Below are 141,050 nucleotides of genomic sequence, written 5' to 3'. Positions count from 1 at the left end.
TGTTCCAAGAACTATGCCAAAAGCCAGAGGTACAGAGAATGATGTCACATGGTCTGTGCCCTCAGGTTACCTACAGTTGGTGGGGAGGTAGACAGGTACAGAAATAAGGTCACCTCAAGATATGATGGGAGGCTATGCAGGACAAGATATTCAGAGCAGGGAAAAGCCAGTCAGCTCTTCCTGGGGTCTCCTGGGTGCCACCCCCCATGGTGGCAGCCAGCACAGGGCATTGTAAGTTCTATTTACCACTCTGTGCCCCTTCCCCCAGTCTGTATGTCACAGGGGGGCAATGACCTGTGTCCATGTTGTCCGCTCCTCTGGCCCAGCACCTAGGACAGTGCCTGGAAGTAGTAAGCGTGCAATATTTGCTGAATGAATGGATGTGTAGTAGCAACTGCACAGCTACAGCTCTGGTGCTAGGATGGGGTGGCTGCTGAGACTGAGGACTGTTCACCCTGTTCCCCTTAACTGTTAAGGAAAGCGGGTTGATTGAGCCTGGAAATCAAGCCCCAGGCACCAGCAGCCTTCTGGTCCACTCTCTCTGCTTTCCTCCCCCCCAACCCCCGGTCTTCTCCTCACCCTGGCCTGCTGCTGACTCACAGCAGCCGCTAATCACACCCCAGTCAAGCATGCTTAATTAAGACCCAGTTACCCACAGCTTCCTAGCAAGAGAAAAGGATGGGACTCCAGTCGCGTGCCAGGCCAGAGGGGGCTGGGCTGTGTGTGGGATCTGGTGTGGAGACACATGCGGGTGATGGTCAGATATTCACTGGGATCCTGCAATAGAAATGGTAATGATAATAATACTAGTGCAGCTCTACAGACCGTCTGCTCTATACCAGACACGGCTCTGATACTTTCTATGTGTTAACTTAAGCCTCGTCATAGCAAACTTATGACATCAGTACTATTATTATCTCCATTTTACAGGTGAGGAGATTGAGGCCCCATGACTTGCCCAAAGTCATACAACTAGTAAGTAACAGAGCTGAAAAGACTCCCCTTTTCCTGATCTCCGTGGCCACAGGGGAGAGAGTGTTCAGGGAGAGGAAGGGCATCCATGTCCAGAGCTCTGACCCCGCTGCCCGGTGGCCTGGGCGCCTCCGGATAGTAAGGCCACCCTGACTCACACACAGGGATATAATTCCATTTTATTTTATTTTTAAAATAAATTTATTTATTTAATTTATTTATTTTTGACTGCATTGGGTCTTTGTTGCTGCGCGTGGGCTTTCTCTAGTTGCGGCGAGCGGGGGCTACTCTTCGTTGCGGTGCACGGGCCTCTCACTGCAGTGGCTTTTCTTGTTGCGGAGCAGGGGCTCTAGACACACAGGCTCAGTAGTTGTGGCCCACGGGCTCTAGAGCGCCGGCTCAGTAACTGTAGCGCATAGGCTTAGTTGCTCCGTGGCATGTGGGATCTTCCCGGACCAGGGCTCGAACCCGTGTCTCCTGCATTGGCAGGCGGATTCTTAACCACTGCGCCACCAGGGAAGTCCCTATAATTCCATTTTAAACTCAACCCACATTTATCATATACCTACTATGTGCCAGCCCCTGGAGACAGGAGCTGAAGAAAAAGAGAACCTCCTACAGAAAGTTCACAGACCTGCAGGGATAAATGTTCCCACTCTGGGAGCAGTGCTACACATACAGCAATAAATATACATCCTGGCATACGGGGCTAGGGCTGAGGTAGGAAAGTAGCATATACTGAATACTCCCTGGAATCAGGGATTATTCCAAGGATATCACACCCTTTACTTTTCCTTCATAAGCTATAATTATATATACATTGGTGTGATCGTTTATTATTACTGTTACTGGTGTGATGAATTATTCCACACGAGACTATGTACTCTGTGACACAAGCCAAGTACCCCAGCATCAGGCACAGTGCCTAGCATAAAGTTAGTACTCACTAAGCATTTTAAATAAATGAATGAAACACAGTTCCTGCCCTCAAGGAACTTGCAGTCTAGCAGGGGAAGTGGAGACGTGAACCAGTGGTTGCAGCGCAGTGTGATAGATTCGAGGCAGGAACGAGAAGACACAGGTGCATGGGAGCAGGGAGAAGGGACCCACCTGGAGACCAGGGGAGCCAGCAAGGTGTTCCCCAGAGGGAGATGCCAAAGCCCGGTCTTGAAGAAGGAGCCAGAGCTTCCCAGGGAGATGGGAGAGAGGGAGGAAAGGTGGGGAGGTCCTCATGGCTGAGAGCACAGCCTGGAAAAGGCACGGAGGTATGACCCAGCAGCTCTGTTAGAGAAACTCTAACAGAGGCTCCATGAGACTGAATTATGGGTGGGGTGTGAGTGGGGAGGGAGACAAGAGACACAGCTGGGGAGGGGGCTGGGACCAGATCTCAGTGGGCCTTGCTGCCGGGCCAAGGAGATTGGACCTTATTCCTTAAGCAGTAAGGATTCTGGCAGGGTTTAAGCAGCGGAATATGTGGTTCAACTTCTGTTTTAGAAAATGGCCCTGGCAGGGTGCAGAGGATGCTCTGGAAGGTGAGCCTGGGGGGCGGCAGCCCAGTTAGGAGACTGACGAAAGACTGTGAGTGTTTAAAGTGACAGGAACAGTGAGGGTGGGCAGGGAGGCGAAAAGGCACACACGTGAGACTGAATGGACAGACTGAGCGACCATTTGAGGAAAGAGGTCACTTACGCTCTTAGAGTCTCAGTCTCCTCCTCCATACAATGAGGAGAAGATGATCTACCCAGCAGGGCCATTATGAGCCTTCTGGGAGCAAAGACTAAAGGCCCACACGGGGTCTGGCGGGTGGTAGGCAGCTTTCTACTTTTTGCACCACTCTGTTCCTTTTTGCCACGTCTTATGCTTTTGCAGCAGAGTCAGAGGGAATGCACAATACTGGGATAGGAGGGAGGAGCCCCGGGGCTCCGGCAGCACAGGGGCACGTGCCTCAGCAGAGGGATGGGGTGTCTTGCCCAGAATAAGGCCGCCGTGTCTGTAGGACTCAAGGTCCCAGGCCAATCAAACCTGCTCAGACCTGCTGCTGGTACATAGGCTTCTCTCGGCAGGGAATACTCAGCACAGTCCCTCGTGCAACCTGCTGAGCTCACTGAGGAAATAGAAGCCACCCCAGGCCTTCCAATCAGAGGGATTTAAATCAGGGATCTGGTTGTAAAGTGGCAGAAGAGGTAGGACAACGCAGAGACTAGCAACAGCAAGAAGCCACCACATTCCTGGGGCTGGACAGAGCAGGCAGTGTTCCAGAAGCCCAGGAGCTGAGGTCCCCAGACAGAAGCTGGACTGGCTGTGGTCCTGCCAGACGGAGACGGGCCGTGCAGGAAGGGGCTCTTCTGAAGGAGCCAAAGAAGAGACACGGATGCTACAGAGACCTGGCTGGAAACAGAGCAAGGGAAGAAGTATCCTGGCTCTTCCCTTCCTCCTACACTCTACCTCTTCTAGTGCCTCCAATTGGCTGAACCCATCCCGAAGCCAGCAGGTAAGGGATCCTGGGAAATGTAGTTCCCTGTGCCACCAAACAGGGCAGAGAAAGACAGGAAATGGATCTTGGAGCAACAGGGAAATGACCAGCACACTCATTCATTCCTTCACTCACCCACACATTCAGTAAACATTTATTGAGCACGTAGGTGCCAGGGAGATAATGAGAAACAAGAACTCTGCATCCTGCAGCACCGGGACTACACCCCTTATAGCCCATGCCCAGACAGCCATGGGTACCTGCTCAACTAGCCTTCAAGATGGGAGTTGGTGCAGAGCTTCGGGACCCCTGGGCGCTTCCGGTGTGCAGCGAGGATGGAGCCAGGCTCTGCTTAGGCTATGGACCTGGAGGAGCAAGCACCTCAGCTGGCTCTGTCTCCTCCCCAGCTGAAAGCTCACAGCTCAGAATGAAATGTCACCAAAAAGGAAAGAAAACCCTTAAATCCCACTGTTTGTCTTTGGGGCCTGGGAAGCGAGGATCTAATGGACATGAAACGTGCGGGCCACTCAGAAGTTGCCTTTGAAACCTCCCCAGGCTGGCTTTGTCAAGGAGCAGCATTGCCTTTCAAAGCTGCCTGGTTCCAAACTCCCCTCTCCTCCTTCCTTGGTAGCAGGCAGCGGCTAATTAGCCAGAGATGTTAAACACTCCCTAACTCATTGGAGAAACCCCCAGGCTTCTGGGGAGCTGGTAGCAGGGCTGGCGAGCTAAGTTCTTCCACTCCTCCTACTCCCCCACCCGGGGCCACCCTGCCAGCCTGGGCCCTCCTGGGTCTCCTCCTCCATGGCCAGGTCTGCCCTCCTCACTCCCTCACCCTGGCCCGTGTCCAACAGAGTCTCTGTTTCCTGGAGTGTCGTCTTCTGGAATCTGCCTCGTCTGAGAAGACTCCATAGATGTACCGCACATGTGATGACCAGTCAAGCCCCGAGTCTTCGTCCACAGTGGGGCCTTATACACACCCCTCTTCATGTGCATGGGCCCGGGGGCTGCCCTCACTGCCCACCACTCAGTGCTGCCCCCCTGAAGGAAAGGGCTCCAATCCAGCCCGGGGGAAGGAGGGGCAAGAAGGCAAGAACATTCCAGGGTGTCACCACACAGACATCTACAGACGGGCCATGTGGCCTAGAGTCATAGCCTGACCACATAGCACTTTCTGAGACCTTGGGTAAGACACACCCCTCTCTGGGCCTCCATTCCTCATCTACAAACAAACGGTTGTACTAGCCCAGTGCTTCTCAAACTGCAGCTGCAACAGAGCCACCAGGAGGGCTTAAGTGTAGATCACTGGGCCCACCCCAGATTTCTGATTCAGCAGGACTGGGGTGGGGTCTCCTGAGAAGCTGCATTGCTAATAAGTCTTCAGGTGATGGCTGCTGCCTCTGGTCCAAGGCCCACACTGGAGAACCAATGGGCTAGATGGGTGGATTTTAAGCTGTATTTGTCAAAGCTCCAAGGGGTCGCAGGAAGCTCGCTCACTCAGGAGGCAGTAGGAGTGGTGACCAGGGGCAGGGGATGCTGAGTAGGCTGGCCCCTAGCCCCCATCCACCTAACCTCCAGTTTTGTTTTTTTCGACTTTAACCAGTTTTGTTTGTTTGCACGTCCAGGTGAGAGTTGGTCAGAACCAAGTTTCCGCACTTTAAGCGAAATGTTTGGAACCTGCCGACTAAACTAGTGGTCAAGGCGGCCCCTGCTAGCTCTGATGTTCCAGCCCCCGTGCTCATTCCACACCCCTCCTGGGCTTCTCCCACCTCCTTTTTCTTCTTTACAGTCAAGGGGGGCAGGGAGCACAGCAAGAACAATACTGTGGATTTGGGTCTTTACTCTTAAGGGAGCGGGTGTGGGAATGGGTGGAGAGGCTAGTGACTTCCCAGGTCATTGTCATGGGGGTACATTTCAACCCAGAGATGCACCTCAAAGTGGTGTATGTGTGTGCACGTGTGCGCATGCGTGGGCACGCATTTATATGCATGTGCACACGCACACACATATTTCTCTACTTGCAACCCCCATCCTGAAAAGGGGCCTGGGACCCAGCTGAGTTGAGGAAGTTCCTGGAAAAGAGCATAGCTGCTGCATTCGGATGGGGTAAGTGTGGTGCATGCATGTATCTGCATGTTTGCATGGATGATGCCTGTGCATACAAATGAGCTACAGAGAGACATCAGGAATTATCAGGGTGAAGACAGATTTTAAATAACGCAGAGGTCTAGAATCTCAACATTTCAGAACTGCACTGGAGATCATCAGTTCTGAACCCCTTATATATCTGATGAGGAAACCGAGGTTCTAGAGCTAGAAGCAGGGTTTCCTGACTCCAGGGTCGGTGCTCTGCACCCCTCCCCACCCCCACTTTCATGCTCTGTTTGGATGTCAAGCCTCTCCCAGGCACCAGAATGACATCAGCTGAAACCAATGAAACATCATGGCAAATGGACAAAAATGTTCACAGAAAAGAATCCAAGGCAAACAAATCCCTTCCCAGCCCTGCCTGCCCCCACCCACATAGCCGTTCCCCGGCTCCCAGGGATGCCACTTCCAGGAGGGGACCTGCCCAGCCCTGCAGCCAGGCTGGGTGAGCCTGTGAGAGAGCAGTGAGGAGGAAAACAAGAGAAGAAACTGCCTGGGCCCTTTCAAGGTTCCTGGGGCTCTCCAGGACCCGGAGTTGTACGTGGATTGGAGAGAAGGGAAGACCAGCAGACAAGCAGCTGAGTAGCAGCAGTTTAGAAGGAGAGGGGTGTGTGTGTGTGTGTGTGTGTGTGTGTGTGTGTGTGTGTGTGTGTGTGTAAAAGAAACCCACAACAGATTATCAGACTGTGCATATGTGTTTGTGCAAACCCAAGAGAAACCAACAGACAGCATAGCATTCTGCAGGCTGAGGAAGAAGGAAGACACACACACACACACACACACACACACACACACACATGCACCTGCAGACTGGATGTGGGTGGGGCTGGGAACAGGGGAGCCAAGGTGAGGCCAGGAGGTAAAGTGCTGTCGGAGTGAGCCAACGTGCAGGCTGTTTGTGTCTGCAACGGGGCGTGTGACACAAGATGTCAGAGCACGTCTGTGCATGTGTGTGGCGTGGGGCCTGCCCCAGGGACCCGGAGAGGGAGTGGAGATGGCAGGCAGCGCACAGCACCGGACGCCCTTCACAGATATGCTCTCACACTTCTGGGGGCCAGGCAGCCCCCAGTGTCCCCTTCCCTGGGACCCTGCCGACAGACCCCCTCAGCTGCTGCGAAGGTCCTCCCCTGCCTTCACCTGCCACGCTTGTCACCCTGCGCCGCCTTCCTCCTCAGGGCCTGATATCCCAGGAATACGATCATCTCCAGCCTGGGACAAGTCTCTGCTCTCGGTACAGCAACCACCAAATCTGTGCCCGCACCCAGCCCACACCCCACACTCACTTCTGTCTCCAAGCAGGGCACCAAGCACAGACCTTGAATCACACAACCTCAACTTCAGATTGTATCTCTGCCTCTCATACCGGGTGACCTTGAGCAATACTTGGGCCTTTCTAAGTCCTAGTTTCTTCTGTTTAGGGAAAAAAATAATAATAATAGCGCTCTTGTGAGGATTAAATGAGGTAATGTATGTGCAGCCCCTGGCATTGTGCTCACCACCAAGGAGGTCCTTCCCTTTCTAGCCTCTTAATTCATGCTCCCAGGGGGTAGCTTCTTATTCAAAGTCACAGGGACTTCCCAAGCAGCGCCAACTCCCTGAAACCCTAAAGCTGGAAGTAACCTTAGAAGTCATGTGGTCTAAGTGCCTCACCCCACATTGTAAGTAAAGACATGAGGCTTGAAGAGGCGTAACTTGTATTAATAATGGAGCCGAGACCAGAATACTGATCCTCTGCTTCGCAACCACCAGCTTTCAGCTTTCTCCCTTCAACCAGAGCCAGAGGATGTTCACAGCAATGTTCTTGGAAGGTTTATTCTCCATTGGTTTGGAGCGGAGCCTGAGCTCTGAGGTGTAGGCTGGAGCAGAGGCAGAGAAGGAGGACTCTGAAGGACAGAGCCATGTCCCCCTCCAGTCCTGAGCAATTCAGCTCTGGCCCTAAACTTGCATTCCCAAGTAGCAAAGCCAAAGCTCTGAGGAGAACTGGAGTTCCTCCCCCTAACCGCCCCCCCATCCCACTGACACTTAGAAGGCAGTTTCGTGGTCCATCTTAGGTGGTCCTTTGGGGAGTTAACCCCCCATCCGTTGTAAGTGATCGAAGGATTTCTTCTACCCACACCTCCCTGAAAGGAGAATCTCAAGTCATTGCAAGCTTCTCCACCTCTTAATTTTTCTGTAGCACAGACCAGTGCCAGGCAGCTGCCTGCCTCACCAGGCCCCACATCTGGCTCTTTATCTGGGCTCTGTTCCTTATCACATCTCAGTTGTGATAAAGACCAACAGTGCTGAGGACTACAGGACTGTGCTGAAACATGCCCCCTCCCTGAAGGATGGGAGTTCCCAGGGGAGGAGCTAAGGCTGGTTGCTGAGAGGACAGCAGAGGTCATGCTCCTTGTGTTTGCTCATCACACAGGATGGGAATGTTCCTGGGACAGACCAGTGCGTGGGCAAGAGGTGAGTGCAGCAGGGGGAAGTCTGCCGAAGAAAGAGCCGTCATGCCAGGAACCAAGCGGGGGAGGGGGTGGGGAGGAGAGAAATGCTGAAGGGGGTGCAGGGCTATCAGTCAGGAAGGGGGCACAGCTGGGGGACCGGTGTGGCAGGAACCAGGAACCAAAGAGTAAGAGCATCACTCACCTTCCTCACCCCCTCCTGCAGTGACAAAGCAGTCCCCCCACCCCCAGCCCATCAGCAGGTACTTCTAGGGACACAGGCGGCCTGGGAGGAGGCAGAGGCCAGGACAGGAAATTCAGGTTCCTGAGCCCATGCCTGTTCTTGCACTTCCTTAATCCTAGAGAGAAGGAGCCAGAAACCAGGGCGAGTTAGAGACCCCTGAGTGCACAGTCACCCCTACCCTTCAGCAGCTGAGTGGGGAGAGGCTGGGCAAATGGGAAGCAGACTTCCTCCAAAGGGTCCTTAAAGGCCGTTTGTGTTCTACTCCTCAGGACCACGCAGCCTCATCTGCAGGAGTCACACCATTCACTCCCTCCACCAAAATTCATTTATCCAAATGCAGTAAATGTTATAAATATCTAATGTGCTTCATTCATTCATTCCTTTAGAGAAGCAGCATAACACTGCTGCTGAAAGCATGGACTCTTGAGCCAAACTGCCTGGCTTGAATCCCGGCTTCACCAGTTGATGGCTGTGTAATCTTGGGCAAGTAACTCAACCCCTCTGTACCTTAGTTTCCTCATCTCTGAAATAGGGATAATATTAATAACTACCTCATAGGAGCACTGTGAGGTTTAAATGGGTCAATATATGTCAAGTGCCTAGGACAATGGCTGACACATAATAAAAGTTAAATAAGTACTAACTGTTATTATTATTTATTCAATCATCAAAAAGTTATTGAGCACTGACTGCGTGCTCCATGCTGGTCTAAAGCTTAGGGTCCCATGATGAGCCATCCAGACGTGGTCTCTACTCTCAGGAGCTTACATTTCAGTGGGGGAGACATTCAATAATCACCAAAAAATTTACATATTTACAAATTGTGATAAGAGCTGTTAAAGACAAAAATAGAGAGTTGGGGGGCTTCCCTGGTGGCACAGTGGTTAAGAATCCGCCTACCAATGCAGGGGACACGGGGCTAAGCCCTGGTCTGGGAAGATCCCACATGCCGCGGAGCAACTAAGCCCGTGCACCACAACTACTGAGCCTGAACTCTAGAGCCCGCGAGCCACAACTACTGAGCCCATGTTCCACAACTACTGAAGCTCACGTGCCTAGAGCCCATGCTCCTCAACAAGAGAAGCCACCGCGATGAGAAGCCCACACACCACAACGAAGAGTAGCCCCCTCTCGCCACAACTAGAGAAAGCCCATGAACGGCAACAAAGACCCAACACGGCCATAAATAAATTAAAAAATTTAAGAGAGAGCTGTGAGAGCGTATAACTAACAGATTTGCAGGCCAGGGAATGCTGTCTGGGGTGTGATGCTTCTCTCACTCTTCCCCACTGAGTCTGAGGGTGTGCCATCGCCGTCCACAGGCGCCCACTGAGGACAAAGCCCATCTGTGCCCTTCGTGGGTCTGGCCACGGCCGTGCATCCGTGCACTCTCCATGTGAGAAGCCCAGGCAGGGCCAAGTCCCCATCACCTCACCGGCTGCCACCACCACGCCATTTCTGGACCCGGCTCTGAACAGAACCAGAGTCCTGCTCCAGGTGTTCACAGGGTCCAATCAAGAGGAGCCACTTGGAAGGTCATGACCATTTGTCAGGAGTCCTACCTGCTCCTTAGAGACTGTCCTAAATCTAATATCCAGCCAGGAAGATGAAGCAGTGTATTGTGCTAGGTACGTTACAATTCACTTAGCAAATTTATTCAGTTGTCTCATTTAATCATCACAACAACTTTGTGAAGTTGATATTATTATTATTATTATTATTATTATTATTATTATTATTATTAGACCTATTTTACAGAAAAAGAAACTGAGGCTCTGATAGGTTATACAACTTTCCCAAGCTCACACAGCTTATTTGTGGAATAGCTAGGACCCCAACCTAAGTCTGCTTGACTCCAGACCCTAAAGTCTTAAAAAGCATAGTATGGTCTTTTTAATAACATGAGTAATAATATAATAGCTAATACTTGTATAACACTTTCTATGTGGGAGGTACCATTTTATACATTTTAAGTAATTCAATCACTTAATCCCTATAATAATCCTATGAGGAAGATACTATTGTTATTCCCATTTTACAGACAAGTAAATCGAGGCACAGAGAGGTTAAGCTGTGTGCCCAGGGCCAGTGAGATGAGTCAGGAGGTCAAGTTGACCATGCTTTGTCACAGAATTGTGGAGTTTAACAACCTTAGCAGTCTCAGCTGGAGGCTGAGAGAGGAAGAGATGGGCTTATGGCTGCGGTGGAGCTGCCGATACCCGGGCAGAGACTGTGCCTCTCCCCCACGTGGCCTCTCTCACCCACCTGTCTCCAAGTATCCAGGTCCAGGCTTCCCTATGACCCAGCCATCTCCTCCCGTCCCCCACGTTCACCTGTGCGCGCCAGGGCGTGGGCACCATCCCGTCCAGCATCCCGTCCAGCTCTGTCTCCTTTCTGTGCTAGACACACCACCTGGTCCTGGTGTCGCCATCACGAGGCTCCACCTGCAGCTGAGTCAGGTGAGGCTGGGAGTCCAGGGCCGCTGTGACGGAAGAAGCAAAGGTCAGCTGATGGCCGGCTCAGAGGCCTCAGGGCAGGGCGGCCCCTCCACCCCACTTGGGTCTCTTTCTCCAGAAGGTGATCTCAACCCAGCCCAGTGGGCCTGACCTAAAAAATCAGACCCCAGGGCAGAGTTGGGGCAAGGGGTGCCCCCTGCAGGGTCACAGGCTCCACCCAGAGGAGGGTTCAGACAACCAGCTTTCCTCTTCCCAGATACCCCTCCCCCCATTCCAGCTAAGTCTCTGCCCTTCTCAGGCCCCTTCGGCTCCAGCCCTCCCCATAGGGCACAGGCCCATCTCTGTCCTCATCACAGGAAGAGCATGGGGTGATGGACAAGGGCGAGGAGGGGGTAAGGATTAAAGGTGGCCAAGGACCTGGGAAGCTGGAGAATTCCTTTTACTCTTGTCCTTGCATCAATGGCACCATCCTGCCGACACCACCAGGGCCATGGGGCCCTCCTACTCCAGTCTGCACACCTTCTGAAGGTGGAAGGGTTTGATCGGGAGTCACCCCGGCAGGAAAGAGGAGCCCTTCCAGCAGGTGGGGCGGGTGATGTGAGAGCACCGAGGGAGAGGAGCAGGGGCAGGGCGGCGAGGTGCCCGCAGCCCGGCAAGGTGACTTGCCGTCATTTCTCCCTCCTGCGGCTCCCAGGCTCGAGCCTCCAGAGGTCTTGTGTGGAGGACGGAGCAGAGATGAAGAGACAGGGACCACTGTGTGAGGCTGAGAGGGCTCCTTGGACTAAGTGCTAACTTTAGTGGTCCCCGTAGACAGGAAAGCAGGGCCTGTGCAGGTTGCAGCAGGAGCTGTGGGCCCTGTTGAGGTGGGGCTCTCCCTCTAAGCGGCCCAGAAGCATCTAGATGAGGCCTTGTGCTGAGCTGGCTTGCTTCTACCTCCCAGCTGGACCACAAAACGGGAGGAAACATCCATAAAGTACCCAAGCCGGCTCTGTGGCCAGGAGTCCTGCCAAGGGGCTGCCGGTTCCCCCTCTAACTGGTCTTAATTTCCATGATTTGCAGGTCCCAGTCTCACTGAGGGCCCATTCCCCATCATGATGGATAGGTAGGAATAGTCTGGTGAGCTGTTCCCCAAGGGCTCTGGGCCGGTCCAGCAGGGACCTGTGGGTCACGTGGCAACCTAGTTCTCCACCTGAGCCCCAGGCACTGTGCCCACTAGAGCACAATCCTTTCTCCCAGCTAACCTCCCAGCTAGAGGGCCCCATCCCTTCATACAGCAACAGGATGTGGAAAGAGAATGAGCTTAGTACTGGGGCTTGGACTGGAGCTCCGTCAAACCCTCCCGAAACCCCTCCCAGGACCTGGCACTTAGTCGGTACTCAATAAACACTTATTGAACCGCTGCTCGGCGGATCTAGGGGGACCTTGCCTTTCACCACTTGAAACGTGGACGTCTTCTGCCTCCCACTCTCCGGTTCGGCTTTTGTCACAGTGACTAAGGTACAACTCTGGAGTCAGGCTGCCTTAATTTGAATCCCTAATATATTACCACTCACAAGGGAACCTCAGGCAAGTTACCTAGCTTCTCTGTGTCTCAGTTTCCTTATCTTTGAAATGGGGGCAGTAACACTACCTACATCATTGGTCCATCATATGAAAAAGTTCAAGTATATTGTGGGAGCAGAATAGTGGACCCCAAAGATGTCCATGGCTAATCCCTGGAACCTGTGAATATGTTTCCTTACATGGTAAAGGAACTTTGCAGATGTGTCTAAAGTACAGCTCTGGAGATCGATTAGTCTGGATTATCTAGGTGGGCCCAACCTAATCACATGAGAACTTAAAAGCAGAGAAGCTTTTTGGGGAGAGAGAGGTGATGACAGAAGAAGCATCAGAGAGATGCAACATTGCTGGCTTTGAAGACAGAGGAGGGGGCCACAAGCCAAGGGCTGCAGGCTCTGGAAGCTGTAAAAGGAAAGGAAATGGAGTCACCTCTAGAATCGGCAGGAAGGAATGCAGCCCTTCCAACACCTTGATTTTTAGCCCAGTGAGACCTGTGTCAGACTTCTAACCTGCAGAACTGTAAGATAATTTGGTTGCTTACATATTCGTGTGTAAGCGCTTAGAATGGGGTCCGGCACGTAGTAAGAGCTCAGTAAATGTCAGCTCTCGATTAGCTTCATCATTATCATCATTGTCACTGTTGCTGTTGTTGTAATACAGGGAAGAGGACTCACTGTTGCTCCCATCCCAGGGCAGCTGCCTCTCCAGCATGAGCTGCTCCGAGCCCACGTCCCACTTCACTGGGTATCACAGACTGCGTGCAAGTCAGCCAGGGGGCAGAGGACAGCCTGAAAACAAAATGGCACTTGGTACAGCCACCATGTGAGTGAGAGACACATGAGCAGCCTCCCTGCGGCCCCGTTCTTGTGCAGAACAGGAGTAGGGGCACCCGGGAGAGAGTAGCATGGGCCTGCCTGGTCAGGGCATAAGGCCCGCCTGTAGTGACCACTGCAGAGAAGACAGCTCCGGGGCCTAAATGCCCCCCATTCCACACCCACCCACCTGGGACTGCTGAAGAGACAGCCTTGGCGCCCAAAACTTGTAACTTCTGGGCTGTGTGAGAACGAGCCAGGACCTGCAGGATGAACGACTTCGAGTTAGACAGGAGGGGGTACTTTCCCTGGTGAAAGAGCATCGAATAGCACGTGATGCGGGATTTCAGATTTACTCAGGAAGGGGGGGGCGACAGGAAGTGGTCTCCAGAAGCCAGGCTGTGGTCAGCCACGGGTCACCTCTCAGAACAAGCCCCCCTCAGGGCCCACTCCCACGTCCCCGCCTTCTCAGTCAGCCCTCGCCAAGTGAAAGTGAGGCTTTGCTCCTCCGGCCTGCACACCTCCCCTCCTCCCTTCTGGAAGCCCTTCAGCTCCATCCCCATCTCCAAAGCGACCCCTACATTCCCCCCGGGTGCTGGGGGCCTCAGAAACCTGTCCCCACTTGATCTCCTACTTCTCAAGAGCCACTGAGGCCCAAATGAGTAGCCTCTCAGAGTCCCCAGATGTAGGGTAAGACCCTTTGCCTAAGACTGAACTGAGCCCAGGGTAGGGACCAGACTGTCCGACAATGTCCACGGACCTCGCCATCTCAGGGGACAAGGGTCATTTCCTTTTGGACCCGTGGAGAAAAGCACTGTTAGACTGTAAGTTCCCTGAGGGCAGTGTCCATGCCTGTCCATTCACCACAGGGTCTGGCCCAGAGAGGGCCTCCAAAGCCATTCGTTGGGTAAGGAACACCCTCTAAAAGTCAACAGCCCTCTCAGAGGGCCCTGGACAAAACCCAACCCCTTCCCATCTCCCTCTAAAGGGGAGCTCGGCCAAAAGAGCCACCCCAAAGGGACTGACTGCTTTGGGGTGACAGGAGACAGGAGAGACCTAGGTTGGGGGGAGGGACAGGGAGAACCACTGCTCCCAGGGATACCCTGACCTCAGCCCAAGGGCCCATCCCATGTGGGTCACCCACTGTCACCTCCCTTTCTATCCAAAGTTTAGCTCTGGGCTGGCGTTTCCCCACTGCTCCCTGCTCACCTAGCACTCCCTGGATGCTCACGGATCATGGAAACTCTCCTTGTTCTTTCCTCTATCCCCCAATCTACAATCTCACTTTCTGATTTAAAGAACTCCCCTTACCGTGCTTCCCTGGTGGCGCAGTGGTTGAGAATCCGCCTGCAGATGCAGGGGACAGAGGTTCGTGCCCCAGTCCGCAAAGATCCCACATGCCGCAGAGCGTCTGGGCCCATGAGTCATGGCCGCTGAGCCTGCGCGTCCGGAGCCTGTGCTCTGCAACGGGAGAGGCCACAACAGTGAGAGGCTCGTGTACCACACAAAAAAAAGAACTCCCCTTACCAACACCCCAACTCCGACTCGCACCACAATCTGCGTGGGGAGCTTGCAGGGTCACTGCTGATCCATGTGATTTCTCTACGCAAATTAGAAAAAGATGCCTTTTCCTCCAGATGAGTGCAGGCCCCATCACGGTGCATGGGCTGGTGAGCAGGGCATAGGCTGGATTTCAGCCCCTGTCCACCTCTTGCCTGAGTATCCTTGCACAGTGCACAACCTGCCCACCGGCACACAACTGTTACACTTCAGGGAGTACACCCACTGAAGGAGCCTATTAGACCAATAAGTCCTAACCTCTCATTTTAGAAGTGAGGAAATGGAAACCCAGGAAGGAACTGTAATTTATTGAAGGTCACACACCAAGCTGGAGGCAGATCCAAGGCCAAAGATCCAGGCATCCGAACTCCCAATCTAGCACTTTTCCCTCCTGCTGCTCTATCCAGTTCTCACTCTTGGGGACAGATGGCAAAGCCAAGACAGCAGGAGAGCTCCCAAAAGCAGCGCCTGGGGAAGCCTTCTTGCACTAATTAGAGGAGAAGTGATAACCTCATCGCAAACTACACATAAAATTGAACATAAAACTCTCTGAACCGTGTACCACATAACCCTTGGCTGACGTGGAACGTGAATATAGCTCTTCCCCAGTTATTCCCCATCTACAACCTCATCTATCCTAGGCTACTTCACTGTGAGGATGTCCCCAATGTCTGTCTAGGCCAGTACATTTGTCTTGGCCTGGAAACTCCCAGATGAATTTCTTTCTTCCGGAGAACCCCTGAACACGCACAAGTGCTCAGAAGATGACTTTTAATTTAGATGAAGGTGAGGGCAATGGTGATGAAGAAGGAGGAGAAGGGGGGAAGAAGGGGGTTGCGAGAAGGAGAGAAAGAGAAAGAAGAAGAAGGGCAATTCCTAATGTATTATATTAATTTCTTATCCTGGGATCCTAGTTGCCTATAACATCACTGAGCTGTGCTTCATGGAAATGGTGGTGAAGATACACACACGTGTATCTCTCTCTCTCTCTCTCTCACTCTCTCGGTGGTGCCTGCAATATAATGTGGTGATTAAGCTCAGGCAGAGCCAGACCTCCTGGTTTTGAATCCTGGCTTTGTCACTACTTGGCTGTGAAATTTCAGGCAAGGGCCTTGGCTTCTCTGTGCCGCAGTTTCCTCTTCAATAAAATGTGATAACAACAAACATGACCTCATAGAATTGTCTGAAGATTATGAGAGTGAATATATGGGCAGCACTTAATGCAGTGCCTGGCTGATAGCAGGTATACAGTAAACATTGTCTGTAACTATATTGGGGTGCTGTTTCTTGACACCTCGTCCTGGCCCTATTTTCCTATGGTGTTGGGTGAATTGTCCAGGCTGCCTGGAACAATTTCCAACTCAGTATTCCAATTGTTGGAGCAGAGAGGGACTGCCTTAAGAAGTAGTGAGCTTCCTGTCACCAGGAGCAATCAAGTGGAATCCAGATGAGAACTTGGCATGGATGTGACAGAAGCAGGGTGGGGGTGGGGGATCTCTCCCAAAGTCCCTTCCGAGCCCAATACACTATGAATATGTGAATAAACACACATCTCCTGGCACCCACATGGGCGCAACCTTGCCCACAAATGGGGACACACATACAAGGGTGCAGTCTCCACACTGGCTTTGGGGACCAGGGAGAAGTATTTTAAGCCAGGCAAGCCAACATCCCGAGCCAGCCCCTCCCCCAGCACCCAGCCTATTCCTGTGTACACACAGGTGACCAGGTGGCAAGCAGGAGCTTTCAGGGAGGCACTGAGTGGGATTTCAAGGAGCCTGTTTCCTACCACTCCCAGTTGTCTTTTTACAGGCACCAACTGCCAGCCTCCGCGCCCCCACTGCAGGCCAGCTCCAAGACAGCGTGGGGCAGGTGACCAGGAATGGGACAAGGTAATTGGGTGTTGGTTCTACCTCTGATGGAGGTAGATTGATAGTGCACCTGGGGTAGTCCTGGCAGCTCTGGCCTCTAAAGGGCCACAGTGCCCAGAATTCGGATGCTGTGAGAGGTAAGGACTTCCCCATTGCAAAAGGAATGAAGCAAGAATTTGTAGGAGGGTCAGAAGCAGCCCCCTCCAGCCAAACCTATTCCTACCCCTGCCTTGTCCTGACTGGCACCCCACCTCAAGCAGTCCCCCAACACTTGTCCTGGGTGCTGTGTGCCATCCATTAGCCATTCTTTGGAGAGGGCAAAGTGCTGATAAACCAGAGCAGCAGCACATTCAAACCTTCCTATCAGCCCGGGATGCATTACTGCATATTATTTGTCTGCAGCAGCTGTGACAGTGGTTCTCCCTTCCTAACAATATTAGCTTTGCCTGGTATTAAAAAGGGCCCCTAAGTGCCACGAACACCTTTGCTAGGAGAGGAGACCACACACTGGGGAGAATGGGGAGGTGGACCACGCTGGGATGAACATTTTGCTGCGGATTAGTCCAAATGCGGATGCAAAAATTAGGTAGGGGAAGGGGAGGAGGAGGAGGCAGACGGAACAGGAGGGGGACAAGGAGCCTGCCCAGAAGGCAGCTTTCCCAAGGACCAGTACACCCAGCCCCACTCTGCAGGAGGCAGGGCGTGTGTGTGTGTGTGTGTGTGTGTGTGTGTGTGTGTGTGTGTGTGTGTGTGTGTGTGTATCCGCCGCACGCCCCCTCCAGCTTCCCTGCCACAGCCCGGCTACTCTTCCCAATCAATGACCTCTTTGTGGCTGAGAAGGTACAGGAACCGCTACAAGAATTGGGGGTTGGGGGGAGGCCACCTCGTAAGCACCCAGGCGCGCACGATCCCAACTTATTGCCGTCGGGGCCAGGGCTCCCGAAAAGGGTCTCCACACCTCTGGTATCACGGGGCTGCCAGGGTCAGTGGCTGGAGCCTCTCCAACTCGGTGCGGCAGTCTCCCGTCCCCCAGTCCCCGGAAGAAGCGCTCTCCCCCGGCCCACGCCCGCTAGGTGGCGCTCGGCAGTCATGCTCCTCCCACCCCCGGCGTCCCAGCAGCCTCAGAGGCCCCTGGACGTCCGCTTGGAGGTGGGCGGGGGATGGCAGGTGCACCGAGGTGGGGGAGGGAGATAGGAGCAGCATTCCCTCCTTCATTTATTCATGTCCATGGAATTTCTAAGGCCTCAGCCCTCAGTTGCTTTAAAGGTGGCCAAGGACCAGGGAAGCTGGAGAATCCGTTTTACTTTTGTCCTTGCATCGATGGCACCATTCTCTCTCTTTCTATTGAAGTATAGTTGATTTACAATGCTGTTAGAAGTGTTAGCTTCAGGTGTACAACCAAGTGATTCAGTTATACATATATATATATTCTTTTTCAGATTCTTTTCCTTTATAGATTATTACAAGGTATTGAATATAGTTCCCTGTGCTATACAGTAGGCCCTTGTTGTTTATCTATTTTATACATAGCAGTGTGTATCTGTTAACCCCAAGCTCCTAATTTATCCCTCCCCCCCTTTCCCTTTTGGTAACCATAAGTTTGTTTTCTAGGTCTGTGAGTCTGTTTCTGTTTTGTAAATAAGTTCCTTTGTATCATTTTTTCAGATTTCACATATAAGTGATATCATGTGATATTTGTCTTTCTCTGTCTGACTTATGTCACTTAGTATGATCATCTCTAGGTCCATCCATGTTGCTGCAAATAGCATCATTTCATTATTTTTTTATGGCTGAATAATACTCCATTGTGTGTGTGAGACATAGATAGATAGATAGATAGATAGATAGATAGATAGATAGATAGATAGATATCTCCCACATCTTCTTTATCCATTCATCTATCGACGTTGCATGTCCTTCTCTTGAAGTTCTAAATACCCCAGTCCTCCAGAAGCCCACAACCTCTGAGAGACAAGAGATCCAGGAAAAGTTAATCCGAGGTAATCTATGCCAAAGGCCAAGTAGGAAGTACAGCCAGTGCTCTGAGTTCATAAACGGCCATGGGATAAGACACCACAGAGCTCTGATAGGGGTTATCTTGACCATTCTGCTCTAGACCAATCAGAGCAGAATGGGTGAGAGTCATCCATCCCTTCCGGTGCCAGGCATTGGACTAGGCCCTGAGCATTTGATTATGACCAGATAACACAGTCCCTGTCCTCAGAAAGAGTGTGGACGAGCGAGGGAGAAAAACACCAGGCAGATAACTACACAGATAATTAACTGACTGCTACTGTCATATGTGAACAGGTTAATATAAAGACTTACAGAGGAAGATTTCACACTCACCCTGGGTTGCCTGCTGCAGGCCCAACCAGGGTTGGAAGTGAGGAAGTTTGCATTATACAGAACGTGAGCCCACTTCCTTTTAGTAGACATAAGAAACGGTTGCCTAATCTCCAAAGCATAATCAAGACTAAGGCAACATTTTTCCTCTGGGTAAACTGGGGAAAGAACCAATGTTTACCGAGTGCTTAGTTCTATGCACCAGCATGGTTGATGTCTTCTCATTTAACCCTCACTTCACTCTGTGGAGTGGATGTTAAGCCCACCTTACAGAAGAGGAGACTGATGATCAGGGAGGTTGAGGAACTGGCCCTAGACCGGAACCCATAACTGCCTGCTAATCCCACCCCTCTTCTGCTGTAACACGCTGCCTCTGGGACCATCTCTGGATACACTGCCGGGGGCCAACACAGGGAGCGTAGGGGAGGGGATAGAGAGAAAGCAAAAGGAGCCTGGCAGGCTAGGAAGCCACCAGGTCAGGGCCCTTGTCACCACCTCCTGTTGGCATAGCCAGCCCTTTCTCAGCATCCTGACCAAACCACCACCCACTTAACATTCCGCTCAGTTTTCACTCCTTCCGACTCCAAATGTTTATCAACACATGCTGTAATGTAATCAGCTCCTGGGAAAATACACACTAGGTAACAGATGCTGACAAGAGTGTCAAACAGATGTCCCCTCCCTGTTCCTCCCTCCCTCCCCGCCAGAGCCGGCACACCCAGGATGCTGGGGAGCACCTCTTGCCACTCCACCCTTCCAGCCCCAGCAGGGGAGGCCCTTCTTCCTCAGTAGCCCAACAGTGTGCGGGGCACAGTGCTGGGGGCTCACTCATCTCACCTCATCCTCATGGCAGCACTGTAAGGCTATTCTTAGGATGCCCATTTTGCAGATGCAGGAACTGAGGCACACAGTGATGATGAAACCAAAGTGAAGCAACAGCACCATCAGAAGCAAAAGAAGGGTTGATCACTCTGCCTGTTCCTTCACTAGGAGGCCACCTCCCCTGTAGAGCACAGGCCTTTGTAGAAAGCTGTCTCATCACTTTTAAAGTTGTTGGATCTGAGGTCTCAGGACCTGGCTTCCATGGACTCGACAGGCCAGGTCAAGTCGTGCTGGCAGCCTGTTCCCCATTTCTACCCCAACCAGGTTGGGGACAGAATGGGTCCTGAAGGCTCAGGACCGAGCAAAATATGGAGGCTCCAGATGCAGTGCGAGAGGAGAGAAGGGTCTGGGGAAGGGGGAGGCTCCTTCTTTGTCCTTTTATCTCCCCTTCTTCTACTACCAGAGCTGAAGGACCCAGAGGCCAGCCCAGACAGAGGGAAGAAGAAGAGCACAGAGATGGAGAGAGCCCTGATGGGATGGGACCCCCCAACCCCCCCAACTCAGGACCTCTGGACCCTCTGGGGTCAGCTGTCTGAGGCCGGGCAATCCTAAAGGAAATCCGTATTTGTTTTTCCCTCCAACGCAGTCAATTGCTCCTTTCATCTGACAGGAGTTGTAAATGAGACTTTATGGGATTTCTAATGATGGCGGTTTCCCTTTATCAGCCTCCAATTCCCACTTCTCATCCCAGTTGACTCCGGGAAATGTTTTGACCAGGAATCCAGAATCTAGCACCAGGCCCCCACCCTGGTTGCTGCTTTCCATAGTGACAGCTAGCAGTTGTCAAACAGGCATCAGAGGCCAGGAGAAGCTCACGACGGAGAAGTCAGATCTGGGTTCCAGGCCGCCTCCCAGATGGTGTATTTAACCTCTCTGGCTTTTGCTTCTTCAACCGTAAACCTGGGTTAATAATGCCTGCTCCACCCACCTACCTCACCGGGCTGCTGTGAGGATCAAATGAGATTACAGGCCTCAAAAGCCTTTGAAAAATATAAAGCAATCACCCAGCCTGGTTTTGCTATTATTATTATTGCTGTTGTGATAGTGTGTAGGTGCAACTGGGAAAGCCGATTATGGCAATCTGTGTGTCTCTGAGAGTGAGTTTGTTTGTGAGCACGGGGGTCTATGTACCAGATTTGTGGAAGGACGGAGTTCTTGTGTCGGCACCTGCCTTTAAAGGTGCATACAGCCAATGTATGTGGTTATGAGCATATTGGTTCATGGGCATACATTCAAGTGCCTTAGTATAATATCATACTAAAATGTAGCAATATAATAATCCTATGTGCCGGGCATTTTGCTAAACCCTTGATATGGAGGTTGGGCCAGTGTAGGTATGCAGGCATCTATGGGAGGCTAGTTGTGGAGCATCTGTACCATCTGCCTGTCAGTGTTGGGCGAACGTAACGTGATGTATGCCTATTCATCTCATGCACATAGCAGGGAATCTCTCCATGTGCTCACCTGAGTTTCAGTGAATCTGAGTTTGTGCACACAAGCCTGTGTGTGCACGTACATGCATGTGGGCACACACCCGCCTCCCTGTACCTGGGTCGATGGTATAATTGTTCATTATTTATCAGCTGCCTGGGCTGTGGGAGCCCCTGGCACGCCCTGAGCTCATTGCCAAGCAGCCATCAGGCCCACACACCCATTGTGGTGACAGCAGCGTGCCTGGGAGGAGAGGTGCCACGCTACTCTCTGGAGCCCCAGTCTGTGCCAGGCAGCAGGGCCCCTGCCAGGGGAAGGTACAGATTGACTACTCCACCCTTGAAGCCGCAGGAGTGCTCAGCAGATGGGCCAGGCTCAGGGGCCTTGGGAGCAGAAAAGACAGCTGGCATCTTCAGGTCCAGAGGATGTGGCTGTAACAGGCCAAACCCAGTGCCTGGCCCAGGAACACCATCTTAGCCTAATAGGGGCTGGGGCTGCCCAGTGGCCAGGTGTGAAACATCATTGGTCTCTCTGCCACACCACCACGGCTCCTCAGTGCCCTCAGGATTAAGTCCAAACTCCAGTGTACAAGGCCCACACAACCTGGGCCTGCACCTCCCGGGCCCCCCGCTTCCCGCTCCTCTTGCACCGCACCCACCAGACTGAACTCTCAGTCCTTTGATGTACCAGCCCCCTGGGCCTGCCTTTCCTTCTGCCTGATTTCTCCATGCGACATCCCTGGCTAGCCAGTTCTCACCCCTCAGAGATCAGCTCACCTCTGCAAGAAAGCTTCCTCACCCTAGATTAGGGAGGGGTCCCCACTAAACCTGATACGCCCACAGGCCCCTAGATTTCCTTATCATCCCACTTCCTAGTAGAACCTTTCCTCCTCATTAGACTTTGGCCCCAGCCACAAAGGGAGCATGTCTCAGTAGTACATGGCTTTATTCCAATGCCTAGCATGGTACCAGGTCATAGGTGGTGCATAAATATTTGTTGAATGAATTATTTTTAAAAGCCTGTTGAGAGAGAGTGGCTGTCTCAAGCTCTCCATGTATCTACATCACAGTGTGCGTTTGAACAGGCTCTTGGGTTCTCAGATCTCAAGGCTGGGGAGAAACCACTCCTTTCCCCACTCCGTTCCTCCATCCCACCCCAGCAATCATCATCATCATCCGAACAGGGCTGAAGATGGTCGAGTTTACAAAGTGCTTTTACAAAAGGTCTTGGAAGTCATCAGCATCCCTTTACAAATGAGGAAACTGAGGCACAGAGAGGTTAAAGTGTCTCATTCATAGGGGGCCAGCTCACTGGTTTTCCCAGAACTTTCCTAGTTTTAGCACTGAAAGTTCCATGTCCCTGGAACCCCCTCAGCCCCAGGCAAAATGGAACAGTTGACCACCCTCCTTGTCCGGGATGCAAACCTAGGACTCCTGACTCCAAATCACGTGTCCACTCCCTGCCCAACTGCCTCCTGAGGGTCCTCAAAATTCAGTGGCCCACCCTTTGGATGGCCTCTCCAGACCACTTGGCACTGCCCTGGAGCAACTCTCTCCAGAAGCATGTGTCAAGGAGTACAGGGTATTAATATTAACCTCAATCAAATAGAATTCAGAGAGACGCTCACTTCTGGAGGGAAAGCACTTTACATAATATAGAAGAAAACTAAGTCTACTATTAAAATAACTTCATAATGATGTTAAATCAAATTTTTAAAATTAAAAAAAAAACTTCACTCACAAAACATTTCCATTTCTCCATGTTGCCTTTGCATTTTTCGCTTTCTAAGTGCGGAGTTTTTACAGAACCGCAATGAAGTGTAAGTATCATGCTTGTTCTCTTTTTCACTTCACATTACAGAACTCTCACTTAGATTTGCCTCATTCTGGATCCTCCATGTCACTAACACCCAGCAGCTTAAGTCACAGGGAGTTTGGGCTCAGGGCTGCCTCCTTCCTGAAAGACCCCTTTCTCGGCAGGGAATGCTAACTCAGGGCCCTGGCTGGGCTCCTGGGGGTTGCCATGTAAACACCGTCCTTGGGCATGTGTGCTGTTTGCAGGGCAGAGAGACGCAGCTTTCATCAGATCCTGAAAAGATCAGCGCCCTAGAGAAGGACACGCAGCCTCACGTCCACTCCCAGGGCGAGCGTCCGCCATGCACTTTCTCTGCAGGGCTGGGCTGACCCAGGAGCTCTGTTCCTCCCTTACAATAAATTCCATTTCTTGGCTTCCATATGGCTCTCAAAAACAAAATCTGTTTCCTCTCCATGATCCTGATAATTATCCTGACCACAACGCCCCCCTCCAGCCTGAATCTCGAGGCAACATGGAAGGGGAGAGAGTGTGGGTGAGAGGTTGAGTGTCTTCTTTCTTTCTCTAAGTCTTTTTCCCTTTCACCTCTTTCTGCATTGGGTATGCTCCAGGCTGGAATCTGCCCCATCCCCTTCCCATCTCTTGGTCTAAGCTCCCTGGTCCATGGGTATCCTCACTGAAACCCTCTTCTTAGCACCACTGTTGAATTTTAAGTATTCCCACCCCAAATGAAGAATGCTCCCCCCGTCACGTCCAGAATTCCCTAGGGTTTTGGATGTGGTGATTCACAGGAACGTGTTGAGGGTCTTCCAACCAGAGGCAGGGTGTAGACTGATTTAACTTCTGGAATCCCTTCTTTCTGGAGAATTGGGTGGTTCAAGAGGGAACTGGGGCCTTTCAATCATTGCTCAGAGCTCCGGCCCTCAGAGCCACAGAGATCCCTAGGAAACCATGGCCCACAAGGGAGAGGCTAGCTGCCTATTAGCCACTGAGGTACCACTTTGACATAGTAGATCACGGACCTGGGGGGCAGCTGCGTTCCACTGATCTGTCATCTTCAAGAGCAATGGCAGCCGTGGCAATAGGGAGGCTCTGCAGGGATCTCTGTAAGAATAACAATAATTAAACGTTTCTAAGCACTGTGGGATACGGGATACAGAGGCACCATCATAACCACCACAGCTACCAGGGTGATGATAACAGTAATTAGATGCTGTGGTTTCCCGACTACCCCCGGGGAGCACTGCCTGGAGTGAGACTGGCCTGTCAGGTTAATGAAGGGGGAACCAATGCCAGCCAGTCCTCTCTGGGGCTGGCTAGGGCTTTGGCCACACTTCCTCCATGAGATTCCTCCTCCTCCTCCTCTTCTCTCGCCTTGCCCTCAGTCTCCACTGACCCCAGATTGGGGACTGGGGACACAGGAGAGGGTGACTCCCATTCAGCATAGCACTCTAATGTAGGTTCAAGTTCATCTCGTCCTATCAACAGATTTCAGGGCATTGGGGAATCTTGGGGACTTCTTAACAGGACTCCCCTCACATCAAAGTGAGCTTTATTAGCCAATTAGTGAATGACACAGAGGGGTCTGGGAGATGGCCAGCAGAGGAAGTCTTTATTGTATTGACTTTGGACCTTCCCCAAGCCCAACAGCTGCCTCTCTGGAAGAGCCTGTGGAAGCCAAGGGGGTACAGCGGGGACAGTTTCCTGGGTAGGGCACCCTCCTCAGAGCTGGTCTCTGTCTAGTCACTGCCCTCAGCTGTGGAGAAGGTAAGAAAGGTGAGCCCAATGGCCTGTCCTTTGAGCAGACTGTCATTCCTGCAGTCATTGAGTCTCAGAGCCAGGAGGGAACGTGGAATTCATCTGGTATACTCTCCACGTCAGAGCAAGAATCCCATCCAGGGCATCCCTGATCAATGGACCTGGGGCTTCAGCCTGAAAAGGGACAGGGAGTTCATTCCATTGTCGGTTCCCTGAACAGTCTTGCTTAGGCTAAGTTGAAATCTACTTCCCCAACGCATATGCCCATTGGTCCTGACTCTTCTCTGTGAAAGCACACAGGCTAGGCTTGTTCCTTTTCCCGTCAGGGTTTTGGGAGCTTGCTAATCACACCTCACTTCCACCTCCTTTGGCCTTCTGCTTTATGAGGTCTGGGGCCACCTTCCAGCCTCTCTCTGCAGTTAACTCCAACTCCTACTTTACCACAATGACCTTATTATTAACTTCCCTGCTTTCTTCCCACCAAAACTTCCATCGTCCCTGCTCTCTTCATCTTCCCTCCAGGCTCAGAGAAAAGTGAGTTCTCTCTTTTCCAAGGCTAACCCCTCCTCCACCCTAGTCCCACCAGCCCCGCTTCCTCCAGGGCCTGCCCCGTGCAGTACACCGTCTTTCACTTCTTACACTTTTCTTGCCAATTCTCACCGTCCACTAGCTCTCTTCCTTCTGCCTCAGGATGCTCAGGAGCTTTTGATTTCCCATCACAAAGGGGCAAATAAGCCCCTTGGTCTCTGTTGTGCTAATCCTCTTCAAGATTCTGATCCATTTCACTTATTCTGTTCACCACCGAATTCCTCAAGAGCCGGGTGGACACCAGCTGCCTCTGCTTTTTCACCTTCCACATTCTTCTGCTACCACTTTGATCCGGGTTCTGCCCCTGCTCTGCCCCCAACACCACCCTCTCAAGGGTCACTGGCGTTCTTGCCACTGTATCCAAAGGCCTCCTCTGATTCCCACCTGCTCTCTGCAGCATCAGACAGTACTGGAAACCTCCTCCTCCGTTAAATTCTCTCCTCACTTGGCTTCCATGACAACCCTCTCTCCTCGCCCCCCTCCTCCCTCACTGACCAATACTCATCTGTCTGTCCTACCCACGTTATTGCCAGATTCATCTCCTGGAAGCCCAGCTCCGACAGCTCCCAATAAGCACTTCTCTGTTCAGAAAGCTTCGATGGCTCACCATTGCCTGCAGGATATCAAACAAAGATCATGGAGTTGTAAAATGATGCAACTATAGGCAATGCATAATATACAATGTAATAATATGTCAGGGGGTTCAAACTTTTTAAGCAGCAGAGTCCATTATGAAGACTCTTTCTCAGAAGCCCAATGTTTGAAGAACATGAAAACAGTATGCTCTTTAAACATGGTTCCTATTGAAGCAGGGAATAGGGATCCCAGGAAATTCTAGGGCTTTCAAACCACAGTTAGAAAACCATTGAAAAAAATTAAATTCATCAGTCTGAGGGTGAGAAAACAGGCCCACAGAGGAGAAGTGACTGGTAGAAAGTTGCACAAGATGGGTTAGTCAATCAACACATTTTCATAAACAACTACTGAAAGTGGTCACAAGTATGCGAAGGAAACTGTGGGAGCATATAGGAAGGGACTAGCCTGGTCTGAAGGGCAAAGTGGGCCACCCTGGGGAAGTGACACATGTAAACTGAGCCCTGAAGGGTAGATAAGTAGCTGGTCAAAAGAAGTAGAAGAGCATTGAGGCAGATGGAACAGCTTCAGTGAAGCCCAAGGAAGCAAGTTTGGTGGCCGGAACCTCAGGAAAGCCCAGCGGCTCCTACTCAAAGCCCTGGAGCAGGCTGAGAAAGGGCTGCAGAAGCAGGCAGCCTCAATGGCCTTACTGAGAACTTGACACTGACCTCAGAGGCTGGCTGGCCAAGGAAGGCTTCTCAGGCATTGGGACCTAATCATTTGCATTGGAAGACAATCCACTGCTAAATCAGTGGGGTATTGTGTATTGGATCCTGGAACATAAAGGAGACATTAGCAGAAGAAAAAGACATCTGAATAAATTCTGTCGTTGAGTTAATAGTATTATACCAATACTTACTTCTTAGTTTTAACAAAGGTACCATGGTTATGTAAAACATTAATATTAGGGGAAGCTGGATGAAGGACACATGAAAACTCTGTACCATTTTTACATCTCTTCTGTAAGCCCAAAACTATTTGAAAATAAAAAGTTTTAAAAATACATATATCCCTCTGGCACCGTGGCAGAGAGGAGCAAAACTGGATGCAGGGAGAGAGATTACAGTAATAACGATGACTAACACTTAAACCGTTCTTCCTGTACACCAGGCATTGTTTCAAGTACTTAATGTGTATAACTCATTTAATCCTTGCAAGACCATGACTAAGTATTTTATTCCCCCTCATTTTACACATGAGGAAGCTGAGGACAGAGAGGTTAAGTCAGTGGCCCAAGGACACACAGCTACTGAGTGACAGAACTGGAGTTTAAGGATTCAAATCTAGGCAGTCTAGTTCCAGAGTCCTGTGTGCTTAAGCATTACGTTGTACTCCCTCCCCTCAGTGTGCACTGGCTCTACTGCAAGGATATTGCAAGGATCAGGCAGAAATCATGAGTGCACGGACTAGGGTGATAACAGTAGAAATGGAGTCATGTCACTAGACTTAAGACATCTATTGGAGGCATACTCAACATTTGCTTTTGAATTGGAATATGATGGTCAAAGAAGAGGGAAGAAGAAAGAATGACTCCTGGGCTTCCTCCCAGCTTAAGAGTAGGGACCAGAACTTAGTCTCCTGATGCTTGGTCCTATGTTTCTTCCCATCACTGAGGGAAACATTCCAGACCTTTCACAATCTAGTTGCACCTACTTGTCCCTTTCTCTTATGATCTTCAAAATGCAAAACAAGCTGGACCACCTGTTGCTCCCAAACAGGCCCCAACCTCTCCAACTTTCATGTCCTTGTACAAGTTGTTCCCTCCACTGAAAGTGTCCCCTCCATCTCCCTTGGTCCAAATCTGATCAACCCTTCAAGGCCACCTCTTCCAGAAGCCTTTCCTGCTCTCCACAATGAGAAGCACTCAATCTCTCCTCTGGACGCCAGCATTTTCTTGGCTCTCTTTGGCAGCGAACAACTTCCATCCTATAATATAGTTATTTGAGTAGGGTCTTGGCTCTTGCTCACTTTGGTGACCTCAGTACATAGCATAGTAGATGCTCAAAAAGATATTTGTTCAGTGAATCATCTATCTGAGTAAACAAGCTCTATCTTATTTCTCATTGTCCATTCCTGGCTCCCTTTTCTGTCTACTGCAACCCACCGCACCCGCGCGCGCACACACACACACACACAAACACACACACACACACAACACATACAAGCTGGCATCCATGTTGGTGCTTTGCGTGTTTCAGGGACTGGTTTAATCTGCCTCCATCTTCTCCACCCAACCCATCCCCAGGCAGCCATGCCAACCCCCAGGGACACTCTCTCTGGAAGCCCATTTAATAGCAGAAGATCAAAGAAGCCTTACCCGAGGATGGAGAGATGGGAGAACATAAGCAGGGAATTAGCAGGCATTGGTGCATCTGGAATTGCCCCTTCAACCTATCCAGTCCAGCTCCTACAAGTGGTCGTGTCCTGGAGGAGCTGACAGCCCAATGGTGAATGAATCAAGTATTCAGAAGCAGAGTCTGAGACCACTGCAGTGAACTCAATCCAGCACTGGTCTTTAAAGTATAGGGCCAGACTGGACTACCACAAACCAAATTGATAAGGTATTCTCCAGGTAAAACCCTCCTGGTGGCTACCTGGTATTCACTGCAGGTCTCTCCTTTCCCCGAGTCTTAGGCTCAGGCTACAGCTTAATGCCTCTCTCCTCCAGCACTTGCCTCTGTCTGACAGATAACTCACTCAGCTACTGGGTGCCTTCCCCACAGAAGCCTTCCCTGATCCCCACCCCACCCCAGACTGAACTGGGCACTTTCTCTGAGACCCATCAAATCAGGTGTGCACACCTCCGGGACACACCACACACATTAAATGCTTGTTTATAACATCTGTTTCTGTTTGTCTTCCCCCTCTGCCCCCTAACTAGACTGAGTGCCCTTAGGGCAATGATGCTGTCTCTGTATCCCCAAGCCTGGTATGGTGTTTGGTACAAAGAAGCCCAATTACATTTGTTAAATGTAAAAGATAGATGAATGAGTGTGAATGTTCACGTGAGCTCTTTGGTCTACAGGCTTCAGCAGGAAACCAAGAGACACTCCAGGGCCAGATCCCAAATAGTGGGAAAGCGGTGTCCTCCTTGCCCATCCTCTTTCTCCTCCTCCTACTCCCAGGAACTAGAATTTACATTTTATCAGGAATGGGCCACTTCCCCTCTGTTCCTGCCTGCTGGGCAAAGGGCAGCAATGGGCAAAGGCAGCATTGTCTGGTCAGGCGTCCGGGAAGAACTTGCTTCTCCGTAGTGGGAAACTCTTTCTGTCTGTCTCCTCTTGAGGGAGAGGATGGGGTCCATTGGGAAGGAACAGAGAGCAGGCGCCGGGATGCCAAGGGCCCAGAGGGCCCAGCCACCTTGGCAGGAAGCCAACTACACCCGGATGTGGTGGGTGGTGAATGGGATGGGGCGGAGAGTCCCTGCCTTGCCGCGGACACTGGATGGGTCCCTTTCGCGGGTATCCTGCAAATCGCTCAAAACAGAGGTTCCGCAAAGGGGGCAGAGCAAGATTTCTTGCTCTATTTAGGGACGGCAGGGGACTTCAGTTTTTCGGAAAGGAACTCCTGAAGGGAGCGTGTATTAGAAAAGACCACAAACCTCAGTGGCCCCATCTCACCCACGAATGCCCACCACCGACTTCTCTGGCAGCTTCCGGAGGGTCCCCCCGCATAGCTGCCTCTCCATTTAGCGTTCAGGTGATGCAGAGAGGCAGGAGCTACTGGGTTCTAATCCGAACCCTGCCACTTTCTGCTCATGCCCCGGGGCAAGCCGCCTTGCCCTTCTTTGGGCCTTTGTTTCCTCATCTGTAAAGTGGGGCCAGGGTTGGAGGAGAGGACCTGGAGGAGCCCTTTCGCCTCGGACGGACACTGCTGGATCCTGGTTTCTCCGTACTGCACGCCCGCTCCTCCACAGCCCCGCCTCCACCCCGTCCTAACTCCACCCCCACCGAGCGGCTTCTTCCCTGACGCCGGCCGCTAGGGGTCACTGCCTCCCTTTGTCAGCGACGGAGGAGGGCGGCTAGCCCTTCGGCCCTCTCCCCGGCGGAAAGGCGACCGAAGGGGCATCTCCCGATCAGTAGGCCTGAGCGCGACCCCACGGCCCTTGCTAGGGATCCGCCTCTGCCTGGGGCCGGAAGGTGTGCGCGGCGGGGCGGAGGCCGGGGCCGAGCGCGGGCCGCGCGTGGGAGCCAGGAGGGGGTTAACGCTAACCCCTCCCCCTCGGGCTGACATCACGGGGAGAGCGGCTGAGAGGCTGGAGCTCGGCGAGTGAGAGAAAGAGAGGGAGAGGAGCGAGCGCGGCTCGACTCGGTGCCCGGGCAGCTCCACATTGTTGCGGATCGCTGGGACCCGGCAGAGCGAGCAGCTGCGGCGCTGCGGGGACGCGGCGCCCCGGGTCGCTCTCCTCGCCTGGAGCCACACCGCCCGATCGCCTGGGCCGCCGAGCCGCGCGCCCTCCGCCTGGGCCCCGAGCCCACCGCGCCGCCCGCCCGCCGCCCTCGCTCGTCCCGCCGCCCTCGGAGGACGGCCGCCCATGGACGCCTTCAAGTTGGAGCCGAGCGGGAGGGTGTGAGCGCGCCGGGGGCCGGGAGCCCGCGCCGGGCAGCCGGGCGCGCCGGGGGTGGGTCCCTCTCCCCAGCCCGGCTCTGAGTGGAAGAAGAGGGCGGGGACCGGCGCGGGGAGGAGAGCGGAGGAGGAGAAGGGGGCATGACTCGTGCAACTTGCGGCGGGCATCTGCCGAGCCTCTGAGCCGGCGGCCGCCCGGGGCCCGGATTGCGTCCGCGCCGATCCCACCCAGCCCACCCCGCCCCGGCCGAAGGCTGAGGTTGACCTGGATCTTCAGAGCGCCCGCCGGCCTGCAGGGATCGCCTTCGTCTTCCGGGCTGCTTTCTGGAGCGCGAGGAGCGCTCTCCTCGCGGCCCCTCTCGCCGGACCCCCGGACCCCGATGGCTCGGATGGGGCTTGCGGGCGCCGCTGGACGCTGGTGGGGACTCGCTCTCGGCTTGACCGCCTTCTTCCTCCCAGGTGAGCGCTTTCCGCCTCTGCCTCCCCCCCCCACCCCCATCCAGTGCCTCCCCCGGGATGGGAGCTGGATGGCAGGCACGTCTGTGTTGTAGGGAGTGAAAGGAGCCAGAAAAGTTGGGTCACGGCTTAGGTAAGGGGGGTAACGGGTGGCACGGCGGAGAAAGAGAGGTTGAGCAGCCGAACAGCCTGCCGTGCAGGGAAGCAGTAGGATGCACGTCTCTGTGTAGCAAGAAAGCACTTTCTCCGCGCAGTTTTTCACACAAAAATAATAATATGTAATAGCGTTCTATTTATTTAATAACCAGCTCTCAGCTCGGGAAGCAGTTTGCAAACACTGCATGTTACATAAATGCAAAATAATCACCGTAATCACCGTCTCGGGGTACGAAACAACAGCCCCGGGGGAGGGCGTCAGTCTCGGATCTGGTGGGCTGCAGGGCTTGGTGGATAACAGGGGGGCTTCGTTTCTTCTACCAGCCCCTTTGCCAGATGGTTTCGGGCTCTGCCGCACCGCGTCGCCCCACCACCGACGCGGCGAGCCTGCTCCTGCGGCAGGGCTCACCTGCGGTTCCTTTACCCAGAGGGTGAGGCCCCAGCGGCGCGAGATCGCAACCTCCCCGCCTTGCGCAGGGCTGGGCTTCGCCTCGGAACTGCAATTGCAATTTGGGGGTCTCTCCCCGCAGGAGGCACCGCGGGCTTCGTGCCAGCCAGGTAGCTGCATGACCCACTTTCCCGAGGGTGCCCCGCGTGTCCTTCCTTGAGATGCTGGCGGCCGAGGGGTTAACGCGACGCCCGACCCCGGCGGTGGCCCGCGGTGGCCCCTCTGACGGATGGGGTGGGGGCGGAGGCTGGGACTGGCCCGGGCGTTTTGTGCTGGGGAATGAACTGGAAAATGCGTTTAGGAGGCAAATCCGACCGAGTCCCCTCGCCTGGATTTAACCCTTTGTGTCCCTGGGGAAGCTGCCTGGCTCCCACGGTGGCTGGGGACACCGCGCGCCAGTCGGGGCTGGCGAGTGGGGTGGGGGAGGGGTTTGGGGGAGTTCCTCCAGCCTTCGTGAAGGAAACCTGAGACTACCTCCCGCGCTAGCTAGATGGGGGGCTTGGGGAGGGGGCTGGGCAGGGTGGGGGCTTGGCTGGAGCACGTGTCCCCGGCCTTAGGTGGCAGAATAAGGGGTCGAAGTACAGAGAGACCGGCTCCGCGCGGGGCGAGAATGTTGGGTCTCAGCTCCGCGGAGGAGGTACGTGCGTCGTTGCAGACTCGGAGGGCGGTCTGTTATCTGAGGGCCAGCCAGGTTGTGTGTTTTGCGGAGCTGGCCTGCACTTCTGGAAGGGAGGAACCTGGCCGCATTCACTTTTGTACCCCGTCCCCCACCAGCTCACTGCCAGGGCTCTGAAAATGCCTCGGAGTGGCCGATGGCAGAGAAAGTGGTTTGTGAAAGCCCGCACCACGGTGCTCCCGGCCCTGCAGCCTGGGGGGCGCTGCCCTGCTAGGTGTGCGGGGTGAGGGTAAGTTCCTGGGCACACAGGTGTCACTGCCCATTTCAAAGAGGCATGGTTGAGTCCCTCCACGCAGCAGGGTGGTGGTGAGAATGAGAGGTCTTTATCTTTCCCTGGACCTCTTGGGAAGCCAGCAGGAGATGCTAGAAGCTCAGGCTCTAGCACTTGTCTGACACCGGGGTTTGGGCTTCTTGGGAACCCTTCAATCCCATATTGCCCACACCCAGGACCCAGCAAAAGGACAGCTTTCCTGAGGCCTGTGTGGACCAGCATATTAGGGGTTAACCTAATCCTGGGTCAGACAAAGAGCGGGAAGGTTTGGGGAGGGGAAGTTCACTCCCCCCCCCATTCTCCCCTCCTTTTGTTACTCTCTTCCCCAGATTTGCAGTGCTGTGCTTGGTAGTTCATTCCTTCTTTGCGGGGCTGGAGGCCTGCCCTGCTTCTTCCCACTCAGGAAGTGGGGGCAGGGAGGTGACACTGTCACCTGGCTCAAGTGTAGACACTCCCCCCACCAAAACTACAGATTGAGGGGGTGGGACGCAGAGAAGGAACCACTCAGCTCAGACAGGCAGTTAATAAGCCTCCTTGATTGATTGTAATTGTCATGGCTGGGTAGCGTCAGTCAGCGGGGCAGCCAGAGTTCCCCGACCCGCCAACCTCCTCTACCCGGTGCCTGTGGCCCTGGTGCCTCTGTGAAGGGAGGGAGGTGGATGTGGTAGTGCCCACACGACACTTGGACAGAGGCTGGTGGGCCCAGAAGCTGCCCTCCCACACCCCGTTTGCCATCACCCTCAGGCACCCTCCTGATTGCCCGCTGCTGCTTCTCTCTGGGGACTTGCCAGCCTGATGCTCCTTTCTGGGTTCTCCTAGGCTATGGCAGGGGGCATGGAGGGTGGAGGAGAGGAGCCTGGTGGGGTGGGGGAGGGGAGCCCCCCCGGGCTGCGTGTGGTGGCCCACGGACTTCAAAACACTCCAAATCCGGCTATTGATGTGTAAGCACAGAAGTATGTTTTCAACAACACAGACTAGCAGGCAGGGTGGTGAAGCCCCACAAGCCTCTGAGATGAATCTGTTCACTCAGAGGACAGGGCCAGTGGGGCACGGTACGGGGGCTGCATCGCAGAAGGACAGGAGGAGCCCGGGAGAGGAAGCAGAGAACCTGTCTTAGAAGCAGGTGCGCTGAGCTGGTGTCCCACCTATACCACACCCTCCCTAATTGGCTTCCCCAAACCTTTTGTCTGGAAAGAGAACACACGCCCCAGGTGTCCCGCACACCCTCAGAAGACCTGTTGGGCCGCAGCACCCCTTTCTCTGCAGCCTATGCAGAGCTTGCTGTCATGGTGGTTTCCTTCGAAACCTGGGGTGTCAGGACTGTTGGGTTATTCTCCTCTCTCCCCATCGCTCACAGACAGTGGTGTGCTCTGTCTTGCTGGGCAGGACGTTATGGCAAAACCAATCCTGCTGGCCTGGGGTTTGTAGCGCGGGTAAGCAGGAAAACCAGTGCCCATTTCGGAGGCAGCGCTGTGGAATGTCTCAGACTCAGATTCAAGGCCAAATAGTCAAGGCTGGAAGGGAGGAGGAGATATGGCAGAGCCTGGGCCCAGCACCCTGGGCTGAGTGGTCTAGAAAGTGTCTCTGAGCCTGACTCTCTGTGTTTATGGGACAGGCCGCCCCCTTGTCGCCTGATACTGGCCTAGACTCTGATATCCATTCTCTTCTCGGCCGCCCAGCTTTGCACAATAAATCCACCTCGTTGGCCTGACCCAGGACCCAGTTGTACACTGCCAGGATGGTCTCCGGCCAGAACCCTAGTGCTGACGGCTGAGCAAGTGGGCCAGGCTGGGGAGGGTGGGGGGCAGGGGGTCAGCCCCAGTTGCTGTGCCTATGATACTGCCATTGTTTAGCAGCTGACTAATGTTCATTGTTCAGCACAAACAGAAAATACCCAAGGGAGGTGTGAATATACCTTCAATTTTCCTGATTGTATCTTTCCTGGTTAACCTGGTAAATTGAATGGCTCCTACCTGCTGGGGGAAACAGTGAGGGTGTCTGTATATTCACCTGTTTTGCTGATTTTTTTTTTTAACTTTGAACGTTAGCCAGTGGGCCAGGCTAGAATGGACATTAGCCAGCTATGGGACTCAGGCTATAACATTTTTGACAATCTGCATATGGCCTCACCTTCAGTATAGAGTGGGTGCACACACACATGTGCAAGACTGTGTGTGCATGTGTTGGTAATCTACAATTTACTGTGCACATGCAGACCCATGGGGACTAGGACAAGGAGGTGTGTGCACTGGGATCTGTGGGTCACCGTGGTGTAGGGGCCATAAATAAACATCAAATGTATATTCACATGTAATTGATTTCTTATGGCTTTCCAACTAGGATTTTGTGAGTGGCTGTGAGCCTTGGTAACACCTGTGTTTATGTCAGAGTGTCAGTGAGGGTGACTTTGGAGGAGACCTAGGATTTGCCCTTAGCCAGCTCCTTCCAAGATGAGCTGCCATATCCTTTGGGGTTGGGAAGCCTGGAGACTGCCTTATTTTTCTGCTCTGCTCTTGGCCTTAGACTGGCCCTCTGCATCCTCACAGGGAGATGCTCACCTGGAGAGACTTTCTGCTGCTTCTCAGGATTCCTGAACGGCTGGGGGGGGGCCACAAGAAATAGAGTTTCAGCTACTATTTTGGCATCTTTGCTTCCTCCGTGAATATTTGGGGAAAAGGATCAGCTGGAGAAAGGTGATGTACTCTGGGCATTTAAAAAGGAGCTCTTGAGTCGTGGGCTGTGAAGAGCCCTGCTGAACCATATGTGTGCCCAGGTTGGCAACATACATGTACCTGGAAGCATCCCAGTTCATTCAGCAGAAAGCAGGAGCCCCCTTGTTGAAAAGGCAAGTGGGGATGAGGGGCAAGGAGTGGGGAAGAGGGCAGTCCTGGGATCCCAGGACCCTGTGCCCGAGTCCAGCTGGCAAATGTTTCTGCCCCATGATGCCCGCCCCTCTCCATAGCGACCAGGTCTGCAGAGCCAGCAGCAGATGTGCTGGCTGGGGCAGGAGGTAACTTAAGATCTGAGCAGGGATCACCTTGCACAGGGAAAGCCCTGAGCTGGAGATAACATCCCTTAGTCCGGGTAACCCTTTAAGCTCTGGATTCTCTTGTGCTGTTTGGAACTGGGAAATGGGGAGAGGGAAAAGATAGGAGAGAAGACATGAAACCTAGTATCTGAACACTGACAAGGAGAGGTGAACTCAGTGCAACAGGAGAGACCCAAGAAGGACACAAAGAAAGTCTTCCTGACACCAGACTGTAGGCTCTTCAGGGCAATGGATAATCCCAAGGTTTATTCTGGGGTAAGGGAGGGGCATTGCTTATGTATTCTCAGGGAGTCATGGGATCTGTGCGTTTCACAGTCTTCTGGGGCAGAGTAGCAGTGGTTCCAGGCCCCAGTCAAGAGGGAGCAGCAGATAACTCAGTTCCTCTTCCCACAACCGGGAGATCACCCCATCTTGGCCACCCAGCAGAGTGAGAGAGCAAAGCAAGGCCAGCTGGACTGGATTTGAATCCCATCTCCACCAATTGCCAGCTGAGTGGACTTGGTTAAGTTGCTTTATAGGCCTCAGTTTTCCCATCTGTAAAATGGGTTTCTGCTAATACAGCTTTCAAAGGAGGTTTGTGAAGATTAGATTGACAGTAATGTTATGAAAAGCGCTTAGTACATTGCCAGGCATGTGATAAATGTGCAGTAGTCGTAGCTGCTCTTATTCCCTACACCTTTCCTCTGAGTGGTCCCGGCCCCCACTGTGTCTGCCAGCTGGGCAGAGCCAACTTCACAATCCCTTGAGAAAGAACCACTCAGCTGCCTGCCCACTGCTGACCTCTCTTCCCCACCTGGAAATGATGGCAAAGGCTGCAGCAGCCCTGGGGGACTCAGGTGGCCTGGTTGGCTGCAGGCACTTACCTGAGCCCAGCCCTTGTGGTCATGTATGGCATAAGCAGCACATGCTGTGCACCTTTGTTCTGCAGCCTGTCACCGAGGGCTCTCCCCTGCACCTGCCTCACTCCCTGGCTGGGGCCCAGCTGAGCACCATGGCCCATCTGGAGTGCTGGCTGGGGCAGCAGCCTGAGGCTGGCATGGAGGGCCTGGGCCTCAGCCCCTACAAACTTCTACACTTGGGAGAAGGGTGGGCCACAGGACCCTTTCCCAGCAGTCCACGGTACCGGCTCTTTAGGCGAGATGGTACAGTCAGAGAGGTAGAGAATCTGTCCTGGGGTCACGCCTTTCTCACTGGTAGAAAGTCCTTTTGGTTTCTCCAGCTGAAGGCTCAGTCCTTTCACCAATAATAATAAAGATGTTTGTGACAGCCTTTTCAGTTCATAGTTTCAGCTGATCCTCTCAGTGACCCCATGTGAAGGGTATCAGTAGTTCTCCCATTTTACAGATGAGAAAAGTGAGGTGTAGGTTAGTACCTTGCTGACCATCTCATGCCAGTGTAGCCAAATTAATTAGATTTCAGGTCTTCTGACTCCAGATTCAGTAGATGAGGAAGATGAGATGGGCTGGGCTGGACAGATGCGGAAGAGGCTGAGCCAGGCCACGAGAGAATGTGTCCTGTGAGGTGGTCATTCACTTTGCCAGCAACCACCAGCTTCCACGCTCCCCCACAACAAGCAGAGCATGGCGGCTCCCTGGAGAAGTGAGGGATAAGTTAAGGATATAGGTTGGAGGGTGGCCCAGCTGGAGCTGACCACAGAGCCCAGGTTGGCACAGAGCACAAGATGCCCAACAACAGAACAGCTTGGCGGGGGATGGGGCATGTCAAGGGGAGCATGTCCTTTCAGATGTTAGAGCACCACTCCCAGGGATCTGACCTGAGACGTGGGCACGGCCCCTGAGGTGTGAGCACAGAGCCTCCGGGCACAGGCAGGCACACAGCCAGCGTGTGGACCTGGCCCGGGGCAGAGCGGTGCTCAGACAGCATGTGGACTTGACTGGAACAGTGGAGAGGGGCGGGGGGGTGGGATTCGGTAGGCAGAGTCGATTCCCTCTCCTGAGCTATCCCCCACCCCTCTCTGGTCCACGCAGACCCCAATTTCATTCCCGGTTTATGAGGAGTCTCATTACCAAGCCACAGACAATAAAACCTGCCTGGCCACTCTGGCCCGGATCTCATTAGAGGACATTAGTTCCGCTGGCTTGGTGGCTCCGTTGGGACACAGCTGCAGGCGTGGCCCAGGCAGCAAAACAGGCCAATGGCCATGGGCACAAGCATGTCCCATTGGGAGTTCGAGTTTGATCTGTGGGCCTAAGCAGGGTCCTCCTTCCCCACCCGCACCCGCACATTCCTGGAATGCATGTTCCCCAAAGCTGGAAACATGGAGTCCCTCCTGCCCACTTGGACCCTCAGTTCTGCTCCCCACCTTAAGGAGACAAGGACACGGCTCCCTCCAGGGCTACACATAGGAGTCCGCCTTCTCTGAGAAGCTCAGCAGATCATTGTCATTCCATAGAAGAGGGCACAGGGGACAGCATGCCCACCCCCACACACAGATCTGAGAGACACGTCCTAGCAGCAGAGGTGGAGTCTGGAGCCTTCCACACAGCCTTGGCCTGAATCTTAGCCCATCTTTCGGTCCAAAAGGTGGGGGTAGAGACCTGGGGACCCAATGTGAAAAGCATTTTTCATTCCCTATAGATGCAGGTTCACCAGCTGGCAGCCTCCAGAGGGGCTTCCTGGCCCCTCTCCTCTCCCCAAGGTGGAGTGACTTGCCCACAGTTGCTGTGATGGAGCCCTGGTTCCATCTTGGGGTTCTTCCCACCAAAGACGGGATTATTTCTTTCTTAGCAGATTCTGGTATCTGTTGACAGCCAGCCCCTCTGCCCGTGCCCTCCCCCTCCGCTTTATCTTTCTTCCCCCTGCAGACCAGCCACTCACCACCATACCACCAGGGCTCAGTGGATATAGCCATGAAAAACAAGACGAGGGCAAAGAAAACCTTGCCCCTTCTTGGAGCCTCAGTCTTATAGAGGAAAGAGAGTGCCAGGCCGGAGTGATTGGTTCTTAGCCCACACGGGCTCACTTGATGTGCTCCACACGGGGGTCACACAGGCCAGCCCACACTTCAGCACCTGAGCGCCCGCCAGATCAGTTAGAGGAGGTGGGAGCACCAAGCTGTTTGGGAAAACGTCGGCAAGTCAGCCCTGCTCTGGAGAAACGGGGGCTGGAGATCTATGCCAGCCCCTGATGCTCCCCTGTAAGGCCGTGCAGCTTGTCTGGAATTCGAGCCCCAAGTGGGATTGGTGGGCTGACTCCATGGGCTCCATTCCCTGACCCCTGAGCAGCGCCCCAGGTATCCCCTCCGTCAACTCCTGGTCTCTCCTGGGCAAATGCTATCAGCTGCTGGGACAAAGGAAGTAGATGAGGTGCCTCAGAGCCGAGCCAGCCTTGCCGCCACTTGACCCACTTGATGTGGATCCCACTGCAGGAGGGGCTGGTAGCAGCATCCTCATTCGGGGACTCCTGCAGCAGCCCCTGGCTCGCCTCCATCCCCAACTCCTGGCTCTCTGGCTCCAAACTGCCTACACTGCTTCTTGGATGAATATACCTAAAGCATGCCTGAGAAGGATATTCACAAGCCCAGAAGCATTTGATGGCTGCCCCCTCCCTGGCTCAGCTCCCACCACCCCTCCCTGCATGGCAGGCCCAGCCAGCCACACACCCCATGCTTTCCCACCTCAGTGCCTTTGCACGTGCCGTTCCCCCCAACTCGCCCTTATTTCCCATATCCAAAAACTGAGGTCGAGAGCTACTTTTATCATGAAGCCCCCAGCTGGAGATAACCTCTCTCACTCAAAGCCCCCACCCCCCGTCCCCAGCACCTCATCCATGCCACCCAGGGCAATAAGCACTCTGCATCTTGCTATAGTTATTTGGGCCTGGGATTTATCTTCATAAGACTGAGAGCTCCAAAAGGACAGGGCCCATTGTTGACAGAGCCTGGAATCCCTAGGATCTTGCACAGGGTTGGCCACACCATGGGCTGATAGCACTGTAGTAGGTGGATACATCATTGCATAGTACATGCTAAGTGGATACGTCGTTGCTTGTTTGGACCGTGATGATGATAACAATAATAGCAAACCGTTATCAAGAGTTTTTAGTCACTCAAGACACTGCTGTAAACATCTTACGTGTAATAACTTATTCGGTCTTCATAACAATACCTCCTTCTGGTGGAGGAACCTTCCCCCCGTCTTTAACATATGAACGAAGGAGACCTGAGCAGAGGTTAGGTAACTTGCCTCTGGTCACATAGCTAGTAAGTGGCAAAGGCAGGATTCAGATCCAGGAAATCAGGTCCAGTGTCCACGATCCTACCACCTGGCTAAGCTGCCTCTCTTCTGGGTGATGGAAGAAGACAGCTTACTAAGCCTGGAGTAACACAGGACCTTGCCTCAAGAATGCCCATCCCTGCTGCATAGCATCTTATAGCCTACCCTCCTGCTCCCTTTAATGGTGCAGGAGTGACCTGGGGCCTCCCTGGAGCATTGGGGAGTTATTAGTGCTTATCATCTGGGAGTTTCGGAGGTTGTTACTACTTATCCTTTGGATACCTTACAAGTACTAAAAGTACAGTTGTTACATTCCTGGTATATCCTGCCACCATCACCGTTGTGTCTTGGGAGTATTAATGTGCCTGTGCTAGAGGGAAATGTCTTGACGTTATTGCTCTCTCATCCCGTGACCCTTTGAGCATCACTGATGCCGTTTGGGGGCCTCCCACCATGTTTCACTGTGAGACTAGAGGCAGGTGTAATAGCTCCTCTCAGAGAATCTGCCTGGAACTGCCCCCAGCAGGTGTTCCCAGGCTGGCCCCAGATCCTGGGTGGGTCCACAGCTCAGCAAACTGATCCTATGCCAGGGCCTGTCCTAAGCTTCTGGAAGGTTCCCGTCCCTCTTGCCCTCACCCAGAGATCCCAAAAGATGGCAAGGGAGGTGGCCCCTACCTGGGGAGAGGGTCAGGGAGAGGATTTAGGGTGTTCACATGTGCCGGCTGCTTTGATCTCCTGGGATGAAAGGGCCTGCTGCTTCCTGTACCACAGGCAGGTTCAAGACAGGGAGCCGGGGACAGAGGCATTGGCCGCCTTGCAGCTGAGGTATCGAACTGTCCCAAGAAGGAGGCTCGTGGGAGCAGCAAAATCAAAACCCTTTCCCAGTGTTGTGGTCAAGGACCAAGAGTGGACTCCAGATGGCTCACGTGTGACTGTCCTCTTGAGGGTCACCTGGGGCCAGTGCTCCTCCAGCACACCCTGACCCTGCAGTTTACCACATGTGCTCAGGCCTCACAAACTCCCTTGCTTAATTAGGAAGGTAACTCAGCTGCACAACAGTCATCTGATATGTTTCGACGCCAAAGAGAAATTCCTCCTAGACCCTCTGCTGTTCTAGATTATCCATGCTCCGCTAGTTTGAATTACGGTGCAACTTCTGTGGCCCAGACACAGGCCAGAGCTATGTGATCGGTTCCTGGAGCTGGAATCCGCCCGGCACCCGGGAAGTACTTGGAAGCAATAGGAGGAAGGAGGGCTTAAGACCCATCTGACTTCCATGCAAACCTGAGGACTGCCTTATCAGCACAAAGGAGCCAGCTCTGCCCAGAGCCTGCCTGCCCCAGGGCCTGCAATGCCCATGGGTGCTTTTGAGTCAAGCCACTTTCGTGACCCTCTCGTGTGCCCTCTGGGCCAGGCCTCCTTTGAGGGTTTTAAGTCAATGGCAGAAGCTTTTACAGCGGCTCCTGGGTAAAACTTGGAGCCGAGGCAGGGACGGGCTTCTCCTGGAGTGTGAATAAGATCGGAGCAGAGCAGCCACACTGCACTGGATTATTTTATTATGATTGGCCACCTCCCCCGTCCCCAAACCATCCTGATCTCATTGGCCTAGATTGCTGCATCTCTCAGAATGATGGATGGGCTGCCTCTCCCTTCCCAGGCAGGGTGGCCGGCCCTGCTACCGAGACACCTCCTCCCCAGCCCCTTCCCAGATTTATTCCCTGTGTTTACAGTGCCCAGAGAGTAATCAGTGTCCCGGGCCGGCTGCGCACTCTGATTATCTCCGCTTGGTTGATGGATGAGCCTTTGGGGAACTTAGATGACAGCCCCCTGCCCCTGCTCCCCTGTGCCCGCCCCTGCCTGGGCCTCAGCACCCTTCCCAACCTTCGACGGCTCCCAGGAGTCAGATAATGGGCCTCTGGGCTGGAACCGAAGGAGGGGGTAGTTGTGGAGGAGGAGAGGTGACAGTCTTTGGCCCCCACCTCTCAGCAAGGCTGTGGGATAACTGGAAAGGGTCTCTGTGGCTCCCCCTTCCCTCCAGGGAGCCTGGACAGCGGGCAGACAGTGCCACCAGCTAGCTTCTCTGCAAATCACCCCCCCACCCCACCCCCCACACAGACAGCCCAGCTCTGCTCAGAAGCACCCTTCCCAGGAAACAGCTCCATTATCCTCTCCCGTGTCGCATCATTCCATTACTCCTACCCCCTCGGCACTTGTGTACACAGTTTGCACTGTAATGATAATTTGTGCTGGTTTACGTGTTTCTTTACAAGTGCTTTTATGTCCTCTGTGTGTGTATGAGAGAGGTTTATGATTTGTGTGTGTATGTGTGTGCCCACGCACGAGGTCACGTGCTCTGTGTGTGTCTGCTCCTGATCAGACTCTGATTGCCATCTTCTCCCCCACGGAGGTGGGGGGCTCTCACCCTGCTCCCTGCGGGGAGGGCAGAGTCTGGATCCTGGGGGCTGAGGGGAAGAGTAGGGAGAGGCAGGCAATCAGAGATGACGGCTGTCGAGGCAGGATCTGCACTGTCCCCCAGCCACCAGTTAGAGAATGCAGAAGGTCAATCTTAGATAACTGTTTTGTCTATAGGGTCACAAACAACTGGTTTGACTATTTCTTTCCCAGCAAATTGACTGAACCCACTGGTTGTTTTGGAGCCAAGGGGTCTCTGCCTTTTATTACTCACATGTGGCCTTGTATATATCTATGTCTTGTCTTCTCTGGACTTGAGTTCCCGTCACTGGAAAATGGGGATGTGATACTGGGAGGTTTAGAAGTGGTAACGAATGCATGTGGCCACGTGGTGTGATTAGCACGGTGCCTGGTACAGAGCGAATCTTCACACCACTTGGCTGTTATTAACTACTGCCCGCCTAGGGACCCTGGGTCTAGAGAAAGGTCACTTCCCAGGGGCTGGGAAGCCAGGCCCAGGAGCCCTCCCAGCAGTTCATGACCCGCTGGGTGGGGTGTCCCTCAGCAGGGCTCCTGTGACCTCTCCATGGTGATCAACTCAGGAAGAGTCAGGCGCTCAGGCCCCTGGGCTCCTGGAAAGCCACCCCCCTGCCCAGGTGGTCACCTGGAAAGGTGCCTGGTGACCCTTGGAGCCATCCTGTGCTCCCTTCTTAAAGGGTAGTTAGAAGCAAGAGTTACACGCCCTCGACCAAGGTACCCCAGGTGCAGGAGTCCGGCTGCCCCCAGAGCCCGATGCCAGCACTTACGGGACTCCTACTGCCCTGGGTGTGTGGTGGGAGAGGGGTGGCAGGCCCATTCCTGCACCCACTCAACCCCGTGTGCACTGATGCCTCCAGTACAGCATGGGACAGCACCAGCCCTCTGACCTCACACACAGCAGGTGACACCTCAGACTACCACCTCTGCATGCCTGTAAGACAGTGGCCTGGCTGGGAGATGGAGAGGAGGAGCTGGGGCCTGTGAGGTAATTACCTAAGCCCGTCACTCTCCCTAAACCCTCCCTGCTGGGACTTGAAGGGGCCGGGGTGACTAGGCAGGGGTTGCGTGCTCGTTCATCCTCAAAGGCGGGTTATACATCTGAGCCCACCGTCCCTTCCCAGCCCCAGGTCTGAGAAGAGCCTCCGAGCTGGCCCTCAGCTGAGGGTACCTCCTGCCCTGCAGGTGAACGCGGGGAGGACCAGAAGAGTAAGTCACAGAACCCTAGAGTCTCAGGGTTGGAAGGGGAGTCAAATAATGTAACACCCATTCACTTATTAAAACCCCCCAACCACATCCCTACCTGTTGGTTGGTCATCCAGCTTCAGCATGAATACCTGCAGTGATGGGGAACTCACCACCCTACATGGAAGCCCATACAGCTCTGACTGCCCCCAATTCTTCCTTGTACTGAGCTGAAGTCTGTATCCCTGAAGCTCCCACCTCTTAGTCCTGTTTCTACCGCCTTGGAATCCTGTAAAACACATCTGATTTTGCACATGGGGGTCCTTCAGGCATTTAAAGATGGCCTCTGGCACCCGGAGTCTTCTCTCCCATGAGCTCAGCCAGCCAAGTCTGATACCCCCTCCGTCTCAGATGCTTTCCTAGGAACCAAGTTGTCTAGATCCCCGGTAACAGGTGTGATGCCCCAAACGCCGGCTGACTGGCCCAGGGATTTCAGCCTAGGCATCCCCAGCGGCAACCACTGTCCCAGGGGCCAGGAGGAGGGAGTGGGTTAGCTGCCTTCACCCTTCCCCACCTCCACCTCACCCCTTGCCAACCCCTGTTTTCCTTTGGATTAACAATAAATTGCAGTGAAAGATCCGTTTATCTCCAGTGGGAATTAAGGAATTAAGCTGGTGAGGGGCCTGAGAGAGGGAGCATATTGCAGAGATTCAGGGCACAAAGAGGACAGTGGGGAGGGCGGGGGACCCTCTGCCTGCAGTCACTTCACTGTGAGGCGGTGTGGGCAGCCCCCTAATTCTCCCAGCAGCCTGTGCCCTAACTGGCACGGTTGGGGACAGGTTGGAATGGGTGTGGTCACCGGTGGGAGGCCCACGTTGCCTCCGGTGGGGTGGTCTCCTGGCAGCCTCTCCTGTCGCCCGTTGGTGCCTCGTGCCATGGGGCAGCGGCTCTGTGGCATGTCACGGTGCTGGGAGAGCGAGCCACGGCATGTGGCAGGGTGAGGCACCTCACCATCTGACTTTGTGATACACAGACTGTGATACAGATTCTGCAGCCGCAAGTCTGTCCCCCCCACGCACCGCCGCAGGCAGTTCATCAGTACCGTCCAGGCACTAAAAGCGCGTCCCCTCCCCACCCCCGAAGACTCTTGCGGGCTTCTTAGCCGTGGATTCCCGTGGCCATTGGTGAAATGAGTGTTTGGCCCCTGGGGAGTCCGGCCTTCTCTTTATCCTGAGGGTAAACCAGGAGCCTCTTTCCTGAACCCGAGAGGAGGTTAGTCAGGCTCCGCCCCCCAACACGTCTCCACCCGCCTGAGCCCCAGCACCCCGCCCCCAAAACCCAGGAGGCGTGGCTTGGAGCCTCTTCTGCCCTGTACCGCAGGCTCGCTGCTCCTTGCCAACTCCCCACCCCACCCCGCCTCAGACGGTGGTCCCCTTGCCAAACCTTCCAAACCCTGAGGCTGAGCAGGGAGAGATAAGGAGCTGAGCTACCCTCGGAGGGAGGGGGCCGGGAGGGGAGCAGTGAAGAGGGGATGGCTCCTCCCTTGGCCGCCTCTGGGTCACCCAGACACGCCCCCAAATAACATTTTCTATCGCTGTCGTCCCTCTCTCCCCTGACACTCCACCAGGGTGGGGAGAAGGAGTCGTTATTCAATGGTAGCAGCCACCGGGAAGGGCGGGGGAAGACAAAGAGCGAGGCGGGGCTGGGGACAGTCTGTGGTGGGTGGGGCGGAGGTGGGGCAGCCTCCAGAGCGGGGGCTGGGCAGTTCCAGAGGTGCTCAGGATTCAACACTGGTGTAGGGGTGAAGGTGCAAAGTGGGCCCTCGAGTCCAGGAGTCTAGCTGGTTAATAATTAGTAACTCTGGTTAGTAAATCATTAGTGTTTTCTCCCCAATTTCAGCTCCTCCACCTCCAGCCCTAGAGATCCTTCTAGGCTCTGCCCTCCCCGTCTCCCAGCTGCTTTCTGGTCTCTAGAGCCAGCATGGTGTTTAATCTCCAAGGGTAGTTAGTGACCTGCAGGCCTGCTCCCACAGGCTCTTTGGATGCACCTAGATATTGCCTGCTGGGAGGGCAGGCCCTTTGACCAGCCCAGAGAGCATCTCAGTACTCTCTCCTTGGCCCCCATTGACTGACTTGGTTGGGCCCTTTCTGCTCTGGCCAGATGGGGTCCTGGGGTGATCCTGTGGGTAACTCTTCCCTAATCCTTTAGGTGAGGTCAGTTAGTCTACAGATGTTCTTTAAGCATCTATTAAGTGCCAGGTACCGTATGTCAAGAAAAAGTACTTTAAGCCATTCAAATTGACATTAAAGGCTTTATTCAAAGGCTCATGGGGGGGGCACGTGTCCTCAAGGTTTGGCCTTTGGGTGGCATTTTTCATCTGTAACTGCTGGAACACTTCCCATTGGCAGTTGTCCCGGTTTCCATGCCTTTTCCTGGCTCCTTGGTGCAATCCCATCCTGGTGGCTATCGGAACAGTTCTTTCTAGAACTGTTTTTGTAAGCCGTGTGGTCAGGGAACGGGGAGGTGGCACAGGAAGGGCAGAAAAGGGAAAGGAGACAAGGGCTGAAGCGAGGGCACTGGGAGCCTCTCCTGCCTGTTTCAGTCCTTGGCAGGAGCTGGGGCTGAGCCCAGTTGTGACGTACCATCTGAAAACAGGTGTCCTCCCGCTCTGGGCTCTGGGATGGCACACAGAGCAGGTCTCGGGAATTACTCGAGTGATTAAAGTCTGCACAGTGCTGCACTGGGCTGCGAAGGAGACACCTGGGCCCTAACCTGGGGAAGTGACCTTGATGCTGAGACCTGGAGTCTGAGTAGGAGTGGCTGGGGGAAGCGGCCGAGGAGGATAACCAGGGCAGTCTGAGGGAGGCCCGATGCAGACACACATGAAAGAAGACAAGAGTCTTCTGGAATGTCTTCAGGATGGGGGAGCCAGGAGCTTGTAGCCATGGAGGGGACTGGGAAGGCCGTGTGGAGGATTTTGGCCTTCAGAGAACAATCCCCTCTATCTTCTCTGTCCAGTTTCAGCCTGACCTGCACCCCAGACCAGCTGGTCTGACTGCCAGCTGGACAGTCCCGCTTCAGGCCCCACGTACAATCCTCCTCTTCCCAGGACACAGCCCTCGCTGGACTCTCCCCATTTCTGTTCTTGGAACCCCAGTTTTGCATTCAGTGGAGCTCTGACCAATTCTTCTCCATCCTCTGCATCTGATTTGTTGACAGTTCTTATTGGTCCCATTTCTGTCAGACCCCCACCCCCATGCCAGTCCTGACACCATCACCCTCTGAGACATCCGGGGGCCTCTCCCCATTCCTGTGTGGCCTGCACACACTGAGAGCAAGGAGAAGTTGGGGCATGTCATACTCCTGCTCTGCCTGAAGACCTCCTGGGCTCCCCAGTGCTGCTGTCTTAAAACAGAGACTCCGTGATCGAGGCCAGGGCTCTCACCCCCCAACTGGCACTGCTGACGTCCTGGGCCAAGTAGTTCTGTGCATTGTAGGGTGTTTAGTACCATCCCTGGCCTCTACCAGGTGGATGCCAGTAGCATCCTCCCACCACCCCCCACCATGTGACAAGAAAAAACGTCTTTAGACATTGCTGAACATCCCCTGGGGGCAAAGTTATCCCCGGTTGGGAACCACTGGTCTAGGCTCTTGCTGTAGCCAGAACCTACGTTTTCAAAGATATCTCCCCCTGCCTGACTTGGGCACATTCAAGTTTGCAGCCAGAGTTGACTGCTTCTGGCTCCTCCACTCCTGCCCCTGGGCCTTGGCTCCTGCTGCTGGCTGAGCCCAAAGCCCCAACATGTGAAAATATCTGTGAAATACCTGGTTTCCAAATGGCCCCTTCCCCAGTCTCCCGGTACTATGTTGTCTGGTACTGTCTCTCTTTCCTCCCCTCACCCTAGACCCTGAGGTCTTTGCAGGAGAGGTCTCAGCCTTACAATCTCTGTAGGCTCTAGCTCAGTGCCCTGTACACAGTAGGTGCCCCGTAAATGTACAGTACACCGATGGGAGCTGCTGGCTTGCCCTCCTTCTCAAGCCCAGTAAGCTCTGAGGTTTCCTTCCCCCGCGCACCTCCCTGTTTTCCTGGCACTTTGTTTAACCCCATAGCCAAGATGCGAACACTGCTCTGCTTCCCTGTCTCCTGACACCTCCCATACTCACGTCGTGTTGTTTGTGGCAAACAAAAGCATCTTTTTGCCATTTAGTCAACATTTACTAAGTATTTACCTCCCATGCCTTGACCCCTAGGGAGCAGGGGGCTCTGTAGTCACGCATGTGTGAAGGTGTGTGTGGATGTGTGGTTTCCCGGGGTGTGTGTTGGTGCATTGCTAGGTGCAGGTGTTTGTGTCTGACTTAGAACTTGTGCCATCCACGCCAGTGTTTGTTGGGGGTCTGCTCCTCCACTAGCTACTCCACTGGCCAGGCACCCTGGGCTTGTGCCCTCTACACGCCCTCCCTCACTTTTCATTCCTTTGCTCACGCTGTCCCCTGTGCTTGGTGAGCCCGATTTTACTGCCTGGTAAAGTCCCAGTCATCCTGCAAGGCCCTTTCTTCTCTAACTCCTCTTCCCAAGTTCATCATTTTCTCCCTGGTACCATCGTGGCACTTGTGAACATTCCTACCATAGCACGTGATCACAGTATTAGTTCATGGATTCCGTGTCCTTAAGCCCGGGACGATATCATTTGTGTGTGTGTGTGTGTGTGTGTGTGTGTGTGTGTGTGTGTGTGTGTGTGTGAGTGTGTGTGTGTGTTTATAATCCCTATTTTCAGGCACTTGATAGATTCTTAATACATGTTTATTAAGTAAATTGAAGTAAATTGCTTACTTTCCTAAAGCATTTTCTTTGTACTGTTCTAAGAATGTGTCTCTGATTAGTGACTTTGCTTAATCATTTTGCACGTGCCCCCATGTGTTTCTGTGCCTGCAACCGTGCACATACATACACGTCTATAAGTATACAGCACTATTGAACTGCACACATGTGCTTGGTTGGACATGCATGCGTGCGTGGGTCTCTGTTTCAGGGTTTCTGTAGATTTAAATGTGGCTCCCCCCCAATGCAGCCCCTCCCCAAGCCCCTCACCTTTGAGACTTGAAGGAGTGAGGGTGAGGGGGACTGGGTGGTTATTCCCCCCAGGCAGCTTTCTCCAGCCACCTGAGATCTTCCTCCCAGAACTTCCTTCTGACCCCAGCCCATGATCTGTTGGAAGTGACCAGGGGCTTCCTGTCCATCCTGGGGCAGCCTAGGGTAGGCAGTTTAGGTTGGAGGGCAGAGCCTTCTGTGGCCTAGTCACATCAGACCCCCTTCCCGATCCATCTCTGCCCTGTTTAATTGGAATTTGTCTAGTGGAGACCATCTGTTCCATTCCGTCCTGTTTCCATGACAACCAAGTGGCTTGAGACTGAGGTATGTGGTGAGAGAAGTGGCCGGGGGGATGCTGGGAAAAAAATCAGTGATGTCCTCCCCCTCAGACTGGCTCTGCCTCGCCCTTTCCTTTCTGCCCTGCCCTCACCCCCAGGTCCAGAGCAAAAATAAAGCTATTGCCTGCCAGGGCGTGAAGTCCCCCAGCATCCCCTCTCCCAGCCCAGCCCAGCCCTGCTCTCTCCCAGGCTCCTTTGGGTTTCCTATACACGACTCTCTCTGGCTTCCATTCATAAGCTCTTGCCACCAGCAGACTGGCGAGCTAGCCCTGTCCTTCTACCCACATCTGGGACTAGAAGGGAAATCTGGGGGCACAAAGCCCTGCAGTTTCTGCCTGCACTTTAGAGCCTCAGCCACCCCTGCCTCCAAACCACTTCCTTGCCCCATCCAGGCATCTTAAGATCTCCTTCAGCCAGGGATGACACACATATGCACACTCCTCACTTTACAAGCATCGGAACTTTCAGCCCACTTTGATGGTTGATGCATTTCCCCTCCCTGGCCAGTGTCCAGGGAACCTCAGTCCCCACAGACCTTCCACATGACAGGACTTTGAGAGTGGGGGGTCCCTTGCTTCCCTCCCAAGGGCATGAGTGCTCCCTTAGCCGCCTTAGAGACACTCAGGGCCCCTCACAAAGGACTCTGTCAGAGCCCCCTGTACCCAGTGCTCTCCCACCCACCCCACCCCCTGGCCCTACTGAGCAGGGTGGCCCCGGCAAGTGCGTGGCAGATAGAAGAACTCTGAGCCTGGGGGGTGATGGGCAGCTCTGCGGCTGGATGGTCCTTGGATTCCCGGGGGCTCAGACAGACTCGGACACACTGGGATGAGGGTGAGGCTTTTTGCTCTCCTATTTCTGGACAGACAGTTCTGTTTTCATAGTGTTATTTTCTGCCCTGATTTCCCCATCTATGGCAAAGCCTCTTCCGTGCCTGCTCTATTACCAGGGGACCCGCCTGTCTTCAAAAATAAGTGGTGTGGTTTGTCAGGTGACCCGTCTGTCGCTCTGGTCCCAGGCATAAGGTGCCTCCACACCTCCTGGATGTGGGGCAGGGAGCCTGCCCAGAGGTGGGAGTCCCAGGATCTCCCCAGTGCCCCCCACCCCAGCAGAATCAGTCCGGGCCAGAGGAGGGAAGAAGACCTCAGAACGTCGATGCTCAGTGCAGCTGTGCTGAGCAGGGGACACCCAAATTTGGGGGCTCCGCAACCTTGCAAAGGTCTCCTAGTGGCCCGCCTGCCTCTGTCGGGGTGGGATCTAGCTCCCTGCCACCCATCCTTCTTCATGTGCCTCTTCTTTTATTATTGAGACATAATTCACCTACCATAAAATTCACCCTCTTAAAGTGTACGATGCAGTGGGGTTTAGTATATTCACAAAGTTGTGCAGCCATCACCACTCCCTCATATAGAACATTTTCATCACCCCGAAAAGAAACCCTGTACCCGTTTGCCATCATTCGCCATTATCCCACCCCCTCTAACTCCTGGCAATCACTACCTACTTCTGTGTCTCTGGATTTGCCGGTTCTGCACAGTTCATATAAGTGGAATCATACCCGGAGTGGCCTTTTGTGGCTGGTGTCTTTCCCTGAGCATCCCATGTGCCTCTTTCCATGTCACCACCCTGATTCAACAGCACCAGTGGCTCCCAGTTGCCAGCAGGGTGAAGGGGGTGAAGTGCAGACCCTTGTCTGGTACTGAGCCCTCTTTAAACTGGCGGCCGGTTCCCTTTCATGTCACCTCCGCACCACACGGCCAGCACGTTAGCCACAAGGCTTTTAAAGACTGTCTTCCCTCTTCCTGTTCCCTCTTCTGCCTCTGAGGGACTCCTGCCTATCCTGCAAGACCCAGCTAAAAATCTCACCTCCTCTGTGCTCCTCCATCACCCTCAGAATCACTCCTCATCTGAACTCCCATGGATTTTGGTTCATACTTTTAAAACGCAAACAAACAAAACACAGCACTTATCACTCAGTAATTATTTGTTTTCATGTCTGGTCCTCTGCTAGACTGAGCTTGCACAGAGAAAGAAAATGTCTTATTCCTCTACCTTCCTACCTCTTTTCACTTCCACCATCGCCTCTACCTAAATGGACCAGCGCTGTGCTTGGCACACAGTACGTGTTCAGTAATGCTTCACAGACTCAAAAGAGCCAGTGTCCAAAATATCCTGGAGGAGAGAGCCCAGTGCAGGGGATGGCGAGAGCAGCGTGAGGCTTAGGCCAGTGAGTTGAGCAGAGCCCAGCTGCCCAGGGAGCTTTATGACAAGGTAAGGGTGGTGGCCTTTACACCTGTGTCTGATGAAAACCTCCCCTTCCTTCAAGGGTCCCTTCAGGATGAATGGACTCTGCCTGACCACCCCAGCCTGCAGGGATATCAGTGGCCCTAGTGTCCTTGCCAGATGGAAACTACTAGAAGGCAAACGATGGATTCTAAAACCCTCTCCCTCTTCACCCAGCCCCATGGGGAAGAATTGAGGGTCCTCTGTGACCCTCTCTTCTCCTATAGACATTGGCCAACTGAGTATAAAAGCAGGATGATAATAACACGTACTTAGAGGATTTCCTTGAGGAGTAAATGAGAGGGGGCATACAAATGCTCTGAAAGGGCATTTGTATGAAAGGGAGAGCACTTATTCTCACATGTGCTATCAGCACAGATTAACTGAGGGAAGGAAGTGGAGGCCCGGGGTCTCTGGCTTGAAGGAATCAAGCCCCTTCTCTTTTCTTGTCTTTTATGTCATTTCCAAGACATTAGAAACCCTGATGGGGCAATTCCATACTGTTTATTTGAAATAGGCTGGAAAGAAAACAGAATTGTATTTTCTTGGGAGGGCGGTGATGAGGGGGACAAATTAAGCCTCCACGCCTACTCCGAGGGCTGGGGATGTGGAAAAAACAGAGTGGTGCTGGGTTGGGGACGTCGGGAGTTCCCTCCCTCTTCACAGCCACCAGCAGTTCTGGAGCAGAGAGAATCAGGTCCTTCCTGCTGCCGGCGGAGCAGTGAGGGGCTGGTGGCCAGGGTGGGGCAGGACCAAGTGAGGCGGGCAGGCTTCTCCACCGGGAGTCACCGGAGCCGCTGGCCCTGCCCACGATGCGATCTGGTTCCCAAGGAGGGTGCCTGGCAGACCTTGTGCCCCTGCAGAAACAAAGCTGCCTAATTGCCTTTTAATCTGGGGATGTCAGTCTGATGGTGTTGGTGCTGAATTGTAAGGGGAGATAATATCTTTCCCTTTGAGTGAAAAGTTATTTGATCTCTGTGTGTCAGAGGAAGGCCTGTACCCAGGGAAGAGGTGGGACGGAAGGAAAGGTGGAAGGAGAGAGAGGAGCGAGGGCCTGGCTCCTGGCTGAGCTGAGGCTTTATTTCTGCCCATAACAATCATAAATAAAGGGGAACAAGCATCGTGCTTGTCTTGGCTCAAGGCCATTGTTTGGTGCAGGCTTCCTGCTCACCCCTGCCCCTCCCAACCTCCCTTTCAGGCCCAGGATGGGGAAGACAGATTGTCTGCAGGGAGAGGGAGTGGGCTGCCAGCTGTCTTACCTGGAGAGGTGGGAGAGGTGGGCTCCCAAGAAGACCTGAATGCACCCCTCCCCCGCCCTGCTCTGCCTCTGGCCTTGGCTCTCCCTCCCCATCTTTGCAGAGGCTGCTGAGATGTCCCAGGGGATTACAAGAGCCTCCTGACCAGTGCCTCGGCCTCCACTCCCTACTGTGCCAGCAATCTTGTCCAAACCTAACCTGTGTCCCCTCCGCTCACACTCCGCAACGGCTTCCGTCTCGCTCACAGGAGAAGCCTGGGCCCTCCATCATCTGGTCCCTGCACCTGTCCCCTCCAGCCACGCCCACCAAACTTACCAGGCACACGCCCACCTCAGGGCCTTCGCACCTCTACTCCTTCTGTCTGCCACGCCATTGTCCCAGGCGGCCACTCAGTCGGCAGGCTCGCCTCCTCGGTCCTTTCCTCAAATGTCCTTCTCTCAGTGAGGCTTTCGCTGGTGACCCTTGGTCTGAAGTTAAGCAGCCCTCGCACATACCCACACAGACACACCCACACAGTCCCCTTGAAAGTCCTGCTCGCCACACCCTGCTCCAGGAGCTGTCCCTGACCCGTACGTCCCCATCCATCCGACGGTGCCCCGCTTCCTGCGGGTTTTATAGCATCTACAGGGTGCTCTCGCCTCATCCTCCTAGCATCCTCTGCAGGTCAGGGTGGGCATCCCTGATTTACACTTGAGGAAGGTTCTGAGAGGTCCAGGACTTGCTGGAGAATTCCACATGTGAGCGGCAGGCTCTTAGCCGGAGCCATGCATATTTTTTCTAGAAGCTTCTGCGGGGCTGAGTGGAAGAATGTCCGAGCCCTCTGCCAGCCTTGGGTCTGTCACCGTGGCCTGGGATGCAGGCTGTCCTGTCCTGGGAGTGGCTCACCGCCTGCTGCCCCATGTCCCAGCTCATCTAGGTCCCCTCCCACCCCCTCCCCTCACTCCCTGGAGTGCACACAGGCCCAGCTGATCTTTCAGCCCTTTTTCTGCATCTGTCCACCTGGCTGGAGAGACCCTCCTGGGAGGCGGCAGGGTGGCCTGTCTTTACCCCGGCGAGGAGAGTCAGACCCCCTCTGAGCCCTCACAACGCTTAGTACTCCAAGTTATAGATGGAGAGGTGGACACTAGGAGAGCCCGGGAGGACCCCTCTGATGCTTGGGTCGGCTCTCTGCCTCCAGAAGCCCTTCTCTCGCAGCTCTGGACTTTCTCCATCTCGAGAAACTCTGGGGTAGCCCCCGGAAAGATCCAGAGGGAGAAGGAAGACAGCCCTGCCCTCGGTGCACCAGCAGGAACACAATGGCAGCCAGAGACACCAGCTATGTGGCCTTGGGTGAGGCGCTCCTTCCACCCCAGGTCCACGTCCCTGGTGTTAAGGTGGGGGTCCCCAAGCCTGGAGCTGGAGGGGCTCACGGGAACAGGTTTCTGAAGGAGCTGAGCCCCGTGGGTTGGGAAGAGCGGTGACTGGTCCTGGAGAAGAGGTGTGATGCGGTGGAGTGGATGATCTGGAAGGGCCGAGCACGCGTTAAATTAACCTGGCAGTGAGCTACCTTGAGTCCTATGTGATTGACCCTTTGGGGATCTCACTTGGAGCGTTGAAGTTGCGGGGAGTTACCTTAGCAGTAATGCAGGGTGACAGGAATCAAGTGTGGAAGTCACACAGGAAGCGGGATTGCTGACGTGGGCCAAGCGTGCTTTCGGGGAAAGAGCAGCAGCCTCGGGGTTAGGAGTCCTGCTCAGCCACTTGTCGCTGAGTCACCCTGGGCACTCTCTGGCCCCAGTTTTCCCATCTGTACAGCCAGAGCGTTAGACTAGTTGTCCCTGTGCGGTCCCTGCTGACCCATCCTCGCTGTACAGGGATGTGCGGGGGACCAGTGACTAGACTTCACCACGTGGGAAAGTCCAAGGCACTCAGAGACCAGGAAGGGCACAGGAGAATGTGGTGCTGGGACTTCCCAGGGGCCGGCTGGTCCCTGAGCCCTGGGGATGTCCAAGCGCCTTTGCTGTCAGACATCTCTCCGTCCCTTTGGCAGCCAGCGTGAAGGCCCTTCCTGACTACCTCTGGGCCTCAGAGCGGAGCCAGGCAGGACCTGGCCCCCTCTGTCTCTGCCAGGAGCGATTCTCAAACCCGCCAGGGTCCCAGACCCTTTCCACTGGGGTGAGGGAAGCTCGGCGCCTTGGCATCTCCAGTTGTGCCAGGCATCAATCAGTGCTCGGCGACTGATCGCTAAGGCCTGCGTGCAGGCCCCGGCAGGGTGCTGGGATCTAGGCTTGAGCAGGTGGGCGCCATCTGTGTTCTCATGGAGCTTATGGTCTAGCAGGGAACAGTGAACAGGTTACTATAGGTGTGGCAGTAGCCAAAGAGATGGCCTGGTGGGAGCACACAGCAAGAAGGCTTAACCCCGTCTGGAGGGACCTAAAGGATGAAGGGACACTGGGGAAAGAGGAGAAAGAAAAGGGAAAGAGCACACGTGGGGCCCTGCATCTGCAGAAGGCGTGGTACTCCTGGGCGCTGGTACGTGTGATGGGCAGCAGCGCCTTGAGCTAACGTTTACTGCGCCAGGCTCCGCTCGCAGTGCTTCGCTTGTAGAAATTCACTTAATCTTCCCAACAACCTATAAGGAGTTTACTGGCATTTTCTCCATTTTTATAGATGAGGAAACAAGTACAATACAGAAAGCATATAGTCACGCAGCTAGCCAGTGGCAGAGCTGGGAACCTGATGCCAGAGCCTCTCTGCTGTACAACTCGAGAGAACTGGGATCTCCTGCAGACGCCCCTGATGAGGTAGGACCAGGACAGGAGCAAGTGGCAGGGCCTGGCCCGGCCAAAATCAAAAGGGAAGACACACTTTCTTGCAGCACAGAGCTGGCTTGGCAGTATACAGACAGCCTCTTTCCCCAATCTGGGACTGGCCTGGATGGCATCTGGTGGTGGCTGACCCTCTCCCGGGCTCTGAATCAAAAGGCATATGGGGAGATGCACTTGCTTTTCAGTGAAAGGGATCAAGATGAAACAGCAGGAAGAATTTCCCAGCTGTCATGACCATACGCTATTAAAACAGGCAGCCGAGGGAGGTGGAGGCCCCTCATGGCGAAGGTCAATGTCTTGGTTGCTCAGAGCTGCCGAAGAGGGGAGTGGAGGCTGGGGAGGTATGGGATGACCCCTCGGCTCAGCTCCGAAGGTGAGATACAGTCAGACAGATCGCAGGGCACTGTCCCACAGAAAGAGACATCTGCTATCCCCAGGCTGGTGCCACCCTTTTCCTGGGACCCTGTCTGCCCCAGCCTTGCCATCAGACTTCATTAAATTGCATTTTCCCAGAGCAGGGCAGGCCAATGACAGAATGAGTCAACGCCAGCTTGCTACAACTGTGGCCCCTGGAGCCGGCGGGCACGGAGGGAGATAATTGGGAGTGGTTTGACAGCTTAATGTCTGGGGTTGGCTTCCCAGAGCAGTAGAGGGGTGGGGCAGGGTGGATGCAGGCAGCCAGCACGGAGGAAGCAAGGTGATGGGGGCTGCGTCCATCCAGATTGACCCCACCCCCAGCACCTTTCCGTCCATTTCCTTATCAGCAGCTTGTTGGGCAGGAAAATAAACACGGGGAAGGAAATTAGATCTGGAGAATAAATGAGGCCTTCTTTATTAATTTGTCAGAACTAATTAACATCTCTACCAGATTCATCTCCTCTCCAGCTGCCCCCCTGAGCAGGAGGAAGGGAGGAGTCTGGAAGAGGCTGGATCTGGGCTTCGGGGTCCCATTCTAGGGACTGCAGGCTGAGAGGGACCCCACCAACTTCTCTTGTCCACTTACCTGGGGTGCTGAGTCCCGTTGTGGGTGACACAGCTCAGGGGTAAAGCCCCAGAAAACCCCAGCATCAGGTCTCAACTACTTCACCTCTCTGAGCTTCTACCGAGAAACCGAGTCAGGGCCTGCCTGTCCACCAGGGGTGTTGGGAGAATGTGAAGCAGCAAGTATTGATGCCTTCTGGGTGCAAACTCAGCTCTCGATGTGACTCTGGGAGATGGAACATAAGTAACTGGAAAGATCTCACAGTTCCTTCGTATTCACAAGGTCATTTTGGTTTGACCTTAACAGTAACGTCAGGAGGTATTAAAAAATAGTCTTTGGTGTTCCCATTTCACAGATGACCCAAAGGGGGCACAGAGTGGTTAAGGACCTTATGGAAACCACACAGCAAATCGCTGTAGAGGCAAGACCGGAAGTCAGCTGGGCAAGTGCTCTGCTCCCCGGCCCGGCCCATCCCACCCCCACCCCTGGGCTCTGCAGAGACCTGACTCATGGCCAGAGTCTCACTTACTAACAGATGCCTCACTTCCTGGGTTTGGGCTCAAGGTCTCCAGCCCAGGAGCCTGCCCTCGCTACCGGGCACTCCTTCAGGCTGGCCCTTGACGTGGGCAAGAGTGGGGATTCATCTTGCAGAGTGGGTGCCTTCCCTCACCACCTGCCCCCATCCCAGAACCGGGCCCAGCCCCTCCATTTTGGAGAATAACCAGCTCTGAGAAACGCCCCTCCACGCTAGGCAGAGGAGAAGCCCTCGAGAACCAGCCACGCCTTGGTTGCAAAATCCAGTCTGTTCTCTTGCCTGCCGTGCTGTGGTAGCATCATAGAGGTTCCTTTCCTGCCAACCGGCTGCTCCTGGGGGGGTGGGGGGGGGCTGGGAACACGTGGAGGTGAACACTGCCCAGCCGGTAGCATCAGCCCGAGAGCTTATTGCCTTCTGCGTGTGGAGCCGGTTGGGGGCTGCCTACAGAGCAGAGGCCAGTCCGGGAGGAACCTGAAGGAAGCGTGGACTGTCCAGCTCCTGTATTTGAAATGAGGAAGCTGAGGCCTCAAGAGAGAAAGTCACATATTTCATTGGCACATGGCACCACCAGGGTCAGCACCTGGGTCTCCTGACTCCCAGCCCCGGCCCTTTCATGAACTAGGTGTTAGCGCCTGGTGAATGGCGTAACGACAAGATGACTGTGTTACGTCAGGGACCCTCAGAGCCAAGAGCAGGCTGAGGGCTGGTGGCAGCCGGACAGGGCAGCGTCCCTGGGGGAGGGGAGGTGGGACATCTGCCTAGCAGGGCCAGACCACAAGGCCCAGGTTCAGGGGCAAGATCACTACCCCCACGCCCTCTGGGCCTCCTGGCAGAGCTCTCAGGAGGGGCCTCACCCCTACAGGGCACACGGCCCTGCTCCATATGCCCTCAAATCATGGACCGGTAGTAGCCAGGCACGTCATCGGCAGCAGCACCGTCCTCTTCAGAGCTTGTCTCATTTGCAAACGCCCTCAGCAGACCCACTAGTGCCGGCGGGGTGGAGGTTAGAATTCCCATTGTACAGATGGGGAACGGAGACGTGGAGAGGCTCTGAGCTTCCCCGTCTTCGTGGGCCTGAAAGGCGGTGTCCTCGTTCTGGAGGCCTGTGAGAGGAGGGGGTTTCGTCCACGCTTCGCTGCCCACCACCGCGATGGGCCAGGCACCTCTGAGCCGCGGCTTCCGCAGCTGTCTCCTAATGCCTGCTCTGGAAGGCAGTGCCCATGCCCAGTGAGTCTACCAGTGTCTTTCAAAAGGCCGCACCCCAGGCTCTTGCCGCCATCCCTCACACGTCTGTGAGCGATGAGGGAGCCAGGAGAGATGTCAGAAAGGAGCCCTCCCAACCGTCCTGTGACTCCAGCCAGGCCCAGAGGCCCGAGGTGCCAGAACACAGGGGGGTGGCAGGCAGCTGGGATGGGGGCCTCTGCGCTCCAGGACTCAGGGCCGGGCCCTGACAGCGCTGGATGTGGCCAGCTGGAGTGGCGGGAGAAGGACCCAGGGAGAGAGTGGAGCTGGCAGACTTGGCGTCAGCTGGCTGGACGTGGCACAGAGTCCCAGAGTTCCCGCGAGGACACTCAGAACTTTCTTAGAGGCACTGGGAAAGGAGGTCGGGAGAAGCCCCTCAGCCCTCGTCACATCTCTGGCCCCTCTGGTCCTTCTTTCTTTTGCATCTTCAGGGCCCACAGTCTGAATACAGGTCTGTGCTGGCACCCACCCCGGAGGCCCCTTATTACCCTCTGCGGGGAGCATACTCCAAGCTTTCCTAGGTCCCCAACCACTTGCCATAGGACTCCAGGACCAGGCCACACACCAGATTGAGGGTGCTGATTTGGGGGAAAAACAATTGAGCTGTCTGAGATCTACCATGGAGCTTTGAGGCTGTCCATTCTTCTGCAGGAGGGCACAGGGCAGCTTCTAGAATCCAGACAAATGGAGGTAGCTAGCCTTAGTCTTTGGGGAGGGTCTGGAGCCTACTTTGGGATGCTAGAAAGGGCCTACTCCAGCCCTGAGGGATGGTCTCAGCTTATTGGCTCTGTCCATGACCCCAAAGTACCGACATACCAGCTGCCACCTCCTGAGCAATTACGCTATGTCACACTATCCATGAACATACATTATTTTATTGAATCCTTATAGCCATATAGTGATCAAACATTAAGTCCATTTTACAGATAAGGAAAACTTATCTCATGAGCACTCACTGCCAGTGAGTGGAAGAGCTCAATCTAGGTCTGTCTGCTACCACCCGCGTCCCCTCCCTACCTCACCCGTTCTCTCCTTAAGAGGAGGACCTGCCTGATCTCCAGCTCTGGCATCTGATCCAACAGGCCCCAGCATACCACAGGATAGACTGTGCTTCCACTGCAGTAAAAGGAATTGAGGACAGACTTTAGCAAGGACTTCTCTGTCAATGAAGTGTCTAGAACATTTTAGCAGTTTCCCAGGGAAGATGGTAGGATCTCCTACTATGAAGACCTTGAAAGAAAGGGAAGAGATTTATTTAGTCACCTAGGTAGAGTTTTGCGGGGTAAAGCCTTGTCAGAGGCAGAGGGTAGTATATGACAGCCCCTCTCTCTAACCTCTGGTTGGGCAGTTCAGAGGCTCAACCTCTGGCTGGGCATGACTGCCCCCCTGCTTCCTACCTTGCCCTCTGCTGCTGCCACCTGGCCCAGAGGGTCAGGTATGGATGTTGCCTTTCTAAGGACATGCTTTCTTGCCCAAATCCCCTTGGAGCCCTTGCCAACTGATGCCTGGGGCGGCGTGTGGGGCAAGGCAGGGCCTGGGTAAGTGTGGTGCCCAGCTACCTGTCCGGGCACCAGTTGGCTCTATGGGGAGAGCTCAGCCACTCCAAAGCCCCAGACTCTGCTCCTTTTCCCTCCCTTGCTCCCAGAACTGGGCTGGGAGGAGACCCAGACTGGGCAGGTCACCGAGGGCTTCAGCCTCTGATGCCCGCCCTGTCCTTTGGGGAAGTCCATCTTATTCACCTCAGCAAATCCACAGAGAACCTACGAATGTCAGCCAATGAGTTGGGCACTAGCCTGCCTAGAAAGCTGAAATCTGGTCTTAGGAGAGGTTCTAACTGAACAGACAGAAAAACAGAGGGCAGTCTCATTCTGAAAGTGCACAGAAGCCAGACTCACCACTTTTTATAGCATTGCAAGTTGGCAAAGTTCTCATCCACTGGGCCTCAGTTTCCTCCTCTGTAAAATGGGAACGTCAGTACTTGCTCCAAAAGATGGAAGTAAGAGTGACGTGAGATCCTAAACGGGAAGCGCTTCCCAGTGCCTGGAACGTAGGAGTGGTTCAATCAGTATTGGAGGAAATAAAACAGCTTGCTGTTAGAATTCTGGGAGGCAGGAAGCACAAATACCGGTACTTACTTTTAGGGGTGAGGGAGCCCCCAAAGGAGGGAGGACTGAGCATCATATAAAACAGGGACACACACGATCTGTCTAATCACTTTGAAAATGAAAAGTTGCTGGGAAATGCCAACCTGTCTGATGGGAACAGGGCTGGAGCAAAGATGAAGAGACACAACAGGGCAGATTGTGTAAAATAAAGTGTACATGTTTAATTGTTTGAGTTCACATCACATCTCATAAAAGGAAAAAAACTAAAGCACAAGCCTTGGCCATCCCCCACTTTCTCTGCCATGAGCCAAGAACCGGTTCCCACCGGCCTGTCTTAGGTTCAAAGCGTCTCCCTGACCTAGTCCTCACCCCGACCTGCCCACCCCCTACATCCACTGTGGGTGAGAGGGGCCTTCCCCTGAGCAACGGGGGCTCTGCCCCTCCCCAGGCCAGCCCGTGCCCACTGTCGTGGGCAGCAGCTAGAGTTCTCAGGCCTGATGGGAGATGGGAAGATGGGAGGGGTGTGGGAGATAGCAGTTAAAGGCCGCTCCTGCAACCTCTGCCTGCCGGGCCTCCTGTTGTTGATTGTAGCTTATCGTCAGGGTGAAATGGCACAGCTAGGTCACTATTATTAGGCCTCGCAGGATTTTTTCCCCAGACAGTGGAGGCTAGGTGCTGCTTCCTACCTTGCCCTGCGTACAGCCAGCAGTCCTGTTCCCGGGGCGTGTCTGAGCCTGTAACCTGGGAAGCCAGGGCCTTAGGCCAAAGCCTGCTGAGCCAACTCTGTTTCCTTCCCACCCTGAGACCCCACCCCTTCCCTGGTTCCTGCCAGCCCTGGTCCCCACGTCCTCTGAGGTGGGACAGACCTCCCAGCCACCTGCCTGTCGCGCTCTGCTCTCCCCTTCATTCTCCCCGCCCACCCCTGGCCCCCAAGCCCTGACTCACTCCCTCACTTCCCACTCAAGCTGTTCTCTGGGACGTGTCGGGACAGGGCGCCTGGGTTCTGGTCCTCCAGGCTCTGCCCACTCTCAGTGGGGGTGGGGCACGTGGAGAGGATCTGCTTTGACCTGCTTCTTCAGGCTTCCTCCCTCCTCCACCCCCAACCCCGAGGGGGCAGGCTGGTGGTGAACTCCAGAGCACCTCCTGATTCACCCTGAAGGGCCCCAGCCTGGGGCCACTGAGGGGAGTAGGGGAGAGGTGTGCTGGCCATCTTCGCCTTGATCTGGGCCAGCTTGGGTCTCTGAAAACAGGACGTGGGATGCCAGCCTGCCCACCAATGACTCCTATCCAGAGGCCTTCACTCAGCCAGGCGCTGTGTCTACACCATTCCTCTTCCTCATCCCTTTGGGACGAGAAGAGTAAAAGAAGCGTCAAGAGACTTGGATTCACTCTCTGCTCTCAGTTAATTTATTATGTAGCCTCTAGTAATCACCTCACCCTTCTGGGCCTCAATTTCAACATCTCCCACCTGGGTGGCACCCTCCTCTGGATCGTTCCAGGATCCAGGATCATCAGGGGAAATGGGGCTGGAAGAGCAGACTGATGGCATTAGCCCTGGCACCCTGGACTGGACTGCAAAGGAAGGGTTGGGGGGGGGGTCTTTCCACCTCCCGCTGGGGCCTGAAATTGGATGCATCTCTCACATATGGGGCCTCTCAGTCTTTCTCTTATAGAGAATCTTCGTTTTTATACATAATCATGGCATTCTCCAGGGAGTCTTTGATTGTGAGCTTTCTAAGAAGTCTTGATTAAAAGATCTTAATGACCGGAGCAGTCAACAGAGCACCCCGTCCCTGAGTCTGTCCTCTGAGATGTGACTCTAGCTGGGCTTGCAGTTCATTGAGCAAACACAGATCGGGGTCCTGCCTTGTGTGGGCACTGGAGCTTCAGAGTAAGAGACAACCCACGCTGGGCACCCGGGGAAAGCTTGTGCTGTGGGCGCTTGAGCACAGAGCTAGTGGCCAGGGGACCTGAGTGTTGAGTTGGGTGGGAGCTTTCTACAGGGGCTGGTGTGGCGGGTGGGGACATGGGAGGGCCCAGAGAAGGAGCTGGGAATACAGGCAAGGGACGGATCGTGAAGGCTGCTAAGCAGCTCACATTTGCCTTAGATTTCGCCCGAGGCAGTGGAAAGTGGGGGTGGGGAGGGCACTGGTGTGACAAGGTCTGCTTTGTGTTCAAATCCACTCGTGGCTTAGGCCACTTCACCAGCCTGAGCCTCAGCTTCCCAACATGAACAGGAAGACTTCACTGGGAGGAATTTTGGGGGGGGTGGGGAATGAGATTCCGTGCCTAACAATACCTCTTAGATAGTGAGCACTTACTATAGGTTCGCTGTTTTTAGTGTAATCTGTGCCAGAATTCTAGATTAGAAATGGTGGAAGCCTAAATTCCCAGTTGAGCTGCAGTAAGGATCAGGAGGTCAAGGACTGTATTCTAGAAATTCAGAGGAAGGAGAGTCAAATGGATATAATGAGGTGACTGATGTGATGGGACCCTGGGAGGGACGGGGGTGGTGAGGGAGCAGCTGGAGAGAAGAGTTCAGTGCAGAGCTGCCCAGTTGGCAGGTGCACGCTGGGGCCTCAGCATGGAGGCATCATCAAGGCCTTAGGGACACATGGACCCACCTAGAGTTGACCAAACGTCCACAGCCAGGCAGCCGGTCCTCTCCCCTCCCTTCATCTCATGCTCCTTCCTGCAGTCTCCTCCCTCCCCAGAATAGTACAAAATCTCTAGGTCACCATGAGGTTCCAGGGGTAAATGTCTTCCTCACTTCAGGATGAGGCTGGTGAGTGTGAGCCAAGCAAGAAAGATACAGGAGATGCCTTAAGAGACGCCCATCCAGCCCTTTCCATACAGACCAGAGGGGAGAGAGAATCTCAACTAGAGGAGGTGCAGAGGTCATAGCCTTCCACTACTGGCCCACCGCTCTTTCTTTCTACACTTGACTGCCTCCCGGCTTGATGAGCTATTTGTTTACCTAATGACCCAGAGGCAGGGCCTTTGTAACCACAAGAGAAACAAACCGCAGTATATTGCTATGGGCTGGTGTCTGGCTGATAATCGTCCCCAGGTACTCTCACATCCACTAGCACAGTATTGAGCCCAGGTGGCTAAAGTCACACCTTCCCACTGCTCTTATTCCAGGGCCCAGCTTTGCCAGCTCCTCCTTTCCCCATTCCCACCAACTTCTTGGCAACTTTGGATGAGTTGCTTTTCTCTGCACCTCTGTTTCCTCCCCTATAAGTGGGAGCTTAGGCCAGATGGTCCCCGTCTAAGGGAATGCACCACAGCTGAAGGATTCTCAGCCTGGTCCTTCCTCCCTGGGTCTGTCTGAGTGCTCTGTCCCTTTGACTTTCCTATCTATTTATACACAGAATTCACCCACAACATTTCAGTTTTCCAATAGCATCATTAATTACCCCAGTAATTAAACCCAATTAGCAGTTGTAGGGGCCTTTCTGAGTGAGGAGCCATTAGCCAGGGTGAAAATGCATGGGAATGAGAGAGAGAAAACCCACCCTTTCCCAGAATTAAAAATGAAAGCCCGAGACAGCACTGCAAAGCAGAGGGCCCCAATTAAAGCTGGGGCCTCACTTGTTAAGCTAATTTGACATGCCATCCCACCCAGCAGCCTCTGATGGGAAGCCCGCTGGTGGAGCTGGCTGGGAGATGTGTCCAAGCTTCCTGCTCATCTTGCGGGCTGAGCTGGGCTCCCAAGTACCCCCTCCAGCCCCCTGCTCAGGGAGGGACATGAAGAGTCTGCCCGTTTTTCATTAACACCCGCTGCCCACTGCCGGGGGCTTCAGGGTAGCTAATAACCCAGAGTGGATGGGGCGGGGCTTGTGGGGAGGACGACGTGGTGGTGGAAGTGTGGTACAGGCCAGCTGGGAGGAGCAGGGATGAGAAATGAGAAGGAAAAGAAAAACCTGACATTTCTGGGGCCTTGGGAAAGGCAGAGGTTGGCAGTCACTCTCCTGTCTGGGCCCGAGGCTGGGGATCCCCCCACCACCGGGGATGGAGATGAAGAGTAAGTGAGGTTATATATGTCTGCCTGACACATCATAGGTGCTTAATTGACGGTGGCCAGCGTTAGCCCTTTGCACGCCTGGTCCTCTTAGCCCCACATCCCTGGAGGCCCTGGGGGAAGATGTGAACACCGGCCTTCACAGGTGGGGAATCCCAGGGACAGAAAGAGGAAGATCCACAGCCAGAGATCGGACTGGAAGTCAAGTTTCTTAGCCCCTGGACTGGGAGGAAAAGAGAGCAGGGGAAGAATGCTTTTGGAGCGCCCAGAATTATCCCTTTGGCCAAGGCTGCCCTGGGCCCAGCCGGCCCAGTAGTCCGGCTTGGAGTGGGGTTGCGGGGCTCAGCCTCACCCAGAGCCTGGATGAGAGGGGGCATGGTGTCTGCCTTCCCAACGAAGAGCCCTTCCCAGCCCCATCAGCATGGCTGCCAACAGACAAGGGTCCCAGGTGTCACGTGCACCCTCACCCACGACTCTGGGGCTCGGTAGGTGTGTGCTGGCCACTCATCTCCTCATGGAGTGGGGAGAGGGAGGCCGCGGGCAGCCGGTGACGTGTTAAGGAGCATAGCCTCTGGAGCCAGGCTGCCCTGTCAAATAGGCTTCACCGACTGTGTGACTTTGGGCAGGTTACTTGACCTCTCTGTTTCCTCATCTCTAAGATAGAGACAGTAATGGCACGTAGCTCCCGGAGTTGTTGTGAGGATTAAATGAGTTAATATCTGTAAACATTCAGACCTCAGCCTGACACAGACAAGTAATATACATGCGTTAACTGTTCTTACCATCCACTGGCAGGGCGCTGGCAGGGGCCCTGCCGGGAACGTCATCCTTTGTACTTTCTGTGCTAGGGAGGGAGGGGAGCATGGGAGACCCCTGGCTTCTGCTGCTAAGGGGATGGGCTCAGTCTCGGGGCAGTTGTGGGTAGCAGGCAACACCCTTCCCAGACTTAGTAGAACATGGGGGTCTGCTCCCCACCACACGCATATGCATTCCCGCCAGGGGCCACTCCTGGCTTTCGGGGGCCGCTCCTGGCAATGCGGTGGGCAGGGCGAGGAGGGCATGGGAATGGGAAGAAGAGAGAGGGCGGGGAAGGGAAGCAGGTGGCCGCAGAGGCTGGGCTGCATCCCCGCCGCTGGGGATTGTGCCCTGCTGACTACGTGCTAGCTTTCTCTGCAAGGCAGGACAAGAAGCAGGTCCTGGCATGCCGGGCCCCTACCCAGTGACTCCCGAAACCCTAACAAGTCTGAGCTGGAACTGGGACTGGGCGAGGTTCCTGATAGATTCATATTGAGTAGAGGGATGGCGGGGAAGAGAGGGTGGGGAGAACGGGAAAGACCCCCCCCCCCCAGTCGAAACAACGGTGCTGCCCGTGTCGGGGGAGAGTGGGCAGGGCTGGGGGGAGGTGACCAGGGCTTGGGGTTTTCGCCTCCCGCCTCTTGGGTTCCCTCTCACCCCACCTGCCCTGGCCCGAGAGGGTGGGAAGAGGACAGGCTGTGACAACGGCAGGGACCTTCTCCTCTCAGCATTTTGCCAAGAAGAGTGTGATGATTTCAGCGTTGCTGAGAAAGGAAGTGGAGGAGAAACGAAGGGGAGGGAAGATGGCAGCCCCGTGGGGCCGGGCAGGAGGGGTCATTTGACACAGATGCCCTCACTCCATCCTGTCCCCGGCCAAAGAGGTGGATGTGCTTAGGCCCGTTTTACAGGTGAAACAGGCTGGGCTTCAGGGAAGGTGTGGGACGTGATCGTGGGTCCCACTGCTAGTGATGGCTGATGCTGAAATCACAGCAGGACAAACTGTGTAGCATGTACCCCATCACCACCCCTTCAGCCTCCTGGGTGCTGGGGAAGGGACAGCCCAGGGACTAGACATGTCTACGAGGTCCTGGGCCATGGAGTGGCGTGGGGAGAGAGCAGGATGGCCCCGCGTCAGGCAGATCCACCCACAGAGGGAGGCCTTCAAGCTCAGCCAGCCTATCCCTGCAACTTGATGTCAGGACCCTTTGAAGACCCCGCCTTCCCTGGCCACCCCAGTCGGGGATTACTGGGTAGTAAAAAAAAACTGTGAGCTGTGACTGCCTTCCTTCCGGTGTACCACAGAGCTGAGGCCGAGTTCAGACCTGGAGTGAGTTGAGGTTAGAACCACATGTAGGATTGTGCTTCATTCTGTGGTTAAAACCAGGAAGAGGTTAGCGCAAGTGTTAGGGTCATGACCCAGGTCTGTGGTCTAGGTTGGCACTGACATGGCAACTTGGCTGGGACTGGTTTGGGGGTTCATACTGGGGCTTGTGGAGGATGCTATTCTGGGTTACCGTTGGGGTAACAGTGAGTTGGGGGTGTCACAGCTAAGGGATGTTAGAGAGGTGGGGGATCCAGCACCTCCTGCTTATGTTTGGAGGAGAAATGGTCATTTGCACTTGAGCCGTGGACTGGGGAGAGAAGCAGGGCTGGGTGTGGCAGCTGAGCCAGAGTGGGTTGAGTATGGGGGTGTGAAAGGGGAGGGTGTTCTGGATATGACGGAAGGACCATTAAAAGACTCTCTCTTCCCTTTTCCCAAAGTTCTGCTCACCTGTTGCATTCCGTGACCCAGGCCACCCCAGGCCTCATTCAAATGCTACCCAGACCTAAGCCTGAATTTCTGAGGCATCGGGAAGTGTCTCCTCTGTGGGGTTTGGGTTCTCCCATCAGCCAAGGGAGCATAAGGACTGGGGTTTGCCTCCTTCTCTCTACCCCAGCAGGCCCTTGGCCCTGACCTGAGGGACCCTAGGGGCCTGCCTTCCTGGCCCACCTCTAGCCCCCCGCTGGAGACCCTTTAGGCGAGGCCCCTGGGGCAACACTAGCTGAAGAAGGTCAATCAGAGAGAAACTGTGACGCTAGCATTTGCCGGTTCCCTGCTTCCTGCCCTCGCCTCTTGTCTGTACCCTAGACCCTGCCCAGTACGGAGGTTTAATGCTTCCCAGTGTGGGTCAGGTCAAGACTGCTCCGCACCCGCCTGAAGCCCAGGAGCGGAGCTCATGGGGTGGCAGGGAAGGCTTTGGGGGGATGGAGACAGTCCTGAACTGGGAGATGTGGAGAGGGAGGCTGACCTGCTGACATATGGGGCCAGGTTGTGGCAACCCAGACATTCAGGAGGGGCTTCACCAAGGAGGGACTGTGCAGGGAAGGGCCCTTCTGCTGCACCCGAGACATTTCCCCTGCACCCGAGTCCGGATCTAGAGGAGGCCCCGTCTGCAGGCCCGGGAGCACCCTCTTCCCATCCCCCATCCCCACAGTCAACAGAAAGCATCCCAGGAGCCAACGCCCAAGGCCTGGCTCTGTCCTTGTACCATCTGTACAGTGAGGGGGCCCAGCAGAGACCCTGCCCCTCCTGCACTGCCTGGGAATATTACGTCTGAGCTAAGCCTTGAGCTGCAATGTGGCTACAGTATTGCTCATTTGGTCCGGACGGATCCATGTGTCCTGCCCAGAGATGAAATAGCAAGTTTGGTGCCTGCAGCAGCCACCTTCTCCTTCTCAGGCCCCTTCTCCTTCTTAAGCCTCTTCAGAAGCAGGTAGAGGGGAAGAGGTTGTCCTGGGCCCTAATCACTGACCCTCACGCCCTGTCCAAGAGTCCAGGGTTGCCACTGTGCTGTGACTACAGAGCATCTTCACAGAGGCCGCTGCATTTCAGCACTAGGGACCAGTGAGACTGAGGCCTTCCCGTGGGGCGGGATCAAGAGCCCGTCTCCCCCCACACCCCAGCATCCCTCCTGAGACCCTCACTGCTGCACCAGCAGGGTAAGGCCGGTGTAGTCCTGCCGCCCTGTCATTGTCCTGTGAGCAGCAGTGGCCCCACCCACACCCTGCAGCCTGGACGATCACTCCAGCCCTAGAGTCCCTCCCGGCAGGAAGAATTCTGACCCTAAAACCTTGCCCAGGAGGAGCCCGCAGAGGCGGGGTGGGCAGGGGCGACAGGACGCAGAGCTGCCAGCCCACATGGAGGAGGCTGGGGCATGGATGGAGGTGCTGGGAGCTGCAAATGCCAGCCCAGGGTGGGATGGGCACAAGGGCTGGTGCTGTAGATGCCACAGGGAGGGGTGGTGTTTGTGTGTGTGTGTGTGCGTGCGTGCGTGCGTGCGTGCGTGTGTGTACGCGCGCACGCATGCCCACTCATCTCCTGAGGCCTCGAGGCTGAACAACCTGCACAGCAGCATCAGGCCACCTGCCTTAAAAGGAAAGACAGAGGCGAGCCAGGCCGGGGTTGAGAAGAGCAAACGGCAAAACTTAATGACTTTAATATGAAAGAATTTGCCACTAATTAAGCACAAGCACTCCACTAATGCAGAGAACACATGTTGTGGATTTCACTTAAGCAGGAACGAAATGAGGTGACAATCCTTCCGAAATGATAGCAGTTTACCAGCCGAAGGAAGATGCTGCCGACCTCATTTCTGCTCTTAGAAACACAGCCCTCTTGTCTTTGTGGCCTCTTCACACCGAGTGTCTCCCTGTCTGCGCCTCTGTCCCTGACTCCCCGTTCCCCATGCTCTTCTGTCCTCTGAAGACTGCACACCACTCTGTCACCCACGTTCTGACAGCAAACAGCAGTCAGGTGCAAACTCCCTAGGCCTCCTGTTCTCTCCACCTGTTCCCCCCAAACACGCACCTCCTCCTACCGGGTCGGGAGCAGGCTCTCCAGACAGGAGCCTGCAGCTCCTCTTCCCCAAGAGAGATCAGGACACTTCCCCTCCAGAGTGCCCCCAACTCTCTTCCCCACCCCCTCCTGACCCAGCTGGCTCAGGTCTGCCTGGGCGCATCCATCCCACACTCCAACACCCCTGCCTGAGCTTCGTGCCCTTTCATCTAGGCCAGTGGTCTTAACTGGAGGCAGTTTTGCCTCCCGGGGAACACTTGGCAATGTCTAGAGATGTTTTTGGCTGTCACGCCTGAGGGAGGTTGCTACTGCGAGGAGCGGGTAGAGGCCAGCGATGCTGCTAAATGCCCCACGGTGCACAGAATGGTCCCCACAACGGGGGGTTATCAGGCCCCAAGTGTCAGCAGTGCTGAGGTTGAGGGCCCCTGCTCTGGGAGAGTGGCCTTATCACAACAGGGACTTGCTCAAGATCACATGGCAGGTTGGTAGAGCTGGGCTGGAAACCAGCTTACCTGACTCCTAGGTAACTCCTTTCCCCAAGACTATAATAGTGACAATAATACAACCACTTGTGTAGCATAACTGTGCTAAGAACTGATGTGAATTATTTAATTTTCAAATCCACCCCAGGAGACAGTCCTGTAAGTGTTCCCCTTTTATACATGAGAAAACTGAAGCACAGAGAGGTTGATGCATCTTGCTCAGTCACCCAGCGAATAAGGAGCTGATAGAAGCCTGGGTCTATCTGAGTCCAAAGTCAGTGCTCATGGATGAATGAATTACTTACATCCCCCCGCCCGCCGCCATATTCCTCTTAACCACTTCCCCATCAGTCTCCCACCCCAACCCTGCCCCTTTACATTGAGCCTTCCCTGAAGCTGGCACCATATACCCGCCTGACTGCCTTCCCTTCCCTGTACAGGCCCCGCCCCCTGCCATTGGGGCAGGCAGCTGCCTGGGCGTCTGGAGCTGGGCACTGGGGTCATCCGACAGGCCCCTCCTGGTAAGAGGCAGATCAAGAGACCTCCACTTCTAAACAGGTGGTGACCATCGGCATGGACCCCACAGGGCTGAGACAATGCATCTGTCACCCCTGAGCCTTGGGAGGCGTGGGGAATTCTCCCTCTGTTTTCTCGGCAGCCCCCAGCCTCTCCCACCCCACACGAGCCTTCCGAGGAGGCTGCTGCCTACACTCCCCAAAATGTGTCATTAAAAACACACATTGGGCTTCCCTGGTGGCGCAGTGGTTGGGAGTTCGCCTGCCGATGCAGGAGACACGGGTTCGTGCCCTGGTCCGGGAAGATCCCACATGCCGCGGAGCAACTAAGCCCGTGAGCCATGGCCGCTAGGCCTGCGTGTCCGGAGCCTGTGCTCCGCAACGGGAGAGGCCACAACAGTGAGAGGCCCGCATACCGCAAAAACAAAAAAAAAAAAAAAAAAAAAAAAACCACACATTGGGCTTCCCTGGTGGCGCAGTGGTTGGGAGTCCGCCTGCCAATGCAGGGGACACGGGTTCGTGCCCCGGTACGGGAAGATCCCACATGCCGCGGAGCGGCTGGGCCCGTGAGCCATGGCCACCTGAGCCTGCACGTCTGGAGCCTGTGCTCCGCAACGGGAGAGGCCACAGCAGTGAGAGGCCCGCGTACCGCAAAAAAAAAAAAAAAAAAGAAAACACATTTGCTGACGGGAATCCGGACTGCCGTGTGTCTGCTGCGAGATATGTCGTCTTGTCGTCTGCTGCAGCCGGGGTGGAGACGGCTGGCGTCGGCCGCAGAGAGGGGACCTATCTGAATCCTGGCCTGAGTGCCGGGTGGTTCCAGGTCTTTGAAGCCTCAAAAGCCTGGCCAGGCCAGGAGAAATCCAGGCTGTGTAGTGAGGGACATGGAGCTGGAGAGCGTGCAGGCTTTGCAGGGCTGAGACCTCAGGGCCACAGCTCGCTTGGGTGAGAAGAATATTTTTCACCTTATGGTCTGGAGTGAGGAAGGAAGTGGGGCCGGGTGCTAGGAACTGCGGCAGAGGACAGAGGAAAGAATCGGGAAGTGGCAAGTGGGAAGCAAGCGGAGGATATGGGGTTGGAGGGCAGACAAGAGGTCAGGCGGACCTACACCCTTTGGGGGTGTAGCTTCCTGGTTTCCATCAAGAAGGAGGAGATTCAGGCCCTGAACTGCTTCCTTTCCCTGCAGATGTGAGGCCTCACCTTCTGTCTCTGTCCTCCGCCCCTACCTGGCCACACCATGCTGTGTCCTCCTGTACAGGCCCCCCTCCTTGGCTAATGTGCAATTTCCAGGAAGCTGCAGTCAGACCTGAGAAATGGCTAGCCCTGGCCTGGGACCCCAGCTGGCTCACAGCTTTCTCCAACCACTTGAGGCCCCCTTATGCTTTCTAGATGCCAGGCACTGAGCTGAAGTCCTGATCTTTCTGCTCAGTAGGGGATATGCTATGACAGGTGTTTGCTGAGGTACTGGGACCCTCGGGGTGTAGGAACACCTCATTCATGGGGGAAGGGGGGAAAGCCTCCCCAAAAGTCAAGGCTAAGCTCATTCAGGAAGGATGAAGAGGTGTGGGCAGGTAGCAGGGTATGTGGGGTTTTTTGGTTTTTTGTTTGTTTGTTTTGTTTTTAATTAATTAATTATTTTTTTAAAATTTTTCTTTATTGCCTGTGTTGGGTCTTCATTTCTGTGCGAGGGCTTTCTCTAGTTGCGGTGAGAGGGAGCCACTCTTCATTGCGGTGTGTGGGCCTCTCACTGTCGCAGGCTCTCTTGTTGCGAGCACAGGCTTCAGACGCGCAGTCTCAGTCGTTGCGGCGCACGGGCTTAGTTGCTCCGCAGCATGTGGGATCTTCCCAGACTAGGGCTCGAACCTGTGTCCCCTGCATTGGCAGGCAGATTCTCACCCACTGCGCCACCAGGGAAGCCCCGGGGCATGTGTTTTTAACAGAAGGAAGAAGGCGGCAGGGAATTGATGGTCTTGTCCCATGTGGCAGAGGAGAGAGAGCAGGCAGTGGGGAGGCAGCTGGAGTCTCGGACGCCCGAGATGAGGTCCAGAGCCCAAAAGGACTTTGGACTTGATCCTGAGGACTGTAGGAAGCCATGGAAGGATTTTAAATCGAGAATGATTTGTATTTTCAAGAGCAGAAAATGGATTAGAGGGGGAAGCCTGGAGGCAGGTATGTATCCTTGGCATTATAGTACAGTAGACTGGGCGAGAGATGATGGTAGCCTGGACCAGGGGCAAGGCTTGGGGAGAAGAAGGGGACAGGGCGGCAGGGGTGAGATGGGAGATGCTGGGTTCAAAGGAAAGGGGTTGGGATTTACTTCACTGGGGGTTCCCAGCCCAGGAACGTTGAGAAAATAAGGAAGTGAGCCTCTGCTGGAGTTGCGCGTAGGTAGGAAAGGGGCTGAGCTGGAGGGAGGGGACTTAGGAGGAGTCTGGATTGGGGCCAGTAGGGATGGAGAACAAAGGTGAATTCAAAAGCATTTAGGAGCTAGCACCAGCTGCGCTTCGTGAGTCCATGGCCGTGGAAGAGCCCTGTGTGCCCCGGCTCTGCCGTCGTGCAGCCTGGATTTTCCTGGCATTCCACTTGATCTGGGAGGTCTTCTTGGAGGAGATGGGCAGTATACAGAGGTAGAGCACCCGCTGGTAGAGAAGTTCCAGAGGCTGATCCAGGGAAGGTGCAGAGCAGGGGCAGAGAGAGAGCTGGACAGGTGACATCCAAAGTGGAGTCCTCCAGGGACATGGGGTCCAGCACCCTCATTTTACAGAAAAGGAAACTAAGGTCAGAGAAGCAAACTGCCCTACCTAAGGCCATACAGAAAAAAGTGACCAAGTAGTGGGGGCCAGAGCCCACCTCTCCCAATTTCCAGTAAGTACCCTCCCTTCCCACCATCCGGCCAGAGGAAATGTGACAGCTATGGGATGAGCAGGACAGAGAGGACTGAGAGGTGGAGCCTGAAGGCTAGAGACGGAGGGGGCAGGGCCGAGAGAGGCTCCCTGTTTCTGGGATGCCAGGAGTGGAGTCAGGGGCTGCTCAAGACCAGCCTACCCTGGGCTTTGGGGGTGGGCAGCCAACGTGAGAACAGGCTTGGAGGAGAGCCGTCCAGGTGTCCCTGGCCACTTGCTCCTCAGTGGGAGAAGGCAAAACCCAGCTCCCTGATTCATCCCCATCCCCCCAACCTATCCTCCTAGGGTTCAGGGAGAGAGGGGACCAGAGCAGGCCCCACCACCACCGCTCCCCGGGGGCTTCTGCACTGCCAGAGAGCAGGCCCGGCCCAGCCCGTCTGGAAGATCCCCGGCTTCCACTCCGGCTCCTTCTGGGGCTTTTCCCAGGCTGCTGCGCCCCCTCCTCTCCCACGCACTGTGCTTACCCGCCCCAGGCGCCGGGCGCCAGCCCCACAGCCCATCATTAACCAGCTCCATGTGGGGAGTTGAGGAGGGTGTGCATCAGCCAAGAGGAAAACATTGGCAGTTTCTGTGACCCCAGATGAGGGGTGGAGACGCCTGGGTTCGGACAGTAGCAATTAGCCCCTGGCTGTGGGATGTTACGTTAGCCCCTGATCATGGGATGTTATCACCTCTGCTGGTAAGGTGGCTGTGGAGGGGACGCAAGGCTCCAGGACACCTGGGGCCGTCCCAGTAGGCACTGCTCCCAGAGAGAACCCCACCAGGCAAAGCCCCTGCACTGCAGGAGACAGGGGGAGCGTTAGGGCTGAGCTGACAGTGGCACCGGGCCGGGCTGCTCAGCCTAGACTCGGCTCTCACGCCTTCTTGTCATGTGCAGACCCAGTGAGGGGGGGCTAGGGGTGCAGGGCCAAGAGCTGGGCCAGCTGCCACTTCTCTGTTTCCTCACTGAGCCCTCTGCCCTGGCTCACCCCGGACCCCATCCTGGATGTAGAGGAGAGGCTGGAGGCTGGAGATGCAGCCTGGGCACTTCGGGAACTCCAGAACTAATAGTGAAACATGCCCAGGGCATAGATACAAGACAGGACAAGTTCAAAGGACTTCGGTGAGAGCCCTGCTCATGTGGGTTCTTGCTGGCTGAACGATTGGGTCCAGGCGACACTGATTGGGAAAATCTTCCCAGAAGAGGGGACCCTAGGAAGGGGATTCCTTCCGAATCTCACCCTCTACCTCACTAGCCTCTCCCCCATGACGTTAGGCCATGACACCAGAAAGTGAGGAGCTAGGCAGCCCTGGGAGTTGACATTTGGAGGAGTGGCTGCACTGGGGTGGGGGTGGGGGGACCTATAACCTTTAGGTCACTGTGCTGACTCAGCAGGGTTTCGTCTGGAGGCTCTCCCCCCTGCAATGGGTGAGTCATTTCCACTTACCACTTCGCTGGTTTCTCACTGGATGTCCTGTTCCTTTCCACCAGTTCCAGGGCAGGGAGCAGGGGAGCATCCCTGGAAAGCCCTAGAGATGGATCCCAAAGGATGCCAATTTCAGAGAGGCCCCTTCTGCAGGGCCCAGTGCCTCCCACCCAGGCCAGGCCTGCCACTTCTGCCCACCCAACTGAGGGCACCAGGGCCGAGTCTCAGGAAAGGAATGGGGCACCGAAGAAGAGGTAGCCTGTGCCAGAAATCTCTGAATCCCCCGGCCCCGGCCCTCCCCTTCCCCCACCACATGGGCCCAGTCCCAGCCTGCTCGGCTAGGGAGAGAGGGGTCCGAGGTTTCAAAGGTGGGGACAAACTGGTCGAGGTGGGTACGGGGAGGAGAGCAGCCCCCCCTCTGGGCCACACCCCGCTGCGTGGGAACCCATGGCCCCAGCCTTGGATTAGCTCGATGGCAGGCGGGGCAGGCGGGCAGGGCCCGGGGAGCAGGTTTGTCGGCCGGCCGCGGCTGAGGAGCCTTTGTGTTTTGTTGCTGAGCTGGGGCTTTTGCAGGTCCGTGACGTCTCAGGGGCCAGCCTGATGCCTGCCTTGTTGGCTCAGCACTTCTGAGAAGCCACGAAGGCAGCCCAAACTGCCCGACCCCAGCGCCAGTGGGGAAACTGAGGCACGTATGCACAGGTCCCTGGGACCTGGGTCCCAGACCCTGGAGCTCATAGGGTGGCCAGGGAGAAAATAGGCAGGGCATGAGGTCAGGAAAAGAAACAGACTCATTCTTTGGTATCCTTAGGATGCAAGAACCCCTCTGCTGGGACTTCCCTGGTAGTCCAGTGGTAAAGAATCTGCCTTCCAATGCAGGGGGATGCAGGTTCGATCCCTGGTCGGGGAACTAAGATCCCACATGCCATGGGACAACTGAGCCCGCATGCCACAACTACTGAGCTCATGTGCCTCAACTAGAGAGCCCACGTGCTGCAAACTACAGAGCCCACACACTCTGGAGCCCACACGCCACAACTAGAGAGAAGTCTGCATGCCGCAATGAAGAGCCCCAGCAAAGATCCCCGCGTGCCGCAACTAAGACCAGACACCGACAAAAATAATTAATTCATTAATTAATTAAATAGAATAGCATTTTTTAAAAAAGAATAGGAAAACAAACTAGAGAGAGGGAAAAAAAAAAAAAAAGAACCCCTCTGCCAAGGACACAGGTCCCAGTGGATCTCTTCACCCTCACTCCCCACTGCCCTGGCTTTTTCCTGCTCTGTACATAGCAGCCTCCTGCAAGTGCCCCCGACCTGGGCTCCCAAAAGTCCCTGTTTCTGACCTTGCACCTGACACGTAGTCACTGGACTCCGATGGGGGCTCCATCCCTGGCCCCCAGCCCCTTGACCCACCTGCCCGCCAAGCCCAGCTCAGGTAGCCCACAGGCACAGTGGCTGCAGTATTGTAACTAGTAATTTTGTGCCATTTCTCCAAAGGAGCAATGTAGGCACTGAGATTACACAGGAGGGACACCACCCAGAATGAGGCCCTGGAGTGTTAGCTTGAGAGCCTGAGTCTTTTTTTTTTTTTTAATTTATTTTTGGCTGTGTTGGGTCTTTGTTGCTGTGTGCGGGCTTTCTCTAGTTGTGGCAAGTGGGGGCCACCTTTCACTGCGGTGCACGGGCTTCTCATTGTCGTGGCTTCTCTTGTTGCGGAGCACGGGCTCCAGGCATGCAGGCTTCAGTAGTTGTGGCTCGCGGGCTCTAGAGCTCAGGCTCAGTAGTTGTGGCGCACGGGCTTAGTTGCTCCGCGGCATGTGGGATCTTCCCGGACCAGGGCTCGAGCCTGTGTCCCCTGCATTGGCAGGCGGACTCTTAAACACTGTGCCACCAGGGAAGCCCCCCTGAGTCTATTTTGATGGCAGGTTAGGGAGAGCACTGGGCTGGGTCCTGCTGTTCTGTGTTCCTGAGCAAGTGACCCAACTGCTCTGGACCCTTGTCTCCTCCTTTGTAAAATGATGGGTTGCGTGGTCCATTGAGCTCCACTGTGCTACCATTTTCGTGGTCCTGGTTCCCACATCTGGGTCAGCCTCTGCTTCTCATGTAAGAGGGAGCCTGTGGGGAAAGAAGAGATGGTACCTTCTGTGGACCAGCCCTAGCTGCTTGGGGAACCAGAGAGAGTCTGTAGAGTACTCTCCAAGCCCTGGACCCTGCCAGCATCAGCCGTGACATGATCAGCTCAACCCAAGGTCAAACCTGCTCCTTCCCTCTCCCACAGGGACTTGCAGTCTATTTGGAGACGGGAGGATACAGTAGAAAACATGCTAAACACACATGCCAGGAAACAAAAAAGGGTACAGATTCATGTTATGTGCAGTTGGGCAATGAATAGAGGTATCAGCTAAGTAGGAGGAGTCCAGAAGGACTTCCTGGAAGAGGGGGACTAGAAGCACACAGTACAGTGCCTAGTACTGGGTAGGTGCTCGATAAATATTTGTTGAATGAAGTGCCAGGAAGGGAGGCCTCCTGCTTCATAAATGAGAAATGATGATGATGGTGATGGTGATGATTGTGATGTTGGTGCTGGTGATGATGATAGCAACTAACGTTAACTGAGCATTTAATTTTGTGCAAAGTGCTGTCCTCGAGTTTCACATTTACTCGTTTAATCATTACGACAACTTTTATAATAGGTATTATTATAATCCCCATTTTACAGATGTGCATCCTCAGTGCAAACTGAGGCACAGAGAAGTTAAGTCATTTGCCCAAATTTTCACAGCTCGTAGGTGGCAGAGGGGGCATGCAAACCCACACTGTCTGGCTCTTCACAACCCACCATACTGCCTGATGGGGATGGTGACCTCTTCAGAGGGTGGGAGGAGCTTGGACAAGGTACGGGAGACATAAGCATCAGTTTTCGGGCTGTCAGGGCTGGAGTGCTTGGTGGAGAGGCATGGACCCGCTGAGGGGAGGGGCTGTGTGGTCTCCAAGGGGACTCCCCTGCAGTGCACCCCTTCTCTCAGGCCTTCCAGAGAAGGCTTACAATCCACCTCATCCTGCACAGAGGAGGACCCTTCTCCTGGGTCCCCACCCTCAACTAGCCCTTTCTCACTTCTCTGTGGTGCCTGCAGCATTCTGACCCTGGCTGTCAGAGTCACTGGGGTAGAGTGTGCCCTGGTCTCTGAAAGCCTCCCAATCTGCCCAATCTAAACAATGAGGCACATACTCCCCTCACCCCCACATCCCCCAACCAAGACACGTGGATTGGGTTCTGGGTCCCTAAGCCTAAAGTGGGGGGAAAGGTAAGGGAGGGTCTTCAGCCCTTACCAGTCTTCCCAGCCCCTCCCAGTTCCACAACTCTACGATCCCCGTCCTCAGTGACCCCAAACCCCATACTCCAAGCATTCCCTTATGCCCACCCGCCAGGGTCCCCTCACCAGCCCTGCTAACAGCAGCAGTTCTAGGTGCTTTCACCAAAAGCATTTTTACCGCAAACATTTTGCCACATAACTCTTTGCCGTGAAAAAGAAAATAACTGGTTGACAGTTTGGTTTCAACTAGTTGAGATGCGCTAGCGTTTCTTCCAGTTAGTGACGTCACTGATGGCTTTATCAAGCTGACAGAAGATGATGGTTTTCCCCAAGAGTTGGTTTTGTATTTTGAAACACACTACATTGGAGGAGAAAGAGGCCAAGGGCCTCAAAGGCACAGAGTTGAGCCTACGTTTCCCATAGAACTTTTTGGAAAGTCTATCAATGGACATAAGACAATGTGCTGAGAACACACAGCAGTGCAGAGGCTTTCCCAACACAACACAAAGTTCAGTTACAAACATGCACCCTAGTGTTTAGAAACTGATACCTCTCTTAACGAAGGAAGAAATTTTAGCAGAAAAGAAAAAGTTCGATACCAAATGAGGAGACGAGTCAACAAATGTATAAAATAATATGAATGAAAGACTTGGAAGACAAGTGCTTACTGCTTAGACAAGTACAACCCCCAAAAGAAAATCAGTTCTTTGCACACATTTTATTTATTTATTTATTTATTTTTTAATTTTTGGCTGCACTGGGTCTTCATTGCTGTGCGCGGGCTTTCTCTGGTTGCAGTGAGCGGGGGCTACTCTTCATTGCAGTGTGTGGGCTTCTCACTGTGGTGGCTTCTCTTGTTGCAGAGCACAAGCTCTAGGTGCACACAGGCTTCAGTAGTTACAGCACACAGGCTCAGTAGTTGCAGCACACGGGCCCTAGGGCACACGGGCTTTAGTAGTTGTGGCACGTGGGCTCAGTAGTTGTGGCGCACGGGCTTAGTTGCTCCGCGGCATGTGGGATCTTCCTGGGCCAGGGATCGAACCCGTGTCTCCAGCATCAGCAGGCAGATTCTTAATCACTGCACCACCAGGGAAGTCCCTACGCACATTTTAAATTCAAATATTTTGTATTTTTCAATAAGATCTTTTTAATTTTGTTACTCATTTCTCCTGTTTCATTATGGCCTTTTTAATGTCCCTCATTTATATTTATTATTTTTTCTTTTTCTTTTTTTTTGTGGTACGCAGGCCTCTCACTGTTGTGGCCTCTCCCGTTGCAGAGCACAGGCTCCGGACGCACAGGCTCAGCGGCCATGGCTCACGGGCCCAGCCGCTCCGCGGCATGTGGGATCTTCCCGGACCAGGGCACAAACCCGTGTCCCCTGCAGCGGCAGGCGGGCTCTCAACCACTGCGCCACCAGGGAAGCCCCTATCTTTTTCGGCAAAATTGCTTTACGGACAATTAGTTATGCGGCAAGAAATGTGTCAGAGGCATCTGCGGCAAAGATGCTTACAGTGGAAATAGCAGACAAGGCTAACAGTAAGCTGTAGGCAGAGAGGCCCGTGTCAGGATGCGCCTGCCTGCTCCTTAGAGGTCCTCCCGCCCGCCTGCCCGCTCATCACAGGGCCAGAGTGGGGGAGCCCAGGGAACCCACTTAGTGCGCAGTGAGCGGGCACCCAGGCACCTTCCTCACTGCCCCTCCTGCCATGGGGTTGCTTCTGGGAGAGTCACACAGGAGAGGAGACAGCAGCCTCAACCCCAAAACAGACGTGGGATGGGGAGGGCCACCTCAGCCTGGTGAGGCGCTGATGGGTGAGAGGGGGCTTCTGGGGCACCTGATCCCCTGGCAGAAGCCTCTCCTCCCCACACCCAGGCCGCAGTCAGCCGTGTCCCCTCTTGGCGCTCACAGCTCTGCAGGGTGAGGTCACTGCTGAGGACGTGGCGAATGAATGTCAGCCTGTGCTCCAGGCACTGAACCCTGCCTGTCCCTACATCCCCAGTGGGTGAAAGGAGATGGGGTGGTGGAGGGCTTGGTGGGCTGTGTTCCGCTGTAGGCCCCACTGTGCCCTGGCACCAATCCCAAGGTGGATCCTGGTGCCTACACCCCTACCCACCCCCCACCGTGGCCCGAGCCTTCCCAACTGGCTTTTCCTGTTCCCGGCTTTGCGTGGTGAAAGTTCCCCAATTATACCCACATCATCTCAGCTGCTGGGCAGCCTCCAGCAGGCTTGGTGAGCAGAGGCTGGGGCGTGTGGGAGGGATCACCCACTTACCCTGGCTAGGGCTTAGCCGCTTGCCAACTGGCAAGTCAGCAGGAGTACTGGGCTTACTGGCCCACTGACTTCACTGTGAGACTGTCAGGGGTGAGGCCACAGCTGGGCTGGGCTGCAGTTCAGGGAATCAGACTGGCCAGAAGGGACCCTTGACATCGTAGAGTCCAGCCTGCTCCCTTACAGGGGAGGAAAAGAGGGCTCGGGAAGGAGAAGTGACCCGCCAAGGTGCCCAGGCGAGCTCAAGACGGAGCCGGGCTAGAAGCCAGCCCTCCTGACCCCCTGCTGGGTGTCTCCTGCATGGCTCTCCCACCAGCCCACAGTGTTCTCTGCCGGGGACATGTCAGAACCCCCCATACCAGCCAAGGAGACGGCTGGAGAGGTGGGGTGGTGGTACCCCAGGTGTACCTTGAAGGGCTGTGTGGACGTGAGCGGGCATAGAGAAGGGGACCATCAGGGAAGCTTTCAGAGCGTGGCGAGGGCCTAGCTTGGAGGGCCAAAGATATACCTATTCAGCAGGCATGTCTTGAGTGCCTACTGTGTGCCAAACACAGGGGATACCACAGTGCCTGGAGAGACCTGGCCTGTACCTTCTTGAGGGGAGGCGTAGGGGCCAGCATTCTTCACTGACCGTGGTCTTGGGACCCTTCAGAGGAATGTGGCCTGCTCACACCTCCATCATGCAGAGGCAAGCATAAGCCCCGAGTTCCCAGTCTGTAGCAGCAGACTCCCTTAGTGGGAGGCGCATTTAGGCCATCCCTCGGGCTCTGGGTCAGTCCAGGGCCTGACACTGATGTAATTGATGGCACTCAATAAAGTAACTGAGTGAAATAAGAATGGAAGGACAGCTGATGACAGAGCTCAGGAGCGAGCCCACTGGAGGGAATGACTGAGCCAAGTTCAGAGTTAAGGAAAAGCTCAAACAGAAGCCACTTGAGATGGAATGAAGCAAAATCGGTAGGGAGACTAGAGGGAATTTATTCATTCATCCAGTGCCACCGATCACTCCCTCCCTCTTGCAAATCTCTCCTCTCACGGCTTCCAGTGCCATTTGTCTGGCCACAAATATTTACTGAGCACCTACTGTGTGCTGGATACTGGGCTAGGCGCTGGGGCTACCGGGACGGCAAAGACACAGACGCTGCTCCGGAGGAGCTCACCGTCTGGCGGAGGAGACGCCAGAGGTGTGAACAACCATATTCTGCAGAAAAGAGCTGTACTAGGGTTGGGAGGATCAGGGGAGCTTCCCCAAGGAGGCGGCCTGAGTGGGAGATCCATAGGTGGAAAAGGGGCAGGGCCTGCCAGGGAACCAGAGGAGCAGGAGCCTAGACATGTAGCATCTACGGCTCTGTGCTCCTTGGAGGCTGGGACTGAATCACTCATTGACGTGACTCCAATGCTGATAATAGACTCAGAAATTGACACATAAATGGGAAGAGGGAGAAGGAAACACGGAAATATGGCACGTTCTGAGGAGGGGTCCAGTCTGACCTGGTTGGAAGGCCTCATGTATGGAGAGACGCAGACAGAAAGGCAGGACCCAGGTGATGAGGACGTCAAATGCCAAGTTAAGACATCCAGACTTGATTGTGAAGGCGAGTTAGAGCCAGAGAGGCTGAGCCTTGTGCGGCTCCCTTGCTGGGTAAGAGGGGCCGAGCCAGTGCACCCCAGGGCCCGGGCCCTCGGCCCTTCCTGAGGGAGAAGACAGTGGAGGTGGCCATAATGATGGCCACTGTGGGCCCCGGTGCTCCCTCAGCGCTTCCTGCCTCCTGACGCTTTCTCATCCGTCCTACCATTTGGTTCTCCTAGCAACCTGTGAGCTAGAGAGGACTGGATTATCTGCCCCATTTATCAGACGAGGGAACCGAGGCCTGGGAAGGTGAAGCAGCTGGTGGCCCCTCTGCTGAGCCTCTGCTCAAAAAGCAGCACATTCAACCCTCATCAAAAATAAGGGTGTGGACGGATATTTACTGCCATGGAGCAACATTGATGATATATCACTAAGTGAAAAGACAGTTTATGGAACAGATTACGGTATGGTTCTGATTTTGTTTAAAAAAAAAAAACAAACAGATGGTTACCTGGATATATAGAGAAGAATGTAAAAGAGAACACTTCCTATCAGATGGTCAGTGATCTGTCGGCCTGGTGGATTCATGGGTCGCTGTCATTTTCTTCTCAGCATTTTTTAGTATTGCCCACAACAGTGTTTCCGTAACAAGCAGTTATTATTTTAGAGTCAGAATTTTTTAAATAATGACTACTGGAAAATAGAAGACCAGCGCACAGGGAGTTGGGGCAGGGGCTGTGGCTGTCCCTGACCACCCTCTGCCATCTCCCTCCACCAGGCGCCCACACCCAGGTGGTCCAGGTGAACGACTCCATGTACGGTTTCATCGGCACGGACGTGGTGCTGCACTGCAGCTTCGCCAACCCGCTGCCCGGCGTGAAGATCACCCAGGTCACGTGGCAGAAGGCCACCAACGGCTCCAAGCAGAACGTGGCCATCTACAACCCTGCCATGGGCGTCTCGGTGCTGGCCCCCTACCGTGAGCGCGTGGAGTTCCTGCGGCCCTCCTTCACAGATGGCACCATTCGCCTCTCCCGCCTGGAGCTGGAGGATGAGGGCGTCTACATCTGCGAGTTTGCCACCTTCCCTGCCGGCAATCGAGAGAGCCAGCTCAATCTCACTGTGATGGGTAAGCTGACCTGAGCGCTCCCCTCTGCTTGGGTGGGACCTGTGGCCTGGAGGCTTGGCCATCTTCAATGGCCCCAGATGCTCTCCTTGGGTCGGCATGCTCCCGTGCTCTGGATGTGCCACTTCCGGTCCCTTCTAACCAGGCTGTCTCAGTTCACTAGGGATGGGGGCTGGGCCTTCGCTGTGGACAGAGCCGAGGATCAGTATTCAGGTTGGAGCCCCACCATGGGGCACTTTCCAGGTGGCCAGGAAGCAGGCAGACGGCATGGTAAGGGAGAGAGCCTCTTGAGCACAGCAGGACTCCAAGACGACTTCCATTTGACAAAAGGGGGTACAAAGACTAGAGCAGGAAGGCTGTGGGTTAGACCCGAAGAGGTCCCTGTGAGAAGTGCGGGGAGGGGCTTTGGTGAAGCATAGCTGAGAGGCATGGATGGCCAGGGTGACCTGAAGCAAGGCCTGGCAGGTACCTGCCCTCCTGGCCTGTGCGTCCTTGATGGGGCAGCAGAGCCAGACTCATGGCTCTCTCTGGTTCCCCACAGCCAAACCCACCAACTGGATAGAGGGCACCCAGGCAGTGCTTCGAGCCAGGAAGGGGCAGGATGACAAGGTCCTCGTGGCCACCTGCACCTCGGCCAATGGGAAGCCTCCCAGTGTGGTGTCCTGGGAGACGCGGCTGAAGGGTGAGGCGGAGTACCAGGAGATCCGGAACCCCAACGGCACGGTGACCGTCATCAGCCGCTACCGCCTGGTGCCCAGCCGGGAAGCCCACCAGCAGTCCCTGGCCTGCATCGTCAACTACCACATGGACCGCTTCCGTGAAAGCCTCACCCTCAATGTGCAGTGTGAGTGGGGCAGAGTGTCGGGGAGCTGGGTGTCCCAGGGTGGGGCAGGCGCCGTGGCCCCCTCACACCACCCCCACCCTCACCAGCCCTCCCTCCTTTGCTTCTCACCTCTCGTCACTCTCCCCACCCCCCTTCCCTCACCCCCTTATCCTTCCTCTTTTCCTTCCTCCTCCCTCTCTCTGGGGGTTCTTTGTCCTCCCCTCCTCTTCCCCCTTTGCCCACCCTCTCTTTCCCCCTTCCTCATTCCCCTGCTATTTCTGCTCCAAGGGTCCGTGACCTCCACCTTCCCTGTCATTCTTCCCCCTCTTCCTGCTGTTTCCATGTCACTTCCCCTTCCATCCCTTCCCCATCAGAGCCTCCCTCACCCAAGTCCTGCTCTCCTGACCTCACCCTTTTCAAACATCACCTCTTGTCCCACAGACGAGCCCGAGGTGACCATCGAGGGCTTCGATGGGAACTGGTACCTGCAGCGGATGGATGTGAAGCTCAAGTGCAAAGCTGATGCCAACCCCCCAGCCACCGAGTACCACTGGACCACGTAAGTGCTGCGGGGCTGGCTGGTCGCTTTGCCAGGAACCTTGCCGGTCACGGGGAGGCCCACCCACGCCACCTCCAAAAACCTTAGGCAGAGAGGAAATGAAGGTCTAGGCTCAGGTTGCTCAGTGAGAAGGGGAGAGGGGCCATGAGAGACATGCACGCGCGCACGCGCACACACACACACACACACCCTTGTTTGACAGCATCAGGGTCCTTGGGCCAAACCATTCTGCCAGGGGGGCTTCCCTCGTGATCTGCCTTCCTTTTGCTCCCTAATAAAGAATGTTGTCATTCTCCTTGGGTGATTCAGTTTGAGTCACTCCCACCCCAGCCCCCACTATTTATTTTTATCGAGGTGTCCCCAGGGAAGCTGGCTTTCTGGAGCATCCCAGCTCTTTCTTTGTTCCTTTTCCTTCTCTCCAGCACCCCCAGATTCTCAGGGAAGAGGCAGCACTCAGCCCAGAATGCCTGTGTTCATAGAGTGCTCATCCCAAAGCCCACCCTCCCATTCTTGGCTTTGTGGTCTTTGGGCCTGGACCTCAAAGGGTCTAGTCTCACCACCCCCAGCCAGCTCTGATGGCCTGAGCCGAGGTTCCTCCCAGAGAAGAGCTGGATGGAACTCACAGAAAGCAGAAAGACAGGGACGTGGGGAAGCTAAGAAGCAGGTTGACATGGGTGGCCAGAATACGGCTGCCCGGATCGGGTCTACATTCTTTTCCTAGGGAGTAGAAGGCACTGACATACCTTAGCTGTTCGTTACCACCCACTTCCTGGAACCAGGAGTAGTTCTGAAGGTGCGAGTGGGCCGGGCCTGCTTGCCAATTTCAGCTCCGGGTCAGACAGAATAATAGTTTTGTGGCATGGAGGATCAGGAGGAAGGAACAGGTCTCCTGTGTTCAGGAACCTTCTAGGACTCTCCCCCTGTGAAAAAGACCTGTGACATGCCCAGCAAGAAAATGAGATGGTGAAATGCAACATAATTCCTAAACATGGGTCACATCTCGTTACCTGAGTAGCTTGTTAAAATTCTAGGCCATGACCCCAGTGGTGCAGCTTTAGTAGATTTGGGGTTAGGACCCCAGACTATTAGCCAGCTACCCAGGAAACCAAGGACCAACTACCAGGAACCAGTGTGGTGGAAAGAGCACTGTGCCAAGAGTCCAAAGCTCTGGCTAGAACTCTAGTTGTCACTTTCTAGCTATGTTTCCTTGGCCTTGAACCTTGTTTCTCTTCTGTTAAGTGGGACCAGTATCTAACTGTCCTGTCTGCATGTCAGTGCTGTGATGAGCAAATGTGAAACACTGAACGACACAAAACTGCCAAATGCAAGAGATGATTGTTGTTTTTTATTGTTTTTACCCCTTCCGAGACAGATGCTGCCTCTTAACTCAGCCAAAGGGCTGATGGTGTTGAAGTCAGGTGGGTGACACAGGGTCAGCTTCTTGGGGCTGGAGAGTCATAACCCTCTGCTTTGTCTCCCAACCCCTGCAGGCTGAATGGCTCCCTCCCCAAGGGTGTGGAGGCCCAGAACAGAACTCTCTTCTTCAGGGGACCTATCAACTACAGCCTGGCAGGAACCTACGTCTGTGAGGCCACCAACCCCATCGGCACCCGCTCAGGCCAGGTGGAGGTCAATATCACAGGTAGGAAGCTGCACCCTTCCCTGCCACTCCCCGCCTCTCTGCGCCCACTGCCTCCTCCACTGCCAGCATCTGCCACCTATGGGCTGTGTCACTGTAGGAAATTTGCATCTCCTCTCCCTGATTCTCTGGTTCTCCCCTGAGCTCTGGCCATTGGTCTTGCTTTGCTTTTCTCTTTCCTCTGTGAAGGTTTTGTGTGAGACAGGGTGACCCCCCCCCCCTCCACCTCAGTCAGAGAGGGGCAGGAGGGAGGCTCCAGGAGGGAGGAAGGAAGTGCTGTTTACAGCAATGCTGTTTTGGGGGTGGGCGTGGTTAGAGCCTGCCCATGGGTCTGCCGACAACACACCTGTGATGCTGACTTGGTGGGGTGGGCTTGTGGGAGGAGCTCATCTCCTCTGAGCTTTGCTCCTGCAGTTCAGGAAACCTGTGTGGGCGGGAGGGCGAGGCTTACCTCAAGCAAAGATACAGAGGGAAAGCCAGGATAAAGCCCAAAGCCATGGTGGTTTGTGTGCCCTGCAACTGAATTGCTATTTTCCCTGCATTTTTCTCTCTCAGGGCAGATGGGAGGGAGACTCAGCCTCCTGACCTCTGAGAGCAAAGGGAACACAGGGGCTGGGCTGTTCTGGGGGAGACATCACATGGAACGTGAAAGGAGCATGGGCTTCCGTGTCAGACAGCTGGACGAGCCCTCATCTGTAAAATGGGCACAATACGACATGCCTTGAAGGCTTGTTGTCAGAATTTATATAACGTAGGCCAAGTACCTAGCACAGACCAGTGTGTCAATAAATGGCTCGTGTTCTATGGTTATTATCTTGTCTCTGTCATTATCATTATTAATGGAAAGATCAAAACAAGCCAATAGAGGGGTAAACTACCATCACAACTTCGCAACCAGAGTGTCTTTAACCCTGTATCTAAGCTAGTTCCAGGGTGAGAAAGTGACAGAATGACCCTCCTAGGACAGGAAGTGACATCATGCTGCTACTGAGCTGGACAGGAAGTGACCCCAGGGAGATGTTGAGCTAGGTTCAGGGATACTGGAAGTTGGGTGGCGGTTCCTGGCTCCGGGCACAGAGCTTGGGCAAGTCCTGAGGATTCATTAGCTCTGAGCCTGTTTCTCAGAAGTGGGAGACCTCACCTGTGGGTACATTCAAGGCACAGCTGCCGATAAAACAGCCCAAAGCTGTCCAAGCGCTGCACCTACCTGTCCTCGGGACTGTTCTGTCACCTCTCTCACCAGGGTTGGGAGGAGAATGGAGTCACTTGTCACTTGCTCTTCTCTTCAACTTCCTGCTCTTGGCTCTCGGACTGGTTAAGGTGGTACAAATGTCAGAGGAAACACACAGTTTTCAAGGCATGAGCCCGCTGTGTCCCCCTTTGCCTGGCAAAGCGATAGAGCTATTCTTTTCTACTTAACACCCCCCTCCAAAAAAAAAAAAAAAAAGAAGTGTCAGAGGTGGAGCCTGGGGAAAGCTGAGACAGCCCCTCCCCCACTCTAGGGTTTGGGGGTTCCCATAAGTTGGCAAGGATGGTAAGGCCAGTGTCACACACTTCTCGCCCCCTGGAGAAAGTGTGAGCAAAGCTCAATAAGAGCCTCCTAGGTGCCTGAGCTCTGGCCATGTGGCACGTGAGGGTGAACAGTGACATAAGGGAACATGACCACCTGAGGGGATGCAGGTCATGTGAGGGACAGCACGGCCTTGGCCTGAATGTGTTCACACACTGGCTCTTCCTGGCTGTGTGGCCTCCACCCCTCTGAGCCTCAGCTTCCTAGTCTGTAATACAGAGATCATACTTATCTCAGGCTTCTTTCCACCACGCCAAATCCGTATAGCACGGCCTAGCACACAGCATGGATGTCCCGCATGGGAATACCTTCACCCAGCAGTGGAGCACCAACGCCACCACTGCATCCCCCCCCCACCACTCGGGCTCTCTGGGGAAACTGCTGATTGGGAAATCAGGGGTGGAGGCCAAGAAACCCGGGAGCAATGACCTCCCATTGACCCTGCTGCCCAGCACGAGCGGACCGGCCAGAGGCCCGCTAAGCTTACGGGGCTAAGTGGTACTGCCCTACCCCAGAGGCAGGGCCGGGACAGGAAAGTCAGGGCCTCCCTTCTCCCAAAGCCCAGGAGAATGCAGGACCCACCGTGAGTGCAGGACCGCTCATCAGGCAGACACGGCAGGCCCAGGAGCAGCGGGGAAGGGAAGGGAGCAACTTCCCAAGCCCAGGCTGGGAAGAGAGAGCAAAGGAAGGAAGGGAAACCAGCGTGGAGGTGACCCATCTCCTTGGGCGCGCTTGCTCCAGCGGCGCGCCCTCAGTGGGATCTGTGGTCAGGCCTGGGTGGCCTTGAGGGGAAGGTGGGCCAGGGCCGCCCAGGGCTCCAGCTGGGAGAGGCATGCAGCGTGTCCTCGCGTGCTCCCCAAATACAGAGCGGGATGGGGGTGGTCACCAAAGCCGCACACATGGCTGGTGAGAAGGGCCTTGCGTAAGGGGACTCTGTCGTGGACAGCCCAGTTAGGCAGGAGCCAGGGAAGTGTCATGCTCCCTGAATCATTGATGGGCCCAGGAGCTGTTTCACCGGCCATCCCGAGGGCAGGTCTCTCAGCCCCCTCAGGAAGACTCAGCCGGGTGGCCTGGAGCCCCTTTCAGAGCCGTTCGCTCTGTTCGCTCTCGTACTCACACGGGCAATTTCCGCGCGGCCGCCGACCCCACCAGCCTTCCTCCCACATCGGCTGGTCTCCGGGGGGCACAGCCATGCCCTGTGCTCCAAGCCCCGCTGGTCTGGAGGGAATGCATGAACGAGATGGATAAATGGAAATGTAATTTTTCATCCTGGCCATCGTACAGGTAATAGCTTTGCCCTGGGCGCATCTGGCGAGGGAAATGAAGAGCAGGGCAAAGGAAGGCGTGCAGCAGGGTGCGTGCCAGAGACACACGTGTGTGCAGGGCACGCGTGCACAGGGCCGCTGCACCACCTGCACAGACACACTTTGGCACAGGCTTCTTGGGATCGCAGATCCCAGAGGAGGTGGCCTTTGAGTTGTTCCTCGGAGGGCTGAGTGGCGGGTGAGCGGCGATGGAGGAAGAGTGGGGGAGGAGAATGGCTGGGGCCGAGGGGGCAGGGACAGAGGGAGCAGAGCGTCCTCTCTCTTGGCCACGGGCGACCTCGGAAAGCAGCAGCGTGGCAAGGAGGGTGGTCCAGACTGAGCGCCTGGGAGGCTGTGTGGATGGCACCTGGGGGACCGGTAAGGGGCTGTATGTACAGTGAGTGTTTTTCTAGAGGGAAACGACAGGTCCAGGCTGTGGCCGTGCAACTGACAGAAGAGACAAACCAGACAAACCAGAATTTGTGGATACACTTCACAGGGCCGGGCCCGCAGAGAAACCCGTTTCCCAGGGGCGGTTTCATGGGGTTGGCCCCTAGTCACAAAACAAACCTGTGAGCTCCCCTCTGTCCTCCCTCTGGTGGCAACGCTGAGGGCGGGGAGGGCTGCCAGGGTATGGCCTTGACCAGACTAAAGAGGCCAAAGAAGGCAGCATCTGCCCCTGGGACTGGGTTTGTCCAGAGAAGAGTGTCCAGGGCACTCCCAGGAGCCAGGCAGGAAGGCCACCGGGGTGCAGGGTGTCCCCAGTTTCCATTTCCAGCACTGAGCCGGCTCAGCCATCGGGGGTGAAGGCAACAGGGTCTGCGCTTTAGGCCGGGAGTCCTTCAGACCAAAGGGGCTTGGGGGTCCATCTGGAAGGGAGGGCTGTGTGAGCCTGCGAGCGTGCGTGCCCGGGCGTGAGTGTGGGCGTGTGCCTCTGAGCGTGTAAACGTGCACAGGCACGCAGGCGAGCGATGTCTGCGTGCTGAGTGTGCAGAAGGGGCCCACAGCTGTGCTGTGGCAAATGTGGCCGCCTCCGGGCCGCCCGTGGCAGCACTGAGGAGCCTGTGGGGAGGCAGCTGCGTCCACACCCCTGGGAGGATTCAGTTCCCCTCCACCGCGATGAGGCCCTGCCCACTGGTCTGCGCAGTGCACAGCTGCTGCAGCTGCGGGAGCAGGAGAAGGGCTTCCCAGAGCTTGACCTCAGGCCTTCCCCCCTCCCTGGGCCCGCAGCACTGCACACTGGGAGGTGTAGTTCTCACAGCTTCCCGGCCTAGGCTTCTGGTGCCAGAGCACTGCCTGCCTGCCTGCCTGCCTGCGGAAGCAGCAGGCGTTGGTTTGAGAAGCCCGAACATTCTCTTTGACCCCAAACCTCCTCTGGATCCTAGAACCAGACTAAACCCTAAGCCTCGCTCCACCTCCGATCCATCCAAAGTCCCCGGACTAACCCACCCACCTCAGTCAGGAGACCCCCGGCCCCAAAGGAATGCGGAGCCTCCACTGCCCCAGGGTCCCAGCCAGCCTGCCATCCCTGAGGGGGAGGCTGCAAGCCTTCAGCAATGGGGCTGGGCTGCCCCCTTCGTAAGAGGAAGTGAGGGGAGCCGGCTGGTCCCCCACCAGGAAGCGCAGATGACCCCACGGCCCAGCTCTTCTCTCCCGCCAGCTGCGGCCTTTGAGGCTCTGCTACTGGCACAAAGACGGGAGCTACTGGCTGAATGTGACAGCTGGAGGGATGGAAGGGGAGGGCGCTCCGTTCCACACCAGACAGCCACCTCTGCTTACAAATGAGTTAGGTTCCCACATGCACTCCTTCTGCACCCTCACTTGGCATCTCCACACAAGTCTGCCTTGCTGGAAGGTCATCTTAACCGGTCTTCTGCCCCTAGGCAGTCTGGCCCTAAAGTAGGCAAAATAACCAGGGTTCCCTTTGGTCCCAAAAATCTCCAGGGAAGAGGAAACATACTTAGGACTCAGGTGGGGAAAAAGGTAAACAGAAGGCCCTAGAGAGGAAAGAGACCCAGAGGCTCACCTCTGAGACATGGCCTTGCCTTTGTAGAATTCATTCACCAAATGTTCTTAAACTCCGGCCACGTGCCAGGCCGTCTAGGTGGCGGGGAGTACATCAATGAGCCAAAGTCCCTGTCCCCGTGGAGCTTACGCTTTAGCACAGGAGGACAGAAAACAAGTAACAGTTAAAATACGTTTGAAAAATTAAGTGGTGATAAGGAAAATTGAAGGTGATAAGGAAAAAAGAAAACAGGGTGAGGGATTCACAGTGCTGGGGGTGGGAGTTTGTGAGCTGTGATTTTCAATAAGGTAGTCAGGGGAGGCCTTGGTGAGAAGGTGACCTCCATGAGAAGTTGGAGCCAAGCCCCGAAGGCGTTGAGGCAGTGAGCATGGGACACCTGGGGGAGGAGCTTTCCAGGGGGCAGAGCCACCAGTGCAAAGGCCCTGAGGAAGCTGGGAGTGGAGCGAGCTGGGAGGAAAGCAAGAGATGAAGGCAGAGGCACAGATCATGTAGAGCATCTTCAGCTCTCAGATTTAACAGAATCTTTGTGGCTGCCATGTTGAGAATAGCCTGTACAGGAAAGGAGTGGAATTGGGGGAGCCAGTTAGGCAGCTAGCTATTGCAACAATCCAGGTGAGAGATGATAGTGGCTGCGATCAGGGTAGTAGTGATGGAGCTGGTGAGAGGAGGTCAGGTTCGAGATTTACTTTGAATTCGAATTTACAGACTAACTGGGACAGCAGCCACTCTCGTGAAACGGGGAATACATTAAACTCTACCATACCGTGATTAGTGGGGCCCCAAAAATTCAGTCTAGTCAAGTGAAATGTAGGAGGGATTTACTTCTCCTTGGGTCTCTGTTGCTACCGAAAGCATAAAAGTAAATATAGTTGAACTAATATCGTACACAACTGGAACACACTGAATTGAGTCAGTCCCAAATTATCATGACACTGCTGCTTCCTCAACCCCTCTCCCTGTTCCTGCGGAAGGAAAGAACTTTAGCCACTTGAAAACTGGCAGAAGGACCAGAGCCAATCATGGTAGATCCTAATTTGCATTTACTGCAGCTTGTTCTATCAGGCCTTACTACAATATGTCAGTATATGATTAACGAAATGGAGTAAGCTATTGTTTATACCAGAATGAAAGCTGCAGACCACTGGTATGTAAACATTCTAAAGAGAAAGAGAAGTGTGAGCTGGAGAAGAGAAGGCTGCACAAAGAAGGGACCGAAGCACAGAAATAGGTAGAAGGAGATGAGGAAGGGCATTCCGGGCAGGGGAAACAGCATGAGCAAAGGTCTGCAGTAAGGAATCTACCTGGGGGCTGCCCTGGTGGCGCAGTGGTTGAGAGTCCGCCTGCCGATGCAGGGGACACGGGTTCGTGCCCCGGTCTGGGAAGATCCCACATGCCGCGGAGCAACTAGGCCCGTGAGCCACAGCTACTGAGCCTGCGCGTCTGGAGCCCGTGCTCCGCAATAAGAGAGGCCGCGATAGTGAGAGGCGCGCTCACCGCGATGAAGAGGGGCCCCCGCTCGCCGCAGCTAGAGAAAGCCCTCGCACAGAAACGAAGACCCAACACAGCCAAAAATTAATTAATTAATTAATTAATTTAAAAAAAAAACAGAATCTACTTGGACAGCAAGAACGGTGAGTTGGCCAGACCCAAGATCAAGTTGCGTGATGGAAGCTTTGAAGACCAGAGTGACGTGGTCCAACAGGCAATGGGGAAGTCATTGCTAGTCTTTTGAGAAAGGGAATGGTAGTGTCTACACAGTGAAAATTAACCTGGTGACTGTGGATGGAGTGACTAAAGGGAGGGCAGAGACCAAATGAAGGTGGGAGATTCACAGATCTACTATAAAAGTAAAACCTGGTGTCAAGTGAGAAGCTATTGAATAGGAAGAGTCAACAAGATTTGGTGGCAGATTTTGACCCAAGAGATGGAGAAGGAAGAGTCAAAGATAAGTAAGATTCTAAACTGGAAGAGTAGACAAATGGTGGTGGAGTTGTGGTGTTGAATGGAGTGGGTTTGGGGGGAAGACGGTGAACCATGTTGCGAGGGATGGGCCTTGAGTGGGTGGAGAGAATTCCAAGCGAGGTTGTGCTAGATAGAAGAGTGTTCAAAGTGTGTCCCCAAATTCTTCTCCTGTGAATGGTCCTTGAGTCAGGAGGGTGGGCTTTGTGTTCCAGTAGGCTGGGAAACACTGTGTGTTCCTCTTACAGTTCACAGTGTGCATGAGAAGATGAAAGGGCTCTGATGCTTTGTCTCCACCGACATTTCCTGAAGCGTTTGACCCCAGTATTTTTGCCAGCCCTCTGAGCCAATGGCTTGAGGTTCCATGGCCACAGCTTGGGAACTGCTGTCCCAGAGGCCTTTGGAGATAAAGCCCCAGAGTTGGGGGGAGAGCTAGCTACCCGAGATGGTTTGGAGAGCCAGGAGGATCAAGGGAACTCATGACACTGAGGCCAGGTCTGTCCCTAGGACAGAAAGCAGAGGGTAAGGTCCAAGGATGGAGCCCCCAGCCAGGCGGCTGGAGCAGAGAGAAGGCCCAGAAGTGCAGTCTGCAGACAGAAGGCTCCAAAAAGAAAGCTGAGGGTCAAGGACTCCTTGTATTTATTGGGAGGCAAAGGAAACATGTCAGAGAAGAAGGGCAGGTTCCTCCACCTGATGCCTTTCTTATTCTGCTGCCCTCTCCAAGTCCTAGTCATCCTTCAAGGCTTGGCCTAAGTCTTCTCTCCTCCAAGCAGCCTTTTCAAACTCCAGGCCACAGGACTTTCCTGCACTGCACTCCTGAAGCCCTTATCGGCCAGCGCCCTTGACGTCCACATGCTGCTTTGCCTAAGAGTGTCATTTGGTTCCTCAGCTGGGCTGTGAGTTCCTTGTATCCTGTGACTAGTGAAATAGATGCTCGGTACATGTTTGCTGAGTGGATGGGTGGGTGGGTGGATGGAGTGATGATGAGGCAGGTGGCGAGAGGAGAGAGCACGCAGGTACCGGGTAACAAGTGAAGGGGGAGCCGGCAGGTCGAAAGTACACAGGTGGCTAGGTTCCTGCCAGCGGCCTCTTGGGCGTTTCTCGTGGCAACATCTCCCACCTCACGGGAAGCAAGTGTGCAGCCCTTTTCAGGGCGGTAAACAGATGGGACCTGGTGAACCAGGAGAAGACGCTTGAGGTTCAGGGAGACTGTTCTGGAAGTGGGCGGTGAGGCCAAATATTCAATAAATATTTCATGGGCAGCCACTAGGTGACCTGCACTGAGGACACGGTGGTGACAAGTGGGAAGCTGAGTCCTCAGTGGTTGTGCTTCTCTCCGCCAACTCCCGCCCGTGGAGAGGCCCGGAGCAGGAGCCTCTGGGGGCTCCCAGCTCAGCCATGTGACACAGGCAAATCGCCTCCCTTCTTCGGCCCCCGTGTTTTCATTAGCCCTTCCCGCCCGAACTCGCGGAAGGCCCTTCCTCTTCTCTTCCAGAATCCTTGCCCTGTTCCCGCTACAGACAGCACCCCACAGGCTCTCACACCAGACCGGCTCCACCTCTGGGAGGAGGGACTGGTCTCATAGGAGAAACAGGATTCCCACGGAGTGCGTGATGCTGAATCGGGGAGTGAGCTGGCAGAAACAGATTCCCAAAGGCCAGAACATATGCCCAGATTGACCGCCTCCCTTGGCCTGAAGAGAGGAGGGCTGAGAGCGGCCGAGGTCAGCCCTCCGGGCCTGCCCTGGACCCGCCCACCGGCTCCTCCTGTCCAAGGCCAGCCGTGGTCTCCGGTGCCACCCTGTGGTGGTGCTGGGAACCGCCTCCCTCAACCTCACCTGGGGACCCCTTCGGCCTCTGGCCCGGCCTCACTGGCAGACAGACACCCGCCCAGCCCTCTCTCCCTGCCCAGCCACTTCCTTTCTCTTTTCACCTTTTCCGCCTTCTTGTTTCTGCTCTGTCCTCAGTGTGTACATATTTGTACACACACGTTCATCACATCAGCACATGTGTGGGCCGCTCCCGACAAGGGTGTGTGCCGGCACGCGTGCTCGCTTGTGTATACTTGTCATCTTTGCTACTCACGTGCTCTCACGCTCCCTTTCTGCACAGCCATGCTGAGCGTCTTATGCTCAGAGCCCAGCTTGGCTGCACCCTGGCCCCCACCCTGCCCTGCAGGGCCAGACTGCAGCCAAGAACCACAGCCCGGGCCTCTGGCACTCACAGGCCATCTACGGGGCCAGCACCTTGGAGCGGATGAAATCAGGCGTGGGGCACCCGGTCTGCTCCAGGCTCCAAGTCTCAGAAGCCAAGGTGCGGTGCTGGGGCGCAGTGACACTTGCACAGGCTTTCGGTGCAAGAGAATCAACGACCGCGTCATTGGCTGATGGCCTCGGACAAGTTATTTGACCTCTCTAAGCCCCGTCTCTTCGTGTGCTGGAGTGAAATTAGTAGCATACTTACTTCACAGGGTGTCATGGCGGTGACTTGCGTCTACTGGACCCTGGGTCATGGGTGGGCTGGCTCCATATCCAAGGAGAAAGTCACCATGGGGGCTCTGGGGCTACGAGGCTGTCTCTGCCTCTCCCAGGCCCCAGCTACCCACGCTGCAGCGTGTTGGGCTCCTGGTTGGGGGTGGTACTTGGGGGGGGGGGCGGCCTTTGGAACCGGAGCTGGCCTCGGGCCCACTTCCTGGCTTTCCCTTCCCTGCCACCCCTGCTGACTCCTCAGGAGCAGACACTGACACTGTCCCCCTCCATCTCTCTTCCTCACCCAGAGTTCCCCTACACCCCGTCTCCTCCCGAACACGGGCGGCGCGCCGGGCCAGTGCCCACGGCCATCATTGGGGGCGTGGTGGGGAGCGTCCTGCTGGTGCTGACCGTGGTTGGCGGCATCGTGGTGGCCCTGCGCCGGCGCCGTCACACCTTCAAGGGTGACTACAGCACCAAGAAGCACGTGTACGGCAATGGCTACAGCAAGGCCGGCATCCCCCAGCACCACCCGCCCATGGCCCAGAACCTGCAGTACCCTGAGGACTCGGACGACGAGAAGAAAGCCGGCCCCCTGGGCGGCAGCAGCTACGAGGAGGAAGAAGAGGAGGAGGGCGGAGGGGGCGAGCGCAAGGTGAGCGGCCCTCACCCCAAATATGATGAGGACGCCAAGCGGCCCTATTTCACGGTGGATGAGGCGGAGGCCCGTCAGGACGGCTGCTACGGGGACCGGACTCTGGGCTACCAGTACGACCCTGAGCCGCTGGACTTGGCCGAAAACATGGTTTCTCAGAACGACGGGTCTTTCATTTCCAAGAAGGAGTGGTACGTGTAGCCCCGTCTGCAGAGCCCCTGCCCCAAGCCCACACCCGCACGCCCCCTGCCCGCCCCCCACCGTCCACTGCCCCAGGAGCTCGGCAGAGACTCACCCAGCTGCTCGGGGTACCTGGGAGCCCAGGGCACGCGACCTGGCTTTGTTTTGATTTCCTCCCTGCCCCCCCACCCTCCCCCATGGTGTGTGTTCACTGTGGCTTCGGTGTTGCTGGTACCTTTCCTCCCCTGACCTCACCTGCCGCCCTCCGCAGGGAGCCCTAGTCCCGTCTTGTGTACCTAGACATCCCTCCGGGATTTGGGGAGCCAGCCCTCCCCCGCCCCCAACACTGGAATTTGTCTGTGTCCTCTCTCTGCGGGTGGAGGGCTGAAGGGGCTCCAAGAGGAGAAGCCCCCTGCCGCCGACCCCAGATGCTGCTCCTTTTTCCCTGGGAGAGGGAACCCGGCACCCACTCCCCCATCCCACCGTGAGCTGACCAGCTGGAGTTCGAACCCCCGGTCTAGGCAGCCATTGCACCCAAGGGGTAGGGGAGGGGGGGCGGCTTTTCCGAAGCACCCAGGGTTGTCTTTGTTTGTTAAGTGAATCAAGCTGAAGTCCCCACCTGAGGCCTTGGGCAGTGTGTTTTCCTGGCAAGGTTAGTTTTACATTTTTTTTCCTCATTGGCCTCCAGAGAGTTAAGGTAGACTCTGGCCCACACTTCCGATACACTTCTACCAACACGTACGCACACTTACACACACACACACACTTACACACACACACACACACACACACACACACACACGCTGCCCATGTCTACCCCTGTGCTCCCCCTGGGGTCACATGCCTTACCCAGGCTGGACACTGCCCAAGACCCGCCTCTCTGCTCCACCTCTCCCCCTTCCTTCCAGCTGAGGATGGGGGCAGCCTTCAGAAGCTTCCAGGGAGAGCTGAGACTGGTCCCTTCGGTGCCTCCACCCTAGCATCTCAGGCTGGCTCTTAACTGCTTCTTATAGCATGGAAGTTTCTTGAATTTCTCCCTATCTATCAAGTGCTAGCAACTCTTGATTTTCTTGGGGAGTCAGAGCTGGGATCCCAGAAGGGAATGACCTCCAGGAGCTACAGGTGAAGGAGGATCAATGCAGAGGGCAACAGAGAAGGAAGCCCGCACAATAGGAGCTCTGCAAACACAGGCTGATAAGACTGCAGAGCGCAGGTAGCTCCTGGCCCACAAAGGCCAGTGTAGGTGCTCCGGGCCTGCCAGAAAGTGCGAGGGGAACGGGAAGCCAGGGATCCTGAGTCTGAAGCTCCTGCTCGCCACCCTCCCCGTCCTGCTTCAGCTCTCCCTGGTCTCCATTCTGGATGAGGTGGGGAACCCTGGAGAAGCTTCCCCTTTGAGTTGTAGATTCCCTTCTTGAATGGGGCTCTGGGTTCCTGTCAATCACCCGAGACTGATGGTCTTCCCCAGGATGCCATGGAGCAAGGCCCCTCCCAGCCCCTTCTTTGCTCCCCCAGCTCAAAGTGCCTCAGTCCCTCCATTTGCCTACCCCATCCCCCCAGCACTCTAGATGGGAAAGACCCTGGGATGGGAGAGACAGCTTCATGCCCGCTCATGAGGATTCCAGTGGACTTAGCCCAGGGCGCAGGGGCTCTGTGGAATGGCAAGTGTTGGGGGGAGGAAGGCACACCACTCTGTGCCCCACGGGCACCAACGTACCCCGCCATAGGCTTCCCAAGGGAGCCCCCAGCCTCCCGCCCTACTCCTCCCCTCCCTGGTGCTGCTGTGGAACCCCCAGCCAGCTCCGTCTCTGCCCTGGCAACCCTGGACCCACCAGCTGGATCACGCTCCTCCCCCAGCCTCCACTGCCCTAGCCCCAGCCCAGACCACCCAGTAGCCACGTAGCAGAAGTCTGAAGCCATGCCAGCCCTGGGGCGGCACTCCCCTCTCTTGGCATTGGGGGTACTGGATGGGATGGAGTTGGGAGAAACTTCTGGGGTCTTTCTAGCCACAGGGCAGAGGGGGTGAAGGAGCTGGGCTGCATCTCCCAGCAGTATTAGTGTCCCCCCCAGGGCAGAGGACCTTTTCCATGTTACATCACTACCCCATCCCACCTCACACCACCCTGGCCCCTCTGCTTGGTCCCCTTGCCCCCAGGCAGGAGGAAATCCCAGGGGCCTGCCTGATAGAGGCATTCTCTGTCCCCTTGAAATCACAAGACTGAAAAGACTCTTCCTCTTGTGTCTCCCGTATCTGCACTGCCACCCCCTCTTCCTCCTTCTATGATGGACTTAGGAGGCCCCCGGGCCTAGCCAAAGCACTGAGTCCCCCTTAAGACACCTCCAAGCCCTCCCCTCCAGCAAAGCACAAATTGTGGGGTCCATGCCAGATGTGTGGGCCACGTAGGAGGCTCCTGCCTTGGCGGGGACCCATCAGCAGCACGCCCAGCAGGGCAGCTGCTACCCGGGGCCAAGAGTCGGCACGAGGCCGGGGTCGGCACTTGGGCCTGGGGTGACGGGGTTTTCTGTGCCCCAAGTTTGTGGGGCGGTGGGTACTACTGCTGCTGGGCCCATAGCCACAGCCGCTGGCACAGGGGAGTCCTGGCCCAGCAGAGAGACAAGGACGTCTTGCTTCTCCGTGCCCCCAACATGAGCTGAGCTTCTGCCTTTGCTGGAAATGAAATAAACTTGGTCTGCATTGTGCCAAGGCCTCCCCCCACTTGTCATCCTGCCTCTTGTTGCCCTCCCCGTCCCTGCCCGCCCCCCACTCCACCAATACCCCTCTTTCCTTAAGATTTTGATATTGTTCTAATGTGTAACAACCCTCTGAGTCCCCTTTGACGGGAAGGATCTGAAGAGCAGCGCACATGGAATCAGGGAACACAGGCACGCACGCGCAGCCCCGTCAGGCCTGGCCCATGCGTGCGCGGGGGCGCACGCCCCCCGACAGACCCAAGCACAGGTGCCCCAGCCCCACAGACGTGCCAAGGGGCTGGGCTGGTCCTGCTGAAAGCCCTTCAGGAAAAACGGATTTCCCAGCGCTCGGGCCATAAGAGAGACTCACGGGGGCCCTCTTTCCCAGGCATGTGCCCCCATGCCAACGCCCCTCCCGCGTGCCCGAGTCACTGGTGCAATAATTTTTCTGCCATCCTCCAAGCAGAGGAATCGAGGATTGTGTTAGGTGGTGTGGGCAGCTCACGTGGGAGCAGGGGAGGGCTGCCAGGCCCCCCGGGGGCCAGACGGAGACCTTCTAGGCCTGACTGCCACCAGGAACCCTCAGGTGGGCCCCACCAGGCCCCAGGCCCACGGGGAGACGTGCCCAGGCCCCTGTGCCATGGCCCAGGCGGTGAGGGCTTCTGGGACCTCGCTGCTGCCGCCCGATCGTAAGGCCAGAGGAGCCCCTGCCCCACCCAGTGTGTGCTGCTCTTCTGACTCCTGCCGTGAGGAATGGGATTCTTGGCCGGAAACAAACAAAAACAATGGTTCTTTTTTTGTATAAATGGAAACAAAATCCAGGAGAAGCTGCCCCCTCCCCTCCCCCCAGAGTGTGATGCACTACCTTTGCTTCAATTTCTTAGTCACTGTTTTCGTCTTTGGTCCCAGGGACGGCCCAGCAGATTCTCCTGGTTCTAACCCAGGGGGTGTTTGCATCACCCCCTTTTACTTGTATAAAAAAAAAAAAAAATGATGGGTTGAAAAATGTACTGAGAAAAAAAAATGTACTTTTTTATAAATAAAGTCTTTAAAACAACCCTGGTTGCTTCGTGTCCCTCGGGAGCTGGGCCCTTCCCCACGGAGCTGGGGGCAGGACAGGGTACAGCGGGGATGAGCCAGCTCCCTAGTACGAGGAAGGCAGCCTCCACCCCGGGCCCTGTCCCCATGGCTCTGGAACACTGACTGGGACCCCGAAGGAGCCCCCTGCCCAGGCCGAAGGAGACCCAACCCGCCCTCTTGCGGGAGCCCCAGGGGCAAACGTGAGGGTCCTGCCTGAGTCCTCAGCACAGCTCCCGGGCTGCCACCGAACCGCCTTCCACACAAGTGCGACCACCGTGGACAGCAGCATCGGGAGGGGCTGGGCACTCAGACACAAGCAGGGAGCCCTTTAACATGCGGCCTGAGAGTCTGGGGACCGATGGTGCAGAGGGAGGGCCCTGTGCTGGCTAGAGTCCCCTGCCCTCCTGCCCCAGAGCTCCTACTCAGGCCCCTCCGATTCCCCTCCTCACCGCCCCCACCCACTGTCCTGCTCCTTCCTGCCAGGTCCCCTCCTGTGGCGGTTTGGAGAAGAAAACCAGCAATGTCACACCTGTCGTGTTAGATCCCTGGGGACAGGGCAGAGACAGGAGCTTTATCCTCTCATCTTTTTGGAGGATACTGCCTACTGCATCTCCTGCAAGCTCTCAGAGACCCCGTCCCCCCCCCACCCAGGGGGCTGGTTGGAAGGAAGGTCTCCTAGTTCCTTGGTTACCTCGCCCCTCCCCGCTCCAGCACCATCTGCTTCCCATCTCCTGGTCTGGAATGCAGGACAAATCGATCCAGGGGTGGCAGTGGCAGGGGCTTCAGTGACTGCCCCCTCCCAGCCACCCCCAGAAGCATCTCCTTTCACTGAAATCCACACCATACACCCCTGAGAAAAGGGGGTGGGGACGCTGGAAGCCTAGGTGGCTGCCCAGCAGCAAGCCCTCCCGCCCATCTGGGCCAAGACGACGCCCTCCATCCGTAGGACTGGGGCGGGTGGAATTGGCTGGAGCAGGAGAAGCCAGCAGCTGTTGGCAGCTGGCTGGGTCCCTCACTGGAAGGTCAAACCCAGCACTTTAGACTGTGTTGGGATGTTGACACTCGAGTGAGATGCACATTGGTTGTTTAAGCGGTCACTTCCTCAGTTCTCCAGGCTGTCCGTCCGTTTAAGTTAATTTTTAATTTGCACAGGCAATAACTGCTTAATTACATTATTAATATATTGGAAGAAAGCAATGGGCAGAAAGTCCTAATTGGCGTTTAACTAGAGCGTTCCGGCAAATTAGCCAAGACTTTCTCCGGCAGCCGAAGGAGGGCAAGCCAATTAGTCCCAGGCACAGCCTCTCCAGGTTAGAGAAGCCAGACCCAGCCCCAGCCCCCAAGATACCGGGAGGCCAGGACACACGTAGCTTTCTAGTTGAGCTAGGCTTTGGAAGAACCTTCTGCTAGTTAGGCTACCTCTGCCCAAACTTCAACCCTTGCCCCTGTGCTCCACCCACACCCTCAGCAGAGCAGAGGACAAAACGCTGGATGGCAGGATCCACCTGAGAGGCCAAGGTCCCCCTGGGGTGTGCCCACCATTGCCTTACCTCGACTGTGGGCCCAGAACTGAGATAGCTGGGCAGCCAAAGCTCCTCTCTGGATACCAAGGAGTCCTCTCTCCCATCCTCCTTACCTTACCCTCTGCAGATGGTTATGGGAATGAACTTGATGAATTGAGGGATTCATTTATCCACTCGTGCATTCATTCATTTGACCGCCCTGGGCCAGGCACCGTGCAAGCCTGGGATAGTCCCACCCAGAGTCCCTGGTCTCAAAGAATTCAGACCCTCCAGGGTCCTAAACCCCAAAACAGTGCCATGCTGGCCATGGACTGAAGCAGAGCCATGTGTAAAGTGCCATGGTAACACAGAACGGGAATATGACTAATTTTGTCTGGGAAGGTCTGAAAGGCTCGATAGAAGAGGTGAATTTTCCCCTGGGCCTTGAAGGATATGTAGAAGTTCCCCAACCCAAAGGTGTGTTAAGAGTATTCCAGGATGACTTGGAAATTAACATCTTATATTAATTCTTCTAATAAAAGAGATCGTTCTAGTCCAACACACTCGTTCAGCACGTGGAGAACTGCTCACGGGCAAGGCCATGTCCTGAGAGCAGGAGGAATCCAGGGGAAGGGGTGGTGCCAGCCTAACTCCCTTGGGGGTATACTAGACGTGACCCAAGGCTCAGTCCCCCACCCCGGCCCCAGAATAGGACAAACACCCATGGGGTGTAAACTGGGCTTTGGGGAGCCACACTTGGTGTTGAGTGGAGCCATCGGTCAGACAGGGCCCATGGGGAAGACTTCCTGGAAAAGGCGGTGTGATTCTGGTCCAAGTTCTGATGTAGTTTTTTTCCCACACCACCGAGCAATCAACTCAATTCTAACAGTATTTACCTGGAGGTAGCATCAGATCTCACAGTTAAGGGCTCAGTCACACAAGACTCCTCGCACTTCAGGTGCTAATCACAAGTCCAGGTTGTTACCTGTGCTTCTGACTGACTGGCTATAAATCAGAGGTCCCCACGACCCCCTCCCTGCATTCGATTAATTTACTAGAGCAGCTCATAGAACTTAGGAAACCGGTTTACTCGCTAGATTACTGGTTTACTGTAAAAGGATCCCACTCAGGAAGAGTTAAATGGAAGAGGTGCAGAGGGCAAGGTATATGGGAAGGGGCATGGGGCTTCCATGCCCTCTCAGGGAACTAGCCCATCCCAGCACCAACCTGGAAGCTCTCCAAACCTGTCCTTCCGGGGTTGTATGGAGGCTTCCTCACATAGGCATGATCCATTAAATTATTGGCCATCGGTGACTGAACTCAATTTCCAGCCCCTCTCCCCTCCGCAGAGGTCAGGGATGGGGTCGAAAGCTCCAAACTTGGTTCGTTCGCCTGGCACCCAACCCCCATCCTTAGGTGCTTTCTAAAAGCTAGCTCATTAACGTAAACTCAGGCGTGGTTGAAAGGGATGTCCTAAGAATGACAAGACACCTCTCTCACTCTTATTCCTTAGGAAATTCCAAGGGTTTTAGGATTTGTGCCAGGAACAAGACGAAGGCCAAAGATACGCTTCCTGTTAAAAGTCATAATATCACAGGTGGTATCTGCAGTGGTTTTGAGGAATGAGAGGCACATAAGTTGGTGGGAAAATGGAAGAGGAAAGGGCTCTGTGAAAGCTGGAGGAGACCCTGCTCCTAGACCCCCTCTGTCCTCTCCCCACAGCCAGACCCTTCTGGGGAGCCATGCTTGGGCTCCAGCTTGGTACTGGCGTACAGGGCCCCCAAACCCTATTTTCTGCCTTGGCTTACAGGCCGGACGGCAGAGCCAGGCCAAATCCCAGTCCCCAACCCCAGCATCGACTCCCAGATGAGAAGCTGCAAGCACTGCCCTCTTCCGTCCCCCCTGTCTGCCAGCCACGCCTTCAGCTGGAGGGCACCCCCGCTTCATTGCCCTGGGTCACATCTAAGCTGGCCCTTCTGGCCCCGCTGCGCCCAATCTCATCCTGAGCTAGGAGGGTTATAGGAATGGCCTTGCTTGGCTCAAAAACCAGCCCCAGGGCATCATCAATACACACCGCAGGCTCCGTGGAACCAGGGAACTAAACCCTGGACACACAACCCGGATCACCTGGGGATTTAAAAACTCAAATATCCAGGCCCCACCCCCAGGCCAATAGGGTCAGAGCTCTAGGGTTGGGACCCAGACAACTATATTTTCAACAAGCTACCCAGGAGGTTCCAACGAACAGCCGGAGTCAGAGCCCCCAGTGCGGAGGCAGAGGCCATCCGAGGTGTCAATCATGAGGAAGAGGCACGTCCTGAGATGGGAAACTGGGGCTGAGGGGCGGGTAGTTAGGTGGTTCGGTGAGTCGATGCACATAAGAGTGTGGGAGCCAAATATGCTCTGGATTGTCACCATCATCAATGGTCTTCATCACCGCCATCCCCATCCCCTCTGAGACGGGATCCTGCAAGACGGTGACTGCAGTGGAGTCCCTGGAGGCAAGTAGGGGGCCAGGACGGAACCGTGCTCTTGACACTAACGAAGCGGGTCTTCTGGGTTTAGAACATTCCTGAGCGCTTGGCCCCTGGGCACCTGCCAGAGGGAAAGTGGGATCCCGAGTTCAAAGCTCAGGCAGGCAGTCTCGCAGGCCCGCCCCGAATGGGGATGTTGCTCCATAGTGTTACCACCTTAGAAGAAGCAAATGGGGTTTATGAAGGACAGTGCTAGTCCCCTTAGAGTCCAGTTAGGCAGATGAGACGGGACCTTCGGAGAGAGACAGAGAGGGAAGGTGACACCCCCGGGCCCCGTAAGCTCTTTCCCCCTTGCCCGAGGACTAGCCAGAGGGCCCCTCCAGAGCCTGCTCTGAGGAAGGTATTCCATTCCACGGGGAGCAAAGACCTTTGGGGGCATAACTGACTCACAGACCGGCAGGCTGGGGGCCCCTCAGCCTGAACTCCTCCGACCCACTCTCCCCTCAGTGAGTGGCCAGCTCGTCTCCATGGGACCCTCAGCCTCGAGAGAGCCTCCATGGATGAGAAAAGAGTCAGCAAGTGATAGAACCACACAAGCTGCCTCCTACCAGGCTGTAAGCCCCTGGAGGGCTGGGATTCCATCTTTTTCATCCTCAGCACCCAGCCCAGGGCGGACAGAGTGGGTGGTCAATAAAGGTTGAACCAAACTGAACTCATCCAGGTGAGAGTCAAGAGATCTTGCAGGTGGCATGGCCCAACCTCCCCGGGGCGGGGCTGTCCTCCAAGCGTCCCAGGTGCCTCCTCTAGAGCTAAGCCCTAGCATCAAAGGGCAACTTCTCTATTCAGACAAAATTTCCCTCCCCGAAGTTTCACCCATTGGTCTAGGTACTTCCCTGAGAAGCTACATGATCTGGCCTTCCTAGGACAGTCCTTCAGGTATTTGGAGATGAGTACTCCTGGCCCAACCTCTTTTTCATATGATTCTCCCTCTTTTCCAGTCATCAGGTCCCTTAGCAACGCGTCTGTTAGGAACCTGGACTTAGGAGTCAGGCAAACCTGGGTTCAAGCCTTGGCGGAGTTGACTCACATCAAAAATCCCAGTTATCTTTGGACTTTGGGTGGTCATAATGTATCTCTGGAGGTTCACTGATTGTAACAAATGGACAAGTTTGGTGAGAGATTTTGGTAGTGGTGGCTGTGAATATATGGGAGCAGGAGGGTATATGGGAAATCTCTGTGTCTTTCAATTTTGCTGTGAACCTAAAACTGCTCTAAGAAAAAAAGAGCCTTAAAAAAAATCCCATTACTCCAGCTGTTCCTGAAAAAAAACACCATTACCCACTCCCTCCCATTCTGAGGGCCAGGGAATACATGCTGTCTCCAGGAACTGATGTGACCAGCAGGCGATGGGAGTGGAGGGGTGGGAGATTATCTGCATGTCCTCCCTGAACCTGGCGTACTCTCTCTTACTCTGTGGCACAGCCAGCTGACCTCATGGTGATCGTATGGAACACAGAGGGGCTCAGTCCCGGTGGTGAAATTTCTGCATGCATGGGTGGGTGGATGGGTGGATGAATAAACCTTTGAGTCTTTTTCATGTGTGCTGTCTCTGAGCAGATCTCTCTCACCCTGTACTTGGGCTGTCTATTTTTCTCCTAAATGTGGCGCTTTTCATGTATCTCTGCTCTGTTTTATCCTAATGACAAAGTCAGCATTTCAGCCTGTTGGGATCCTTTCAGTTGCTGGGTTCTATCATCAGTTGAGTTCACACTCGACATCTATTGAAAACCTGGTAAAAGGAAAGAGGCAGGGCCTTAGGGTCCATTGATCTCGATTCAATCCCGAGTCCTACCACTTGTCAGCTGTGTGAACCTCAGGCAAGTTGCTTGCTTTCCCTCAGCTTTATTTCTCAATCCGTGTGAACAGACTGCTGAGATGAATCAAGATAGTTATAGAGAGAGAAAGTTAGTTGTAAAGCAGATAACAGTGGCACCTACCACAGAGGGTTGCTGTGGGGATTAAAGGAGAATCATCCCTTTATAAAGTACTTAACACAATGCCTGGAACAGAGTAAGTGCTCTGTTAAGCCAGGATAATATTAGCTCTTACTATTATTTTCACCACTGTGCAACTGCCCTTAGCAGCAGCAAATTGCAGCGTGGAAACAGAACCTGTCATAGAAACGACATCAGGCACTAGGACTCTTGCCAAGTCCAAGCAGAATCCCAGCTCTGCGCCTTCCTGGCTATGGGGTGACCATCCCCTTAGTTCCTTTCTCCCTGATTTGCATCATCTCACCAGCTAGTGGGAGGGACACAGGCATTGAGGGGCTGCGATGTGTCCCTCAAGGGCATGGCCCTGGTGGGGATTCCTATGCTAGGCCACCGCCGGGGAGTGGGGGACTGGGGCCAGCTGTGGGAACATGAGGCCACGCTCACTCCAGAGCAAAGGCTTCCAGCATGCCCTCCAAAGTTTCATCTTCAGGAAGGCCCCGGAGCCTCCTGAGGAGGGAGGCGAGAGGATGGGTCTCAACTTTCCATTGTTTTACTTTCCAGGATTCTGTGTCAGGTTTTAACCCTTTGTTATTTTTAACTTAAAAGAAAATTGTATTGAGACATACAAACAGTAAAGTGTCAAATCTTGAGGGAACAGCTCCATATTTTTATAACCATGTTATATGTATACACCCACGTCATGAGCCCCAGATCAAGTCACGGAGGCTCGCTCAAGCTCCCTCTCAGGCAAACACCCCCATTCTGGAACTTTGCACACATGGAATCATGCAGTGTGCACACTTACTTGCGTGTCCGGCTTCTTTCACTCAGTACGGTGTCTGTGAGAAGTATCCGTGCGGTGTGCTTCTCCTCACTGTGTAATATTCTATCGAGGGAATATGCCACAATGTGGTCCTCTATTCTGTCACTAGTGAATATGTATGTAGTTTCCAGTTTGGGGCAGCTATGAATAAAGTGGCTGCAAACAGTCTTCTATGTAACTTTGGAGCACTTAACACTCATTTCTGCTTACAACGGAATTAGGATTGATGGATACAGCCAAACAGTTTTCCAGTTTATGCCCCAGTGTAAGAGGGTTCTGATGCCTCCACTTCCTTGTCCACACTTGGTATCATCTATCCTTCTAGGTTTAGCCATCTGGCAAGGGCATAGAGGTATCTCGTGATTTAATTTGCATCTCCCTGATGACTAAGGATGTCAACACTTTCATATGACTATCAGAGATTTGGAGTTCTGAAAGGGTCCTAGACTTAAAAACAATTTTTTTTGAAAATCCATTGTCACGCGTTCCCTGGAGGATGGGTTAGTGTCCATCCAGCCACTCTGTGGTCATCTGGGGACAGGTCCCTGTTCTAGGTGCCCGGGAGGCCCTGGGGAGGTGGGGAGAGGACAGGTAGAGCCAGGGGAGGAGGGAGGATGGTGCGTGCTCTGGAAGAGTCCCAGAGTAGCAGGAAGGAAGGGCCAGCCATCGGCAATCAGGAATTCTGACGCAAGACACAAAGCAATGCCCTATGGCTGAAATGAGCTGTCGAAGTGTCACGATGATGACACTGGGTGGAATTAGCTGGGAAACCTTCCTCTGCTCCCCACGATCGATCCCTAAGCGATGCAGTTTTCCTGGAGTTTCACCGGAAAAAAAAGGGCTGGGGACAGTGAGCCACACCCAGTTGGGCTTTTCGCCGATGATGGTAATGGGTTGGCAGGGAAGTGCAGGTGGTCAGGGCTGGACCGAAGGCAGGAGGCAGGTAATGTGCTGGAAAGATGCCTGGACTGGGAATCAGGAGGCTGAACTCTGCTTCCGCTCTGCCACGTCTCACCCAGTGACTTTGAGCAAAACCCTTCGCCTCTCTGATTTCATGACTTTCTACGTGTGGAACAAAGAACCGGGGAGATGGGAGCTTGGTGGCCTCTCCTGGGCTACCCCTGGAGACAAAGCGGGGCTGGGGTGACAGGTCCCCTGCAGCCCTGACGGTGATGAATCACCACGCCCTATTCCATTGCCTCTATCTATTGCAATTGATCCTGAGGCCAGGTGTCTGGGGTGATAGTGAGCAGGGGCAGCTTCCAGAGGAGTCTGGCTTGCTGCAGCAGGGGGGGTATGGGGGAAGCTGGGCAGCAGCCCCCTCACTGGTGAGAACACCCCGCGCCACCCTCCTCTGCAGAGAAGTGACGGATCTGCCCTGCCCGCAGAGCAGAGATCCAAGCCTTTACAAGGGCTGAGCGGAGAAGCGGCCCCCACTGGGAAAACCACAGTGGGAGTGGTCTCCCCATGTCTCCCCTGACAGCGTACTTAGGGGGTGCCAGCTGCTATGTGTCTCCAGGGTTTTCCTCTGGAGTTCACCCTAGAAAGACTGGGGGTTTCGATCAATGAAAAGTGTAGGTCCTTTACGTGCAGCTCTTTCAGGAGATATCCCAGGCTCACAAGGAAACTGGGGCCCCAAGCCTGGTTGGTACTGGCCTTCCCGCAGGCTCTGGGTGAAAACAACACACGGGACCCCCCTGATTGGGAAGGCTCACCCTCCAACACCCGCTGACTCCTTTTAGGTGTTTTCTGCCATCACCTGCCAGCGATCATCCTCTCCCTTCCTGAGCCTGGGTCCTGGGGTGCCCCGCCCTTTGCCCTATCCTTTTGCCCCTACAGCACAACACGTGCAGATCCCAAGCAAGACATCTATCTACCTATTTTAGAATTATAGACCATTAGAACCAGAGCAACCTCAAAGATCATTTGCCCCAACCCACAAATAGAGAAATCGAGTCCCAGAAGGCTAACAACAGTAAGAATTCCTTACATTTATATGACATTTGGAAATTACACAGTGAATCAAGAGCTTTTAATAATAGCTAAGACTTATAATATCACTCACTAAGTTTTAGGCACTGCTCAAATTACTCTATGATATTAAATCCTTACCTCAGACTTAGAATTACTATTACCATCACTACCAGAGAAATGAAGAGAGTTGTCCAAAGTCACAGAGTTTGTTGGTGGGGAGCTGGGCTTCGAACCCAGGCAGTCTGGCCTCAGAGGCCATGCTCTAACCATTGTACTACCCTGCCCACTGCCTGCAGCCCTCCTACAGGGCAGAGTCATGTCCTGACAACAGAGTGGGAGAAGAGCCAGAAGAGTGGGCCATATCAGCCTAACTCCTGGGGGGATCCTGGGCCTGACACAAGTTTCAGTACACAAAGCAGCAAGTATCCCAGGCGGGGATTGACTGAGCTTGTGCGTTGGTATCAGATGGAGTCATCAGGGGCAGGCGGGGCTCATAAGAAAAGCCTCCTGGAAGAGATGGTATCAGAGATGACTTTGGAAAACGAAAAGTGATCTGGAGAAGATGTAGAATACCCAGCGTGGGGAGGACCTCCAGGTAAATGTTTGCATCAGGAATCGACTAGACTAGACCAGGCGCTTTGGGTAGCCGGAGGACACTCGGCACCCCAGGATCCTCACAGCCAGCTGAGGAGGTCAGCAAGGAACCCCATTAGCTGATGATTAACCCGAGGCTCAGGGATGTTAAATGTCTGGCCCAAAGTCACACAGGTGGTGGGTGGTGGACTCATAACTTGGACCCAGGCCTTCTGACTCCAAGCCAAGTGCTCTTTGCTCCCTACTGAACCTCCCATTAAAAAGAAACAAAATGCCACCAAGGTCACAGTTTCACACCAGCTTATAACTTACGAAATGTGTGGAACATACACAGGCCCCTTTGAGGTGGTACTCCGGAATCCCGAAGCACAGCGTAGACGCAGCAAACATTGGTGGGCGGGCCCAGTTTGGGAGTCATACAGACCTAGGTTCAGTCACCAAATCTGTCTCTTATTAGCTTGGTGATTTGGGGCAAGTGGGGTAAAATGGAGACAATAAGGCCTACTTCACGGGCTGCAGTGAGGGGCAGGTGTTATGATACACGTGGCCTGTGCACAGGCAGTCCCATCCCACACCTCCCCCTCCCAGACGCCCACCCCCAATCCAAGTCTGACCTCTTCCAGTGTTTTTCCCAAGAAGGACCCAGAGTCCAGGTGTCCCCTGTTTCTTCTCTTGCGATTGTTTTCCCCTCAACTTGAGAGGGGTGAACAAATTTAATCAAATCTCTCAGGCTTGCCGTGGGGCCACTCAGAGAACTTGCCAGAACGAAGCCGCTCCTCTCCTCCTCACCTCCCCAGAAGTGTCCAGATCCTGAAGTCCTCCAGATTTCCTGAGTCTTCCAAACCCCTGGCCCTCAGCGACCCCAGGTCATTGGAGCTCATCCCCCCGCAGCCCAACGCACCCCCTCTAAGAACCAGAGCTCCTCCTGTGTGCGGTGCATTCCCCACCTTAGCAAGGCCCAGAGAATCACCCTTGAATTTCACAGCATTTTAACGTAGAATTTCCATATCTAAATCCCCTCATTTCGAGTACTACTCTCAATATACACTTGATTTGGGAGATTTGCCACAAGGAGAGGCTACAAGGAGAGGGGTCCTGCAGAGGACCCCTGCCCAGGATGGACAGACAGCTAAAACATCAACACTCATGACTCGCAGGGAGACAGACATAACCCCTCAGCTTCTAGGTCTTTGCTTCCAGAATTCTAGCCTTTTCAGGTCCCCTTCCCCACCCAGCCCCTCCCAGAAGCCTCAAGAGTCCCCAGTTTATCTGGCTAATGTGTCCCTGTAGAGATGTTTCTACTCTCCCTGCTGAGGCTCCATTAACTCCAGAATCACCTCCAGCCACCTCCTAAGTACCCTGCAAATGTGGTCCAACCCTGGAGGAAGGGGCAGGTAGGTGGGAAGGGCGTCCACGAGAGACTGAGTCAGGAAAGAACCACGGGCGCCCTGAGGGCGGAGCAGCTTTGCGCTGGTGGCTCAACATGTGGACCCCAGCAAGTGTAGCCACCACCTCCCTGTGACTTTGGGAAAAGCCACTTCTCTCTTGTCCCTCAGTTTTCTTGTCTGCAAAACAGTGATGTTAATCCTTGCTCTGCCTAATTCCTGGGATTACACCAAAGACTCGAGAACGCCAGCGCCAGCGAAAGCCCTTTTGTAAACCGTGAAGTTCTATGCGGAAGTGACGGACCATCATTATGTAGTGAGCTGTCAAGGTCATTCCCCACCGAGGAAGCATCAAGGTCCTGCTAGAATACCTCCAGTGACAGACCTCACTTCCTCCCAGGGCTTTCTGCCAGCAGCACTGACCTTCAGAGATTTCTAGTGAGTCTGTGGTTAGATGGTAAATTACCTTAGGAGAAGAAGTAGGTCCTCCATGAACTTGGCCACCCCTGTATGTTTTTATTTCCTATTCTTCTTATTTTCCTAGTAACACTCCTTTTGCAAATGGCTAATCTTGTCCCAGATAAAATAAAATGGAAGAAGTTTATCCTCCTAGGCAGTGACTGTTGTAGCAGGAAGTTTAGGCAGTGGGTGAGGAGGGGGTGGGGACCATTATGGGTCCACAATGGGACCCATGGGACCCATGGGACCCCTCCCCAAAAGCCAGAGCCTGTTCAGAGAGGGAGCAGGGGGGAAGAGCCTGAAAGAGCTGGAGATGCAGCCCCTTCCCCGGCCATCCCTCAAACCATGCAGGCGAAGTCCTGGGCTTTGTGGGTGGTGAGGGTCCCCCTGGGCACCCACCAAGACTGAGACCAGTGATGGGTCCCCAAAACAGGGAGCAGGGGCTTGGACGATAGGCTGGTCTCCGAGACCCCGGGCAGCGTGCGTGTCGGGGCGGGGGAGGGGCAGTCAGCCTGCTGTCCCCTCCTCCCACCCATCACTGGCACCCTGAACCAGCTCCAGACCATGACCTGTGGCTGAGCCTACTCTGGAATCCACCGGCTATCGTGGCCTTCAGTCCAGCCCCCAGACCATGCCTAGGAATCATCTCAGCTGCCCTGGACCTCACATCTTTCTGCTCCGCGCACAGAGCTGATACCATCGCGCCGCGGTGGGGCAGGGTCAGACGTGACTGCTTTGATGCTGTCACTCACGACGTCTCATCCCAACTCCAGGGCGGCAGGCCACGGCTATAAGAGCTCCGGCCAGACTAGAAGAGAGAGGAGGCTCCCGCAGGACCAGCCTGACCCCCTGGTCTCTCCCCCTCCGCAAGGGACAATGGAGGCTCCAACAGTGCAGGAAGTCGCTGTGCAGTGCCCAGCAGCTGAGAGTGGGAAGGGGGCTGGGGAGCCTGCCTGAGACGTCAGGTGACACCGACCAGTGAGGTTTGGTTTCTGTGAGGACAGAGCCCGGGGCCCCTTTGCTCTGCCCAGGCTTCCTACTGCCGGGTGCTGGACCGTGGCTCCCCGAGGGCAGCAGTGAGAGATAATGAAACAACACCTGCTGGGGCTGGAAGAATCTGGAGCTCACGAGAGGTGGTCAATCCCTCCCCTGCAATCCAGGCAAAGGAAGGAACTGACACTGTGCTTCAATGTCGGAATCGCCGAGAACACCACTGATGTTAGAACGCTGCTATCGCTGCTGCTACAATTCACAGAGGCCGCTCTACCCCAGGAGCTCCGTGTGCATTATCTCACTTATTTCTGCCATTTATTCACTTTACAGAGGAGAAAACTGAGGCTCAGAACAGCTAAGGTCACTGCACTAGAAATACTGGAGCATCCAGGCCATTATTTTCCCCACAGCTCTGTGTGCCTTCTCAGATTTGGTCCTTCTTTCCCCTTCAAAGCAGCCCTTTGTGAGAGAGGGAGGAAGGAGTTAGGAGCTGGCAGGTGAGGGGAGAGGGCACCCAGGGGGGCGGGAGGGAGTGCCCAGCCCAGCCCACAGGGTGCATGACAGGCAAATGGCTTCCCTGTGCCCCCAGGCCCTCCCCAGCTCGCTGGGCAGTGGCCTCGCTCATCTTCCTCCCTCTGAGAGGGCTGGGGCTCAGGGCCCTGCCTGGCAGGGTCCCCAACAGGGAGATAGCCCCTCTCCCCCCAGGAATGTGCATGAAATCCCAGTAACTCTCTCCAGCCGGGCCCAACTTTGCAGAGGGCTCTGGGAGCAAACCCCGTGGTGAGGGGCGGGCTTCTGGGAAAGTTACCCTCCCTCATGTTCCTTTTCTCCCCCTAATGACAACTCAAGGTGTGAAGGGCTGGGTGGGAGGGGCTGGGACCCTGGTGACACTGGGGAGAGCATTCCAGATGGCGGGAATGCTGTGTGCAGAGTGGGAAGTGACTGCCCTCAGCCCTCCCCAAGGAGTGTCACAGTCTCTCTCTGTGTGTCACACACACGCACGTGTACACATACACACACACCCACATACACACATATACACCCATACACATATACACACATACACACACACACACACATACACTCACACACACTTGGATGTCCTAAGGCCCGCACAGGCCTAGACAAGTTGGCTTTGCAGATCGTGACCAGTAAGGGACTAGGGAAAGCTGAGGGCAGGGATGAGAGAGGGCCACAGGCAAGATTAGAGCAGGGGTCCCAGCCCGAGCTGCCTGGGAGTTGCCCAAGGAGCAGACACGTCCCCTGCCCTCCTTGAACCAATGCTCATTAAGCACTGAGTGGGCGCAGGCGCTGTGCTGAGGGCTCGGACATGCACTAGCTCATTTACATCTGACAGCAACCCTGCCATGATTCCCATTTTACAGGTGAGGCTACTGAGGCTCAGAGAATTTGAGTGACTTGCCCAAGATTCTACAGCTAAGTAAGTGGCAAACTCAAGAAGGAGCTGGCCTGTCTTCCCCTGCAGATGAACAGGGAGAAGATCCTCATCAAGGCAGTTCCGAGCTCTGCACTGAGGACCCAGACACCTGGGTTCCTATCTCACTTCCATCATCAGTGAGATGTGTGACCTTGAGCATTTTATTAAATTTCTCTGAGCCTCCAGTTAGCCATCTGTGAACAGAGGCAATGGGGTGGGGGCATCAAATGAGGTAATTTAAGTAAAAGCACATGGAATACATGTATGGCATCATATATATGATAGTAAGCTAAGGTGGCCTCAGGTGCAGTTTGGCCCAGCATGCTAGCTTAGGGAAGAAGCCAGGACTCCAGGGAGGGGAGAAGCACCAACACTGTCACCACCAACATCATCACCCCTGTCCATATGCATTCATGGAGTAGCTAACAACAAAAATAGCAGCCATTTATTACATATTGACTCTGTGCCAGTCACAGGGCTAAACACTTTCCATAATTCATGTGTGCTCCAGACAGATGACATGGAAGTCAGAGGTGAGGGAGAAACGAGGGCGGGGCTGCAGAGCCCAGAGCCCCCAGCCTCCATCCAGAGGGGCCGAAGAAGATGATTGCAAACTGACCTCCACCTGAGTGCAGAACCAGAGAAAATTCTGTGGCCAAAGGCTTTCTGCACTAATACGAACCCACCAGGGCAGATGCAAAGCCGAAGGGCAACCCAGCCCAGGGCAGGGGAATGACCAGGAGCCCACTTCAGGGAAGAGGGAGGCAGGGTCTCCCAGCAGCTCCTAAGGTCAGCCTCTTCGGCCTGTAGCCCGAGGCAAGGAGAAGGCAGAGGCGTGGCTGAGTCTGAGTCGTGCTGGCCAGGCAGTCGCGCTGGTTGCATTGGGCTGAGGAAAGGGCTCTGTGGCTCACTCAGTTGCAGGCCCCTGAGTGGGCTCCCTCACCACCTGGGTCACAAGACAGCACATGAAAGGGTGCTCTTCTGTATGGACTGAGCAGGGGAGGAGAGGGATGTATCCCCTCCTGGGCAAGGAGAGAGGATATTCCCACAATCCCCCAGTGTGATGGTGCAGCAGCCGCCCCACTTGGAGTCATGGGAAGAGAGCATTGAAATGAGAGAGAGACAGGGAGACAGGGAGCTGGAGCAAGCTGAACACAAGGACTCGAGTCCTGGCCGCCCACCTCTGGCCAGCAGGAAGGAGCCACTCCCACACCCCTGGGCTGGAGAAAAGGCCAGAGGGACTCTGACCCGGTGGGTGGGCGGGCCCTTGGCAGTGAAATCAGCCCCACCCCCAGCCAATCCTACCCACCAGCATCCACGCCAAGTCCAGACACCCAGCTTCCTCTGAGCTCCTGGTCCCCCAGAAACACCTCTTCGGCCTGTGCCACAGAAGGCGAGCAGACGGCGGACCGACCCAGGACAGCTTTGTGGGCAGGAGGGCGAAGTTCTCCCCCAAGGAGCCCTGGAAGGTCAGCCCACAGGAGAGCCTGGGTCCGTCCAGCTCCTGAGAAAGCAGCATCTCTGTCGCCAGGCAAGGGCAGCAGGAGAGAGGGGTTACATTACCTATGGATAAAACCTAACCTCTGAGCCAGGTCCACTCCCTACATACCTCTCCCCAGATTCATGCCCTGTCTATCCCCTTTTGAACCCAATTTCTAAGACATAGCCAATGCTTGGAATTTCTCTTATACACCCCACATCTCACACACGTGTCCCTGCAACACTCCTTATCCTGCCTACAATGTTCTCCATTTATTTTCCTGGAGAACTCCTATAATGCTTTCAAAACCCTGTTCAGAAGGCCCCTCATCTGTGAAGCCAAGAACTCCCCAAACCAATCACTGTCTTCCCGACACCTGTCCTGGACCTTGGACAGACTTCTCTTGAGGCATGAATCATAAAATAGAGTGTTTATTTGTATACATGTCAGATTTCCCCATTACCCAGGGGGTAGAACCCCCAGCAGCTGGCACAGTGCGTGTGGCAAATGGAAGGTGTTGGGATGTGTTTATGGAACTGAGCGGGGGGCAACAGGTAGGCAAGTGAGCAGGCTGTGAAGCAGGATGTCTGGGTCCGCTTTCCATCACTGAGCGAAGGCTGGGACTCAGGACCAACAAGGTATGGCTGAGAAGGGGGGTGGTAGGGAGAAGCAGACTGAGATTGTTGGACCCTTGTGTGGGATCTAAAGCTCCTCCCACCCCCCACCATGGGGCCTCAGGGCAGCGGGCTGGTCTGCTTCCAGGAAGAGCCAAGATGCTGACTGTCACCGGCCTGCAGCCCGCTTGACAAAAGCCAGGTCTGTGTTTACTTCCCAACTGGGGATTTCAGTTTCTCAGTCTGAGGGACCCAAAAACCAGGCACGCTGTCCCCAGGTAACAGGTGAGAGCACTGAGGCATAGGGGATATCACTGGTGTGACCCCAGAGACAGGTAAGAAGGAGTTGGTTGGGGGTCATCCTTGAAGCCTGAGCCAGGACAGATGCAGACTTGCATCTGGGATGCAAAGCAACCAGCCCCTGCTGACAGAGTAGGGAAAAAAGGGACTTCAGAAGTCGACCTGGATCCAATTCCAGCTGTGCAGTTCCTGGCTGTGGGACTCCAGACAACTAACTTAACCTCTCTGAGCCTTTTTAGTAGAATAAAACCAACGTGGCCAACCTCAGCCCAACACCCAGCCTGGCTCACAGGAGATGCTCCCGGGAGGTCCCTTGCCCCCCTCTCCCTCACACCCTGATTCCCAGCTCTCCCAGGCCCTATGCTCCAGCCCTGGCCAGCCCGCCTGCCTGCAGGTGACTGGTCCTGCCCTAAAGCCTGTGGAGCTGGGGCTAGGGGAACAGATTTGTCCCGGTGTAACCAGAGAGTGTCTGGGGGCTCAGTGCCAGGGCTCCAGCTGGGGTCAGTGCCAGGCCCCCACCTCACAGCTGTCAAGGGGAGGAGGCCCGGAAACAAAGCAACTGGGGATAAGGGGATAGGTAGGGCTGTGTCTGGTAAGGGAGAGGGGGTGGCAGTTCCATGCGTGTGAGGACCAGGATTGCTAAGAAGACCCCATGGCCTGATTGGGGAATGTTACGCCGATGGAGGTTCCAGGGCCGCTCTGCCACTGACAAGCTGGGTGACCTTGGGCAAAGCGCTTAACCTCTCTGAACCTCATTTTGCTCACTGGGAATAGCATTATCTATTTTTGCAGGCTTGATGTGACGATCTAACCCCAAATCAACCAAGGCACCGGGCAGTGCCTGACATGTTGGAGACTTCAGACTGATTCTCCTCTTTGCCTTCCCCTTTTCTCTTCCCCATCTCTCATTTTCCCTCCACTAGTATTTCTTCCACCAGGGTGGGGCCCTCTGTGTGGAGCAGGCAGGGCCCAGGGCCTCCAAGGGAATTTGCGCTTACATTTTGAGAGGGACATGGAGAGAGGGCAATTTGAGGGAACAAAAGCAGAGTTATCCACTCTGGCCCTGGCACCTTTGAGGCCCTGTCCGCAGCATCCCACCCTTTTTGGCCCTTAATTTCATTAATGACCACGTTAGTGCCTTTACAAACTCATTTGTGTATATTATTGTTTGCACGGTAAGCATGCCATAAGGCCCCTTAGAAGGACGGCTGCCTCCATGGCTTGCTGAAGTGGCCCCAGAGTCACTGAGGGGGTGATGGGTGAGAGAGCGTGGGAGAAGCAGGGAGCTGAGGGCAAGGGCTGGCGTGAAGCTGTGTCTCCCTCCCGCCTGGATCCCACACAGGGCTGGCCCACCCAGCTGAGCTGGCTATGGCAGGAGGAAAACCTGAACTTCATGAGCCAGGCAGGGTATGTGCACTTATGCATCTCTGCTGCTCGGGGTCAGAATAGTGCCTTGGAATACAGTAGATCCTCAATAAATGCTTGCTAAACCAAAAGAGAGGCAGAGTCAGAGGCTGCAGGGGGTGGAAGCAGGAAGGCTTGAGGATAAAGAAGAGGGACCAGGCAGGAGATGATGGTGGGTGCTAAGAAGCTAAGGTTTAGAGAAAAGAGGACGAAGTTTGTTTAATTGATTGCAGTGTCCCAGCCCGAGAGGTCTGTGAAAGGAGAGGAGAGATGTGGGAGGATAAGGGTCCATGGAGGGGTCTGAGGTTCCTAAGTCCCTGTGATACACACACGCAGACACTGCCCTCCGAGCGGGACCATAGCCCACCAGCAGTGGATGATAGATGCTGGGCCCAGCGCCTTTGCAAAGAGCCCTCCTTCCAGTCACGGTCAGGAGCCCGGCCAGAGGGGCTGCAGATTCCCTGGGAGCCAATCCGTTACGGAGGACTCGGCCAGACACCCCCTCCTTCAGGGCATTGAAATGGAGCAGAAAGACAGAGACAGAGAGAGGCAGGTGCTTGTCAACCCCGCTTTAGGAAATTGGCTCCGTGATGTTTAATGCAAACTGCAATTTAGCATCTCTATTCAGGTGCTCTCCTGTTTAATTGCATATAATAAGGTGTGGGGAGGAAGGAGGGAAGGGAGTGCATATGATTTTCTCCTCAGTCCCTTCTTCCCTGGGTGTTGGGAGGGTCAGAGGTGAGAAATGGAGCCCAGCAGAGGGAGGGAAGGGAAAGAAAGGCCTGGTGCCAGCCACGGCTTCCCATTCCAAGCCTGGGCCGGTAGGGCTGACCAGAAAGCAGCACGTGCCCCTGGCCACAGATTCAGTTCCAATAGGTCTGGTGTCCTTGTCTTCAGGGACCCCACCCCACCCCAGTGGCCGTCCCTCAGGCTGAGAAATCATTCGACAAAACTTCACAGCTTCCCAGGCCCTTTTCTTTCCAAGGCCCAGAGAGACTGGGTGACTTGCTCAGGTCATCAGATAGCAAGCTGAGAGGGGCTGCCACCTACCCCAGCCCCACTTCCCACCCGTGGAGCCAGGGCCCCCCCGGGGCAATGGCCGGGCGGGTCCAGACAGCGGGCGGGAGGCTTAGTCCCCTCCCCTTAGACTCGGGCCCTATGGGTTTTTCAGCTTCTCGGGCACTGGACAGACTAGGTTTCCCCCAAGGATCCCCATTCATCCTCAAGCTCCCATCTTCCCCTCTCCAGATCCTCACACTTTCTCCAGAGCTGGGAGGGCAAAGCACCAATTAGTTCATTTGCCTGTTTAATTGGGTAGGAAGGGGAAGGAAATTAAACTCCTCAATAGAGATCTTCCCTGCAGGGCCAGAGATGGAATGAGGGCGTGGGGACCCCCACCCCTGAGCACCCCTGAGCCTGGCCTGTGTTCCCCAGCCCCCATTCCCACCTCCATGCCCCAGATCCCAAGATCAGAGCAGAGGCTGGGATTACAGGGCCCTGGGGAGCCAGCATATGAGGTCTGTCCTGCCCTAACTGGGACAGCTCCCCCAGACCTGGAGCGTGATGGGGGAGGGGAGCTGCAGGTGAAGGGGTTAGGGCAGGACACCGCCTCAGGCTCTGATTCTTACTTTTGGCCCACCTCTCTGACTCCAAAAGTTTTCTTTCTCTCCCTCTCTTCTCTCTATGCCTCCCTCTGTCCTACTCTCTCATTCTCTGCCTTGGTCTCTTGATTCCAGAAAAGCCCCTCCCCCAGGGGGGCCCGGGAAGTATGGCCAGGTTCCTGGGGTGCACCGTGGCCCTGGTCCTCATCCTCAGTGTGGCTCTTACTGTCTTCTTTCTGTATCACCGGCAGCAGAAGAGCAGGCTGGAGGTGGACGGGGGCAGGTGAGTGAGAACCAGCCCATCCTCTGTCCCCCCAAACCTCCCCCACCCCACCCGCTGCCCACCCCCATGGGCTCCTGCTGAAGCACCCGGACTTGTAAGGGGCTCAGGGGCTACCCCGCCCCCCAAGGCCCTGTCTCCTCCTCCTGCCACCTGAGAGGCGGGAGGGGGACCCTCACCCTCCTGCAGTAGAGCTAAAGCTTTCAGAGAGCTCACGGCACGCGGGCACCTCCCAACGTTTACGCTGGTTTATGAAGATGCACTTTATCCTCTCAGCAACTCTGAGAAGTGCGTGTGCGATTATAATCCATGGTTTATGGTGAGGAAACTGAGGCATAGAGGTGAAATGCCTCACACAAGCTCACCTTCTCCCAGCTGGACCAGGGTGAGTTGAGTAGCACACTGGCCTCTGACACCAAGTTCAATGAGGCACCAAAAGCCTCCATCTTCGTGATAAATAATACTCTAATGCAATATTTTTAAAAAATCAAAATGAATGCCCAAAATACACAATGAACAAAATATCAACACTTTAAATAAAGACAGGATCAGTAATACTGATTTTTCTTTTTGCCTCCGGCTCTGATATGGCTTGGCATGGCCCTATTACTTACCTTGTCGTTACTTAAAATGTTGGTATTTTGTTCATCATGGATTTTTGCATTCGGTTTGCTTTTTTAAATATTGCATTAAAACATTTTTTTATCGCGATGACTGAGACGCACAGTGCCCCCCATAGGCTTTGCACCTGAGGCCTCAGTCCCCCCGCCTTGGTCCTGGCCCACGCTGAGGGCCCGTGTGGATTTCCCACTGTCCTTCAAGCTAGGACACCTGACTTACTTGGTTCCTGGGCCCAGGCTGGAGGGAGGGACAGGCTGGGAAGATGGGAGAGGCTCTCTCAGCCTCCATCCCACTATGCTGAGTAATCGTCTCCCAAGCTCTGGCCACTCGGGAGGCCACCTGGGCCTCCTGAGCCCAGGGCCATCCTTGCGAGGGGACCTCCGGAACCTGTAACTGTCAGGTGGCCTGACTGGGGCAGAGACCCCCATGTGAGCCTAATTCTGTTCCCCCAGGACTGCCCTGCCCTTCGCCCAGAAGCTGGAGCCTTCTCCCAACAGGCAGAGCCACCTTGCACCTGAGGACATCCAGGTGGGCCTGGGTCGCTCGAGTGATGGAGGGGGTCGAAAAAATGGGAGATGGGCTCAGGGCAGGGGCCCAACCTGAAGGCAGAGCCCTCCCAACTCCATGAACTCCTGGACAGTCCCCAGGGCACCACTAGCCCTGGCCAGTTCCCACAAGCAGGGACCCCCGAGGGGAACCTCTTTCTCCACCTCTCAGATCATTCATTTAAAAATAACCATCGATGCGTGGCCCCGGAATGGTCAGAGAGAGCCTGCAAAGCCAACGGCTCAGGCTGCCCTGTGCCTCCCAGATGCCGCCAAAGTGATGAATGCAGGATGGGGGTGCATGGGAACCTAGCGGGGGAATCCATGTCCCTCCAAGAGGGCCGCCTGGAGCAGGCCCGTGCAAGAGTCCGTGCAGCCGCTCAGCCCCTTCTCTTCCAGATCCTTCGCCTGGAGCCTGGGAAGCAGCATCCACAGCAGGAAGAGGAAGAACTGCAGAAGCTGCCCGCCCAGCCCCCCTACGATGATCTGGGGGCCTCCCCTCCCCACTGCCCCTTGGTAAGGACCTCTGAACCTTGAGGATGCTGTCCCCAACCCAGCTCCACCCGGCCTGGCCACAAGCCCAGCTGCCTGAGAGAGAAGGGGGACAGAGGAGGCTGAGGAGACTGGGCAGGGAGGGCACAGGACAGCCCCCTCAGGGAGGGGGAGGCCCCTCCTTGTTGCACCACCGCAGGCACCGTGAAGACCAGGGCAGGAGGGTGGGGTTTCCAGTGAGGGCCGAGCCCCAACCTGATGCCCAGCTCTCCCTCCCCCAGCCCCACCCCCTGGCTCAGTACCCTGCACCCCAGTCCCTGGACCTGCCAGTGACCAATGACCAGAAAGCCAGCCCCAGCCCCCTCCTCCTGGTCCCACTCCCAGCCGCTCGGAGGGCCGGCGTCCACTTGAATGGCTGCCACCTCTGCCCAGAGCCCACTCCTTTCAGCAGACTTGGGGCCAGGGCAGTACCCATACAGTGCCAGCCCAGAGACCCAGGCCAGACTGCCTGGGCCCAAAGATAACACGTTCTCTCCTGGCACTAGGGGGAGAGCCAGGTCATGGTCTCCATGGCTTAGCCATCCTCCCTCTCGGTTGGAGGTGCCAAAGTGAGCCCGTCTTGAGATGCCAAATCCTGCCCCCAGGGAGGTAGCATCCCTATCCCAGGGTGCCAAGCCCAGAGGACCAACCCAGCCCCCGCTTATGATTCGACGCAGGTGGTAAGAAGACTACCAGCCGTTTGTTATTCCTCAATCAACCTCGAGGCTGGGAAGTGAGTTAGAAATCACAGTGGACACAAAGTCCATTCCTCAGACAGCGGCTGGACAACCCCTTCCCCTGTGAGGGTGCCCACACCCCCGTGTCCCCGGCTCTACTGCCTGGCCCTGCCCGTTCCAGCAAAGGGAGTCTAGTGACAGTTCTGAGCGTGGACTGCGTGCCAGACACTTTGCTGAGACTTTTCAAACACGACTCTGTTTAGCCCTCACAGCGATCAGTGTGATAAATCCTATTATCGCCCCCATTTGATAGATGAGGAAACTGAAGCTCAGTGAAGTGAAGAGGTTTGCCCAAGATCATCCAGCAAGTAATTGTGGAAAGCGTCATTCACACCCCTGGTCCTCTGGCTCCCAAGTCCAGGCCCTACCACACAGCAGATGGCCAGACCTGTGGGGTGTTTACCTGGAGAGGCTTGAAGAGCCTTAGAGCAGGCGCCAGCTCACGCAGAGCCCTCCAAGGCCCCGGGCTTCCTGCGCGCAGCAGAACGCCCAGCTCTGCTGCCTGGCTGCCCCGCAGCTCTAGGGGCCTTGGGAACCTCAAGGCAGCCCTGAGAGCTTGGCTTTAGAGTCCTGAGTGGGAGATCGGGTGTCACTTTGGGCCACACAACCAGCACCTGGCAGGGTGGAATCTCCCACCCGGAGAGCCTCATCTTACCCACCCCTGCCTCAGGACAGTGAGAAAGCACATTATCCCCAGGTCTGAAAATGGGTAAGATAGGAGGGAGTGCGGAGACCCCAACGTTTCCAGAAAAGAGAAAGCCATTCCCCCTCGGGATTCTCCAAATCAGCCTTCCCCTTCCTCTGCTCAGCCCCGAGTTAGGAGTCAGTAACCTTGTCAGAGCCCTGGGTGAAAGGAGAAAGGGCGGGGAGGGGGAAGATGATGGAAGGGAGTGATTTGGAAAGTCATGGAAGACTCCAGCGGGATCTCCTGAGGAGTGGGCCCAGGCTCGGCATAAAAATCGCTGTGATGTAACGGGACAGCTGCAGCTGGCCCTAATCCCCACTAATGACTTCTCGGCCCTGCTCTCTGACTGCTGCCCCCTCAGCCTGGCATGCACAGCCCTCCCTGGGGGCACGGCAGGAACCAGGCCAAGCCTGGCAGCTCCAGCTCCAGGACAGCCCCCGCCTACCACCGTGACCCCTCCTCCCCCTCTTCTCTTTCATACAAGCCCCAGAGCCCAGCACATGGCTCTGACCCTGTCCCCTCCCTGATAGCCTTGCCTCACCAGGTTCTGCCATATTGGATTGACAGAAACCCCAAGTGAGTTGAGGCGTTCAAGACACAAGATGACTACTTGGGACTAAGAGTAGACTGAGCTAGAGTCCACCCACCTCGCCACGCGCAGGAGGGGCTACGTGACGGGCACACTCTGTGTCCTGAACCCAGAGGCCACGGGATTAGGGCATCAAGATGGATGGACGCTTGTGAGAATGGCCTGTGGTGTGGTGTACGGAGGTCAACTCCCGCATCCTGGGGAGGCGCTGGTGTTGTTGCCAAGAGAGGCGTAATTCCTTTTGGCTTATAGAGCAATTACTGGGCCAGGAGAGGATTTATCCCCAGCACTCGGGTTTGTTGGCAGTGCAGCTTGTATACAAGTCACATTATTGATGTTGTCATCAATCCTCCTTCCCAACAAGTAGTGAGAGGGAGGCAGGCAGCGAGCGCGTACCATTCGCCGAGGCAGGGCTCCAGAGGGGAGGCTGCAGGGCTCCGGGGGGCCGGCAACTGGAGGCTCGTCCAAGCCCAGCGGCCCCAGCCTTGGGGGCCCAGGCCCCATGCTTCCCACACACTCCAGGGTGCTAAGCAAGGCGTGACCCTCCCCTCAATTTCTGTCGAGGTTTCTGGGCTAAGAGTCCACTCGGGTGGCAGGTACCATTTGAAGAGCTGGCTGGCTCAGGACTAGATCTCAGGGAGGACTTCCAGAGGCTCCAAAGTAGACGTCTCGAAGAGGTGGGAGGAAGAAGCACTGCCTTGCCTTTAAGGAGAGGGGCTTCCATCTCCTCAGTCTTGTGAGGATGGACAGCCCAGGCTAGAAGCGGAAGACTGGATGCCACGACATTTGGAGGGATGGAGTTCTGAAGCTTTTGTGTTGGTTCAGGTCCCCCATGAAGGAGGCGCCAAGATGGAATCAGAAACACAGAGTCATTGGGGGGACACCGGTGAAGGATCAAGGAGGGAGGAGAAGTAGACGGGGAGAGGGGGGAGGAAGGAAGGTTGAGTAGGAAGAGTCTCGAACAGCCACACGCTCTACAAAAGCTCTGGGCAGGCCACAGAGAGCCCTCGAGCCACAGCTGCCATTAGAGGAGCCCCGCATCCCACAGGGACGAGCTGCACAAGGTCCCCATCACATTCGGTCATTGGTGGGAGCAGCCTGGGGAAGTGTGGGTGCAGCAGAAACGCTGAGGTGCACCCAGAGGGGTGGCAGCTCACTGCCCGCAGCAGAAATCTAAGTCGTGTGTGTCCACAGCTGCCACGGGTCACCCTGGCACCCCAGGGATCTCCACCTCCGTGATTCGGGGGCCTCTCTTCCTGAGGGTGTAGCCCTTTTTGCTCCAGTAGATCTCAGGGCCACAACTGTACACACCCTCTCCTTCCCAAAACCGTTCTAAATTCCCCTCGCTCAGCTGTCACCTGCCTTCATTCCTGAAGCGTCTGAGCCCTTGATAATGACACCGTTTGCAGGCCAGGGCTGTTGCATGTGTCCATTCACAGCTAAAGCAGAAGAGGCCCAAGTCACCACCCGTGCCTGTCACATAGCCCTCCCTGCCTCGTGTGTGGCAGCAGTCTGACCTCCTCCTGCCCATCAGGGCCAGTTACACCTGCCAAGAGGTGACTCCTTGCCTGCTGGCCTGGAACACGAGGAGTCCAAGTGTGCCCAGCAGAGCCCAGAGGGGCAGAGATGGGAAGCACACAGTCCCCTCGCTGGGTCATCGGGAGTGACGGTGAGAGGGGTCACACCTGTTTTCATCCCTTGTATTCTTCCTTTTCGGCCCACAGCGCCACGTAGAGGCCTTTCAGAGTATTGCCACCGAGCTGGCATTTCAGGGAGCTACAGTGAGGCTGCCGCTTGATGGAGCCTCTGGTGGTCGACAGTGATCCTCTAGCATCCTGTGCGGCCAGACTGAGGAATTAAATGGAGATAAGACAGGGACCCCCATCCCTGCGTCCTTTAGGGCTCTACGACGACATCGATCTCTCCCCGACCTCGGGTACAATAACACTTTTTTTTTTTTTTTTTTTTTTTTGGTACGCGGACCTCTCACCGCCGCGGCCTCCCCCGTCGCGGGGCACAGGCTCCGGACGCGCAGGCCCAGCGGCCACGGCCCACGGGCCCAGCCACTCCGCGGCACGTGGGATCTTCCCGGACCGGGGCACGAACCCGCATCCCCTGCATCGGCAGGCGGACCCCCAACCACTGCGCCACCAGGGAAGCCCCCTACAATAGCACTTTTGATTTACTCTCTTGGCTGGTGGGGGCAGTCTCAGAGGTCCCCACTTGGCCCTTGTCCCGCAGACCATAGGCTTATTGTAGTGTCAGCATGTCAATTCCAGTTCTGCACTGGGGAATGCCATATCCCCGAGCAGTGAATTTGCCCTGTTCTCTGCGGTCCTCGCCAGGCTGTTGAATCCCATGTCCTGAGAAAGTGCCCTGCGGGTCAACGCAGTCTTGCTTATCCCCCCAAATCCCCCCCCCAGGAATGCTCGCCTGGCTTCTGCTGGAACGTGCTAGAAGCGTGTGCCACTCCTTGCTCCTTGGGTGTACTCTCTCCTCCCTCATCAGGTCCCGCTGTCCCCAGCTTAGTTATTAGCCTGGCAGCCAGGAACACAGGTAGAGGCAGCTATCAAGGGGGACACCTCTCGCCTTGCAGGGCAAGCCTGGAATGGTGTTAGCCCTTATAGGGGAAGGCTGGGCACCTCCATGTGCTCTGAGGGACACGTCCTCCGGCAGGGTGGGGAGCGTTATCCATTTATCCTCAACCCAGTTTCAGAGTTGCAGATTTTTCCAGCCTGAGCTCGCACTTAGCGTAACAAAGCTGGCGTGGCTGAGCACCTCTGGAGCCCTGTGATTCCCACTCAAACCCCACAGCCGTTCCTCCGCCGTGTCCACTGCCCCACAGCAGGAGGAGGTGGGGCCTCTGTGTGAGCTACCTGAGAGGGTCTCTAGCTCTCACATCGAGTCTTTAAAGGTCAGTGGCCCTCAGTTTCTCATGAACCCTCTGTAAGTGCCAACATCACTAAATAATAACCAGCCAACTCTGCTGCCCCTCCGGCGTCGCTTCCCAGGCATCTCAAATCCTGAATCGCTGTGCCTGAGAGAGCGTTCCCCTCCACCACGATGTCCTCCCAGGCCCCCGCTGGTGGAAGCTTCACCACTGGGCTGCCACACTGTGCCAGGGACTCTCTGGGCCCTACTTTCCACTCAAGGTGGGGCCTCCTTGCTGCCAGGCAGTGAGTGAGTCAGGCTCAAATCTCCACTTTCCCTTTTGCACCTATTTTCTCGGACCACTCCTGGTACCACTTTTGATCATCCGAGGCCTCCAAGAAGAGACAGCAAGACAAGATTTGATGTACAAGAGCTTCATTGGGGGAAACACCTCTGACAGATAAAGTGGAGGGGACAGGAGAAGGCGGGGCAGGCTTCTGACCTCCACACAGGTCTGGCCCTGAGAAAGGAGAGAGGAAGGAAGGAGGAGCCTCAGACTTCAGCTCAGCTCTGGGAAGCTTGCCCCGGGCCAAAGGGGAGTCCTCAGGTCAGCCTTAGAGGAGTCCTGCCCCCTCTGGAATGGGTCTCTACTCATACCGGCCATGCTCAGTCACTGGAGGGAGCAGCCAGGGGACATGTGGCCTCTGCAAATGCCATGGTGGATCCAGCCAGGCGGCAGCTGGGTTGTTGTTCAGCCACGCTCCCCACGGCAGATCTGAGCGTTGCGTTTCCATGGCTGCTCCAACGACAAAGCAGGGAGTATGGGAACTCCAGGGCAGGAGTGACATTGGGATGGCATTGATGGTTGAGTTTGCCAGGGGCCAACTCAGGGTGAGACTTCTACCAGTTCCCCAAACTTATACCAAGAGGTGTGTACATTCTGGGATGAGATGGGGAGCAGAGCCTGAGAAAGGCTGGCCCCTGGGGCCAGGGACACGCCTGGTCTGCAGGGTGCTGACTCCCTGCCCTGTCGCCAGAGTTTCCCCCAGTCCAAGCAGGAGTCTCAGGGCACTCCTCCCTTGCCTCTTTGAGATGGATTCTGTTAAGACAGAAGGCAAAGCGCCAGGGCTTCCAGGGCAGCCCCACCTGCCCTGGAGAACTCCCCTCCACCCACCTGCATGAGATGGTCCCAAACCACCTTTGCCATCACCCCATAATCTCCCAGGCCTCTGTGGGGATCAGAGCCAAGCCTGCTCCATACAGATGGCCCTCAGTTGGGAGGGGCCCATGTAGAGAAGTTACTGGGCCCGCTGCTGGTTGTCTCTCAGCGGACAGCCTCCGTGGGAATCCCACTGAGGGGTCCCTGCCTGAGTCTGGCAGCCCCAGGACACCCCCGGCCTCACGTCCCCCTGAAGCACCTGTCCACAGGCATTCTCATGATGATGCGAAGGTCAAGAGGTGGGGTCCGTTCATCCTGCCACATCCTGGGCGTGTGGACTGAGGAGAGAGTTACTGCATCCGTCCCCAGGGCTCCGCCCGCCTCCAGGGCCCCACGGGGACAAAGGGAGTCAGGGCTTTTGCCCTCAGCAGCTCCTACTCACATGCCGCCCTGCTTGCCTTGAGCCCACGTTCCCAGCCCTGGGCCACCCTCACCGGCCCTCCAATTCATGGCTTGGGAGCCAGACCTCCCATCTGTTCAGCCCCCTTCCCCTTCCTTCTACCTCTGGCCTCTTGTACCTCCAACCTCCTCCCCAGGACCCCGTCCTCCTGGAAAAGAGGTGTTTCCTGCACCCTCGCCTCCAGGCAGGCTCTGGAAGCACAGGGGGCTGAGGAAGGAAAGGCATCAGGGCGTGACTTTCACTTCTGAGAAATCGGGAGCTAATTGCTCTAATCTTAGCCCAGCCACGTGTCCAGACAGGCACTGCTGAAATCAGGACACTTCCCCGTCCTGCCGTGCACGCAGCCCCGCCAAGAGGCAGAGAGCGGGCACCAGCCTGGGTCACAGGAGCCTGCCTCGCATGACACGGAGCCCTCCGACCTGGGGAGAGCCCTCTCGAGTCCCTCGGCCCCTGCTCTGCGGACAGGTCCATCCGTCTGCCTGCCTAAAGGTCGGCAGTGAGCTGAGGAGAAGCTTGTGAGGAATGGTCCGGGGCTAAGAGCTGGGAGCTCCTCAGAGATCACGGACCATTTTGCCAAAGGAGAAAGCGAGGCCCTGTGAGGGAGAGGGGCCGGGCACAGCCATAGCAGAGGCCATCAGTAGAGCTACTGTCCACGCGAGGCCGGGAGGGTCTCTGCCCTTTCAAGTTCACGGCAGCCCCTGCCCTCCGAGCCCTCTTATCTAGTAATTTCCAAATCAAGTTAAGAGTCGAGTAATACAGAGCCACCGAATAGCTCAGGGTGGAAGTTGGAGCTCTGGGTTCTAACAACAGTGGATCATGTAATGAATTGTTTTATTCCCCCATTTTCCAGATGAAAGACTAGGCTCAGGGGGGTTGAATAATCGGACCAGCCACAGCAAGCGGCCCAGCTAAAATTCAAAGCCAGGTCTTCTGACTCCAAGTTTGACTTTATGCCACCGCTGCTCTGCCAGCTACTTCCGTGTGACCTTGGAAGGTCACATCACTTCCCCTCTCTTGACCTCACTCTCTTCCCTCTGCAGAATGAGAGGGGTGGCCCCAATAGTCTCTGGGAGGCAAGTGCAGTGGGCCCAGGAGTGGGACCCACCCTCCTCTGTCCATTCCCACATCAGTCCAAGGCGACACAGTGCAGCGGAGCATACACATGCCTGTGGTGATTGTTTTTCTGGTTCTCTCTCCTTCCCTCCATACTGTACAATCCTCCCTGTTTCCCTCTTCTCCTCACGCACCCACCTCACTCCCACACCTCCCCATCTCATCCCAACTCCTGGTCCTGGGGCGCTTCGTCTTGTCCTTACTCCCCTCCCCCACCCCCTCCTGCCATCTCTCCCTTCTGCCTCATTCTCTGGTCCAAAGAACACTGACATCCATTACGCAGAGCTGGACACATCAGCCCTGGAACTCATGCCAGGGCCACGGAGCACCATGCTAGGGTCTGAAGAGGTTGTGGAATATGCCACCGTCCAGCTGAGCTCACCCTAGCACGTGACCCCTAGTGGCCCACCCTGCCTCTGGACCACAGGTATACTCTGCCCACCACACTTCCCAGAAGTGCACATGCCCAGCTGCACAGAGGCCTGGAGTGACGCAGAGCTGGGGGCTTCAGCAATGGATAAAGGCGGGGGGGCAGACAGGTGCAGGAGAAGGAACCTGGACCAGGAGCCCAGAGGTCTGGAATGTAGTCCCCTTCTGCCACCAATGTACTGTGTTACCTTCATTTCCCCTTTTGGAAGCTCAGTTTCTCCACCTGTGAAACAGAGAGGTTGGAAATGATCTCTAGGGCTCCTTCCTGTTCCAGCGACCCCCATTTATCCTTCTGTGGGTCCAATGGGCACATGCCTCTCCCAGAAGTGGCCTCACTCCCTGCAACACTGACGCCCCTTAGCCATCATGGGCACCTGGGTGCCCCATTTTATTTTCTTACCATGGCTCAAGGCTGCACACCCACATTTCCTCCTGACTTTGACCTCTCTTGGCTCAGCTGAACAGTTTGAGGCAAAGTTCCTATCCCCTGAGGGGCTCCCAGCAAAGTGACGACCCAGGGCCCCTGAGCTGAAAAGGGACCAGCTGGGCTCTGCAGGGTGTGGTGAGCAGGTCTCTCTCCACAGCATGGATCCTGAGGCTCTTGGAGGCCACAGGGTTGAGAACTCAGATATTGACTTGGGGAGATGGTGAGGTCAGAGGGGTTTCAGCAAACACGTGAGCCTTCTTGAGGGATTGAAGTAAGCTGAAGTCCCCTCAAACTGAGAAAGTAGAATCATAGGGCTGGAGACTTTGGTCAAAGGGTACACACACACACACACACACACACACACACACACACACACACACAGCTACAGATGAGGAAAGCTGACCGCGGGGCCCTGTACTTGAGATGGTTGGGGGGTGAGCAGGGTGGAAGAGGATAAAGAAAGGGGCGGGATGGAGAAGGGAAGGATCAGCCAGGAGAGACATGGCAGTGCTGAGTGTGAGAAAAGTCCCACAAGACCTGTGAGGGCTGGCATGGGGGCAGGACCCAGGAGGGACTCACTGGTGGCCCCTGCAAACCCTTCCCCACCAGCTAGAAGTCAGTTGGGTCCTGGGACCCAAGAAGGGCCAGAACTCTGCTCCGCATATGCCACCCATCTCCACCCCACAACCTCTCAAGCTCTGTTCTCCTGCAACACATCATCCCCCAGCCGCCTCTGCAGACCCATTTCCTTGAGCCTCAACCCCCCGCAGTGGGTATGGAGGAGTGAAGACCGAAAGGGATGCAGGGAGCTCCCCCAGGCCCCTGCACGGCCACCCTTGGAGAACCTGCCACTGGGATCGGAGTGCCCCTACTCTGACAGGTCCTCCCCCTCGACAAGGAAAGGGTGCTTCAGGCTGGCGTGAGGAAGGGGCTGGGCGCCAGGCGGGGTTTCTGGCCTCCCCCCGCCCCGCCTCCACTAACCAAGGGAAGCAGCTCAGCTATTGCAGGGCCTTCTTGTGAGGTCTGGGCCCCCAGGAAGGTCCCTGCCACCGCCCGGGAGGAGGGCGTGAGGCTTGCAGTGAGGGAGATGGTCAGGGGAGGCAGAAAAAAGCCATTAATCCCATAAATCCTAATTTGGAAGCCCTCCCGGCCCCTCTGAAGTACAGGGCGTTGGGGTGGGTGTAATCCTGGGCGAGGCTGGCGGAAACCCAGGAAAGGGAGGGGCTCCGCTGCCTTTCCCCTCCCCCACTGCCCACCCCACCTCACCCACATTCCCACCGTCAGCAGAGCTAAGGGTTCCATCCTGGGCCCCGGGGAGGCCCTCGGTTTGGGTCCAGGGTCTGAAAGGTGCTGGACCAGGGTGCCCAGGACAGGGGAGAAGCTGTGATGAATTGACAGCTTCCAGGGAGGCTGGACAGTGTGGAGGGGAGGGAGCACTGAGCTAGGGCCAGGGTCGGGGCGGGCAGGGAGCTCTGGGAATTAGCTGGCTCCCCTGGCTCCCCGCCACTGGCCCCTTCCCACCACGTGTTCTCACTTCCCCTCCCGGCAGGAGGAAGGAAGATGTCAGACAGCAACAGGTGCACGGGCTGTGGGCAGAAACCCCCCCTAATCTCTCCCCACCCCTTTGCCTGGCCGTAGGCCTGAGCCATAAACCACAGGGAAATCCAGGATGGGGGCTCCTCCCCTCCCCCTTACCCCATCCCTTGGGCCATCTGATGCCATCAATGAGGCCTCGGTCAGAGACTTGTTGGATGCTCCAGACCATTAGACACCAACCACTGGCGAACTAGTCTGAGAGAGAGGTGCCTCCCCTGGAAGGAGAGGGAGGATGGCAGGCGAGGGGCCAGTGGGCCCCATGGCACAGGCTCGCCCCATGGCCCAGATTCCCCGGGCAGAAGAGGCCTGAAGCTGGGGCCCCGGGATCCACCTGTGCCCCCAGGCCACCCTCTCCCACACCTCCTTCCTGCCCCTCGCAGCTCCCTCGGCCCTGTCTCCTTTCTCCGCCCCGGGACTGGCCAGTCCCTCTGTCTGCCCCCAGTCTGTCTTCCCCACCAGCCTCTCACTCTCCCTTTCACCAGCTGCCTCGCCCCCTTTCTCGGTGCACATCTGTTTCTCTCTCATGTCTCTTCACGGCCCCCCATGCCCTCCCTTCTCTCTCCCACCTCGGCTGCCTCTGCCCTTTCATCTCCCCCTTCCCTAGGCCCTCCCCACTGAAGTTGCCGATTCCAGAGGCCGTAACTTCAAAAGGCGATCAAAGCTGGGCTCCCCCATCAAAGACCAGACTCTCCAGGAGCGCACCCCCACCCCATAGACTGTAACTCTCCCTGACAGGCCAAAGTCCTGCATCCCAGCACCCCGGGAAGCACATTCTCAGCCAGAGCCAGGTGCTGGAAAGGCCATTGTGTTTGAAGGAAAGCTCCCAGCCCTTGGGATTCAAACAACAAGCTGGAAAACTATAACAGCCAACCCCTTACTGGCTGTGTGACCTTGGGCGAGTCACTGAACCTCTCTGACACATAGCTACATTATGTGTTAAACGGGACTATAATCTACTTTATGGGATTGTTGAGTGGATTAAAGGAGAGAATGCAGGTGAAATAGCTAGTACGATGCCTGTCTTACAGCTGGTGGTCAGTGAGTTGATGCTCTTAATACTACTGCTACTACAATAGTACTCCCAGGGCTGGAAGTGTGCAGAGACCAGGGCAGAGGTGTCCAGGGAGTAAGGCCTACTGCCGCCCTGTAGGACAGGAGTCCTAACACCCCCAAGGGGTCACTCCGCACACAGGCTCCACCTGAACCCACACCTCTGGGCCTCATCCTCACCAGGATGCAGTGGCCACTTGAAAGCCCCCTCCCATCACCCCCACCAGACACTCAGCTCTATCTCCAGACTGGGCTCTCCTGCCCCGGCGGCTGCCTCTCGCCAAGCCTCTGGCCCAAGTCCTCACCCTCAGCTTCGGCCCAGCGCCACGTCCCTCAAGGGGATGATGGCGACTAGATGGGGTGGGAGGTGGAGCTGGAAGGCCGAGGCTGCATTTATGAAACTTTTCTTGGCTCCAAACATCAGGGAACTTCAGGAAGACGTGACTTGAGTAAGTCCCTAAACCTCCCGAAGCTTGTTTTCTCATTTGTAAAATAAGGGGTTAGCGGCCTCAAATCCTCCTTTGGCAGCAGGCTCTGCATGCATTATAATTTTAAAGAACCTAAGAAGTAGAACTCAAGGCCCTCTGAGGCCCCCTCCGGACGGGGACACGCGGCACAGATCTTCAGTCTAGGCTGCTTCCCACAGGCAACAGCCCTGAGCTCTCAGCTCACCGGAGCCTCCGCTGGTCCTGCTTTTCCAGGGAGGCTCCGGAGGTAACGGGACCGGCCCCCAGGCCACACGGCCAGCCCTGGCCTCTCTCGGGCCCCCACCCCTACACCATCTGATGGGAATTATTCTTCTCAGGTTGTAAATGTGCACATGGGAGCTCAGAGCCTAGGTACACAGGCTGGGCTCAACGTTCCTGGCCTGCCCCACCCGCTGGGACCCACTGGACCCTCCCTTGGATGTCTGCCCCACTTCCAACAAAGCCCGTCCCTGACTCCCTAGTCCCAGGGCTTCAGAAGGCAGCACCCCACCCTCCAGATCACCTGCCCCCCCGAACACACTGTGAGGAAAGCAATCTGCTCCTACCTGCTTCCTGTCTCAGTGCCCCCCCCCAGCGCCCCAGGGCCCCCATAGGGCTCTCCGCACTGATGGAGGTGCTCTGTATCTAAGCTCTCCAGTACACAGCCACCAGCCTCGGACTTGGATGTCAGTGTAATCTTAGTTTTCATTTTAATTTAAACAGACACACACAGCTAGGGGCTGCCATGCTGGACGGCACAGTTAGAGGTGCCACCAACAGGCCCGGCCTCTGCCCCTCTCCTCCACAGGCACATTCGGCAGTGGAGACTTTTGAAGTGTGTCTGTGGAATGTTCGGGGTGGCAGGGTGGACAAGGGAAGCTACTGCCCCCGGGCTCCCCACACCAGGCCAGCCTCCTCGGTTGAGCCCCGAGTGGCCATGGCCCAGATGCGGCCAGGCACGGGGCACGGTGGGAGGTGGAAGGTGGAGCGATGCCCGGGGAACAAGTGGCCATCTTACCCGCTCCCCCCAGACACACCCCCCCTCTAATCCCTGCAGGGGGCGTGCAGCCTGAGCAACCTCCCAGGCCCTGGTTGCTCTTTCCTCCCCTTCCTGAGGACGGCCTTTTCTCCCAGGACCCCTCACAATCTCACATGGTCTTCCTCCCCTCTAGGCCTGGAGGAGGTGGGAGGCCCGGGCCCACCCCTGGAAGGGGCTTGGGAGCCGAATGGCCAAAGTCTGTTTTTTTTTTTTTTAATTTATTTATTTTTGTCTGCATTGGGTCTTCGTTGCTGCGTGCGGGCTTTCTCTAGTTGTGGCGAGCGGGGGCTACTCTTTGTTGCGGTGCGCGGGCTTCTTATTGCGGGGGCTTCTCTTGTTGCCGAGCACGGGCTCTAGGCGCGCGGGCTTCAGTAGTTGTGGCACGTGGGCTCAGTAGTTGTGGCTCACGGGCTTAGTTGCTCCATGGCATGTGGGATCTTCCCGGACCAGGGCTCGAACCCGTGTCCCCTGCATTGGCAGGTGGATTCTTACCCACTGTGCCACCAGGGAAGCCCGGCCCAAGTCTTATGTCCAACCTCTTGGGAGGCCAGGAGTTGTGCAGGCCGGGCAGGCCAGGGAGAAGAGGGCTGGGGAGCCTCCCCCAGAGCCGGCCAGGCTCCTCCACTCACTGGCCTCAGCTGTCTTCAGAGGGCAGCACGGAAGCTGCTGCCTCGGCCCCGCCAGCCCAGTCAGACCCTAGGTAAGTGGGTTGGTGGGGCAGAGGTCCCCCTGCTGGGCAGCCCTGGAAGCGTCCCCCTGCCCCCAGGCCACTGCAGCCAGGGAGTCCTCAGCCCCAAGGTGAGCGCCCCCAGGGAAGCCACTGGAGGACTTCAGGTGGGAGTGGGAACAGGCTGGAGTGACTGGGGACCCCGAGACATACTGGCCAAGGCTCAGGGTCGTGCGGAGCCAAGTGAAGATCAGTTCAGGATCCCAGTCACCCCATTGCTACCCACTTTTCGCCCCAGAGGGAACCCCCTTCTCCTTCCTCCTCTCCAATCCTCTAAACCTGCCTCTGCAGCCCGGGGAGGTCAGCCCTGGACAGACCTGAGTTCAGACCCCGCTCTGCCACTTACTTGCGTGTGGCCATGGGTGAACAGGTTAATCCCCACCCACCCAACGCTGGAGTAAGGAGAATAATGACCCCCTCCCACATTGCAGGGAGGAGGGGACGGACCGGGAGGTGCCCAGTGTGCGGCAGACCCCGTCATCACCAGTTCTTTTCCCTCCTTCCCCTCCTGTCTTTCCCTGCAGCCCCAGGATGAGACGTGCCGGGCCCCTGGCCCTCCAGAGCTACCCTTTCCTCTGGAAAGGCCACTACCTGGAGCTGCCCACCTACCTGACCACTTCCCCAAGCCTCTTTTCACTGACCTCCCTGGGCTCTGCACCTGCCTCTAATTGCCCTCCATGTAGAGGATGCTGTCCCCTCTCCCATACTTAGCCCAGCCCCCAGCTGCTGCTCTGGGCCAGCCCAGGACAGAAGCCCCATCCTGTATGCCAGTGCCCTCCACCCAGACCTACAGAACCTCAGGCTCCACTTCCCTCCGGCACACACGGGGCTTTTTTGTGAGTCCGCAGTTGGTTGAATGCATGGAATCTGGGTGACAGTGCAGCGGGCATGCCTGAGTGTGTACCTCTCCCCCGCACCACACACTGTCCACCCTCTCTCTGATGCTTCCAGACAGGGCCCCAGCCCTGACTACTCTCCGCCCCCCACCTCCCTGAAGCCAGGCCCGAGACTGCTGCCTCTCCTTTCCTGCTGGGGAGCTGACCGTTAGGGTCACAGGAAGAGGACAATAGGGCTGACCCGATGAGGTGGCTCCCCCAGGTCTCCAGCACCCCACAAATCACCCCTAAACTCAAATAGCAAGTTCCTTCTTTCCACTCCCCACCAGCTCAGGCATTGTAGGCAGGTCACCAAAAAAGGTCAAGCCACGTGCTCTGCTGGGCCGCTCAGAGCTCGGGATATCTATCGGGCAGGGCCCCCATGCTCACCATCAGGGGAAGAGATCCAGGAAACCTGGGGGCTCCCAAATTATGAGATCCTCCTCCTGCAGGAGCTACAGAGCTTCTGTTCCAACCGGGCTCTCCTCTGACTGGGAAAGAGCCAACCCAGGAGGCCATGGAGAGACTCCCATCTTCCAGCAACCTGCAACCCTCGGGCCTGGAGCAGAGTGCATCTCCAGAGTGTCAAGTGCCGTTGATTGAGAGGGCCCTGGGGGCATCTGGGCTGGGCCTTATAAAGGTGCCATCTGTCTCCCCTACTCACATCTGCCCACAAGCTAACAGGCCCTGGAGCGCTGGGAGGGTGCAGCGGGGCCTGGCTGTCCCAGTCCCCAGATCACTGGACCGGGATGTGGCCATCTCAGAGTCGGTCTTCTTCTTGCTCCTGGGCCAAAGAATGCAAGGAGGGGACCAGGCTGGGTCTTGTACACGATCATGGGTGGAGAGCAAGAGCGGGTCACTGCCAGGGCAGCTCAGGAATGTCCCTATCTCCTGGATAGGATAAATCTTTTCTCCCAGAATTCCCAGTTTCATCTAGGCCCCCCCATGGGCTGAAGAGCCTTCAGGAGGCCTCCATCTCCCCCACCAAGTCTTCCCTTCTCAAGAGCCCCCTGGGGATCTGTTTCTGGAATCAATCAGATCGCCAGCCCTACCCTGGCAGAGGATCAGGAAGCTCAGGAGGAGAAAGGTCCAGCGGAAGGCAACCGAAGTGTGTGTCGCTTGTCTGAGAGGCCTGAGATAACCTTTCTGGCCTTTGACAAGAAAAAACGTATGCTATCATTCTACATTTCCAGCCAGCTGCCCAGCCTCTAGCCCTGCCCGCCTTTCCCCCACCAACCCTGACCTCGGTCCTCATCTCCAAACCAGGACTGTGGACCCAGCTACGTTTTCAGAGAAGACTGACCATCCCCCCACCACGTACAAACTTGTACAGAGAAGGTCATGACCCCGGGAGCGCACTGACCCAGCGTAGATCTGCTAATTTGAGTTCCATTTCTATAAAGCGGGGTGAATCAGTATATCATAGTCACTACATCCTGATTTCAGCAAGGCATTTTTCCAAATGTGGACAAGATAGAGAAATACGGGCTACCTGGTACAGCGAGGTAGGTTCAAAATGTCTGTACGTTGGTGCCCTGAGGTTCCAGTGTAGTTTTACAGACTCTCTCTTTTGCTTTGCTTCAGCCCTCATCATGTCTTTGGATGAAGAAAGTGTGCTTATTGAAACCTTATGGGTAAAAGAGGTAGAGTTGAAAGGAATTAGGAATATTCTGTATCATTAAATTGGTCATTGAAAAGGTCTGTAAAAGATAAGAGCTTAGATCAATTAGATCAAAACCAAAAAATAAAATTTAACGGAAATGAAAAAAAAATTTTAACAGAGAAAAACGTAAAGTCCTTTATTTAGGTTCAGAATTCAGTCACATACATTTAGGTTGAGAGAGTCCTGGTTTATTTGCAGTTCATGTAAACTTCATTGACTACATGTTTATAATGAGTTAGCAGCTTTTGAGGTTTGCTTAAATTGGTAGATACAACCCAATGCTGTTTAACTTAGCTGTTCAATGACTACACCAATTCCCCCACTGTTTGTTTGTTCACTAGCTTGCTTGTTTATTGGTTTTATTTTTAAATGTTTTTGCTCTGTGAGCCTCAGTCTTTCTACCCTGCCTTCAACATAGCTTCCCTCATGGTCACAGGATAGCGGCCACAGTTCCAGGCATCACATCTAGGCTCAGATTTCTAATAGAAGAAGAGACCAGCTCTTCTTGTGTCTTTTTCAAAAGGGAGGAAACCTTTCCCAGAAGCCCCTAGCAGGCTTCTCCTCCATCTCATTAGCTAGAATTATGTCAAGTACCCATGCCCTTGTCAAAATCATTCATTGGGAAGGGAAATGGGGTGACAGAGAAAAGAGATATGATTAGGTAACCAAAAGTTCCTGCTCTGATGGCAGCAAACTTTCTATCATTAGAGATGTTCAAGAATGAATAAAACCTACCAGAGATATAAGAGGAGATTGTGGTAGTGGATCGGAGTTGGATGTGATGACCTTGAGGTCCTTTCCAGCCTAGAAGATGTCAGTCTTCTCTAATTCAATAATTATACATGGCTCACAAGTGTACACACTTCCTCAACCAAGGACCATGTCTCTGGTTGAGATCTCATGGAGTAGACTTTTCCAGACCACTCCTTCTAACTCTGGGAGTAATCTTCAAAGAGACGAGGCTTGAGGGAACCTTGAAGGAAGGGGAAATGCCCGACAGAAAGCAAAAGCATGAGGCAGAGCCTGAGACCGGCTGAGCTGAGGGGAGTGAGCAGAGGCGAGCCCGGAGGCAGGGAGCCCGGGCAGAGGCTAGAACAGAAGGAGGCCTCCACGCCAGGCTGGGGGCCACTGGAAAGGAGATAAGGGAGTGGATTGGGAAGCTAATTAGGAGGGGAAAACCTCATGGAAAACTGGATCAAATCAAACAGGACTAAACTTGGAGGGTGAAAGAGAGAAGGGCTCCAAGAATCAAGCCCAGATTTCTGACAGATGTTCACTGAGGGGGTGACCATGGTGGGAAGGCAGGGAGGGGCGTTTACAGTGCGTTCAATCAAGTATGCGCATGTGGAGATGGAGGAGTCTGTGAGGCGTGCACGCAGACATGTTCGCAAGCTGCTCTGTGTATGGGTTTGCTGCTCCTGAGACAAGCCCACGATGGAGAGGCGGTCATGGGCCTACAGACGGTAATTAAAGCCATGGGAGGATGAGCTCAGGCTGGGACAAGGTGTGAGAGAGGAGGCGAGGACCTTGGACTGAACCCCAGGAGAATCCCCGGGAAAGGGAGGGGCCCAGGGAGAAAAACCAGCAAGGAAACCAAGAGAGGAGAGGCCAGGCTGTCAGACGGAGTAGGGAGGACTCATGTCAGGGAATCCGGGGGCGCAGGAGGGGCTGGGGGGGCAGGAGGCAGAGGTCCACGTTGTCCAATGCAGCTCCAGAAACATCCTGAGAAGGACCATTGGATGGATTTACAAACAGGGTGTGGGTGTTGGAGTGGGGCGGGGGGGGGGGGGGGGCGCTTCAGAGACTACTGGCGATTCCCTTCAGAGGAATATCACCTGAGAAGTAAAGGAGAGATGAGAACATAAGACAGCAAGATATGGAGGAAAAAGGATAAGATGTTATGAGACGAGACAGGTAAGGGTGAGGGAGAGAGGGTTTGGTTTGGTTTTGTGTAAGGAGAGTTGAACAAGGGTAAATGATGGTGGGAAGGAGCTAGACAGTGGGTGGAGGAGGCTGTAGACAGCAGAAGTGAAGATGCAGATGGAGACCGACCAGAGACTTCTGAGGCTTGGGGACGGAGGGTCCCACTGGCCTCTCCTAAAGACAGGCTCTGTCAAAAACATCTGACTCCACAGAAATCCATTAGAGATCTGGGCACGAATCCATGGTCCCAGGAGGGTCACGGGAGGAACGGAGATGCTCCTGATGGAACATCCTAACCCCTTGTGAGGCCAGGCTGGCCGAGGAGAGGCATGTTCAGGAAATGCAGTTGCAGTTTGGGTCTTTCTGGCCATCGGTGACCAACCCCCCAACCCTGAGCACAGGGGCCCCAGCAAAGCCCTCTATGCTCACCCCACAGGGGCTGTGTGCATGGCCCTTGGACCACCCACTTGAGCTGCCCCTGCCGGTCTGCATGGACTTGGGCTTCAGTATCCCTCTGCACTCTGGGGCTTGCTGTGTGCCTGGGTGCAGAGTAAGCTGGCTCCTGGCCCCTTGATTCAGAGCAGAGGTGTCCCAGAGCCTTGGTGCCCAAGAACTCAAGTCCTTCCTTGAGCCTGTCCTCCTCACAGCCGCCTGGGAGATGCCTGCAGACCCAGCTCCTCCAGCCTCCCCTCCCTGTCCCCAGCCTTGGTTAGTTAACAGGCAACCCCATTTCTCCAGCACAATTACAATGGTGGCCCTTTCTTGAGCACATGCTGCTCATTTATTCATCCGTTTAATGAACACTTACGGAGCACCCCCGTGTACCCCGCGCATTACAGATTGCTGGGGATCCAACGGTGAACAAGGCAGATTCGTCCCTGCCCTTGTGCAGCTTGCAGCCCTCTCCCCTAGTGTTGTGCCTGACACTTGGCTTCCTTTGTCCTATTTATTCTTATAGCAACCCTGTGAAATAGACATTACTACCTCCATTTTACCCAAAAAAAAAGAAACTGAGGCCCAATGTGGTTAAAAATCAGGCAGCTTGTAGTTGAAGAACCTTGATCTACCACCCTCAGAGGCTGTCTCCTCCAAGCTCAGCTGATCCCGAGCTTCTCTGCGTTTGGGGTCTCCTAGTTCCCTTCTTTAGAGCGACTCCTTCCCCTCCTTCCATTTCCTCCCTCCTTCCTTCTCTCCCTTCTCTTGCTCTTTGGAGGAAAGGGTGAGTTGTTTGAGTCCAGAGTCCCAGGTCTAGCGGATGAACCTGCAGCTAGCAAGTTGTTAGTTTCACTGCTGGGGGCCCACATCCCCTCCTCCCAAAAAGGAGCCCGATGATCCCGGCCCTACCGTCTCCAGAAGGCGCTGGGAGGATTAAATGGGGTCAGAGATGTGAAAGTGCTTGAAACAAGGCACTCACAGGCAAGGGGTTATTCTTATGAAAACCTTCTCTAAGTGGAAGCCCTGGGATCAGCAAATTACTTGTTAACAGTGCATTGCAGTCACTGTATTTCCTGTCCCAGGCTGTTTACACTGCAAGCCCTTCCCTAGCTGTGTAATGAAAGAGTTTTCCTCTTCTGAAGGAATTTCAGGAGTCATCTAACAGGGAGCAAAAGGAAGTGGGGCCCTTCCTCACACTTCTGAGATCCCAGCCAAGGAGAGATGAAAAGACAAACATGTATCAAGTATTTATTACGCGCCAGGCTCCGGGCTAAGCACTTTGTCCACAGCACCTTTGTTTATTTCTCACAACCCCTTAAGACTAAAATACTACTATTTTTACTTTACAGATAAGAAAATTAATTTATCTGAAATTGCAAAGCTTTGAAGTGGTGGATTTAAGACTTGGACCTAGACCTGTCTGAGTCCCAAACTCATGCTTTCCCCACTGAGAAATACCCAATCCTGCCTGCGATCCCTGCTGAAGCCACCTCCTCCAATGCAGCCTCAGCAATGTCAATCTCTGCCAATCACTGATTTGCCTCCCTGCCTGCCCTGTACCAGACAACTAGCCCTGTAAGGACACGGACCGTGTTAAATTCATCTTCGTGTTACCAACCATCAGCACAGTTTGCCTGGTTCACGGAAGCTGAATGGTTAATGGTCAAAGAATAATTTCTGTCTTCAAGATAAAATCATGACTCTCACATACAAACATAAAATCAATCTGTATCAGAAGTCTTATTTCACTCATTAATTAATGAGGGAACCACTGAGATGTTACAACTCATTCAAAGGAAAACTCAAAGAACCTCAAATATGTATGTCTTTGTCTCCTCGGGCTGTCATAACAAAATACCACAGGCTGAGTGGCTTAAACAACAGAAATTTATTTCCCATAGTTTGGAGGCTGAAAGTCCAAAATCAGGATGCCAGCAGGGTCCTTTCTGGTGAGAGCTCTCTTTCTGTCTTGTAGGTGGCTGCCTTCTCACTATGCCCTCAAGTGGCCTTTCCTTGGTATGTGCCTGTGCAGGGAACGGGGAGAGAGAGTGAGGACTCTGGTATCTCTTCTTTTGAGGACACTAATCCTATAGATCTGAGCCCCACCCTATGACCTCACTTAGCCTTAATTACTTCCTTAGAGTCTGTATCTCCAAATACAGCCACACTGGAGGTTGGGCTTCAACATATGAATTGGCCGTGGGGTGGGGGTGGGGGGAGGGCCACAAACATTCAGTCCATAACAACATGCAAATAAGGAATGCTGACATGAATTACAAATAGATGTAAAATGGGTCTATCCACAGGCAATAACCAATTGCATTCCACTGAACACAATTCAATTACATTTTTAAAGACAACAAGCCTTTGCATTATTATCGGTTTTCTACCACTTGCAGAGCTGTAAAATAGCTCAAAGACAATGAAAAGTTGAAAAAAAACAAGAATATGCTAGTCAGGACACCTAATTATCTTTTTGGTCCATTTCAGCTTTTCACAGTGTTTCCC

At 55.1% G+C, this 141,050-nt stretch overlaps 1 protein-coding gene across 4 annotated transcripts; it reads left to right on the top strand.

Annotated features, from left to right (window-relative positions):
• The first annotated feature begins 29,976 nt into the window (after positions 1 to 29,976).
• On the top strand, positions 29,977 to 120,303 carry NECTIN1 (nectin cell adhesion molecule 1). Of its 4 annotated transcripts, XM_067039142.1 has the most exons (8): positions 30,193 to 30,994; positions 81,988 to 82,338; positions 82,877 to 83,179; positions 83,600 to 83,717; positions 85,208 to 85,359; positions 118,456 to 118,603; positions 119,674 to 119,749; positions 120,166 to 120,303. In XM_067039142.1, exons 1-8 carry the CDS (start codon positions 30,916 to 30,918, stop codon positions 120,301 to 120,303), a joined length of 1,365 nt encoding a protein of 454 aa, XP_066895243.1. In that variant the 5' UTR covers positions 30,193 to 30,915. The 4 variants fall into 4 exon arrangements, with proteins under 4 accessions (XP_058926597.1, XP_066895243.1, XP_066895244.1 ...); XM_059070614.2 differs by lacking the exons at positions 118,456 to 118,603; positions 119,674 to 119,749; positions 120,166 to 120,303 and adding an exon at positions 94,991 to 99,262 and having other exon boundaries at positions 29,977 to 30,994; XM_067039143.1 differs by lacking the exons at positions 118,456 to 118,603; positions 119,674 to 119,749; positions 120,166 to 120,303 and adding an exon at positions 85,912 to 86,166.
• The last annotated feature ends 20,747 nt before the right edge of the window (positions 120,304 to 141,050 follow it).

Source organism: Kogia breviceps, chromosome 7 (assembly GCF_026419965.1).
Source record: "Kogia breviceps isolate mKogBre1 chromosome 7, mKogBre1 haplotype 1, whole genome shotgun sequence".
NCBI classification, from domain to species: domain Eukaryota; kingdom Metazoa; phylum Chordata; class Mammalia; order Artiodactyla; family Physeteridae; genus Kogia; species Kogia breviceps.
This window is presented reverse-complemented; position numbering and strand designations above follow the sequence as displayed.

What these genes read in the sequence shown, in the direction of transcription:
- NECTIN1 (XM_059070614.2), top strand. Translation starts at nt 30,916, where the DNA reads ATGGCTCGGATGGGGCTTGCGGGCGCCGCTGGACGCTGGTGGGGACTC. An exon ending in GACCGCCTTCTTCCTCCCAG is followed by an intron (nt 30,995 to 81,987) that starts GTGAGCGCTTTC and finishes TCCCTCCACCAG; the next exon opens with GCGCCCACACCCAGGTGGTC. An exon ending in CCTCACCCTCAATGTGCAGT is followed by an intron (nt 83,180 to 83,599) that starts GTGAGTGGGGCA and finishes CTTGTCCCACAG; the next exon opens with ACGAGCCCGAGGTGACCATC.